At 46.5% G+C, this 142,806-nt stretch overlaps 3 protein-coding genes across 3 annotated transcripts; 2 read left to right on the forward strand and 1 right to left on the reverse strand.

Annotated features, from left to right (window-relative positions):
* Window positions 1-4,807: 4,807 nt before the first annotated feature.
* Wwp2 (WW domain containing E3 ubiquitin protein ligase 2) lies at window positions 4,808-110,440 on the forward strand. The gene is given in 24 exon segments (XM_032887400.1): window positions 4,808-4,877; window positions 8,779-8,926; window positions 9,219-9,340; window positions 37,971-38,108; window positions 40,214-40,310; window positions 60,128-60,255; window positions 70,350-70,560; window positions 84,776-84,865; window positions 92,875-93,049; window positions 97,618-97,672; window positions 100,629-100,710; window positions 101,225-101,353; window positions 101,679-101,754; window positions 102,010-102,081; window positions 102,274-102,362; window positions 104,542-104,548; window positions 104,550-104,702; window positions 105,950-106,083; window positions 106,389-106,529; window positions 106,995-107,115; window positions 107,396-107,500; window positions 108,282-108,378; window positions 108,536-108,608; window positions 108,714-110,440. Coding segments are annotated over 24 exon segments (2,613 nt in total). The 3' UTR covers window positions 108,814-110,440.
* A 3,678-nt stretch (window positions 110,441-114,118) lies between these two features.
* LOC116886693 (RNA-binding protein 8A-like) lies at window positions 114,119-114,454 on the forward strand. The gene has a single exon (XM_032888190.1). The coding sequence runs from the start codon at window positions 114,119-114,121 to the stop codon at window positions 114,452-114,454; it is 336 nt and encodes a 111-aa protein (XP_032744081.1).
* A 13,775-nt stretch (window positions 114,455-128,229) lies between these two features.
* Window positions 128,230-135,810, reverse strand: Psmd7 (proteasome 26S subunit, non-ATPase 7). Its single transcript, XM_032887851.1, has 7 exons — window positions 135,625-135,810; window positions 133,802-133,893; window positions 133,171-133,263; window positions 132,488-132,585; window positions 131,686-131,766; window positions 130,078-130,169; window positions 128,230-129,158 (listed from the first exon to the last, which is right to left on the reverse strand). The coding sequence occupies exons 1-7, from the start codon at window positions 135,696-135,698 to the stop codon at window positions 128,726-128,728; spliced, it is 963 nt and encodes a 320-aa protein (XP_032743742.1). The 5' UTR covers window positions 135,699-135,810; the 3' UTR covers window positions 128,230-128,725.
* Window positions 135,811-142,806: the final 6,996 nt, after the last annotated feature.

A 142,806-nucleotide genomic window follows, 5' to 3' on the forward strand; every position in this document is an offset into this window, starting at 1 on the left:
TTAAAAAACAAAACATGGGGCTGGAGAGGGAGCTCGGGAGTTAGGAACCCTAGCATGGAGTCAGGAGGACTGAACCGTGGACCCACACCTAGGTAACGAGCTGCTGTTCCTGGCATGCCTGAACCCCCGCCTGGGGCAGCACCGAGACAGGAGCATTACTGGGAGCTGCTACCTTCTAGTTTGGCCAATAAAACTTGAGCCCTAGCTTCAAGAAGAGACCTTGCCTCAAAGGAGGAAGGAGAGATAGAGGATGGCACAGTGTCCCTTTCTGGCCTCCGAGTGCACACAGTGCATTTGCTTACACACATGGGTTAAAAAAAACCTTAAAAATCTTGTCAAGCCTTACATGGACGGTAAGTTCAGTTAAAATGCATTTTATCCATCTAGACATTGTGTGAATCTGCTCAATTAGAAAAGGACAGGAGTTTTGGTTGGTGTCTTCCCCACCGTGCACTGGCCTGTTACTGTCTGCAGAGGTGAAGTCAATATCTAGCCCTTGGTCTCCCTCCTCCCCTGCCTGTCTTGGGCACATAAGCTAATCCCATTTTCCTGACTTTCTTCTCTTCTCTTCTCCCTCTTCCTGTGTCCTCCCTCCTACTCTGTCTGTCTTTCTTTGTTTTTTTGTTTTTTTGTTTTCCGGAGCTGGGGACCAAACCCAGGGCCTTGCGCTTGCTAGGCAAGCGCTCTACCACTGAGCTAAATCCCTAACCCCTTCTGTCTGTCTTTCTGATGTATATGTAAACATGTCCTCATAACTAGCTGGAAAGAGTTACTAGTCATCTGTTTGTGTTTCTGAATCAGAAGTGGAACACATTCTGTGTTCGGGTTTTACAAGCTTCCTTTAGTCTTGTGGTATAGCCCACTGCTAGCCCCAAACTCTGGCATCTAGCTAGACCGCCTGTGTGGTGTTTACTGATGTGAGTCGACACACCCAGCACACTGATGTCTGCCTTCACTTTATAGTTGTGGTTAGATTTTTTTACTGTGTGCATTGGAGGATTTTACAGTTCACATAGCTTACCGTGCAATGGTCAAGTGGCATCTGGCTAATTGGATCTGGAATGGCAGACAAAGCTGACATAATAACAGATCAATGTTCATAAATGGCAGGCTGTAATTATGAAGGACTGGAGAGAGATGGTGTTGGTGGTGTTTTGGAGACTATTTCTCCTATCTTCTCAGCTAGGTTTGTTCTTCCTGAACTTTCTTTAGCACTTTTCCATGTTTTTTTTTGGGGGGGGGAGACTATTAGTTTTAGATCAAGATACTTAGTTTTTCTCCTCCTTAACAAATCCATGAGAAGGCTCCAAGTTTCATTTGGACCAAAGGCCAAACAAAGGTCAGGTGAATAAGCTGCTTCAAAAACTACCCTTACTTCAGTTGCCTTAGGGAAGAGAGTGTCCAAATAGACATCACGATTTTAAAGTCTACGAATGGTGGGTTTGCATCTGTTAAAGCACTGACCCCAGGGTATTCATACACTGTCATTCCCCCTTAAAACTGTTGTTCACTTAGAAAAAATGCTCAGACCTACAAATGGCTCAGACATTGAGATAATTATCCTGAGAACTCTGGCTTGGGTCTGGAGGGATGGCTCAATGGTTAAGACCACTGCTAGTTGTTCCTCCGGATGACCCAGGTTCTGATTCCAACAGTCGCATGGTGATTCGTACCCATCCATAACTCCAGTTCTGGGGATTCGGAAGCCTTTTTCTGGCCTCCATGGGCACAAGACATGCACATGGTCCACATATGTACACATAGCAGAACACTCATATATAAAATAAAATCTAAAAATATCTAAAATATTAAAAGATAAATGTTGTATACACAGTTAAAGTTTCATTTCCTAACCCCCTGATCCGTGCCTCCTGCTTTGGCAGAGGAAACTTGGGGTTTAGTGTCAGTGACTCTGTCTTTTCCAGGCTGTCACGTTTCCTTGCCTGTATCCCCTGGCACACAGATGTTCTGTATATGTTCATGTGTTCACTGTGCCTAGGCTGCGCGTCCTTCTCTCTCTTCCTGCTCCTCTCCCTTTCCCCTTCCCTCTCCCCTTATCCAGATTAGGAACGGTGAATATGATTTGAATTCTTATCTTTCAAGGGTGGTGTAGTATCCCAATTTAGAAATACACCACAACTTGAAAAGGCAGAAAGCCCCAAATAGTTGTAGGTTCTAGAAGCTAGCTAGCACTTCAGGGATGAGAACTCTTGGTTGTGCCTAGTGTCTCTGCTCAGTCATGTGAGGTGGTAACAAGGTCTCGAGCTGTAGAATACTGTACTGTTTTTTGTTTTTTCCTCTAAGGAGCATTCTGGAGGTTTCCACTGGAGGCAGAGTATCTAGGGTCAGAGGTGTAGCTCTGACAGAGGACTTGCCTGTCATCAGTACAGCTCTGGATTGATGGTTTACTTTGGTTTATTTTCGTAACCTAGACTAGCCTCGAACATGTCACCTCTGGAGTGCTGCTGGAATTATAGGTGTTGCCACCACATGCAGCCCTTCCAATGTTTTTGAGGCTCTTACTATGTAGCCCAAACTGACCTTGATCCCAGTGATCCCCCTGTCTTTCAAGCTCTGGGATTATATATTTGTACCACAGCACTCAGCCGCATGCTGCTTTAATAGCAACACTTTCACAGATATCCAGACTCTGCGTCATTAAAACTTCATAACGACACTCACTTGTCACTCACGTCTTACTGTGGTTACGCTTGCATTGAAGGTGTAAAAGCAAAGACGCCATTGGTGCTGTAGCCACAAGTGCTGCTGTCTTCAAACTCTCCATCACCACAGTCTGGGGGAGAAAAGTCTGAAGTGCTAGCTAGCTTCTAGAACCCACAACTATTTGGGGCTTTCTGCCCTTTTAAGTTGTGGTCTATTTCTAAAATGGGACATTACACCACTCTTGAAAGCTGAGAATCCATATCACATTCACCATTCCTGCAGGAGCTGGCTATGGTGGTGCACAACTTTAATCCCACCACTTGGGAGGCCAAGGAAGGAGGACCTCTTTGAGTTAGAGGCCAGCCTCGTCTACAAGAGTGAGTTCCAGGACAGCCAGAGCTACATAGTGAGACTATATCTCAAAAAACAAACAACACAACCGAAAACTCACTGTATTTTTATATTTTAAAAGTTTCCATTTATTTGTATGTCTGTGCACAGGCCACCTGCGTGTTGGATCCCCTAGAGTTGGAGTTATAGGCAGTTGTGAACAGCTTGATGTGTGTATGGGCACTAAATTCAGGTCCTCTAAAGGAGTAGTATATGCTCTGAATAGCTTAGCTCCTATGTCCCTATGTACTTAGTGTGTGTGTGTGTGTGTGTGTGTGTGTGTGTGTGTAGTGTGTAGGGGTTAGGGCATCAGAGGTCAGAGGACATCTTTGTGGAGCCGGTTCTCTCCTTCCACTGTGTATGTTCAGGTCCATAGATTGAACTCAGGTCTCCATGTGTGACATGTGTCATACCTGCTGAGCCATCTTGCCAGCCCATCTGACTCTTGAGCGTTGTCTTTTTCTGTTCTCTCTGTTGAAGTGTGAGTATGTCGCATGCTCAAGATAAGTACTTGAGCAGGTCTTGAATGGTCTTGAATCTAGAACAGAATTATTGCTTTTTTTCTATGAAATATGATTTTTCCTTCAGAAAACAACTGAGAAACAAATTGAAGTTACTAGATTTGAGAAATTGGCAGACATTTTCTTCCAACTGAATGAAGCAAACCTGACATTCTAAGGAAAACAACTGACAGTATTTGTTGCCAGTAACAAAATCGTTCTTACAAGAAAATTAGGATTTTTGGGCCACTCTACCGAGACAGGCTTGACAGCTTCTGCTGTTTGGAGGCCTGTCTGGTGAGATCACCGATGACACTGACAACTGCGATTTTTTTTTTTTTCGGAGCTGGGGACTGAACCCAGGGCCTTGCGCTTCCTAGGCAAGTGCTCTACCGCTGAGCTAAATCCCCAACCCCGACAACTGTGATTTTTATGTTGTTTAATGAACTATGTAAGGTTTAAACTGTCCGCACAGCTCAAGGAAACCAGCATTTTCTAAATGAAACCTGATGATGTTCCAAGGATCACATTTGAGTATAAGAGTTCTGTTTCAGGTGAACTTCTACTTTTAGGCCCCATGAGTGACAGACGCCTGTTAGGTGGTATCAGATATCTTTGCATGGCTTTATTAGCAATTTGGGATCACTGGAGAAATGTTCAACCAGATCTTTAGGATCAATGGCCCATAAAAAAAGCTGGCTTAGCCGGTTTTTTATTTATTTACTTATTTATTTATATTTTTGGAGACAAGATGTCTATATGTAGGCCTGGCTGTCCTGGAACTTACTGTGTAGACTGTGTTGACCTTGAACTCACTGTACAGCTGAGAATGAACTTGCCGGTCTACTGCCTATACCTTGCAAGCACTGGGATTATAAATTTGTGTTGTCATACAGACTGCAGGCATCTATCATCATACCTGTCCTGGGACTGAGGTTTCCTTTTTAATCTTTAAGATTTATTTATTTAATCCTATGTGGATGAATATTTTGCCTGCATCTATGTCTGCATTCTACAGGCGTGCCTGATGCCCTTGGAGTTGAAAACAAGGCATCAGGCCTGAGAACTGGAGTTACAAATGGTTGTGAAGTACTGTGTGGGTGCTGGGAATTGAACCCAGGTATCTGCAAGGATCACAGTGGTCTTAAGCTCAGAGCCATTTCTCCAGCTTCTCTGGGTTGAATTCTTTCATGTCCTCCTCAGCCACTGTCTAACCCTGCACTCTGCTTCCTTTGCAGTTCCATTGTGATGATATGGCGTCTGCCAGCTCCAACCGGGCGGGGGTGGCCTTGCCTTTTGAGAAGTCTCAGCTTACTCTGAAAGGTGAGTGTCATTGCATGAAGTATTTGAGGCACATTTGTCTGGAGAGTCAGGTGTTTTGAAATGGTTTAGGAATGTAGCATTTGTCTCAGAAGATTATCACACAGATAGGCAGATAATGGGGATGTGGGAAATAGAACTTTTGGCTAAAGTGGTCTGAGAGGTTGATTCCTTTGTGTCCTGGGCTCCCCCTCTGTACATTAATGCTCTAGGCGGTCCCATCCAGCCTCATAGCTTTAAGTGGCGTCATTAAAAGGTCACTCTCAGATTGGTGTCTGTAGCCTAAACCTTCCCTGGAACTCCCAGTATTCAATAGCCTGACCGCCATTCCAAGAGTGGAACAGAGAGAGTGCCCATGTCTGGAACCGTGCTCTGACTGTTCCTGATCACTCATGTTGCCCAGCAGTGAAGCTGGCACCTAGTGTTCAGCACTCCTCCCCAGTCCTGTTGCCCACCCCTAGCCAACAGCACTCTGTTCTGGAGGGAGGTCTTCAGACCTGCCTTTCTGATTCTGCCCTTTGTCTTCCTTCCTTGACGCTTGCTTACATAGCAGCCAGTATCTTGTTAAAATGTAAGCCACGGCTCTACATTTCAGAGCAGAAGCTGATGCGCTCTGTCTTCTCCTGCGTGCCCTCTTACCCTGTGCATTCATTCTCCTGAGCCCTTCTGGCCACCTGGTGTATGCCAGACTCACCTGGCAGGCCTCTGCCTCTGCCTCTGGGCCTTTGCCCTTGCCGTCTCTGAGTGAACTGCTTTTAGCTTGCTTCGGTCTTGACACAGAAGTCACCCCTCAGTGAGGCCTTTCCCACTCCCTGCTAAGTTGCTCACATCTGCACACCCCCTTGCCCTTTATTATTTTCTTTTAGGCTAACACCTGCATACCTATATTAAAGGTACTTGGGGACTGAACCTAAGGCCTCAGACTTTTGCCAGTTTGACTTGGGGATGTAGCTTAGTTGTTGGAGTTTGCCCAGCATGCACAGCGCAGGACCGAGTTCAGTCCTACTGAATAAACTGGGTGTTGTGGGGTGTGCCCACAATCCCATAATCCAGAGATGTAAGTCATCCTTAGCTACACAGACAGTTGGAGGCCAGCTTGGGATACATGAGACACTGTCTCAAACCAAACCATACCAACCAACAAACCAACCAAACCAAACCAAACCAAACCAAACCAAACCAAACCAGGGAAAAAGCTAGAGTTCAGACACCCGAACTAAACCCAAATCAGAACAAAACAAAAGGCCTGTCCTGATAGCGCTGAGAGAATTGACTGGGGGGAGTGCTGGTTCCTGCCTCGGACCTGCCGTTTACTGACGCTGATTTCAGAGAAGCTAATTCAGCTCCCTGGAACTTAGATGGCTCAGCTGTGGAATACAGACTTGGAATTTCAATTTCTCCCCTAGGTTTTTTAGGTATGCGTGTGTTCCTGCATATGTGTATGCTTACTACACATATGTTTACTACATGCATGCATGGTACCTGTGGAGACCGGAAGAGCATCAGTCCCTGAAACTGGAACTCCAGATGCTTGTGAGCTGCTTTGTGGGTGCTGGATTCAGGTCCCCCACAAGAGCGATAAGTGCTCATAACCACTGAGCCATCTCTCCAGACCCCTTTTTTGAGACAGGGTCTCACTGTGTAGTTCTGGTGAGCTAGCCTGAAGCTCACTGTGTAGACCAGACTGACTTTGAACTCACAGAAATCCACAGTGCTCTGTCTCCTGCGTTCCAAAACTAAAGGTGTATGCCGCCAGGCCTGGCAGGGACTTGTTGATTTCTAAGGAAATTGTTTAGGGCAGATTAAAGCATGGTCCTGTATAAGGTAAGGTGTGCAGTGCTCCTATCTCATCACTAGATGGCGTCAGCTAGCCTTGCTGTACATGCAAAGCAGTACATTTTCCACTTAAGTCTAATGTCTGTGACAAACCTTTATTCTCAGCCCCATCCCTGTTGCTTGACTCTTAGCCCCCAAATTTTTTTGTTTTGTTTCTTGATTTCTTCCCTACTGTAGCATTTGGGTTTTGGAGTAACTACTGCTTTAAAGAACCCAGCGGGTGATGTCCTTTGTCAAGTTGTAGACCTTTGTAGGACTTGCCACTTCCCTAAAGGATCTGGGAAGGAGCCTAACTTCCCAGATGGGGAGGTTAGTCTTGTTATCGGGGTGGTGTATGAGAAACATCAGTTCTATCCTCTGATTTGGGCACAGGGTGGACAGTGTCTAGATGTGTTCCCTCTAATAGCCCTGGAAGTCCCACTGTTTGTCATGAATGCCATGGGATAGGTATCCCATGGAAGGTGATGTTTGTTGGCTTATGCTCCATGGGTTTTTACCAGTTAGTGATGCATGACTATGACAAGTGCTGCTGTGTGCTAGGAATGGTGCTATCTGCCTGTAATCTCAGTACCAGGGACACAGAAGCCGGTTTTGGCTGAGTAGTAGGTTCAAGTCAGCCTGTGCTGCACGGCAAGATGCTGCTGCTTAAAACCAGGAAAGAAACCAAACTAAACAAAAAGGAGAGCGAAAGGAGAGAGGGAGCGAGGGAGAGAGAGGAAGAGAGAGAGAGAGACAGAGAGACAGAGTCACATGAGGGCTGTAAACGGAACAAGTAGTACAGGTAGCTGACCACCGAGGAGTATGTTCAGCCTTACTGCTCCATGGAGAAAAGCAGCAGAGGGGATAAGCCGAGCCTGGGAATAGTATACAGCTGGGGTGGAGTCAGCCTGGGGGACACATGCTGGTTCACAGCTCCCTCTGTATATAACTGGAGAGGTGAACCTCACTCCTCCCCCCAACACCCCATACTCCTGTAGCCCAGGGTGGACTTTTGAATTTAAGATGAACCTCCTGTCTCGGCCTCTCGAGTCAGTGGGATTACCGGCATGAGTGACTTTGCCTGGCCTTTTTGTTTTGAGTTTTAAGAGTATCTCTGTCTGGCCTGGAACGCCTCATGTAGACCAGGCCATCTTTGAACTTGCAGCACTCGTGTTCTTCCTCAGCTGCTGGGATTGCAGGTATATGTCCCCATCCTAGCCTCAGTGACCTCCTGGGTACAGTCAGGGAGACAGTACATCCCCACTTCATGAGTTGTGGGGCTGCATATGGTGCATGCCTTGCAGTGTCTGTGATAACTGTTGGTTGAATCTTAGTGATTATCTTTAGGCTATTTTTTTTTTAGTGGCTTGCAAAAAGTGAGGAAACAGCACTCTACTTTGCAGTGTGGCCAAATGAAGATACTCAGAAGCAGTGCAGGAAGTCCCTGAGGGCTTCCAGGACCCTGGGGCTCTCAAACCTTAAAGGAGGCTCAGCTGCTCTTAGGAGCCATGTTTGTGCTAACTGTCCCAGAGCAAAGAACTGTAAGCAGTCGTCTCAACAATGTAAAAAGTTAACACAGCCATGCAGTGGACTTTGTGATAATCGTTTAAAAGTTGATTTGTGGAGACGGGTACAGGCCATTGGGCAAAGCACTTTTCTGTCTCATGTGCTTTTAGGGTGGGAGTGATCTTGCTTTATAGTTCAGGCTGTTTTGTACACTCATACTTTTTGTTTCTTGTTTGGTTTATACCCTTTCTTCTTGTTCTAAAAAATTGGTTTTGTGCATGTGTGTTTGTGTGCACATGATGCTTTGGTCAGTGGTCTATCTTGGGTGTTATTACTCAGGCACTGGCCTTTTATGTGGGCTCTGGGGATGAAAATGAGGTTGTCTAGCGTTCACAGCGAACATTGTTCTGACAGAGCTCTCACAATGTAATTTCTCAAAAGGTTTTTTTTTTAAAAGCGGACAAAGCAAAACAACAACAAAAAAGATCTTTTGAAAGGAAATAACCAAAAGGAGCCAGACTGTCTGCCCAAGCAGCATATGGGAGTCCTTTAAGTCATCTGCCCTTTCCTCTGTCTCATCCAGTGGTGTCAGCAAAGCCCAAGGTGCACAGCCGCCAGCCCAGAATCAACTCCTATGTGGAGGTGGCAGTGGATGGACTCCCCAGCGAGACCAAGAAGACTGGGAAGCGCATCGGGAGCTCTGAGCTTCTCTGGAATGAAGTCATCGTTCTGTAAGGGTGTCTGTCACTTTTCGAATGCAGGAGGCGGGGGGAGGAGGCTGGGGCAGTACCCTCCACTGCCCTTGGCCCCCATGGTGCTCCTCTTTAGGTGTGTGTGTGTCATCGAGCTCACAGAGCTCTCATTGTTAGCTAGGGTTACAGGTCAGCGTGTGAGGTGTGCGTGTGACTGTGTCCTGTTTTGTCCCTGTAAGATGTCAGCAGGGTAGCTTTTAGCATTCTGTTCATGTTAAAGGGTGCCTGGCTCATCTGCGGGGCTGTGATGAATCACTTATTTGTTTTCCAGGAATGTTACAGCCCAGAGTCATTTAGATTTGAAGGTCTGGAGCTGTCATACCTTGAGGAATGAACTACTGGGCACTGCTTCTGTCAACCTCTCCAATGTCCTGAAGAACAATGGCGGCAAAAGTATGTATGATTCATCTCTAGTCAGGGAAGATATGGCAACCAGACCAGAGGTTGAGTGTTGCTCTGCCCCTTAGAGACCATCTGTGGCACTTGAGGAAGGCAGAGTTCAGCATGCTTGGTCCAGGGCTGTAGGATGCAGGACTGTGTCCCCTAATTCTTCCTCAGGGAGGGAGGCTGTCCTATGCACTTTCTCACTCAGGAGACCTACTACATGTTGAGTGCCTCCAGCTGAAATCAGCACGTTTCTTGTCTGAGCCCTGGAAGAGAACAAAGGAGCCGTGTGCGTGTGTGAGTTCCAGGTTTGGGACAGGAATGCAGAAGATGCCCTGTGTCTGCTGGGGATGTGACGAAGCTCCATCTGAGTTACCTCGGGCACCTCTGCTGGCTGGACACATAAATCCTCAGCTCTGTTCCTCGCTGTTTGTGGCTTAACCCATGCCTGCGGGCTGGAGACCCTTCCTCATAGAGCCTCTATTCAGAGCAGTTCCATATGTGGCAGCCAACTGCTGTAGAAAGAAAGGCTCCTTTCTCTCCTACCGGGGTAAAAGTGAATTTAGTTTAAGTGAGACCAGGGGTAGGGGTGTTGAGGCTTAGGTACAGCTTGAGGCTTTTCCTTCAGAGCCCATGGTTCTCGCTGGGGTGCTTGGGAGGGGTTAGCGCCTCCTGTGCTCTGTTCCTTTCTGGAACACACAGCAACATACTCAAGGATTGTTTAGGACCAGGGACATGCCTCTGTTTTAGTTGTTTAGTTGTTTTGTCATTTGAGTTGGCCCTTTTTATGTGTGTGTATGTATGTGTGTGTATGTATGTGTGTAAATGTATGTGTATGCTCATGTGAATGCATACATGTGGTCACCAGAGGTCAATCACAAGTGTCCTTTCTCAGGTGCCATCAACTATGTTTTTGTTTTTTTGAGACCTTGAGCTTACCAAGTATGTTAGGCGTCTGGCTAGCAAGCCCCAGAGATCCTCCTGTTTCTACCTCCTCAGGGTGGGTATTGTAGGTCTGTGCACCAAGCCTGGCTTCTTATGTGGGTGCCAAGATTTAATCGGGTCTTCGTGACTATGTGGCAAGTACTTTGCCAGCTGAGATATCCCCCAGGCCTCTCCACCACTATTTTTTTAATAGGGACTTTCGTGTAGGCTAATCTGACAGGGAATGCACGCCTTTACTCTTGCACTTGAGAGGCGGAGGATCTGAGTTCAATTCCTAGCTTTTAAGTTGGACAGCTCTAGAGGATCCAATACCCTCCTCCGGGTTCTGTACCTGCAGTCACATGTACATACAAACACATACACATAATTAAAGCTTTTAAAAACCCACAAGTCTTTAAGAAATGTGCAGTGGCAATGCACCCTTCCCCTTCCTCTCGCATCTGTGCAGGCAGCAGCCTCTGACTTGATTCTAGTTTATTTTCTGTGGTGCTGACCTAGAACCAGGAACATGGGCGGGCTAGGTAGATGCTCTCCCATGGAGCTGCACTCACGGGGGCAATAGCATACTCCATTTTTTATACTTTAAAAGTATATTTTATTTATTTGTGTGTGTGTGGGTGGTGGTGGTGGTGGTGGTGTGTGTGTCTGTGTGTGTGTGTCTGTGTGTGTGTGTGTGTGTGTGTGTGTGTGTGTGTGTGTGTGTGCATGTGCCACAACTCATGTATAGAAGTTAGAAGACAGTTTTGTGGAGTCACTTTTCTCGTTCCAACTTTACATGGGATTGAACTTAGGTTTTCAGGCTTGTATAGCTAGAACTTTTACCCACAGAGCCATCTTGTGAGCCCTGGACTTCAGTTTGTGGTTATAAAAAGAATTAAGCTGGACAGTGGTGGATACTCTTTAATCCCAGCCCTCAGGAGGCAGAGCAGGTGAATCTCTGTAAGTTTGAGGCCAGACTGGTGTCTCAAAAACCAAAGAACAAAACAAAATAAAACAAAAAAAAATTATAGGGCTGGCGAAATGGCTTAATGCTTAAGAACATTTGTTGTTCTTGAAGAGGACCTGGTGTTTTACTTAGGGTTTCTACTGCTGTGCAGAGACACCATGACCACAGCTCTTAGAGAGGCAGACATTTACAGCTTCAGAGGTTTAGTCCATTATTGTCATGGCGGGAAACATGGTGATATGCAGGCAGACATGGTGCTGGAGAAGGGGCTTAGAGGTCTACATCTTGATCTTCAGGCAGCAGGAGGAGACTGAGACACTGGGCCTGGCTTGAGCATCTGAGACCTGTCCCCAGTTCCTCCAACATTGCCACACCTGCAACTTATTTTCTTTTCAAAGTTTGATTTTGTACATGTGTGTGCTTGAGTGTACATGTGTGTGCTTGAGTGTACATATGTGCACTGTGTGTGCCGGAGCTTTCAGAGGTCAGAAGGTGTCTGATAACTGAGACCTGGAGTTACAAGCGGCTATGAAATGCCCTGTGGGTGCTGGAACTTAACCTGAGTCCTCTGGACGAGCAATGAGTGTTCTTAACTGCTGAGCCATCTCTTCAGCCCCTTATTTCCTTCTAATTGTGGTAAAATGCATGTTTCCCATCTTAACCCTTAGTTATGGTTCAGGGCTGTCACGTACTTTCCCACTGTGCCATCCATCCCCAGAACCCTTTGCATCTTGTAAAACCCAGAGTTTATCCTTACTAAACAAGTCCACTGTCTCCCTAGCAACCGGGGTTCACTTTACTTTACACTGTAGGTACCATATGCAAGTGGAGACCTGGTGTTTATTCTCATTTATATTTATTCTCTTACTTTTTAATTACATGTGTGTCTGTGTGTGAGTATGTGTAGATGAGTGCAGGTGCCTGCAGAAACCAGAACTGGGTTTGAGTTACAAGCAGTTGTGAGTGGCTACTGGGAACTGAACTCAGGTTCTGCAAGAACACTGTGCACTGTACAGAGGACTCCAGCCCCCTGTATTTGTCCTCTTAATATTTTAGGGGCTGGAGAGATGACTCAGCAGTTAAGGACACTTGCTGTTCTTTCAGAGAACCTAGATTGGGTTCCCAGCATTCACACCGTGGCTCCCAGTTGTCACTACAGTTCTAGGGGATCCAATGTCCTCTTCTAGCATTGGCTTCTGGCCGGGTATGTATGAGGTGCAGCCAAAACACTAAAAAATAAATCTTTTGAAAGAGTGTTTTGGTTTTCATAAGACAGAAAACTGTCATTCTGTAGTCCAGGCTGGCTTTGAATTCATGAGTCTTCCAGCCCCAGTTCCTAAGTCCTCTGCAGCTGGCCTACCTAAAGTTCTTTTGGTTATATATGCAGCCATGCAGTTCCCTCTTGCTGGTGGGGTAATTCTATGTGGTTTATAACAATGCTAGGAGATGCTCTGTCTTGGGCCTTTGTCTTCAGTCTTGAAGGGCTTTTCTACTGTTTCCCATATCTTCTGGCCTCATGAAAGGTAGCACTCACTGTATCTGTAATTATTTTCCTAAAATCCAAATTTTGATAGCTCTGTCATGCAGCTGTGTGAATTAAGGTTAAGTGTTGGAATACTTTCCAGTGCTTGGCATGCAGAGCGCCATAGTAACTCGTTTATGCATCCCAGTGCTTGTTGCTTTAAGTTCACGTAGGATAATTTACTGAGCACCAGTTGGCTAAATTTAAACATTTTTCAAGATTCTGGACATATGTTGCCAAAAAGTTGTATCAATTTATCTTGGCATCAGCAAAGGCAGGATTGCTGATTTCTATCGTACTGTGGCATGGGGTAGATGTCTGTCTGTCTGCCTGCTTACCTGCCTGCCCGCCCTACCTACATATTAAGAGAAAGGGTTTCTGAGTAGCCCTGGCTGTCCGAAACTGCTATATTTTGTTGCTTGTTTCTTTTGTACGTTGACATGCAGCAGATTTTATTTACTTACTTTCTTACTTGCTTACTTGCTGCGTACTGAGAAAGAACCCCGGCTATCTGGGAACTGTCACATTTTGGTTGTTGTTGTTGTTGTTGTTTTTGTTTTGTTTGTTTGTTTTTTTACTGTTGCCTATTTTTTCTGAGTTCTATGTCAGAAAAGTGTAACTTTTTCATTTTTTTCAATTTTTTTGTTTTATTGCCTTTTCTTTTGGATATTCCCCAGAAGCCTAAGCATGCTTTCTCTATAACTGGACTTTTCCCCTTCCCTTCTGCCATATAGCTGTTTGACAACCTCCTTTTTTGAAAGTAACAGCTTTCTCAGACCCTGCACATACACAACAAAGACTCACAAGGCACCGGTCTTTTCTAGCTCTTCCCTTTAGCAGCTACCAAGATTTAAGCCTTGCTTGCCCTGAAGTTTTTCTCTTAAACTCTAACAAAAATGTCCTAGAGCAGCGACTCTCAACATTCCTAATGTGACCCTTTAATATAGTTCCCAACCATAAAATTATTTCATTGCTACTTTACAGCTGTCATTTTGCTACTGTTATGAATCATAACTTAAATATCTGATATGCAGGATATCTGATATGTAGCCCCTATGAAAGGATTGGTTGACCCCAAAAGGATTCATGACTCACAAGTTGAAAATCACTGTCCTAAGAGCTTCAAAAGAAATTTGGCTTTATTTAATAATTATTAGCACTTTTCGATAGCTGGATGTGGTGATACACACGTGTAATCCTAGCATTCAGGAGGTAGAAGCAGGAGGTTCAGGAGTTCAGGGACAGCCTAGGCTACAGGAAACCATATAAAACACAAAATAAAAAGGGAATAAATTATTTTTTATTTATGTGTCCGTGTGAATATGCCTTTGTGTGTGTATGTGCACATGGGTGTGGGTGCTCTCAGGTGCCAGAAGATGGCATTTGATCCCGGGAACTAGAGTTACAGAAAGGTGCGTGCTGCCCGACGGGAGTGCCGAGGACTAACTCTAGTCCTCTGCAAGAGCATTGAACTGTTTCTAACTGCTGAGCCATCTCAGGAGCCCCACGCTTCATTTAAATTGTGTGTGTGCACTGCCACACTGAGCTGTGATTTTCTTTATTAATTTAGTGTATTAACTTTCTAGACTATATTTAAGTGCTCAAGGTTATTCCTTGAGATTTTGGTTCAATTCCCTTATTAACATTCTGTTTAGGAATTTCCATTAATATTCTATGGTTCTATTCTTCTGGGGATTTTGTTGTTGTTGTTGTTTTTTGTTTGTTTGTTTTTTGTTTTAAAAGCTAAGCTATTTTTAAAATGATTTTTATTAATTGTTTTTAAAAACAGGGTCTCACCCACCTTATTCTGTAGCCCAGGCTGGTCTTAGAATTGCAGCCATCCCTTTGCCCCAGTCCCATGAGGCCTGGGATTATAGGCAAGAGCTCCGAGTGCCTGGCTTTAAGGCTAATTTTCTAAAGTGCATGAAGCAGTTTCCAACTTTGGGAACAGATGGCAACATGGGTGTTTTCTGTCCCAGGAGTGCAGGAAAGAGCCCACCCATATGACCAACGAGGCCTGGCATCTTCATTTGAGTAATTCTTTAGTCTGCCTGTGCCCCTGCAATTACTGCTTTATTCAGCTTTCCTGATTCATCTTGGGTCAGTTTTTCGGCAGTCTTATATTTTTCGAGTGTGTGTGTGTGTGTGTGTGTGTGTGTGTGTGTGTGTGTGTGTGTTTTTTTTTTTTTTTTTTTTTTTTTTTGTTCTTTTTTCGAGCTGGGATCGAACCCAGGGCCTTGCGCTTCCTAGGTAAGCGCTCTACCGCTGAGCTAAATCCCCAGCCCGTGTGTGTACTTTTTAATTTTTTTCTTTTACTTAAAAGTTTTTCCCAACTTTCCCTCTGTCTCTGACTTGTTTAAATTATTCTATATAACTTTTTCTCCTTGCCCCGTTCCTGGGGATTCACTCAGGGCTTCTTTTACAAGCTAGGTAAATATACGACCACTGAGTTTTTCTCTCCAGCCTCCCCTCCCCTCCCCTCATCTATTTCCTCAGCTCTTGCCACCATTGCTTGTTGTGGAGGAGCTGTAGCACATCGTGTATGTGTCTGGGTGGGCAGTGAGCCCATCGGGTGAGATTCAGGCAGGAAGTGTGCGTTATGACATGGCAGTGTCTGCCTCTTTGGAGGAACACAGCCTCTTGAATAACAGCAGCAGAGTATGTCTGTACGATATTGTGGCCATGTTTCATAAGACTTTCTATTTCAACAAGGGTCTTCTGGCATACCTTATATAGAGAAATGATTACTAGCATGTAGATCTTGAAGCCAAAGTAACAATTTGAATTCCACTTCCACCAGCTCTGTGGCGTTGGACATTAACCCCACATGCTTGTTCCTTACCTGGATTAAATGCTTGGTAGCAATGATGCCCCCCACACATCAGATCTCAGTAAGCACTGGTTTTAGTGGGTGTCTTCACTGAAACATTCTTCCCAGAGATGAGGGAGCTGATTTTTCATCTGGAGACTTCTTGCTTGAATGGGAGATATCCTTGAGGTTGTCTGAGAATAACTCTGCCAAAGCTTTGGAGAATGTGGCTTCTGAATGCTGTTCTTGCAATTGGCCATTTTGTCAGCAGCTCCCATGTTGGAGTTGTGGGTTAGAGGTGCTTGCAAAACAGTGTCTAAGTATGAATGCAGCTATGTAAGGTAAGTGGGTCACAGTACGGTAGGTCATTCCTCCTTGCCTGGTCTTTCTGTAATAGCTTTTCTCAGGAAAGGACCTGATGGACAGTGATTGCCCTACCTGGCGTTCCTTTGCTCCATAGGTGTAATTACTTCTTCCACTCACTCCGTTTTCCCTAGGTGAACTTGCAAGTTGCCCGGGGAAATTCAGCTGGCTGTTTATGCCTTCCCTTGGTAAGGGATGCTGTGATGGAGGGTTTTTTGTGTGGTCAGGCTTGCTGACTTTCCATAGGGACATTGAGCTGGCTGTAGCTGCAGAAAGGACCTGACCAAAAGTGCTTGTTTGACTCCTAAGCATATCTTTTTTTTTTGTTTGTTTGTTTTTTTTCCTTATCCATTTATTATACTCCATAGAACATAGCAACAAGGGCAGTGTGTAGTGGAATGCTGTATACTTGGGAGAGAAACAATGGAGGCAAGGACAGGTACAGGAAATATGATCTGCACATGGAACTTGATAAAGTGGAAGCGATTGTTTAAAATAGAGAGATACTCAATATTTAGTAGGCTCTGTCTGTGTCATGAAGGTGAGGTTACAAATTGCACAAGAGAATTGTGTCAGAGAGTTAAGGACTGATAACCAACATTCCAGAGAATAAACTCAGAGATGAGTATAAGAGAGGGTCTTGCCATTCCCTTGAGGAGGAACAGTCTCTCCTGCAGGAGTTCTGATGTCAGAGATTACATGAACATCACTTCTGTGGCCTCCCCATTATAGGTATTTGTTATGCAGTATCCTATAGAGTAAAAGAAGTGGCCATATATCCTGGAAACACAGGGAATTGACTTAACGAACCCTTACCTAATTTTTTTTTTTTTTTTATTAACTTGAGTATTTCTTATGTACATTTCGAGTGTTATTCCCTTTCCCGGTTTCCGGGCAAACATCCCCTTCCCTCCCCCCCTAAGGATATCTTTAATCTAGAAGCTCATTTCTGAGCTTACGTATTGATTCCCCCACCACTACCCTACCCCCAATGCTTGCTAAGTAAGCACTGAGCTAAATCCTCAACTCCTTGTTTTGTTTTTCTTGAGATAGGGTCTCACATAACCCAGACTGTCCTTAAACGTCTTACGTAGCTGACTTGAGCTGCTCCTTCTGCTTTAACCTGGGTTAAAGTGCTGGGGTTATTTCCTATATGATACATGATAATGATACTATAACCAGCTATTATAGGGATGGGGTTATACTTGGCTTCCATATTGGTTTCCTCCCTCCATCCTTTCTCTCTCTCTCTCTCTCTCTCACACACCCTCAACCCTCTCCTACCCCCTTCCCAGTACTGGAGCTAGAACTCTTGGCCTTATGCATGCTAAGTACGCTTCTAACGCTGACGGTAAACCTAGTGTGCATCTCTTTTATTGTGTGTAGTTTGTAAGTGTGTCTGTGTCGTCTGGTCACACAGAATGCATGCAGATCAGAAGACAACTAAGGGAGTTATTTCTCTTCTTACACCCTCTGGGTTTCAGGGATTGAACTCTAGTTTGTCAGGCTTGTGTTGCAAGTACCTTACCTGCTGAGCTGTTTTGATGGCCCCTTTAATGTACCTTTAACAGATCCCCATCCCATATTTTTGCTTATATATAACTGCGGGCCAGGCATGGTGGCACATGCCTGTAATTGCAGCACAATGGAGGCAGAGGCAGGAGGATCACTTCAAGTTTGATCTTGGTCTACAGAATACATTCTAGGCCAGCCAAGATTACACAATGAGAGCCTGAATCAAAAAGCCAAAACAAACAGAACAAAAAGACTCACATGCAAACCCGGAAACAGTAACATTCACTCTATGATGAAGCTGATTTCTTTAAATCAGAAAAGACAGAGCAGGAGAACTGGCTCAGTGGTTAAGAGCACTGGCTACTCTTCCAGAGGACCTGGGTTCAGTTCCCAGTACCAATACGGTAGCTCACTGCCTTCTGTAACTGCAATCCCAGGGTGTTGTCACACTTTTCTGGACTCCCTGGACATTTCATACATGTGGCACACAGGCATAATATACAGGCAAAACATATACATATAAAATAAAGTAAATTTTTTTTAAGTCAAAAATTTAAATCAGAATAGAGGCTAGGATGTAGCTTAGTTGGTAGTGTTTACCTAACAATGCGGGTTCAGTCCCTAGCACCTCATAAAGTGGCCTGCTGACACACCTTGGCCTCATAGCAAGTTCTCTGTCTCAATAAATGGGCAGATAAATAAATACTAGGAAAGAAATGGCATTGGATTAGTACCCCTGCTTCCTTCCTGGGATGAGGGTTGAATCCAGGACTTTGTACGCACTAAGCCAGTCAGCATTTTGGCCCTGAGCTCCACCCAGTCCTTGTTTGTTTCCTTTTGTTGTTGTTCTGACAAGAGTCTCATACAGCCGGTGCTGGCCTTAAACTTTTTTTTGTTCCTACTTATTAAAGGGGGAATTACAGGTATGCACTAGTAGGTCCAGGCCTGTTCTTGTTTGTCGGTTGGTTGATTTTTTTTCTTTAGTTTAGGCTGGCCGTGAACTCACTGTGTAACTTGGGTTGGTCTGGAATTTGTATGATCCTTTGACCTCATCTTTTCAAGTACTGGAATGACAGGTGTGTACCACCAGGCTCAATCCAAGGATTTTTAAAGCATGCTCCCAGGACCAGCACATCCTATAAAAAAGGGAATTCTCAGGTCAGGCAGACTGCAGAATCAGAACTGGGAGTGGTTTTAAGAAACCAGATTCGGCTCTGAGCTCCATTGAGAACTCTTAAAGCTAACTAGTTGTGAAAATAATGTCAGACACTGACCTTACAGCACCACTGCAGTGGGTTTGTTACTCAGTGGAGTTTGTTCTGGGGCAGCTCCAACTGTGTGGTCCTCTCTGGGTCCCCTGTGTCTCAGCGCTTTCATTAGACGGAGGATTGGGCTCAGACTGGACATGGCCTTCTCAGTTTCTCAAGAACTTCTCTGGTTCTTCGGTGGTTTTTGTTTTTTTTTTTGAGACAGGGTCTCACTATGTAGCCCTGGGTGTCCTGGAACTCATTATGTAGCTAGCTTCAAATTCACAGTGATCCTCCTACCTCTCCTTCCAGAGTGCTGGGATTAAAGGCATGTGCCACCATGTCCAGTTCAGCTTTATTTTTTTCTGAGATTATTTTTATTGTTTCACCTATGTGCATATGTGTATGCATCTGTGAAAGTGTATGCCACTTGTGTGAGCTCCCTCAGGTCAGAAGAGGACCTTGGATCCCTAGGAGCCAGAGTTAACAAACAGTTGTTGCCTGACCTAGGTTCTGGGAACTGAACTCTTGGGTTCTCTGGAAGGACCTTTTGTCGTTTTCTTCTTTAAAATTATCTATGTATTTTATGTGTATGAGTGTTCTGTTCACATGTATATCTGCATGAACATGACAGAAGAGGACATCAGATCCCATTACAGATGGTTGTGAGCCACCATGTGGTTGCTGGGAATTGAACTCAGGACCTCTGGAAGAGCAGGTGTATACTCTCAACCACTGAGCCATCTCCTGAGCCTGACCTTTTTTCTTTTTCTTTCTTTTAATAAAAAAAAAAAAGAACATTTATTTACTTCTCTGTTCATTCCTTCTGTGTGAATGTTTGTATGGACTTGTGTGGAAGTTAGAGGGCATCTTGCAGGATTCCGCTTTCTCCTCTCACCATGTGCGTTTGAGGGACTGAGGTCATTCACGTTTCCTCAGGCTTGGCAGTGTCTTTATCTGCTGAGCTGTCATCCTGCCAATGTTCTCTTCTCCCTTCTCCCCAGGAACAGGATTAGTTCTGAGGCCTCACATAGACTACGGTAGTATCTGAAGGATTTACCTCTGTACTACAGCCCAGCCCTTTTTATGTTTGTCATCTAGAAACAAGATCTTATTTAAGTTACCCAGGCTGACCTTGGCTTTACATTGTAACCCAGGCTGGCCTTGGCTTTAACATTGTAACCCAGGCTACATTTGAACTTTCTGACCTTCCTCAGTCTCCCTAGGAGCTAAGGTTAAGCCTTATTATACCTGGTTCTGACAGCTTCTTTAAAAAATAAGCTAGTGTGGTGGTACAAGCTTTTACTTCCAGAACCTGGGAAGCTGAGACTGTTGGATCTCTGTGAGTTTGAGGTCATCCTGGCCTACATAGTGAAACTCTGTCTCAAACAGAAACCAAAAAATCTCCCTTTGTGCATGCATAGAAGGCAAGAATGCAGGTGTGTACATGAGGTCAGATAGCAGCCTTAGGTGTCTGCTCTTCCTCCCACCTTGTTTGGAACAGGGGCTCTGTTATTTTGCTGCATAGACCAGGTTCGCAGGCCCATGAGTTTCTGGGGATCCTCCCATTTCTCCATAGGAATTCGGGGATTATAGATGCTTGTGTTACATGTCTGGCTTTTTTGTGGGTTCTGGGTATTTGAACTTAGGTATTTATTCCTTGATGATAAGCACTTTATCCAGTGAACTATCTCCCCAGCTCTCTGATAGGGTTTCTATCTGTGAAAATGTGCACACACACAGTTATGTGCACACATCATATGTGTATACAGATAAGCAACTATCTCTGTGCTTCTGTACTAAATACGGTGAATTCACACTGACTGGAACTGACAGGCTTCTTTGTAACATTCCTCCTCTCCATAGGAGAGGCCTGGCTCCCAGCATCATCTGTGAGGTTTATTCATCTCCTTGGATCTCTGATGTGACGAAGGCGGTTTGAGACTTGCCACTCGTCATGCAGTGAGTGCTGAAGTGAGCTTTGTAAAGCGTCTTGCTCTTGCCCACTTATGTGTAGCTCTTTTCTTTCCTTCATGTGTGTTTCTCAGATCAGAAAAAAAGAAAGCAAACAGCTCCTTGTTTATTTAAACATCGTATAAGCAGGTTTGTCACCAGGCTTTACCTCCAGAGAACAGACTAGCCAGTCAGAAGCTTAGCCTCCTCCCAGGCTTCCGAGCATGGAGGCTTCTGGTGGGTGGGCTGTGGTGCCTGGCAGACAGTGCATGCCTTTATTGTAAAGTAAACAGACTGCTCTTTCCCCCACTTCCAACTTAAAGGTAAATCAAACTCCTGAACCTTGAAGGCTGATTCAGATAGAAAAGAGGGAAAGATGTGAAAGGTTGCTGTTCAGTTATACACAGTTTTAAATTTAAATTTGTAAAACCGTTCAGTTCTTTTATCTGACAAGGAGTGGGTGAAACGAGTGTTGGGTGTGTTGAGCTGGGAGAGGCAGTACCCAGGACACTAAGAACTATGAGCTGCAGTGCCGTGAGCAGGCCTCATGGAAGGGACAGATAAACCAGTCCTGCACAGCCAGCTAGTTATGTTTGTAAACCTGATAAGCCACTGAGACCAAGTGTTTCAACTCAGGGAAGTTCATGGCAGTAATAGATCCAGAGGCTTTTCTCCTGCTCCTGGGATTAAGGGTCATGAATGGTCCTCAAAACAGTATAAAATGTATGTTGTATGTGGATATTTCTAAGATTATAAATTAAAAACAGGGCCTAGAGTGATGGGTCAGTAGTTAAAGTACTTTATTGCTCTGCCAAAGGACCCGAGTTTTGTTCTCAGCACCCACATATAACCATCTGTAACTCCAGTTGTAGGGATCTAACACCCTTTGTCTTCTCTGCAGACACCAGTAAGTGTGCAGTGCACACTTGGACATGGAAGCAGAACACTCAAGCACATAAAATGAAAAACGATAGCAAAAGGAGAAATTGAAATTAGAAGGCAGTATAGGCTTCAAACTTAAACATACTCATTTATCTTCTCATTATGTTATAATCATCAATGCTTAATTCAGTCTGTTAGATATTGTTTTGAATTGTTTATATTATTTAGAAATTGTAGCTATAAGTGGATCCATACATAGTTACTCTTCAGCTTAAGAGATAATGCTAGGGTAAACCTTTCTCAGACTAAGATTTTCTAAGCTGAACTTGAATTTAATACCACAACCCATTGAGCATCCTAGCACATAAGATAAGCACAGCCTATAGCCTGCTGCTCGGGGCTGAGGCTTACCTTCCCCACCCAACAACTGCAGAGAGGAGACTGTGCTCATTCACCAGCCAATCTGGAGTATGGCTTCATTATGTCTGTCTGTCTGTCTGTCTTTCTCTCTGTGTGTGTGTGTGTGTGTGTGTGTGTGTGTGTGTGTGTGTGATGGATGTGCTAGTAGTGCCATTGGAGGCCTGTGGAGGGCATTTTATCCCCTGGAGCTGGAGTTACAGGTGGGCGTGAGCTGCCTGACACTGACATAGATGCCGGGCATTGAATTCAGGTCTTCCTGTAGCAGAACAGGAAGTGCTTTTAACAGCTGAGCTGTCTTTCCGGCACACACACCCCAGCCATCCCTTTGACCATCAGTGGAACGAGATAAAGTTGAAATGCTTGTAACAGCATTTGTTTTTGTGTTTTCGAGGTAGGGTCTCACTGTGTAGCTGGGATTTGCTTTGTAGACCGGGTTGACTTCAAAGTTGCAGTGATTTTTGTGGCTCTGCCTCTTGAGTGACAGAGTCACGGGTGTGGGTCACCATACCTGGTTTAGGGCATTTAGTTTAGTTTAGTTTTGTGTGCAGGCCCCCATAGTTTAACCATGGCCTGTGTGGTAGTTGAATCTTCCAAAGGTATCTTTATACTCCTATCCCTTTTTGTTTGGGGAAAAACCCCTAGGTATGTGATTGCTGGATCAAGGGCAGGTGTGGGTCATGTCCTTTGGTGCCAGCTGCCAAGGTCTGCTGTCAAGTCTGGGCTCACTTGCGAGTGTGCACATTTGTCTGGTTTCCTCTGCCTTAAATGACTGGGTACTCTCAGTTGTTTAATCGTGGCTGGTCTGTTAGGCAGCAGTGACTTGGTTTGGTTTTGGTGCCTGTTAGGGCCTTATGTAGCTCATGGTGACTTAAAAGCTGCTGTATAGCATGCAGACCTTCAGTTCCTGATCCCTGGGATGAGTGGGGTATATGGCCATGACACCTCTTCTTTTCCTCCTTCTCTTGCATGCACTGTGCTGGGGAGGTCACCAGGCCTTGAGCTGCAGCCCCAGTTCTGCCTTTTCTTCTTAGGAGCCACCGGTTAGACTCCTGTCACTATCACTCTTCTGTAAGTGCTGAGCCATGGTTGCTAGGGCTTCCACACTCCACACCCAGAGGCTAGCTCTCCAGCTCGGTCACTTGTATCACAGATGCACACTCCCCGTTGATTCCTCTGTGGTCTTCTGTCTGAGTCACTCAGCTTGGTAGGTAGCACTCTTTGCCAGTCTGTCTCTCTGGTCACTCTGACTCATGGACCTTTGCTAGTTCTCCTTACCGGTCTTGAGACACTAAGATACTCTGAGTTCACTTAGTCCCATGTCCCTTGCTGTACCCTTCCTTTCGTGTGATCACATAGCCTTGTGGCTTTAAATTCCTCTGTGCATGTAAGATTTGTAGTCTGGGTCTCTCCTCATGACAGCACAAAAGTGTTTATTCCTAATTAGCCCCCTTCAGGGTACGTAAGCATGCAACTCTACTGGTGTATAACACCCCTGTTACCAGCACAGGAGGCACCACAGCTTCGAGATCAAACTGCTCTACACAGTGAGTTCCAGGCCAGCCACAGACTACCTTAGCTTAAAAGCCCTGAGGGACTGGTGGGATGGCTCAGTGGTTAAGAATACAGGCTGCTTTCTCAGAGATCCTGGGTTCCATCCCCAATACACAGATGCTGGCTAGCAACCATCTTAACTCTCATTCTAGGGCTTCTAACATCCTCCTCTGACCCACGCAGGCACCAGGCATGCATGTGGTGCTCTGACATGCACAAAGGAAAACACCCATATACCTAAAAAATAAAGAATTAAGGAAATAATTGATGAGAAAACAAAAATAAAACCAGAGTATACAAGTTGATGCTTTTATTAATTAATTAATTAATTTGAGACACAGTCTCACTATCCATCCCTTGGCTGGTATGGAACTCTCCACAGACAGGCAGGTTTTGAGCTATGGAGATTTCATGGGAAGTCTGCCTCTGCTTCCCCCAGTGTCAGATCCTTAGAGGATGCATTTTCTGTTTTGTTCACCTTGTTTGCTATGATTACCCTGTGCTACCACACACACACACACACACACACACACACACACACACACACACACACGCACACACACACACAGGCGCACACGCACGGAGGCTCACACAGAGGTGCACATACGTGCACACATATCCCTGAAGCATGGAGCAGAGAGGCAGGACAGTCAGTGCTCATGCCCACTTGGGACTATAGATGGATTGTACCCTCAACCCCAAATGGAAGCCTTTGTTTCATTTCTCTCCTATCCAGTTGCATTGACATCAGTGTCTCCTTTCTCTTGATTGGCACCAGATGCCAGGCTCTGGGGTCTAAACTGACTGTTAATGGTCTCTGAAAAGCTCCCTGTGTGTTGCCTTCCATCCTCCTGCACCTCAGGCAGATATGTCCAAGCCAGAACCTCAAGGAATTCCCAAAGAAGCCAAAAGCAGCTCCCTCCCTCTCCACCCCCCACCCCAATCCTCTCAAGTCCAGGCTGGGTCTGTTTCGTGGCTTTGGTGTCAACCACGAGCTGTTGGAAAGAAAAGTCCTTTTAACGAGAGTCTTAAAAGTAAACATGGGCCCTGCAAACGTTGTTCAAACAAACCTGCTTTCAGTGTCACTGGCTGAGAGGCTGCTTTGTGGAGCCTCAACTGAGGGAAGAAGAAAAAGCCTTCTGTTTGGCATCCTTGTGCTGGGTGGGGGCCTCAGTACTGCTGCTGGCTGCTGCTCAATGTTGTGTGAGGCAGTGGGCGCCGGGGTCTGTCAGCCCCAAGGGAACATGTATGTGGCAAAGGGCTTTTCCACCTCTGGAGTGGATGAACTGAATGCTAGTCAAAGTGGCTTCTCCTGTCCTCTTTTTTGCAGGAATAGGGTGGCTTTGGCATTAATGCCTGTCCTTAAGCTGTTTCTTCCAAGCTGAATGTGGGAGCCAGAGGAAGGAGGATAGATTTGAGGATAGCCTGGTCTCCTTGTCAAGTTCCTGGTCTTTAGGCCAATGGGAGCTATAGATTGAGATCCTGTCTCAAACAAAAGAAAACAAGATGTTTTCCTTCATTTCTTTCAAGCTCTCAGCGTTGGCCGGTGAGGAAGTTCACCTTTTCTTTCCAGGGTGTTTTCTCAGGCTCACGAGGCTCACCTGGAATGGACGGGTGGGGATTGTGTTCACTGCCATTCACACGACTCCTTCCTCTGAGTGCTCAGCTAGACTGTAGAGTTCAGATGAACGACAGAGACAGAATGCTCTGCACTGCTCCTGGACTTAGGGTCTGAAGAAGAAGCCAACGCCATGCCGGCTAATGCTGCAAGTCTTTCCATGTGGGAGAAAGCACCGGGTGTCCTGTGCTGAGTCACGCACACCTTAGCCTGGTGCCTACACCCCACACTGACAGGCTTCACAGCTCTTCAGATGGTGGCCCTGCATTGGTGACAGGGAGTAAGACCACCGTTGGAAGTGAGCTGTTCTCTTCCCTGATACACTAGCTTTTACATGGCGGGAATAATAGAGTCATTCTACACATTTCTTTCTTTAAATATTGATGGTTCAGTGTTGTGTCCATGTCATATACACCTTTACACTCATTAACCCAAAACCTAATTGGGGCACAATGGTTTATTCCTTTGAAATTGTAATTTTTAAAAACTCAGTTTTTAGGAAGGAAAATGTTTTAACAGCAGAATTTTATGTATATCTAGGAAGGATCCTGCTTTTGCTATGCTTTGAATCTTTATAAAGATCTTTGTTCAGTGCAAGCCTGTCTCAACCCCGGACTCAGTCCTGTGTGTGTAAACAAGACTTTGGTCCTGCCTTGGGAGCAGGGAGGGGGGGTGATGGCTGAGGTTCCCTGAGGGCACAGGGAATGGATGATCTGTGAAAACTGGCCCAGGCTGCATGGAGATTAATGGTGTGAGGAGGACTTTCCCTCCCTAGGGGCAGAGGAGCCTGTGAGGCAGCTGGAGTAACTGATGGAGCAGCTCATGCTAAATACCTGGCTTTCCTGCTTTCCCAGCCTGTTATTCATTCTCCTAAATCTCTACCAATATGTAAACTAGGCTGTGGCTTGACAGATTTGCCAGGACAGAAGAAGGCTGTGTTTTAAGGGAATCTTCTACTTCAGGAAACTGTGCCTTGTTAGATGGATGGCTGTGATGACCAAGTAGTTCTGGGAGGATAGGGACAGATGCAGGGGCAGGAGGCGTCTGCATGGATTTTAAGGATAGCCCCTCTTCCTTGCTTTGGAAGACTGTTGTTTCTGTCCTGCAGGACTCGTCTCTGATTGCTTCATCTGTCTTTGTGACAGCATTTGACTGTTATATGTGAAGGTTCATCACACTCAGTCATCTGCAGTGGTCACATGTCCATCTGGACCTCCTCTCCATGCCCACCATGTGCAGGTGACCCACAGATTTCAGTTTCCAGCCTCTGCCTCAGCCCTGAGCCCCACATCCTTATTTCTGAGGACTCAGTAGTTCTTGTGGATATGTCAGAACATCTTGACATGGTCACCATATGTCCGAATCTAACTTTACTGCCTCCTCCTGAGAAGTGGAACTCCCTCAGTGTTCCATGTTCCAAGGTCTAGACCCACTATTAGTGAGTGAGAGGCCCAGGTGTGGGCTTGGGGACCCTCCCCCCTCTTGCAAACCCCACTTTGTAATCTGTTTCACAGTTCTCTTGGTATTTACCTCGGCAGGCCTGACCACCTTTTAAAATTTCCTTTATTTTATTATCATTTTTTATAAATGATATATATATGTCTCTGTGGGTTCGTGCACTTGAAGGAGGCCAGAAGAGGGTGTTGGATCCCTTGGAGCCAGAGTCACAAGCTGTCGTGAGCTTCTTGATGAGATTGCCAAGAACTGAACTTGGGTCCTCGGGGAGAATAGTAAATGTTCTTAACTACTACTAAGCCATCTCTGTAGCTTAGACTTGGCCCAAACTTAGTAAGTAGCTGAGGATTACCTTGAACTCCCGATCTTTGTGTCTCTACCATGTGCTGGGATCATTTTTATCTGTGACCTTCTCTCTCCTCTGCCTTTACTAGCTTGTTTTCTGCACTCCAACAGAATGAGCTTTGAAAACACAAAATTGATTTTGTCATGTAAAAAATTAAAATTCCTATAGGTACCATTCTGTCATACTTATAAGATAGTGAAAGTCAAAACCCAAACCAAACCTATTAAAAGACTGGCCCACAGCACTGCAGTGCTCGGCTCTGACTGGTACTTTGCCTCATTTGGATCTCATACCAGCCCAGCCCCATTCACCTCTGCTAAGCTCCTTGAATGTGTCTGGCTCGTTGTGCCCCAGGGCCTTTGCACATCTTCCTCATACCCACTCCCACCCGACCTGCTGTCTCTCCATTGAATTGAACTGTTCTGTACTTTTCCTGATGCTTTCACCAGGCCGAGTAACATGCTGCTCCTGACGCTGTACACACCGTGCACGGAACCTTGTCACACAGCAGCCATTCTACATCTCTTTGTTGTTTGGTCACTGGTTTTTCTTCCAGGAGCTTGCAAAAGGGAGGTCCTAGAGGGAGGACCTGTGTCTGTTTTCTTTCTCCAGCATAAGCAAGCTCCTAGCTTCTAGCAGGATCGCACAAACACTGAGTACCCTGTAATTGTTTCTTGAATAAATGAGCAAGAAGGAGAGAAAGAACAAATTATGGGGCTGTGGTAGTGCTTGTTTGGCATGTGCAAAGCATGGGTTCTATCCTCAGGACTGCATGAAACTGAGCGTGTTAGAGGTCACATTAAAATTTCAAGGTCCTTCTTAGCTTAACACAGTGAGTCCTTGGCCAGCCTGTTCTACATGAAACCCTGTTGAAAAAAAAAAAGAAACATTTATAAGTTGGTTTTGTACAATGAGTCCCTTTTCTGTAAGAGTTCATGAAGCCCTCAGCAGACTCAGATTGTAGTTAGCTATGAGGAAGCTAGACTCCCTGCAGCAGCGCAAAGGAGGTGTCAAGGCCAAGCTGGAGCCTTTCTTACTCCCAGGAGGATACACTGAGGCTTGACTGCTGGGGGCCCAGGGAATAGGGGGTGAAGCAGAATCAACCTTGGTATTCTAAACAGGAATTCTGGTGTTTACAGCCTAATTCCAGTGAGGTAGGAAAAACTTCATTTGTTAGGTACCGTTACAGTTGGGAGCCAGAGAAACCTCATAACGGTTAAGCCAGGAAGCCTCTGGCTTCCTGTGCTGTGAAGGGGAATGTGAAAGAGTGCTCTCTTTCAGTCGGGAGCTGCTAGTCCATGTGTGTCTGAGTTATGAGGAGCTGGGAAAGACCATTGACTCTGCCCGTCTGGAATTTGCCCTGGTTCAGTTTCTCTGTACACAGCATCTCACAGTTACATGCAAAGCGAACACTAGCCTGCTAATGAATGATCTGCTTGTTTTCCCTTTCTCTGCTGGGCCTGTGGCATTGGGATTGAGGCAGGCAAGAAGGTGGCTGGCCCCACCCAGCAGCTCTGTTAAGGCCAAATCCAGCCCTTTTTCATTAGCGTTGAGACTCTCAGCCCTCAAACATTTTGTCTACCCTAGAACTATCCTACTTTGGTGTTCTCTTCCTGCCTCTCTCTCTTTTCAGATTTCCAAGTACATTCTTTTTTTTTTTTTTTTTTTTTTTCCTTTTTTTTTTTTTTCGAGCTGGGGACCCGAACCAGGGCCTTTTGCGCTTGCTAGGCAAGCGCTCTACCACTGAGCTAAATCCCAACCCTCCAGGTACATTCTTATATCTGCATTCCCCATTAGAATAAAAAAGAAACCTTTTTTTTTTTTATCTTGAAAGCTCTGTGTGTCCAGGGCTGGGGATATAGCTCATGTTAGTGTCCCCTTAGCATCTTAGGCAAGAGGTCCTGGCTTCTATCTCAGCACTGGGGTGACACCTTTATGTACATGTACATGTGTTGCTTGGTGTCTAAGAAGTCCAGAAGGGGGGATGCTATAAATGATTGTGAGCCACCATGTGGATGCTAGGAATGGAACCCGGGTCCTTTGCAAGAACAGCCAGTGCTCTAAACTGCTAAGTCATCTCTCCCTGGCCGTACACTTCGAATTGTCAGAGAGTGATGATAAGGGACTCTGTGCTAGTTACTGGGATTCACAGAAATATGTGTGATAGTGACAATGATAGTGACAGTACTGATTGGAAGGTGTCTGTGCCAGAGCTCTGGATTTGGTAATGGGATAACATGCTTATAGCTTGCCTTGACAGTTCCACTTTATATAGTTTCCCTCTGTTAGCACAAGGAAGGCAACTTCCACACCCTGTGTATCCCTCATACTTATTAATACCACATTCAAATAGCATGTGGGAGAATCCAAGTTAAGGAGGGGGAAAAGTAACTTAGCACCCGCTCTTTGCAATCGGGAATTGGTAGCTCACAGCCTCTAGCATGTCCTGATTTTGTAGTCAGGAGAAAGAAGAGTAAGAGTCCTCTTACAGCGTAATTGGTGTACTCTGGGCCTTTTAAAACTATATGTATGTACGGTTGTGGTTTGGTAACTTATAGATACCTTGTGTCTTAATATGCTGACATATGAGATTGAATGAGCAAAGTGAAACACAGTCAAAACCACAAAAGTACAAAGAATAGCCAAGGGCTGGTGGGATGGCTCAGTGAGTAAACAGGCTGTCTGCAAGCCTCATGCCCTGGGCTTGATCCCTGGAACCCATGTACAGGTAGAAGGAGAGAACTGACTCCCAAAGTTGTCCTCTGACTACATGCATGCCTCACTGGGCCTCTAAGTACATACATGAACACACACACACACACACACACACACACACACACACACACACACACACACACACACACACGAGGATGGGGAGAGCATCAAAGTTCCCTCAAAAATCAGTTGCTGTGGATCTCTTTCGTTTTGGGAAAGCGGTGCGGTCTGTTCAGAGTGCGACTAGAAGGCGCCTAGCTTTAGTGCTCTTCTGCTTTGGTCAATCCAAGCAAAGACTGACGAGCTCTTTCCTTTTTGGTGGCATAAACAAGGATTCTGAGATCAGCCAGCCTGTTTTCTGTGAATCTCAGTGACTATAACTGTTAACAAAAGTTATAGGTGTTTTCCCTTAAAAAAAAAAAAAAATGGGGTTGGGGATTTAGCTCAGCGGTAGAGCGCTTGCCTAGCAAGCACAAGGCCCTGGGTTCGGTCCCCAGCTCCAAAAAAAAAAAAAAATTGCAGGCTGGAGAGATGGCTCAGGGGTTAGGAGCTCTTACTGCTCTTCCAGAGGTCCTGAGTTCAATTCCCAGGAACCACATGGTGGCTCACAACCATCTGTAATGGGATCCGATGCCCTTTTCTTGTGTGTCTGAAGATAGCTACAGTGTACTCGCATATATTAAATAAATAAAATCTTTTAAAAAAATTACAGGGCTGAAGAGAGGATGGCTCAGTAGTTAAGAGCACTGGCTACTCTTACAGAGGATCCAGGTTCAATTCCCAGCACTTACATGGCAGCTCACAACCATCACTAGCTCCAGTGTCAGGGCATCTGATACTCTATTTTTAATTCTGTGGCATGCACATGGTGCACAGACATACATATAGACGCAATACTCATGCACATTAAAAAAAAAGAGGGGGGGTTGAAGAGATGGCTCAGGGCACTGACTGCTTTTTCAGAGGTCCTGAGTTCAAATCCCAGCAACCACATGGTGGCTCACAACCATCTGGAATGGGATCTGATGTCCTCTTCTGGTGTGTCTGAAGACAGCAACAGTGTACTCACATAAAATAACTAAATATTTCTTTAAAAAATTATATATATATATAAAGGAGTTAGACTATACGTGTGTGTGTGTGTGTGTGTGTGTGTGTGTGTGTGTGTGTGTGTGTGTGCATATATATATATAAAGTCCCCTAGGCTGTGTAGCCAAGGACAACATTGAACTTTTTATTCTCTTACCTCCACTTTCCATGCCTGATTTGAGGATAACGGCTCTTAACAGCAGTGATCTCAGGCTGTTGTATAGCTCAATGGGAGAGCACTTGTGTGGATGCACAGGCCTGCATCTGTTTTCTAGCACTGATAATACCATAGCTCTGGGTGTTATTTTTATACCTAAAAAATTCCCTTTATGGTAATCACTTAATTCCATCAACTACTCAGGCAGGTATTTTTGTTTGTTTGGGTTCCCCCCACCTCCAGTTGTCTTAGAAGAGTTTTATTTTTTTGAAACAGTCTAGCATGGCCCAATCTGACCCCAAACCTGTTGTGTACCCAAGGATGCACTTGATGCTTCTGCTAGCTCCTTAATGTGCTGCTACTCTTGACTGTGTTTTAAAGATAAGGTCTGGCTTTTAGCTCAGGTTAGCCTCAAGCTCAGCATCATCCTGCTGCGGCCTCCTAAGTGCTGGGATTACAGATGCTCACCACCACGCCTTGCTGGCTGGCAAGTGTGTCTTCTGCACTTGGCTTATTTGAATCAGAATGTGGACAAGATGCCATGTCTGCTAAACATCTTTATCCCCAGGCTCTCTCCTTTCACTCCTTTTAATTTGTTGAATTTGTTGCTGAATGCCTGAATGGTCAGGCAGTTTATCTGACCAGTTTCCCACATTCTGGATCTGGCTGCTGTATCCCTGAAGTAGCTCAGTGTGTCCATCTGTCCCTTGTTTCTGCAAGCTTATGAGTGTCCAGGCTGGTGTCTTTGTTTTCCGTGTGGCTGTTTGGTTGACGTCCCTGCTGGCTAGTGGAAGGCTCTCCTGCAATGTCCTTGCTTTCCCTCAGATCCTAGAGGCCACCCTATTTCTGTCTGTCCACTTCTATAAAGGAGTGTCACAAGATTTTTGTGACTGGTTGGGACTTCAAACAGTAGACCATGGTCATGTGTGACAAGTACATTTGCTGAAGCTGGCTTGAGCTCATGCCTTTGGCTTATTTAGTAGAACTGATGTCTCTTGCCAGGAAAGTATTTTTATTATTATATGTTCCATTTTGCCCTAATTGAATCTGACTTCTGCCAACCCATGTTCTCAATTAGCCCCTGATCGCAGTCCCTGCTTTTTCTCTAAAGCTTGGATTTCTGAAGACTGCAGCCTTGTGGATATGCTTTTAGGGGTCTTTCCCATCGAGTATCAGAGGGAGAGGGAGAGAGAGAGAGAATGTGTGTGTGAGAGAGATGTGTGTGTGTGTGTGTGTGTGTGTGTGAGAGAGAGAGAGAGAGAGAAAGAGAGAGAGAGAGAGAGAGAGCATTCTCAGGAAACAGTAATGGCAGAGCCTTTCTAGTGAGCTTTATCTTACTTCAGCCTCGTTTCCCTGCAGTGAGTCACTTCTTAGCACATAGCCATTCCCTGAGGCCCTGTCTTGTGCAAAGAAAATGCCCAGGGCTTTACAAGGTTCTAACACATTGCTCACAGTGGCCTCTTGCTCTGACCTGCTTCAACCACCCTAGCTTCCCTGCCCCTTCCCAGATAAGCCAGGTGACTTTAGACTTGTTTCTTCCTCTGCCCTGACAGGATTCCTACGTGCTCTCCCCAGCAGCCTCTCAATCTTTACTCACCTTAGTAATGAGGTTCTCCACCCACAGCCTTCCCCGCTTAGTTCCTTCCGTCCTCCTTTCTTGTTTGACTTTTTTCTCTTACTATATTTGCCGTGTCCTTTTTGTTGTTTTGTTTGTACGAGACAGGGTCTCACTTTGTAGCCCTTGCTAGCTTGGGATTTACTATGTAGACCAGGCTGGCCTTAAACTCACAGAGATCCTCTGCCTCCAGAGTGCTGAGATTAAAGGTGTGTGCTACCCTCTTCTTTTGTGTTTGTTTGAGATAGACTGCCAATGAACTAATGTAGCCAAGGCTGATCCTTTGAACTCCTGATCCTTTTTTCTTTAGCTCCCGAGTGCTGGGATTATGTGTATGTGCCACCAAGCTGTATGCTATTAGGTTTTTAAAAATCTTGCTTATCTGGCCTGGGGAGGTGACTTGGTTAAAGCACTTGCTTTGCAAGTGTGAATACTTAAGGGGCAGTGGTGACACATACCTTTAATCCTAGTACTTGAGAGGCAGAGGCAGGCAGATCTCTGAGTTCAAGGCCAGCCTGGTCTATAGAGTGAGTTCTAGGACAGCCAGGGCCCCACAGAGACCCCCCCCACCCCCCACCAAACCAAACCAAAACAAAAAAAGCAAGGTGGTCGTGGCGGCTCCTAGCTGCCAAAGGCAGAGAGAAGCAAAAGGGTTGATTCCTAGCGCAAATTGGTTAGTGGGTCTAGTGATTGGCAAACTCTGGGTTTGATTGAGAGATCCTGCCTCCATGAATGGTTAGAAGAGTACACATAGATGATTGCTATATCAATCTCAGGAGTCAGTACACATGATCATACATATGCAAAACATGCATACACGCATGTACACCAAGACTTCACACATGAAAGTGAAAAAAAGAACTTGCTTATTTTCTGCTTCTTCACAGAGCAAACCTTTTTCTTGTTCTCACAAGGCACAGTTAGTACAGGAGGTACCCATGTGAACTGTGGGACCCAGACAGAGCAGAACCTGTGAGGCCAAGGACAGTGTGCTTCTGCTAATCTCAGCCTGGTTACAGAAATTGCCCTGGACAGTGAGGGGCTTCTCTTTTCTGTTTCTTTTCCCCTTCCTTCCTTCCTTCCTTCCTTCCTTCCTTCCTTCCTTCCTTCCTTCCTTCCTTCCTTCCTTCTTCTTGCTCATTTCCTTCCTCTCTCTTTCCTGCTAGGGACTGAACCCAGTCCTTATGGGTGCTAAGGATGTGTTTTGCCACTAAGGGAGGGGTGTGTGTGTGTGTGTGTGTGTGTGTGTGTGTTGGGAGTGGGGGAACGGGATTGCCATGGGTCATGTGTAGGTCAAAGGACAACTTTTAGGAGTCAGTTCTTTTTTCCACCATGTGAGTCCTGGGGATTGAACTCAGTCATCAGGCTTGGTGACAAGTACCTTTTCCCACTGAGCCATCTTGCCAGCTCTTCATATGTTTCTTGATTTTTTTCTCCTTTTAAAAATGTTATTTTACATATAAGGATGTTTTGCCTGCATACGTGTTTGCACATGTGCATGCCTGGTGCCTAAGGAGCTAGAAGACAGCATTGCATCCCTCGGACCTGGAGTTCCAGACGATGTGAGCTGCCATCGGGGGCTGGGACTCAAATCCAGACCCTCTACAGGAGTAAAGAGTACTTCTGCCACAGAGCCATCGCTCCGGCTTCTTCTTTCCTACTGTAGTCCAGGTTGACCTGGAACTCACTGTGCCGACCCACCATGCAGCCTTGAACTCAAGTCAATCCTCCTGCCTTAACCTCCAGAGTGAACTAGTCCCAATTAGATTTTGATTATTAGGCACTGCCTCCCAAAGTAGAAGGACTGGCTGGAAGAAAGGGCCTTTGTAGAGTCATGAGTGTGGCTGTGAGGAAACCAGAGGGCCTAGAGGTGAGGAGCTGAGGCTGCTATTAATAATTCCAGTATATGCTTTTCAGCCACACTCGAGCCTTTCAGTCTGTGTATGCTCCAGTCTATCACTCAGTTAGCTAATGGTTTCTCTAGCCCCATTATACGTTGAAAGTCTCCCCGCTCATGGTTGGTTTTTTTTTTTTTTTTTTTTAGAAAATAATAGGGTGTTCTGTTCTTACCGCTTTAAGTTTTTAATAGCTTTGCCAATTAAAAAAACTTTTCCAACTGTTCATTATGAAATTCACAAATGCATGGACTCAGAAGGGGAAGGAGTCACCCAGCACCTTCCACCTGACACCACAGTGACATTTCACCACATGTGCTTCATCGTCTCCGTATGTGCACTGTGCATGCGTGTGGTGCATTTGTGTGCGATGTGCCTGTACAATGCTTATGTGGATGTGTGGGTGGAAGCCAGAGGAGGACATCAGTGTTCCATCAGTTCCTACCTTATTCCTCTGGGACAGAGGTCACTGATCTGGAGCTAGGCTGGTGGCCAGCAAACCCTAGTCATTCACTTGTATCCAGCCTTGGCAGTGCTGAGTTGACAGGCATGCAGCCATTTCAGGGTCTTGAAAGTTTTCTTCTTTTAATGTTATTATTGTTATTTCTGTTTATGTGTTTGGGTGTTTTGTGTGGATGTAAGTGCCTGATGCCCTTGGAGGCCAGAAGAAGGTGTTGAAACCACTGGAATTGGAGTTATAGACAGTAGTGAGCTGGCATGAAGGTGCTGAGAATTGAATTCAGGGCCTCTGTAAGAGCAGCCAGTGCTCCTAAACCACTAAGCCCATACATCTGTTGTTTTTGTGGGTGTGGGGAATCCTACTCAGGTCCTCATGCTTGTACAGAAGATGCTCTTACCTGCTCAGCTGTCTCCCAGCTTTTGTGTGCATTTCTTTGTCTGAATTATTTAAAGGAAATTTGAAGTTATTAGGACTTTTTTTTCTGGAAAATTACAGTGTATTCTCCTATAAAACCACTTCAGAATTCCTGCAGATATCTCCCAGTCTATCACACATCTTCCAATTGTGTTCTTATAGGAGCTGGCCATGAAGGCTCCCGCCTAGCCTTGGCTTGTCTGTATGTCCTTGGTTCCCTTGTAATTGCTGTATGGCTTGGAAGGTTTTGAGGAGTTTTCTGCTGTAGTCTATAGAATTCCTAGAAAATGCTCTAGTGGCTACAAGAAAGTTAATCATGGGCTAGGCTAGGGGAAAGCTGCCCATTTTAGCCTTTAGACTTGAAAGTTAAGGTGGGCAGTAAAAATGACAGCTTAGGAACTTCCTAGGTACCAACACCAGTCTTCACAAGTGTTCCCCACAGAATGTGTAATGACTCCTCTGTTTTGTCACAGAGGGAACCAGTGCTGAAGTTAAGTAACTTGTGACTTACAGAGTCAGTCCTTTGGCAGCAGCATTGAGATTGAGTCCAGAATGCATGACCACCCTGCCTGCCTAGCCCCTCTGCCGCCTGTTGGAGATACTTAAGACAACCACATAGAAAACAGCAACCCCCCCCAACAAACCAAAGCAAATCCATGTATCATTTCATGATTCCCTCCCCTCCCCTCCCCTCCCCTCCCCTTCCCTTCCCTTCCTTTTCCTTTTCTTTTTTTTTTTTTTAAAGACAGGGTTTCTTTGTGTAGCCCTGGCTGTTCTGGAACTTGTTCTTCAGGTGTTTCTTAAACTTGGAGATCTGCCTGCCTCTGCCTTCTCAATGCTGGGATTAATGTGTGTGCCATCATGCCTGGCTTACCTCACAGTTTGAGTGGGTCAGGATTTAGAAGTATCATGGTCAGGGATGTCTCCTACATCTTGGGCTGTTGTCACTGCAAGGTCTACACTGAGGCTGGGTGGGCTCCCAGGTGCTATACTCACGGTCCTGAAATAGTACTGGTCAGAGACTTTTACTCCCTCTACCCCTTGGCTCACAGAGTTTCTAAATTCCCACTGCTAGTTTATAGAAACTTTATTTTATAGAGAATGAGACTAACCAAAAATAGAAACCCAGTACAGGGCAAAGAGATTAAGGGGAGGGAGAGGTGCTTCTTGGGGGCCTGGAAGTCCAAAGGTCACTGTTCTGTCTTACTTCAGAGACCCTGGAATTGCTTGTGTTTTTGGTTAGGCTCTATGAGTATTTTCTTTGTATGTATTTTGGCACACAGAAGAGGTTATTGAATCCCATGGGACTGCAGTCATAGAAGATTGCAAGCTGCCATGTGGTTGCTGGGAATTGAACCCAGGGCCTGTGGAGATCAGCCAGGGCTCTGAACTACTGAGCCAGTCACATTCCCTGAAACTGGAGTTGGAGAAGGTTACGAGTTGTCGTGTAGGTGCTAGGAACTAAGCCCAGATCCTCTATATGGGCAGCCAGTGCTCTTAACCTATGAGCATCTCTCCAACCTCATGTTTGTTTTTCTTTTAACTATGTGCATGTGTTTATATCTGGTGTGGGTGTTGGTTGCCCTTGGAGACCAGGAGAGGGCATCAGATCCCCTAAAGCTAGAACTTATAGTGGTTTGAGTGGCCTGATGTGACTGGTAGGAGAACTCGGGTTCTGTGTACAAGCAGTACATCTCCCAACTGCTGAACTCTCTCCAGCCCTTCTGTTAGGTTAGTAAAAGCTGTCTGTCTTAGATTGGAAGCTGGCTTCTATTTTTCTCTTTACTGGGGAAGAGAAGGATCCCCAGAGAGTGTTCAAATTTACTTTAGTGTTTGTGGAAATTTTTTATCCATGGACTACCTTGATTGAGAGTGGTCATTCTCAACCTGTGGGTTGTGTCCTCTGGGGGAGGGTGGGGGAGAAGGGTTTGAATGACCCTTTCACAGGGGTCACCTAAGACAATCAGAAAACAGATATTTGTATCACAGTTCATAACTAGCAAAATTACAGTTATGAAGTAGTAATGAAAATAATTTTATGGTCAGGGTCACCACAAGAGGAACTGATTAAAGAACTGTATTAGGCAGGTTGAGAACCATTGAATGCTTATAATAATTAACTATCACTGACACATGAAGTGGAGTGCAGGGTTGGGTGCAGGGCAGATGAGGAAGGAGATTCTAGCATGAGACTAGATCCTTCCCAAACCTGTGTACGTCTGCTGCTGCTTCTTTCTTTGTAATTATTGGATGACCGACCTTATGGAGGTTCCAGAGAAGAGAACTAGTGTTCATTGTAGATAATTTCCTGATTGGAGGCTATGAGTGTACCCAGAGTCAGGGCAGCTAGGACTGGTGTGTGCAGGGTGTTTCTTGCTTTGTTCATCCTATGTGTAGCAGGGTATAGCTTGACCCCAGTTTTTTCTGTGCCCTATCAGTAGCCTTGTTACTTTGGAAGCACATAAATCAATAATGTAAAGATGTTGTAGCTAGTGTCTTGTGTAAAACATCTTGAGAAACTGGGTTTCCACCTGCACAACATGCAGATCCTTACAATGCAGCACATTCCACTCCACTCTGCTTTTTCTTTCACAGGACACATTGGAAAGGGCAGGGAAGCCCTGCCGGGGAAGCAGAGTGGGTGAAATAGAGGCCTCTAATTTAAAGAACCCTAGTTTGTGCATTGACTTAATCTGTCCGTGTTGCATTTTGTATCCAACAGTGGAGAACACCCAACTGACCCTGAACCTGCAGACGGAGAACAAAGGCAGTGTTGTCTCAGGAGGAGAGCTGACAATTTTCCTGGATGGGCCAACTGTTGATCTGGGCAGTGTGCCTAATGGCAGTGCAGTGACAGACGGTGAGTGCCGCCCTGCTCCCCAGGCTGTGCCAGGATAGAGTGGGTGGGAGCAATGCTAGGGGCTTGGTTCTCTGCTACGAGTGTGCGCGCGTCCAGGTTAGAGACTCTTTAGCAGCCCTGCTTTAGTGCCAGCCCTGCTTCCTCTTAGTCTCTAAGATCAAAACATGCCATGGTTCTCAAGGCCCAAGATAAATGTCAAAGTTCTGTGTGTGATTGCTTGGATTGAAGACAGAGAAAAGCTTCTTTTCACCCCCTATGGGCTTTGGAAATAAACCTTTAACAAGTGTGATTCTAGTTAAATCCTCTGGGGAGCTTGAGTGTGCTCTTAAGAGATAGAGTTGGCTGGGTAGGACCTGTGTATCTTTGTGGAGACATAAACTAGCAAAAAGGGACAAGCTGAAGCAGAGGATAGTGCCCCCTGCTCGGATCTGAGGGTTTGGAGTGTTGCGAGTTTGTTCCATTTGATCTAGTCTGAAATTAGTCACTTCTGGATCTAGCAGGAAATTATTTCATGGAGTCTGAGGTCTGAAATGGGTTGTTTCTCTCTCCTTTTTCTCATTAAATGTTTTGTTAGGTGTGACGTAAGGTGGAACTTCTTAGGCTAAACACACTTTCTGTAGCATTAGGGGTGATGCATGAGCTCTTAATTCAAAGGCAAGGTGCAGTTTCAGAGGTTGGAGAGAACTTAGCTGTTTAGAACCTTTCCGCTCTGATCTGGAGAGATGGCCCAGTAGTTAGAGAGAACCTGGGTTTGGTTCCCAGCATCCACATGGCACTCATAACCACCCACAACTCCAATTCCAGGAAATCCGACACCTTTTCCTTCCCCCCACCACATTAGGCACACACATGGTGCACAGGTATATGTGCAGGCAAGTAAATAAATAAGTCTCCCTCCCCCCACTCCCCCAAAAAAGCTCCTGTACTAGGCTTTGCTTCCATTAGAGTATTTTTGGTATGTCTTTTTTGTTTTAGGGTTTTCATTGTTGTTGTTTGTGTGTTTTTTTTTTTTTTTTAAAGATTTCTCAGTATAATAGCTTTGGCTGTCTTCTTTCTTCAAAACTTTTGTTATTTCATAAAAAAATTTGTGTGTGGCAAATGTGTGGAGGTCAGGTCAGAGGACCACTTGTGACAACTGACTCTCTCTGAGGGATCTGGGAATTGGATTCAGGTTGTCAGGGTTGGTGACGAGTGCTGTCACAGTGCAGCGCTATCTCTCTGGTGTGTGTGTGTGTGTGTGTGTGTGTGTGTGTGTGTGTTCACAGCACTGGTTACATAGGCTACCATATAAGCACGTCTGCTGTACCCAGGCTCCTCTGTCTTCTCCATATAATTTCTAGTTCGTTCTCTTGGTTTTCAGACTTTCACTTTTACCTTTATGCTATACATATATACATAATTTTTAAAGATTTATTTTCACTTTTTTGTGGTGTATAGGTGTGTATGCCACACATATGTGGGTGTTCCCTGAGTCCAGAAGGAAGGACTCTGGAGCTTGAATTACAGGTGGTTGTAAGCCACTTAATGTAGGTGCTGGGAATGGGACTCTTGTCCTTGTAAGCAGCAATTGCTTTTAACCACTGAACTGTCTTGCCAGTTCCATATATGCATAATTTTTTTCTGGAGATAAGATCCTATTGTATAACTCAGGCCAGCCTTGAACTCACTGTCACCCCAGCTGCCTTACTATGATATCTTGTCTAAGCCTCTCCTAGCTGTTTGGAGGGCCTTTAGGTAAAGAGTGACATGATCTTCTTTGGCTTTACAAATTCTGTTTGCATCGTGAAAAATGTCCTCATCCTCACTTGGCCACCATCTTTGAGAGTTCATCTGGTGGAAAAGGCAGGGCTGTGTATTAGCATCTGGGATGTTCTGGAATGTCTGGAGAAGAGACACTGTCTCCCAAGTTTGAGTTCCAACCATGTGATCTCAGATGATAATCTCTATCCTTTGTACCAGTGGCTACAGCTGCCAACGTGTCCTGTGCCATCACAGTGGGTAACTCCTAAGATACAGAGGGAATTCTCTGCCTGGTGGGTAGCTCTCAAACAAGGACTAAGTTTCTCAGCACTTCTATCCTTTCTTGTGATTGGTCCATTCTCCAGGATCACAACCACCTTCAAGAGAACCCAGTGGGACTGCTCTAGCTCCAGAGACCCGGCACCAGCCCCCCAGTACAAACTGCTTTGGTGGCAGATCCCGGTAAGTACTCCTTGTTGGTGAGACAAGGTCCTTGAAGTTAGGGAAAATACACTAGCTAGTGGCAAGGAACCATACGTTCAGAAACTTTGAAATTTCCCTTCACTGCTCCAGTCTGCTAAGGCGATCTGGAGGGAGCACAGCACTTGGATTCCTAGGGAGTCAGCTGTACCCTGACAGTGACTGGGGCTGGTGGTCGGCCGTGGGGTAAGAGAGACCTGTTGAACAGACGGTGACCTGCCCGACTGTGGCAGTCACGATGCCTGGAGCACAGGCTTCTTTGGATGGAGGATTTTCTGACTGCATTTCTTTTTTGGGGGTGGCTGATGGTTCCTCCTTTGACATGTTGGATAAAATTTTCTATGCTGAGGGTCTGAGCTCATTCAAGCTTGTTATGCCTATTGTGGATGATGTAATTCTGCTTTAGTGCTCTAAACTCATTTCCATGGCAACTGAATTCCTAGGCAAGAGAATAGTTTTAAATGTAATGGAGAGATTGTAGAGGAGAAGGAGGGGAGGAGGAAGAGGATGTGTTTAGTGTTTATTACAATGTACAAAATCCCCAGACATTTTCAGGAAGAAAATCATATGAATGTAGTTATAAATATTATCTTTTTATAGTGGGCAAATTGTTGTTAGAAATCTTCCCACGCAAGTCCCAGAGGGTACAGAATAATGCTTTGGGAATAGAGTTGTGTTCTAGCTAGTATCCACAGCACCTGACAGATGCCCTCGAGAGCAGAAGGCAGCTTCTGAATTGGTTTGTTTATGGCTTTAAGGCGGCCAGAACTTACTGACTGCAAGAGCAAGTGGACATTTGCCCTTTGGGATCCCGGTTTGGCTAGAAGCTGAGATCTGTTTCCCCGTTCTCATTTCTCTTGAGCGTGTACAAAAGGCTTGCCTCACACTGAATACCTATCACGTTTTCTGTGACTTGCTATATGAGGTGACTTGTGGGAGGTAATCATACTTAGGTCCTGCAGGACTAGGACCTGTGATGTGCTTGGCAAATATCGCATCAACCAAAGACTAGTCCAGAGTTGTAGGGAACAGAATCTCTTCCATGGTGACTGCTCAAGCAGGGACACCTCAGCATCTTTCCCTTATAAAAAACCCTTTCTCTGCTTTAGTGCTTCCTAACTACTTTCTTGGTTTTCTTAGCTGGACTTGAAAACTTTGGGTCAAACATACTGACTCCACTTAATCTGAGGCTCAAAGAATGACTCAATTAAGCATGAGCCTTGCAAACAAGAGGACTTGAGTTCAAACTCAGCACCTTCATAAAAATCCTGGGCGTGGTGTCACTTGTAGTCTCAGTGACGGTGGTGGTGGAGGGCGAGCTGCAGCAGGAGGTCTGAGCGTGCTGACCAGCCAGCCCCGCCCACTGCACACATGAACATATCTACATCTTAAAAGAGAAGAGGTGTTTTATTAGATGCTGTGGTCTCCTTTTTCTTTCTTTTGGGAACTCATATCATAGACTGGCCTTGAACTCCTGATTCTTTTACCACCCAATTGTTGAAACTGTACACATGTGTTCACCACATCTGGATTAACATCTTTTAAATAAAAAATACATATTTATTTGCTTATCTATATGTTTTGTGTGTGTTGTATGAGTGCCCGGTTCTCATTTGGAGGTCAGAGGATAATTTGCTGGAGTCCCAATGTATTAGTTCCGGGGTCCGACCCAGGTTACCAGGCTTGGTAACAAGGGCCTTATTTGCTGAGCCATCTCACCAAACCCGACAAGTACCTTTTTAATTGATACCTTTATAGATAAAAGTATAAAAATTGGTTGAGAAAAGTGGGATTCTATGACATGTACTTATAGTCCCTGCTACTTTAGAAGGCTGAGGCAGGAGGATTACTAGAACCATAAGTTTGAGGCCAGCCTGAGAAATATAGGGAGACTATGTTCCAATAAAAACAAAACAAAACAAAATGGATGGGAACAAATAATCTTGAAATTAAGAGAATTGTTGATTTTGGACAGAGGAGACAGGAATAATAATGAAAGGCTACAAAAGAAGGGTGTCTAAGGCCATGCTCATGGTTTGTTAGCCTGTGTGGTAATTCCTGATGTTCCTCTTTTTTCTGTAAATATGTTTAACATTTTCTATGCTTAGGGGTATATTTCACAGTGTAATAACTAAATAAAAAGTGTCATCTGCCACCGTAAGGAGCCTGGACAGCAGGGAACCAGATTCTTGAGGACAGACTCCAGATTCTCAAAGGTTGTGTGATAGCTCCTTATGTCTATTCTGCCTGGTTTGCATGTGTAATCAGGTAAGGTGGTTCTAGGGGATGCTCCTTGCTGGTCTCTTAGGACACCTGCTGTCTTACAACCTGAGAGTTCAGTGTGGGATTTAGGGTTCAGGTGAAAGCCTACCCCCTCCAGGTAGTATCCTTAATCTTGGTGGCTTGAGAGGGCTGGTCACCAGCCATTCCATGTTTGATTAGGGAAGAAACAAGTATGAATTGACCCTAGGCTTGTGCCTGTTGGCATGCATTGTATATATATGCCGCCTTCCATGCCCTTGGAGGAGCTGGTATATGGTGTAGGCCTGAGGAGAGCATGTAAGGGCACTTCATGTATTGTTTCTGTTGCTGGAACGAGGCTGGTTTTGGACACTTGTCAGCTCCCATGTCCTTGGTACTGTGCACCATCTTGGAGGGTCCCCTCCCTTTATAGTGAGTTCAGTCTTAGTGACGTGAGAGAGCTTCATGGAGCAGGCAGATATGTGCAAGAAAGGAAACTAGCATGGCAGGGGCAGTCTGAGCAGTGTGGACTAGGACCTTTTCCTTTGTCCACTGATCCTAGGAGCTAAGTAGAATGTGTGCAGAGGGAAGAGGAGCCGGTAGAAGGGGTGACACCAGTGCTGGCAGTCTTTCTTAGGGTCTCCTAGAGATTAGACATGGTCATGAATCTCCAGGCTGGAAGAGGAAAGCCAAGGGTGTTTGGGCTCCTTTGCGGTGTGCTGTTTCTGGATCACCTGTGATCCTCTTTTCTTTCTTCCCCTCTGTTGTGTGAGGTGAGTGGTGGGAGGGAACCCAGCCAGTTAACTGTCTATGTAGGGCCCTTTTCCCTTCCTAGCCCAACCTTATGGCCTCTGATGTGAACCTGGCTCCAGCCGGAACCTCTGGGAAAGTTCTATAGATAAGGAGATGAATCAGCAAAAAGGAAGTATATCCTTATTTACTTTTAGTTTCATAAAGTTGTTGGTTCTTTCCCCACAGTGTTAGGGATGGAATTAAGTGTTTTGCTCTAGGCAGGTGCTGTGCTATTGGTCTATATGAACCCCAGACACTTTTTTTTTTTTTTTGATAGAGTCTTACTAAGTTGTCTAGATTGACCTTCAGTTTACTCTTTTAGTCTGGGCTGACCTTGAACTTGTGATCCTCCTGCCTCAGCCTCCTGAATAGTTGGATTTACAGGCCTGTGTCACCAGGCCTGGTAGATAGAGCTTTACATTAGAAGGTCTCTACAAGGGACCTTGGTTAAGAAGCTGGATCTGTGGGCGCGGTTTATTTTCCTTGTCTATATCAGTTTATTTTGAATATAGCAGATGTGAATGTTTTCAGATGCTGGGAGCTGAACCTAGAGCCTTGACCATGTCAGGCAGGCACTCTAGCAGTAAGCTATACTCTCCGCACTTCAGATGTGTTGTGCATGTGTGAGAGATGAAAATCCTAAGGCCCAGCTAACGTTAGTTTAAATCTGCATTTGAACATATTCTTCCCAGTGACATTCTTATTATGACCATTTTAGGACATCCTTGTAATGGTTTTCTGTTTCCCTCTGTGACCTTTCTTTTTTGTCCTGCTATGACGAAAACCTCTTAGATTTATTAGCTCCCTTGACTTGGCATTAGGAGCCCCCCCTCCCCCAAGACTGGAAAGAGCTGTATTCTGGGAAGCCTGTATAGCCCAGAGTCTCTGGTGAGCTCTGAATAGCTCATGGGCTGTGTCTGCAGACAGCAGATCCCAGAAAGGAAAGACAAATAAACTCAGCCGGGTGTGAGTCTGCTGGGAAGCCTTGGGAGGGACAAGGGAGAATGGGGGAGCAAGGCCGACAGGGAGAGAGGGACTCTGGGACCAGAGCCATTCTTTCAGTCATTGCTGGCTACTGCCACTCATTCTTCCATGGAGCTGACCAAAGCTGATTTGGAGATGTTACTCTGTCAGCCTGAATGAAATAGAGTTTAGCGACTTTATGCTTCCCTTAAAATCTGGCTACAGCCTCATGCTCGTTAGTGATGCTGTAAAGAGGAAAGGAATATGTGTAAATGCATTTCATCATTCGTGGTGACAGACATAGTCCCTGCTCCCAGGGAGCCTTTAGGCTGTCTTCTGAACTGTCGAGATCAAGGACAAGCATTCAGGGCATTTTCAGAAGTAATTATGGAAATCAGTACTTTCTAAATATGCCATTGATGCACTGATTATCTCTTAATAAAAGTGACATTGTACATTTACTTATTTCCTATCTGTTTATTTTATAGCTAGGTATTTGGCATTTCCTCTGTGGGATAGGAGGTGGTGTGGCCCAGAAAACTGAGTAGAACTAAGAGTAAGGAAAGCCAGGCTCACAGTAGTCATGGCAACAAAAAAGATGGAAAGGCACAATACTTGATATCAAGGACTGTGTAGCAAGACACTGGGCAACAACCACAAGTGCTGGTGTGTACACACTAAAGTGTTTATACACCAGCATACCCATAGTGTGCACACACCCAAGTGCTAGTGTATACACACCAGCACATAGACAAGAGTGGAGCATTTAAAGATACATTGAAGGATTTTGCTGATCTAGTGAAATGGGGGTCAGGGGTGTCCCTATAAGCAGAGTGTTCTGCATGGGCAAAGGTAGGAAAATAAGAGAGCTTGGCTTACTCAGGGACAGGAGTCCTTTGGTCATACTGCGTGGGGGATGATTGCTGCAGCAGCCCTGATCCAAAGCCCTGATCCAGAGCCCTAATCCAAAACCCTAATCCAGAGCCCTAATCCAAAACCCTAATCCAGAGCCCTTATCCAAAACCCTGATCCAGAGCCCTAATCCAAAGCCCTGATCCAGAGCCCTAATCCAAAACCCTGATCCAGAGCCCTTATCCAAAGCCCTGATCCAGAGCCCTAATCCAAAGCCCTGATCCAAAGCCCTGATCTAAAGCCCTGATCGAGAGCCCTAATCCAGAGCCCTAATCCAAAGCCCTGATCCAAAGCCCTGATCCAGAGCCCTGATCCAAAGCCCTGATCCAGAGCCCTAATCCAAAGCCCTAATCCAGAGCCCTAATCCAAAGCCCTGATCTAAAGCCCTGATCCAGAGCCCTAATCCAAAGCCCTGATTCAAAGCCCTGATCCAGAGCCCTGATCCAAAACCCTGATCCAGAGCCCTAATCCAAAGCCCTAATCCAGAGCCCTAATCCAAAGCCCTGATCTAAAGCCCTGATCCAGAGCCCTAATCCAAAGCCCTGATTCAAAGCCCTGATCCAGAGCCCTGATCCAAAGCCCTGATCCAGAGCCCTAATCCAAAGCCCTGATTCAAAGCCCTGATCCAGAGCCCTGATTCAAAACCCTGATCCAGAGCCCTAATCCAAAGCCCTAATCCAGAGCCCTAATCCAGAGCCCTAATCCAAAACCCTAATCCAGAGCTCTAATCCAAAGGCCCTGCTTTTGTCTGTTTCGTTTTTGTAAGAGTCATTTTAGGTTCACAGGGAAACAGAACAGGAGCATAGAGTCCTTATGCCCCTCTGCAGCCCAGGATCAGCCTTTGTTTGAGGGGAGGCTGGCGGCACATTGATCTCCACTCAGAGGCCAGTGTTTGTGCTCTGGCTTGGTGGTGTTCATTCTGTGAGTTTGACAAATTCCTGGTGTGCGTCCACTGTTGCAGCCTCATGCAGGGTAGCCTCTGCCCTGTGCTCATTTAGTCAGCCCTCACTCTCCCTGACTCTGGCACTGGTCTTTTAGCTTCTTTATATCGTTCCTTTCCTGGAATTTTATGCACTGTGGAGACGTTTTCACACTAGTTTCATTGACTCGGAGTACAGTTGATTTCTATTGAATACTGAATAGTATTCTAGTGTTCGCATCCAGCATGTTTTATTTTCTGTTCACTTACTGAAGTATACTTTAGTTGATCCTAAGTTTTGCTAACTATGAACAAAGCTGCGGTTAGCATTGACTTCTCAGCAGTGCAGCCTATATTACACAGAACTTTCCTGAAAGGGAAACTGGGAGTCTTTCAGTCCCTGGGGGGGGGGGGGGGGCTACATGAGAATGTCTGGTATAGAACATTTAACACTAAAATCAGAAACCAACTGATAGGAGTTCTGTTCCTCAAAGAAATTTACACTTTCTTCCCTTAAGGCAGGGTCTCACTGTGTAGCTCTGGCTGTCCTGAAATTCACTATGTAGATCAGGCTGGCTCAAAGCTCTGCTTGCCTGCTCTCTGCCTCACAAGTGCTGGAATTAAAGGCATGTGCCACCACTTAGCTGACTCTTAATTCAGTCAGACTCTTAATTAGCCAAAATTAACCAAAACAAGCCTCCATGTGAAAACAGGCCACCCTGACTAAACAATAAACCTGGTTCAGACCATCTGGACAGCATTGTTTCGACTGCTGGCTTCCTGTTCTAGAATCCATATGGGCTTCGTTTGTTTGTTTGTTTACATAAACAATGAGGATACCCGGTAGTTGTGGTACATGCCTTTATTCCCAGCACCTGGGAGGCAGAGGCATGCAGATCTCTGAGTTCCAGGTCAACCTGGTCTACACAGAGAAACCTTTCTTAAAAAAATCATCAACAACTAGACTTGAGCAATGGTAAAATAGAGACAAGACAAAACAAACAAACAAACAAAAAACTTCAGACCGCCCAGATGTAGTCATGGGGGAAACGGAGGATGAGGAATAGAGGGGCTCTCAGACTCACAGACTGTGGTGTTGTCTACAGAGAAAGGAACCTCAGAGAAAGGGTGTGTGTGCCACATCCCCGGCAGTGTTGGCTTTGGTGCTGGGCGGGCTTGACTGAAGGAAAGTCGTCATCCTCACTGCAGAGACACGGGCACTGTATTCTTGGCATGCAGCAAGGCCAAGATAAATTTGGCCACAGTTTAGAGTGCAGGACTGATAGTCCAGGACTCCTCGGCTCTAGGAATTTGTGGCTAAAGGGGAAAGATCTAGAGAGAGTCCGTGAGAAGAACGTGGGTCTCGGAGGAATGGCTCCTTAGTCAAACGTGGGCAGCTTGGTGTGTTGGGAGGATGAGAGCAGAGCTGACTGCTAATGCTCTGAGCAGACATGGATGGGAAGACAAGCAGGCTGGAGTGCTTGTTCATGGCTGTGGCTTGGGATGATGAGGTCATACTGTTCCTTAAAAGTTCTGTTGGAGCTGCACAGCTCCCCGTAAAGTACCAGTTAACGGAGGTGGTAATTTGGGGTTTGCCTTAGTGACTGTCTTTGTGATAGCCAACTTAATAGCATAAAAGGAGTGACTCCTTTCAAATGCTAAAACAGTTCTGTATTTGAGGCCCTTTTCTCTCATTGTAATAGATAAAGATAGCCACGGAACTAAACCTAAATTTTATATTGTTTTATGGTTTCATGAGGTTATATACCTTATTAGAAATTTAATGAAGATACTGGTGTCAGCATTCTTTGTGCTTCTCATCTTTCTGTTTCCTTGTTATTCCCTCTGGACTCTGCCTCTGGCATTCTGCATCATTACAGCTGCCCAAACCCTCCTTTGCCCCTGCAGGCTTAGTACGATCTATGCCTTGTCCTTTTCAGAGTCACTCTGCACCCCACATTCTATGGGCGTCTCAGAGTCTTCCTTTTTATCCTTCTAATTTCATTCAACTTTATTATTTTAAATAACTGGTGGCATCTGCCTGTGTATATCCAGTGCTTGGGAGGGTAAGACCAGCTTGAGTATCTAGCAAGACCTTGTCTTATTGCCTCACCTCAATAGTTTGTTTATGCAAAGAATTACAAATGTATTCCATAAAAGTGGAGCAAAATATTGAAATAAGCCATTCAAGAGCAAAATAGGGCATCTTTGAACAAAAATTTTAGGAGACTTAGGGCTAGGGATTGAACATTGAAGGAATGGGTTGGGGAGAGTAATCAAGAGCGTGTGTGTGTGTGTGTGTGTGTGTGTGTGTGTGTGTGTGTGTGTGGTGGGGGTGTGGTTGCTGGGGATGGAGCCCAGACCCTCAAGCTGTCTACCACTGAGCTACATCCCCAGCCACTTCTTTCTCTTTAATGTTATCTAACCTGAGCAGCACTCACGACTCTGCAACTCCACTTCCAAGAGACGTGATTCCACTTGCATCACACTTGAGAAAGGCCACGTGGCAGAGAGGGGGGCAGTGGCAGTCACAGTAGTTACAACCCATCTGACGGACGACGCCTGTAAAACAGACACATTGGCTTGTGATTAAACTATAAACACATCTTCTAAAATTAGTTCTTTGTTTACAGTATATGATGTATACCTGCGTAAGTTTATGTGCACCACAAGTGTGCAAATGGCTTGGATTTCCTGATACTGGGTTTGTAGGTAGTGTGCGTGCGATACTTGATGTGGGTGCTGGAAGCGGAACTAAGATCGCCAATGCTCTTAACTGCTGAGCTCTTTCTTCTGCTCCTAATTTTAAAAATTGTATAAGAAATCCTTCAGTTTAACGTTAGTGAAGCTGTCTGCCGCCAGCTGCTCATTGATCTGCTTGGCATTGTTTTTTTTGTTTGTTTGTTTGTTTGGTTTGTTTTGTTTTTTTACATTTATTTGTGTGTGTGCGTGTGTGCTTAGTTTACATTGATTTGTGTGTGCGCATGTGTGCTTAGTTTTTTACATTTATGTGTGTGTGTGCATGTGTGCTTAGTTTCTTGTTCTACCATGTAGGCTCCAGGGATCAAACTGAGGTCCTCAGGCAAGGCAGCAGGCACCTTCACCTCCAGAGCTGTCTCACCAACCCTGCATGGCATTTATGCCCCATCCAGTTAAGGTCGACCTTTTCAAAGGCTCTCTTTATGCTCTAGGTGCTATTTCTTATTAAAGCATTTACCTGATTTTAAAGCAAAAGAAACCTATCCATGACCATTTGTAGATTTGTACAGTCCATTGGCCTGTTTATGTTTCATGGGATTCTTGGTTTGTTTGGACTCATTTCCATCGCTATGCTTCATACAGTCTGTCTGTCTGTCCTGCCTGTTTGATTTTCTTGAACGTTTAGTGTAAGGTAGATGCAGGAGTGTGAGGGAGTGCCGCTGTAATCCTAACTTTTAGGGGGCCAAACAGGAGGATAGTGAACCTGAAGACACTCCAGTCTCTCGTTCATAGCGAGAACCCATTTCAAATAAAAAAGAGGACTTTCTCAAAAGAAGCCCCCAAAACACACAGGAGCAACAGAGACTCTTAGTGAGTTGAAGGTGTTTCTGACTCACTTGATAACCAGATGTCACATTCTGAGTCTGGCTGTGTGGAAAGGCGTGAACTGCAAGCGCTGATGCACTCCCTGTGAGCACATTTTGTTTGAATTTTTGATGATTGTCAGCATTTCTGTGCATTGGATCTACTTGGTGTCATTACAAGTGGCCTTTGAAGGTGAAATGTTTTTGTAACAGAGAGGAAAAAAGAAGTTAGTAAAGACCCAAAGTAGGGTATGGCACAAATATTTATTTTCGTTTCTCCTTTAAAATGAGAATGACTTGTGTGTGTGTGTGTGTGTGTGTGTGTGTGTGTGTGTGTGTGTGTGTGTGTGTATGTATGTATGTATGTATGTGTGTATGTATGTGGAGGTCAGACAATTTGCAGAAGTCAGTTTTCTCCTTTCACCAATATGGGGTCCAGGGATTGAGCTGAAGCCATTGGGCTTTCAATTAAATCATAATCCTTTTCTTTACACTTAGAGATTGATGGACTAGAGAATCAGAAGGAATCTTTTCTTCTTCCTTAGTTTGTTGGTTTTCCTGCAGGAGGAGGTATGCAGGGAGAGCGGACTGAGCCTCTAGGCTGAGTGCCGTGGGCAGCGAGCGCCTCATTCGTCTTTGTGTCCCAGGTGGAGCTCGGGATGGTGCCCTGCTGCACGTAGCCGCGGCTCCCTCAGTGTTTGCTGAGCTGAAAGAGCCTTGTGTTTCTGTGCTTCGTTTGCCAGGACTTGAGGGTGGGTCTTGCCTACTGGTTTACATTCCTTTGCACCCTCACTCTGAGGTGTGAGAACACAGTACAGGAGCATGGGTGGAGGGGACTTTTTGTTTTTTAAGCTCCTTGGTCTTTTCCCAGACTTGAGTCCCTTTCACAAGTGTGGGGATCTTACAGCTTACTCCATTTCTCTTGTTTCATCTGGTGCCTTTCTCTCCATGCTTGATATTTTCCATATTAGACATTTTTCATAGACTCCTCTTTTCAGATCCTTGCAGCTTTTATGAGGCTGATCCTAGACTCAGAGATGAGTTGCCAGGTAACCAAGTCTTGTTTCAGGGAAGAATGTGTAAAGGCAGCACTCTGAATCTACCAGAAAAGACTATTTCTAACCTTTGAAGAACAGTCAGGTCTCATATGTAGCTGTCCAAATTCTCGAGTGCTTATTGGACCTTGAAAGCATGCACTTCACAAAGGACCCGGTTGCTGCACTGCTGTCCCTTGGTGGTGGGCAGGGCATTCCAGAGAGATACCTACTACAGTAGACGAGGTCCCTGGGAACTCGGGGGCGACGGGTGGGGCACTGTGCGGGAACTGTACTAACGTTACTACACAGCTCCGTGTTGGAGACTTGGTACCTTAGCATCTTCCCCTTGGCTCTTTCTGTCCTTAGACCAGGAATGACGTATCCATGGGGCACTGAGTCTCTAATTTTTCTCTCTGTCACAGGCTGGAGAAAGCACTTTGCTTAGAGCTGGGGCATTGTGTTGCTTCATTTTATAAAAAACAGTTTGCTCCTTTTTGAGTCAAAAAAACTAAGGTGGAATGGCTCTACATAGTGTCGTATAAGAAACAACTAGTATCTGTGAGGAGAAGACTGATAATTTACACAAAGTATTAGCACTGAATATCAAAGTTAGCCAGAGAGCTGGGTAGAACACTATATCCTTAAATCTATCCCGGCTAGTTTTCTATCAACTTGACATAAGCTAGAGTCGTCAGAGAGGATGGAACTGCCTCCAAAAGATTCAGCTGTAGGGCATTTTCTTAGGTAGTGATGAAGGGGGAGGGCCCAGCCCATTGTGGGTGGTGCAGTCCGTGGACTGGTGGTCCTAGGTTCTATAAGAGAGCAAACTTTGCAAGCTGTGGGTAGTAAGGCAGTAATAGCACTTCTCCATGGCCTCGGCATCAGCTCCTGCCTCCAGGTTCCTGCCTCCAGGTTCCTGCCTCCAGGTTCCTGCCCTGCTTGAGTTCCTGTCCTGACTTCCTTTGATGATGAACAGCAATATGGAAGTGTAAGCCAAATAAACCCTTTCTTCCCAACTTGTGTTTTGGTTCTGTGTTTTATCATAAGAATAGTAACCCTAGCCAACTCATAATCCTAACGCTTGGGAGGTTCTTAGTTCAAGGCCAGTCTTAGCTACATAGGGAGTGAGAGGCAAACCTGGGCTACTCGATAGTGTCTCAGAACAAAACAAAACAAAATTATGTTGGACAAATGAGGTTTGTGAACCTAACAAGCACACTAGACCAGTGTAGAATGCAGCTTCCTCGCCTGAACCATTTACAGGAGCACTCTAAGCCTGACAGGTTGTAGGCATCCTGATCTGTCACCTAAGCACCTGCTATGAGCCTCCTCAGGAAATGACCGGGTCTCTGCTCCTATCCCCACCTCAGTTGCTCTGCTTTCTGCCTCTGCTAACCCATTTCAGACCAACCCTCAGAATGCCTGCCACTCAACTTATGTGTAGGTCCTCTAAGACTTGAACTGGGGCTCACGAAACTTATCTAGCCCTACAGACTTTCCAAAGTACAGCTGGCAGAACCGACAAGCTGACATTGTGGAAGGATGTAAACGTGTCTACGTTTCTGCCGTAGTTTGCTCACGATGGGTAATGCCACCTCACAGGTTTTAGGCATCAGGGCAAGGTATATTGGAGGAGAGAGGAGAGGAGGAGAGGAAAGGAGGAAGAAAAGGGAGGGGCAGAGGGAAGGAGGGAAGGGGAGGGGAGGAGAAGAAGAGAGATCATTTTAGAAATTGTGCCCACCATAGTAAGTCTCTTAGTTCTTGCCTTTGATCATGTGCTAGAAATTTACTTTGCTTGAAAATTACTGTTAGAGGGGGCTGGAGAGATGGCTCAGTGGTTAAGAGCACTGGCTGCTCTTCCAGAGGTCCTGAGTTCACCACCCGTAATGTAATCTGATTCCTTCTTCTGGGGTGCATGAAAACAGCACTCACATATATGCAAAAAGTAAGCAAACAAATCTTTATAAAAGAAAATTACAGTTAGAGAAAAACCTGCAAAAATCAAACCAGGGCTGGGAGCTGATGTGGACACAGTATGAGTCTAATGAAGTAAGTTGTGATACTTGATTGTTTTATATGCTGTTCAGGGTTGGCCTTTGTGGAGAATAATACCTAGAACTAGCAGTGGGGAATTCTAACCTTTGGCAGAGAGGCTATCCTGTCTTTGTCTGTCTGTCTGTCTGTCTCTCATTAGAATTTTACTAGTCTCTGACCGCTAGGCACAATGATCTTCCTAGTAGCGATATGTGCCTTGTGGGACCTGCTTTTCTCATTCACCAGACCACTGTGTCTTAACTGCTGGGTACGGAGAGTCACAAACCAGGCATGTTCCTCTTTCATAGACCTTAGTGAAGACAGATGTTAAACTAACAGAAACAAAACCAAGTACAAACTTGAAATCAAAGCAGCATAGTGGGAGTGGCGAGGACTTAGGACGCAGCAGTGTGCTGCTGAAGGCGGTCTGCACTGGGTGTTCACACCCAGGCTTTGGCTTTGGGTCCAGGTGGGTTGAGAGTCCAAGGAGAGGTGTGCAGGTGAGCAGGTGAGCAGAGGCCTGTATTTATTGGGTAGGAGGGCACAGCAGCAGTTAGGGGAATGTTCATTTCTTTCTTCCCTTCCTCCCGCTGCATGTCTGGCTTGTGACTTGTCATGTCAGAACAGTTAGAAATAACTCACTGTGTCCCCAGTACAGTTGCCTCTCACTAGCCCTGGGGACTGATTCTTAATCCTCCTTAGACTAAGTCCATGAACACTCAAGACCCACAGGTAAAGTGGTATAACCATGTGACTTACCTAAATCTTCCCATATACATTAAGTCCTCTACATAAACCCTTCAAAGGCCATGCAAATAGTTTAAGGAATAATATCAGAAAATAAAGTTTGTCTGCATTCAATACATACCACCCCCCCCCCATTCTTTTTGATTCCCAGTTGATCGAATCCGTGGAGGTAGAACCCCTTGGATACAAAGGACCCCCTGATAAACTAGGGGGTATACTAGGGCCAGATACTAGGGCCTGGTCAGTAGTCAGTTCTTTCAGGATTAGAACTGTCTTCCAGGGAGGCAGTGAAAGGCTAGGTTAAGATACAGCCACTTCCAGTAGGAAGAAGAGAGGTTGGACAGACACCTTGGTGTTCCAGCTCTCTGCAGACCAGTCCTCTGCAGATTCTTCTTGTGTGTTAGTGGAGGTTGATGGCCCACAGGACAGATTCCTGTGTGAGTGCTCCATGTCCTTTACCGCTGGTTCTGACAGTCTCACATGCTACTGCCTCTGTCTGAGGACTTTCTTACGTCTTCCAATGCTGTGCTGACTCATTTCCTCGCCTCTGAGCTTCTGAACTTGAGCTGTCTTGTGAGTTTGGCAGAGTGGGGTTTTCTGATCACTGAAGCTCAACGTGCGACCTGAAATTAGAGTAGATGAGGGACAATTAATTCTCTCTTAGGAGTCCAGAACAGTAGCAAGCACAGAAAGCATTGCTGTCTCCCCAGGCTGAGCAGAGGTTAGTTGTCTGTCTTACTGTAGACTTGACAGCAGTGCTCTGTCTTCCTTTCCTGTCCTTCCTGAGCCTGGCAGCTTCGAGGTGGGGTGTAGAGCTGGCCCCATTACTCTGGGGATGACTCAGATGGTCTTGTTTTCAGCTCTAATTGTGCCTTCCTTGGTTCACCTATCCATCCTATCCATCCACCTCCATTTCTCTCTTAATTTTGAGTTGATGTTTGAGTGAGGTGTCTGAGAAGGAGACGGGTAGAGGAGGCTTGCCTATAGATACCTCTCGGAATGGTAGAGGCGCTTCTTTTTCTGTCACCAACCCCCACCCCTTTTGTCTTTTTTTTACTTCTATTTTAAATGCCCATTTCTTGCTGATTCTCTTACTGGAAACTGGCCCAGCTCCATTTAACTTTTTTCCCATGCCGCTATTAATAGACAATGGCCAGCTAAGAGTCTGAGGAGAGGACAGTGTGATGGGCAGGTGCCCTCTTGCTTCACGTGCCCAAGCAAGTGTGATTGATTCTGATCAGACAGATTGATACATCTATTAGGCTGTATAATGTCTGCCTGTTTTGTTCAATTGAAGGAAAGCCATCAGTTGTGAGGTCCTCAAACTTCTCTTTCCTGCACCAATGGGCAGGTCTGAAGGTCAAAGAACTCCATGTTCCAGGTCTGCTACTGAGATAGAGCAGTATGCGTGGCATCTGGAAGTCAAGTGCTCAGCCTTAAGGAATCTCCACGTTTACCAACAGAGATGTTTGTAGGGCCTTAGGCTTGTCTTAAGTCACAATCACATCAATGCTCCTTCTGTATACATGTGCTATTCTCCCTCTGCAAGTTACCTGCCCTTTAAACCTTTTATTTTTTTTCTCAGCTAGTGAGACAGTTCTTTTGTGACTGAAATATACAAACTGTTATTACTATTATTTTTAAGTTATGAAGTAAGATGGGCATATCTTTAATCCCAGTACTTGGGAGGCAGAGGCGGCTAGATCTTTGTGTGTGAGGCCAGCCTGGTGTACAAGATGAGACTCTGTTTCAAAATAAAAACATAAACCACAACAAGGAAACAAGATACCTTATTGTCTTTTTCATTTGCATTTCCCTAAGAGCTCGGGGTGCTGGTGATGTTTTTGCGTTTCTTTACTATCTGCAGGCCTTTAATAAGAAGAATCTGTTCACACCTTTTACTTTTAAAATACTCAGCTAACTTAAGACATTATGTGTTCTAGAGAAAAATTCTTTTGTAGTTCTATATTTGCAGTCCATGGACTGTCTTTTTGTTGTTTTTTAATTAAATGTTTTAAGACTCATTTTAAATTATGTGTAGGTATATTTGCACGTGAGTGTGTGCACAGCGAGTACAGATGCTGATGGGGGACAGAAGCCTCAGGGCTCCTCAGAGCTGGAGTTAGATACGTCAGTGAGCAGACTGAATCAGGTGTTGGGAACTGAACCTGGGTCTCTGGAAAAGCAGCTGGTGCTCTTAGTCACTGAACTACTGCTCAGGGCCCCTGTCAGGGCAGTGTCTTTGAAAGAACAGTTTGTCACAGCAGCATTATGGACACATAAGCATATAAAAGTATCTTGATTACTTGATGTAATTGTCTCCAAGCTCACTGCCTCCGTCTGCTAGCCTAGGCCTAGTCCTGGAAGCGTCTAGGCTCTGTACAATCTTATTAGGCTTAGATTGGTTTCAGTCTCTGAGACTTACTGTTGAATAACTCAACCTTTCCAGCTCCTGCTGAAATCAAACTCCTCTCCACACTGATTCAGTCTGGCTTCTCACGCTTCTGACTGAGTTGCTGCTTGGCCTCACACTAACTTGGGCAGTCTATTCTAGTCTTCTGGCTCCTAGTTCTCTGGCTAGTTCTGTCTTCACCTGCATCTAGCTTGCTCTCTTTATCTACAACCTGTCTCTATACCGCTGTCCTGGTAAAGCTGCCCTCTCCCTCTGCACTGCTCTCTCCTTGGGCATATCCTATTCTGTTAAGTTTTTCTCTGATTTGTCCCTTTCTCTGCCACTCAATTAGACATCACTTTCAAACATAGGGGATTCCTTCTACAAACTAACTTTACCTTCATTGTTTTGGGTTTAAAGATGTGTACTAAGGGTGTGTCTGTATTCCAACCAGAGGGATTAAAGGTGCTAAGGGTTGAGCCACACCACAACTAGAAACAGGTTTTTTCAGTAAATAACACAATTTCGGGGTACACAGTGTGATCAGATATCCTGCAACACAGGTGTGTTGGAGCAAGACTGCAGGTTACTGTATTTCTCTGTGGTGTCAGCTTCTTGGGGTCAGGACCTGTTTTGTTCCAGTCCTAGACAGGGACTGGCAGTCAGAAGTAACAGTTGAATAACAGTTCAGTGATTCACAAAAAGGATGAGACAAGATGTCTCAAGAATCTAAGACTGTGGTCATCAGGATACAGACAAAGTTTCAGGACCAAGATGAAAGCCAAGAGCAGTTGCCTAGACCTCCTCTGCTTCAGAGAGGAGTGTGGAGAGAATCCCAGGCTCTGGCCTTGATTGGAATTGCTCGGTGGCTTCAGTTCCTGAGGGAGGAACTGAGGTAAGGATATTACCAACATTCGAAGGAGGATTTGACAGAAACAGAGCTAAGTTTCTATAACTGAGCAACTTGACACCATCGTGGAGTTTGGCCTGACTGGCATGGTGGTTAAGTTGTCTCCTCATTGCCTAGTGTGTAGATGTGGAGGGGAGGGGGGCTTCATAGAAACTTCTTGCCCCTACAGTGTGGAGGGGGATGAAGCCAAAGTTGGAGTCATTGGTAGAGCTGAAGCCAGGCTGCCTGTGGCAGAGGCCAGCTCATCTCCTCCCCGTTGCCTGAGTTTGTCCTAGTGCTATTTTGGCCTGTGGTGTGTGGTTTCAGTGAGTGAGCCAGTTGGTAATCACGACACAATCGCATCTTTTAAGGGTTGAGTGAGCAACCCAGGAGAGGAAACTGCTGAAGAGATTTTTCCTCAATTGGTAAGGCTTTGTCTTCCCTGTGAGGGGTAAGGGGTAAGGGGTTTTGAAGGTAATACAAGGGCAAGAGGAGGGAGGGGGATGGAGAGAGAAAAGAGATGGGAGAGAGGGAGGGGGACAGATAGATAGATAGATAGATAGATAGATAGATAGATAGATAGATAGTTAATTTGGGGTGTGTGTGTGTGTGTGTATGTAGAGAGAGAGAAAGAATGTGTGTATGCATATGTGTGTGTGTGTGTGTGTGTGTGTGTGTGTGTGTGTGTGAGAGAGAGAGAGAGAGAGAGAGAGAGAGAGAGAGAGAGAGAGAGAGAGAGAGAGAGAGAGGTGGGCAGTTGGCCCAGCTGTGAGGCAGCCATTTGCACAGAGTGGTCCCAGCTGCCCCTGACTTATGGGCTAATCCCGGCCCTGCTCCAGCCTGTCATTCAGGGTAAGCTGCTGTCATTAGTGGTTAAACATTTCTGAAAGCATTCTCTGTCAACTCTGACCACATGCCCTTTCAGGGAAGAGAGGGAGGAGAGGGAGGAGGAGCCAGGAGAGCCATGAGCCCCACCCTGTTATCCATATCCAGCTGCTTGACAGAAATGACAAGCAAGGAACCTTGGCTCCGGAAGTTACCCGGGTTGGTTAACGCCTGTGTGTCTGACAGTGTCCTTGCTGCTTCAACTCCATGAGGAACTGTAGTTACAAACCAGGAAGGTCTTTTGTTGTCTATGGAAGAAGACTCTTGGCGGGAATACACCTTCATTAACTAATTTCATCTCTCTCAAGCTCTCTGCCCTCAACACATGCGTACACTGAGCCACACTGGACAGCTGCTGCAGCAGACACCTTTCCCTCCAGAACTGGTGTGTGTTCTTTCTGTTTCTGTGGTGAAGCACTTAATACTATTATTTCTTCCCACCAGTGGGGGCTTTGAAATTCTTGGAGGTATGGTTGACAGTTTTTGAGTTTTGAAATTAGTTCGAGGAAAAATAAGATGAACAGAGAAGTCTGCACTGAGCCCTTACCTCTGTGGCTGAGTCGTGTCCTCTTTCAGCTTACAAGGACCACACTGGCTTTCTGTAGTGTGGACTCCAGAGTTTGCTGGGTCCTGAAGTCTGGCTCTGTTTCTGCCTCTCTGTTCTCACTCACTTCGTAGCCGCTGGGCTTAAAGGTGTGTGACACCATTATCAGCTTTTTGGGTTTTTTTGTTTTGTTTTTGTTTTTGTTTTTTAATTTATTTAAAGATAAAATCTCATTTTGTAGCTCTTAGTCTGGTACTTGCAGTGTAACCCTGGCTGTTCTCAAACCCTCAGCAGTCCTCCCGCCTCAGCGTCCTGAGTGCTAGCATTTCAGATGTGTGCCACCACATCTGCATTCCCTCTCTCCCTGTCCCCCCTAAGCACAACTGTTCTTTCTCTCTTAAAAAAACTTTTATGGGTTTTTTTCCTTATCAGAAGTATACAAGCTCTGAGAAAGCAACTAGAAAAAAATCTAAGAACACAAACACCAAAACCAAAGAATCCCTTTTCAGAGCTCCTTAAGGTCATCACCATTAGTGTTTGGTTTATGTCCATCTTGTCACAAGAGTCTGTTACTGAAAGCCAGGGCTGGTGCTGAATGCCTTTAACCCCAGCACTCAGGAGGCAGAGGCAGGTATGCGGTGGGATGGTTCCGAACCCCTACCAAGCCGGCTGTTCTTTATGCTGCAGGGTTTAGTCCCAGCCTGCTGAGAGATATTCTCAGCAGCAGGCTCTCTGGTGGGTACTCCTCCCAGCAGGGAGCTGTGTGAGGTCAAGTCTTGCCAACTGACTAGGGGAAAGTAGCCCCAGAGAAAGTCAACAAAAGCCCCCCCCCCAAGTCCACTGTCCATCTCCAGCCAAGAAAATGGGTGGGACTGTGTTCCAAGCTTCTGCTCTGTAGAACTTCCTGTTGTTTGTTTACCTGTGAATGAGGCAGTAGAGGCCCTGTCAGTCAGAGTGGCTGTGCTGAGTGAACTGGTACCTTAAAGTGCAGGGCCCAGGTCATGGGGTGTAGCTTAGTGTGTAAGGTTTTCCTCTGGGGTCACTGTGATCCGTTCTGTTGTCTATGGTCCTTCAGCCCTGCGCCCTGTGGTGGTGTAAGTTGTTTTCTCAACCTTTGATTCCTTTCCTGGAAAGAAACAGACTTGTCTTCATTCAGAAGATGGCCTTTAAACCATCTGGTCATTGCAAATGAAATTACTATGAGCATACTGAGAATGTCTGTTAATGAAAGAGCCAAGCCAAAGAGCAGAGAAACTTAGAAGTCAGAAGTTTTCACAGAGTAGAATGAAGGCAGGCTATAAAACAAGCCCAAGGATACATTTTCCTCCTTGCTTTGTGCTCTGAGAAAATGTCAGATAGGTTTCTGCTAGATCCTTCCATCCCTGTAGGTGAGGCCACTTCTGTATTGTCTCACTCACCAGGAGCTCTTGAGTTATCTTCTCGAGGTATGATGTGCCGCCATATGCATTGCCCCACACTGCCTAATTATCTCTCCAGCGATAGAGAAAGTTGATTTGCATACATTTTTGGACCCTTTTTACCTAATGGGAGACTATTTCATCAACCCTCTATCCAGATTTTTTTTTATTTCTAATACTTAGGCCCAATAAAAATAATGCGATGGTCACAGGGTATTTGCCAGTTATTTCAGATGTGGGGTGATTTGCTCTAGATTTGTTTACTTCAAGTGGAAAAGTTTGCACAAAGCTGCCTTTTGGGCTTTTACCAAGAAGGAGGCTTCCATGGGTCTCTGCTCGGAGCCAGCTCCTGTTAAATGAAAAGCTGGAGTGGCTACAGGGCCTGTCTAATAAATAGCAAGAGAGGGAAAACGTCTTTCGCACAGTGACTTATGTCGGTTTGCTTTACACTCTGAACCCCCAGGACGCACAGACATTCAGGTGGCTCAGCCAGGACAGCCACAGCAACTGGCGAACAAAGTCCTGGTGCTAGGAACCGCCACCGCCAACCTGTGAAGAACCCCAGCAGCAGTGGCTTAGCCAATGGCACAGGTGAGTGACGACACAGCGGCCGCCGCACCAGAGCAGGATGCCCTTGCCTGTCCTGTGTACTTGGGACACTGCCTTCTGTGCCACAGTATAGTGGAGTGCGAAGCTGCCAGCATTGTGTGAATTTGAGTCCACTACTTATCCCGTCGACCCATCTTCTCTGACCTCTTTGGCTTATTTCTGAACACCTAAGGTTATTCTCCATGTTCCTGTGCATGCCTAAAATAGTCCTTCGGGTCTGGAGTTTAGCTCAATTGGTAGCCTGAGATAGACCTTGGCTTCAGTCTTTAGCACCTCATATATGCGCGCTTATAATCCCAGCACTTGAGAGGTAGAGGAGGCAGGAGGAGTAGAAGTCAAAAGTCATCTTGGCCATATGACAAGTTCAAGGTCAGCCTGGGGTACATGAGATTCTGTCTCAAAATAAAAGTGAAAAAGAAAATATTCCTTTGTATAGAAAAAATTTTAAAGTATGTTTTTCTCATTAATTACTTACCAATATTGGATTTCATTTGGATTAAATAAAGATTTATTTAGTTGGTTTTTATGTGTATGTGTGTGCCTGAGGGCATTTATGTTCACTATACACATACAGGTGTTCTTGGAGACCAGAGGAGGGTGTTATGGCCCCTCAAACTAGAGTTACAGCACTTAGGAACCACCCAGTATGGCTGCTGAGAACTGAAACAGATCCTCTGTGAGAACACTTAACCACTCACTGAGCCCTGTCCCCAGTCCCACTGTGCTGTTTTTTTTTTTTTTTTTTTGAGCCAGGGTCTCATTGCAGGCCTGGAACTCACTATGTAGACAAATGAGTCTCAAATGCATAGGGATATACCTACCACTCACCCAAGGCCACTACACTCAGCCTTAGATGTCTTATTTACACGTGAGCTTTTTGAGAAAAAAAATCCCAGTTTAGGGAGTTTGTCAAAGTTTGAAAAAGAAAAGACTGAGTTTGCCCTAAGAGCTGAGTGGGAAAGGCCACAGCATTCTAGGGGTGGAGATACTGAAAAGTGTGAAGTCCGTACTAGATACTGCTGTCACCATTCCAGCGTGGACACTGTGAGAGAGGAGACACTTGGTGCTAGCCACACCTAGGAATTTATCTGCACTTGGCTCTGTCTCCCTATCCTCAGGAAGGGAAGGCCTGTTACAACGTCAATCATTTTCATCCTGTTTCTGTCTCACTGGACAGTGTCAGGCAAACATTCATTTTCTAAAGTTTTTGAGGACTGTTTAGTCTTTAGTGACAGCAGGTCATTTGGTCATTTGTGTCTTTACTTTGGGTCCAGTGAGAGGAGACGCGGACATTTGGTTCCACAGCCTGTAGACAGAGGAGTGTAATTCCAGCTGAGTGTCACGGGGGTGATTCGTAGATGCCTGTTTGTGGTCACACAAGTGACATGAAGATGCAGCACTTGGCCTGTCGTTGTGGCTGTTGTTCGCCCGTGATAGGCTGACTGAGTAGCACTCTACTTGGTTGGCTGTGACATGGATTTCAGGTCTCAGGAAACAGTGTGTGGGGCTCGAGAGCCATCTGTAGCTTCTGTTGCCTAGTTATCGAACTGTGTGTAAGGAATGGTGGGGTGAAATGCAAGTCTGGGGTGTCCCTTGACTTCCTTCCTGGAGTTGCGGACCTGCCTGAAGGAAATGAACCAGCTCCCATGAACCTCTTGGATGAAAGTAACTGCAGATGTGGAGTCCCAGAAGCCACTTTCTCAGCCTGCCTAGTGCTCAGGGGACAACCACCATATCCCTGTGCTAGACCCTTCCCATCTGCATTAAGGAGTGGCAAGCAAGCGCCTGTGGACTGTTGCACAGAAGCATATATAGCATTCTGAGTAGCAGCAAACGTGTGTTTCTTAGAAAGCAAGGCCACATCACCCCGATCCCTTGTACACTAGCCAGGTTAACCTCCACCCTCTCTGCTTTTATAAAAAGAGCTCAAAGGCACTGGATCCTCCCAGACGGTAGAGTTACAGGTGATTGTAAGTCTCTTTGTGTGCGAGAATTGAACCCAGGTCCTCTGCAAGAACAATATGAGTTTTTAACCACGGAGCCATCTCTCTAGCTGTCTGGGATAGCAGCAAACCTTTACTTTCTTTATGTTCAGTTTTAGGTACCTTTGTTTCTTGTCTTTGTCTCCAGAACATTGTGTTCTGGCTTATGAAATAGGGGCCAGCCATGTTTTTATAGAGCCACACATGTCTAATTCCAGACTGCTTTGGACATGTTTTGTTAGTGTGTCTGAATGCCCAAACCATTCCTAAAATCCAGCTTCAAGGCAGCTCCTGCCTGCTAACACACAAAGGCCCATGCCTCTCCTGTCCTCTGCCTCCCCTCAGCTGCCGCCTCCCCTCTGCCTTTCTTCTGACTCTCCTCGGCTGGGAGATTGTGACTGTGAATGCTGGGAACTGGACTCAAGTCCTCTGAAAGACTCTCCAGATGTGCCTCCTGGTAGAGTTTTCACAGGCATGCAAGATTCATTTAATAGTTTCCTGTTGGCTGTGTATTATTCTCACACACATAACAGACTTTAGGGAGAAAACAACTCTTTTAACTGCTCAACCATTCTCTCTTCTCCAGCCCCTGTTTACTTTTAAAAGCGGTCTCCATGATTGGAGTAGAGCTTATCGACAGTTGGTAGAGCACTTGCCTAGCTTGCGTGAGCCACCTCATAAACTGAGTTCAAGGGAAGCCAGGGCTATGAGATCCCAACTCAGATTAAAATAATGAACTGTAGTGCGGTTCACAGCCACGCATCATTGAACTCTTCTCCCTCAGCTCTTACCTGGTTCCTCAGTTTTTGTTTGGTTTTGTTTTGTTTGAGATAGGAGTGGCGTTGTGCAGCCTTAGCTAGCTTGGAAAACTGTGCACTCCAGGCTGGCCTTGAACATAGAGCACTTCCCCTGCCTGTGTCCTAAAGTGTTGTAATTACAGTTATGCCCCTCCACTGGCATGCTTTCCTCTTTGCAAACAGGTTTGCTCTGGGGAAAAATAGAAATATAGTTTTGAAGGAACAGTTCTAGCTGTGTTGTCCTGCCTGGCCTTGAATGCCTAGGCTCTAGCTGTCCCCTGGACCCTTCTCCTGAGTAGCTGACTCTGTATGCAGAGGCTTCTGAACATAGACAGCTTTGTAGTGCAATTCTTTTTTTTTTTTTTTTGGCCCAATTGATAAGATATAATTGCCCACCTAAACATATAAAGCCCAGTACCATCCATCCCTTAAGAACATTAATAACAACCTGTAAATAACGTTACCTGCCATATTGTCCTGCCACGGCTTCTCTGTAGTGCAATTCTTGAATCAATAAAAATGAAGTAAATTTCTTTTTTTTTTTTTTTTTTTTTCTTTTTTTTTTTTTGATCTGGGGACCAAACCCAGGGCCTTGCGCTTGCTAGGCAAGTGCTCTACCACTGAGCTAAATCCCCAACCCCGTAAATTTCTTTTAAAAAAGATTGCTTATGTGGCCAAGGCTGCATAAAAACTTCACAAAGTAGCATATGAAATTTTTTCTCTAACCTTGTAAAAACTGTTTTGTTCTCAATGTTAATGAGTTCTACCTCGTGGCCTTTTTTTTTTTTTTTTTTTCTTCTTTCAGAGCTGGGGACCGAACCCAGGGCCTTGCGCTTGCTAGGCAAGTGCTCTACCACTGAGCTAAATCCCCAACCCCCTCATGGCCTATTCTTACTATCTCTGTTTTTATTTTATTTTGTTTGGGTGTTGGAGATTGAACTCCTGTACGCACACATTTCCTACTGAGCCACACACCAGCCCTAAGTTAACCTTCCCGGTATTGAGTGTTAATTACGCAGTTTTTCATGTGACTTTCACTTAGTTTAGCACTTACTGCTTTCTTCTATACCGTGAGGATTTATTTCTTGTTTTGAGTGAGTTCCACATATTTTGATTATTGGGATAGTGTCTTTAAAAGTTTTATCTTATGCATATAGATGCTTTGCCTGCATGTGCCTATCACCATGTGACTGCCTGATGCTCTCCTTACAGGGCATCAGATTGCTGTGAGCTGCTATGTGTGTGCTGACAATTGTCCTCTGGAAGAGCAGTCAGTGCTCTTAACTGCTGAGCGTCTCTCCAGCCCTGGCATAGTGTGTCTTCTGATGTCTACAAGGGCTAGCTCTGTCTTCTGATGTCTACAAGGGCTAGCTCTGTCTTCTGATGTCTATAAGGGCTAGCTCTGTCTTCTGATGTCTATAAGGGCTAGCTCTGTCTTCTGATGTCTACAAGGGCTAGCTCTGTCTTCTGATGTCTACAAGGGCTAGCTCTGTCTTCTGATGTCTACAAGGGCTAGCTCTGTCTTCTGATGTCTATAAGGGCTAGCTCTGCCTTGTTACCTTTTCTCTTTGAAAATTCATAGATTTTTCTCTCTCTTTTTTTTTTTTCTTTTTTCATAGATTTTTCAAAACAAATTCTGGACTTTAAGTTTTAAAGGCATGCTACAAGTGGGAGTTACACTAATCTACCTAGTCTAATTAAGATCTAATCTTACCATCAGGCAGACACTGAGGGATGCTTTACCACCCTTAACCCTTTATTCTCATATAACTTTACCGTTTTTCTTTTTGCTTAAAGATTCATGGTTGTTGTTTTTGAGAGAGAGTGTCACTGTGATAGCCTCTGGCTAGCCTGGAACTCAATACGTAGACCAAGCTGGCCTCAAACCCTCTGCCTCCCAAGTGATGCAATTACAGGCCTGTACCACCACCCCATCTATTTTTGTCATTTTTAATCATGTGTCTATGTGTGGGTATGGGCATCTAATGTAGGTGCTGGGAACAAAACTCAGGTCTTCTCTAGCCCCTATTAAAAAATATTCTTTGTATATGTATGTATGTATGTATGAATGATTTCATGTATGTGTTCAAGGTGTGTACAAGTAAATGCATGTGTGTATGTGCATGCGCCTTTGTGTATAGGCCAGAGGTCGATGTTGAGTATCTTCTTCAGTGCCCTTCACCTTATTTCGAAACAAATCTCCTCTCTCTTTCTCTTTGAAGTTGTAGCTCATCAACTGGTAGACTGGCTTGCCTGGAATTAAGAAAAAATGTCCAATTCCTGATCTTTTTCTTGGCCAAAGGGTTTCCTATCCTTGAATGAATGTGATTCATAAAGTTGAAGTGTTTAACCAACATCACAGGGGAGCCTTGTGAAACACTCACGATTATAGCAACCATGGCTGTCCTGTTGCCATGGCACCTACCCACCTCCCTGCCCTGGCTCCTGCACTCCTCTTCCATCCAGGAGCGCACTCAAGCTCTCTTCATTTTTTTCTCCCTTCTTTCCTCCCTACAGTCCTCTGGGTTTGCGCAGCGATTCTGCTGCTCGCTGTTTGCACGCACCTGTCTGAATAGTCCTGGCTGCAGCCTGCGTGCCTTCGGTGAAGTGGCAGTGACATTTTCCTCATGGGCTATTGGAGTGACAAATGAGCTAATAAAAGTGTGCTTGCTAAAGGCAGTGGGGATCCTGGGTTGGATCCTAGAACAGAAAAAGCGACTTAGTGGAAAAGTTAGTGAGATTCAAATAAAATCTGGAGTTTAGTTAATAGTATTGTACACGTTTTTCCTTTTTTAAAAGAATTTGTCAAATGTGCCATGGTTCTATAAAATAGTAACACTAGGGGACATCAGGTAAAGGATCCACCATCTTGTCATCTTTTTTAAATTTTAAGTTTAGTGAATGCATATTTATTGAATAAGTATTTATCAAACAGTGTTTGACTGGACAGAGTAAAGTATAAGCCAAGACAAGGCTCTGCCTTCTGGTCTCTTTCAGTAAAAGTTGGAAACACGAGTGGTGGCTCACGCCTTTAATCCCAGCACTCTGGAGGCAGATGCAAGTGGATCTCTGTGAGTTAGAGGCCAGCCTGGTCTACAGAGAGAGCTCCAGGACAGCCAGGGCTACACAGAGAAACCCTGTTTCAAAAACCAAAAACCAAACCAAACAAAATAAAAAGTTGAAAACACACCTCTGCCAAGTCCCAAGTGCTGTTCCAGCACGAGCTCTGGGTAGCACAGCTGAGGCCACAAGGCTGTGGAATCTGTATAAGCAATGACCAGCTATCTGTTTTGTGGATAGAATATAAATATAAAATTTTGCATTTATGTTGGAGAAACACTTATTACAGACATTTAGTTACTAAGCGGCCGGCCTAGCCTCTGCCAGGTAGTGCGAACACCGTCAGGAAGGCAGGCCGACCTGAGGCAGAGACTCCAGCTCAGCGCAGTGGCAGTGCACTTGCTCAACCCATGCAAGGCTCCGGGTTTGATCCTCAGCACTGCAAAATAAGTAAATAAATAAAACCCAAGTCTCAACCATTGGCAACCCACACCTCAGAAGTCTGGCTTGGTGACATCCTGGGAAGACGTGTTGGTTTTAGCTGACAACTAGCATTAGCCAGTTGACTTTGGCAATTATTCAGTTACATATAGTCTTGATGCACACTGAACGATGTGCAAATAAGTGGAGTGGGCGGCCTAAGCCCTGGACAGACAGCAAGGTATGAACTAGATGTCCTATGAGCATGCCCGTTACTTGCCCTCCTGGGGAAATGCTTCACAGTGTAAGTGGGGATAGCTGAGGAGCCTGCTGTCAGGTTGTGTGAGGCTTAAAGGACGTAAGCCAAAGGAAGAGCCCCACCCCACCCCACCCCACCCCACCCCACCCCACAGTCAGAAATGCCCATTGTTTAATTTAAGTTTGTCATCTGCGACTAGAGACTGCTCAGCAGTTAGAGTGCTTTCTGCTCCTTCAGAAAACCCTGACTTAATTCCTAGCACCCACATGGTAGTTGACAGCCATCCCTAACTCCAGGGGGTCTGTCGCCCTCTTGTGAACTCCTCGGACACCAGGCACAGAATAAGTAATGCACAGACATTCTGTGTAGCAAAGCACATAAAATACATCTTCAGAAAATGTCATCTGACTCTCTTGGTCAGATCCCAATACTATTTAGGAGAAATAGTTCACAGTTAGAAAGGGACAGCCTAGAAACAGTGAGGAAATAGCATTTGTATAGGAGTCAAGGAGGAGACTAATGAGAAAAGGTATCTATGTATGTATTTAATTTTTTCTGTCTGTCTTTCTCTTTGTCTATTTTTTTTTTTTTGAGACAGGGTCTCTCTGTGTAGCCCTGGGTGTCCTAGAATTTAGAGATTCACTGGCCTCTGCCTTTCAGAGTCAGAGGATTAAAACTGTGCACCACCACTGCCCAGCCAGATACTGATTTTGAGTTGCTTTGGGGATGGAGAACTGAGGCCAGCTGCTAGAGTTGAACTACTCTTCCTTCAAGTCTGTCTGCTCACCAGCAACCTGTAGCTGTGTTGAACTCCCCAGAGGAAATCAAGAAGGAAGCATGCCTGATTCTTTAGGGGAGTTACAAAGCAAGTGTCTGAGTTAGGAAGAGAAGAATGAATTAAGAGTTTTACATATGGGGCTGGAGAGATGGCTCAGTGGTTAAGAGCACTGGCTGCTCTTCCAGAGGCCCTGAGTTCAATTCCCAACAACCACATGGTGGCTCACAACCATCTGTAATGGGATCTGATGCCCTCTTCTGGTGTGTCTGAAGACAGATACAGTGTACTTATATACATAAAATAAATAAATCTTTAAAAAAATAAAAAGTTTTGCATTGATATAAATGTATGGCTCTGACATTTTCAAAGATTACAGTTCTCTTGTTTGATCTGTCTTCAGGTTAGAGGATATGGGAGTTTCTTGGGGTCCGTGTAGACATAGTGACCTTGAAAGCGTGAAGGAAAGTGAGCTAGGATGGGTGGGGAGCTTGTTCCCTTGTTGCTTGTCTCCTCACCAGACACAAGTTCCTAGCTCTCAGCCCCTTTCTGCAGCTCTTAGTCCCTTCCTCTGTCTGGAACATTATGGAGAACTCGAGGGATGATCCATTGCTTAAGAGCACTGGCAGCTCTTACAAAGGGCCTGGGTTCAATTCCCAGCACCCAAATGGTGTCTCACAACTGTCTATAACTCCAGTTCCAAGGGATTCAACGTTCTCTTCTTGTCTCAATTTTACCATGTAGTTCAGATATACATGGAAGCAAAATACTAACAAACATAAAATTAAAATAATAGAAAAATTATGGAAGTTTTTTTTACCTCTTTGCAGAGGTGTTTGAAGAAAAGTACTGTCTGTGTCTAGCAGACAGCTGGCAACTTTAAAGAAAAGGGCGTCCTCCTATAGACTTGGGCTTGGCTGTGCTGCACTTAACGCCAGTGTACTTCTCTGATACCCTCCTCCTTGCAGCTACTCTTGTATTGGTGTCAGAGTAACCATAGCATATAGAAAGCCCTAAAAAGTTATATTTAATTAATTTACTTTAGATCCATTTTCCAGGGCTGTGGAGGTGGCTTAGTAGGTAAGAGTGTTTGCTTTTCCATCTCATGATTCTCACCTCACATAAAAATTTAGGCACAGCTACATGTGCCCACAAGCCTTGAGGGCAGAGACAGGTGACCCTGAGAGCCTGCTAGTTAGACAGCCTCGCCAAAACAGAAGGCTTCTGGTTCAGAGACACAACCATGCTCAAAGCAATGAGGGAGAGCGACAGATAGAAGAAGACACATGATATTCTGCTGTGGTCTCTGCATGCAAGTGCACGTGGGTGTCCATCCCATGCACACAACACACAATTTATTCTCTCACGTCCTTTAGGAAGGCATGGTTAACTTAGTTTAATGGTTTTTCTTTCACTTTTAATTTGGTTTTTTGAGACAAGGTTAGCCTTGGCTGTCCTGAAACTCACTTTGTAGACCAGAGTGGCCTTGAGTTTACAGAGGTCCTCCTGCTTCTGCTTCCCAAGTGCTGGGATTAAAGGCATGCACCACCCCTGCCGGCATAATGTTTGTAGTAATGCTTTTGTTGTTTGTTTCTTGGAACTAAGTTCTCATTATGTAGCCCTGGCTATCTGGCCTAGACCTTACTATGTAGCCCTATAGCGAGAATACCAGAGTTTATGTCACTTGTCACCAAAACACTGATGAGCAGAGACAGGAATTGAATCTTTTTAAAAATTTTGTTATTTTTAGTTATGTGTAGTTATATGCATCTGAGGCCAGAGGTGACTGATGTCCTGGAGCCACTTGACGTGAGTGCTGGGAACCTGCTGCCGGTCACCTGGAAGAAGAGCAAGCACTTTTAACCACTGAGCTATCTTTCTAGCCCCAAGAATTGAATCTTATATATTTGGTTGTGAGCCTAGCCTTTAACGGCTGAGCCATCTCTCCAGCCCCCAAGAATTGAATCTTTAAACTATACTTTACTTAGAGATCTGGAAACCCATGAAAACAGGCTTAATATTCCAGAAAACCTGCCTTCCCTTCAAGTTCTTGCCAGCACACCTATAGGGAGAGGGAGCAAAGGTAGCCAGTCATTCTGGAGCCTTGGTTGGGTGAAACGCCTTGTCTGTGAGATTCATGGTACAGCTCTCCTTACTGTCTCTTATACTTTTATTATCAGCTATCTCCTGGGCCTTCATGGGGGTGCATGCCTTTAATCCCAGCACTCGGGAAACAGAGGCAGGCAGGACTTTGTGAGTTCAAGGCCAGGCTGGTCTACAAAGTGAGTTCCAGGACATCTAAGGCTACATAGAAAAAGCCCTGTCTCAAAAAACAAAACAAAAAAATAAAATAAAATCTTTCCTTTAGTCAGCTCTCCTGAGTCACACTAGGGTAGATTACTTAGAACAAACTCTCATGAGTGTGTCTGTGCTGATTGTGATTATGATATTATATAGTGTGTGTGCGCAAAGGTCTTCCCACGGTATAAAGAACAAATGTACCCTTAGAAATAGAATTGAGAGTCCTGTTTTGGCTGCTCTCAGACCTGATTGGCATGAAATTCACTGTGTAGTCTGGGCTGGCTTCAAACTTAAGGCCATTCTCCTGCTTCTACCTTCTGGGTGCCAGAACTAGCTCGCATTAGGCCTGGTTTTATAAAACTCAGAGTTGTCTAATCTGAGTAGGCTGGTCTCACAGATACATGCTTTGTATGGCATGTGAAATCTAGTAAAAGAAAAATTCTTCTTCCTGTTATCTTTAAGTATGGTTTCTGCATTTACAGTGAGTGAGGAACCTACGACAGCCAGCGATCCTGAAGAACTGTCGGTTGTTGGTGTGACATCGCCGCCTGCTGCAGCCTCGAGTGTATCCCCAAATCCCAACACGACATCTCTCCCTGCACCGTCCACACCAGCTGAGGGAGAAGAGCCCAGCACTTCCGGGACACAGCAGCTCCCTGCTGCTGCCCAGGCCCCTGATGCTCTTCCTGCTGGGTGAGTAGTCCTGTGTCCCAGGATGGCATTCTCCTCACCAGGCTAGAAACGATGTGGTTGTTTCTGGCCCACATGTCTTCTTTGCACAGGCGTCTCTGGCAAAGCTGGAGTGGTGTAAAAGTGCTTGCTCTGTGTACCTCTGGAAGAGCCCTGGAGCCATCTGCGTGGTCAGTGTTGCCTTATGCTGGGACTTAAGTGGACAGCTTCTGTCGAACAAGGAGCTCGTTGCCTTCCTGGGTTGGGGCGGGGAATGTCTGACTAGTGACTAGCTTTTCCCTCCTGAACTTGACCTTGGCAGTCCACAAAGGACTCAGGCTTTAGGTGCTAAGTTACTGTGACTTTGTTATTCCCACAGCTGTGGCCAGCGTTAAGTTGGGTACTTGTTTTCTTGCTTTCTTTGTATAGCAAAGATCTCGACCCAGATGGCAACTCCAGCAAGACAAAGGAAAGCTCATTTGGACTACGTCGTGAGTGGAGTGAATAGGGATTAGGAGCGTGGATTCTGGGAACTGACCAGATGGTTCAGTGGATGAAGGCACTTGCTACTGAGCCAGGCACCCTGAGTTTAGTCCCCATGTCTGCATGGTAAAAGGAGAGAACCAGCTCCTGCAAGTTGTTCTTTGAGCCCCCTCACCCCCACACCATATAAACAAATGTAGAAAAAAATTAAAAGGACATGGGTATTTTTCCCAGGGTACAGAATAAATTACTTCAGCCGTTGAATCCATCCGTCCATCTTACCCATGAGGCCTGGCTATGTGAGTTAGTTGTGGGTTATATGGTGATAACAAGCATCCTCCTGTAGGGGATTCCATAAATGGTGTGTGTGAAATATGCTGAGAGACAGGCCAGGATTGCTTTGAAGTGGTTTTGAAGGAACCACAAGGGCAGAGCCTTTCTCTTTCTTACCTGGGAAACGATCTTATTTTAGTTAAGACTGGCTGTGGCCAGGGCTAGTCCCACTGTCCACCCTCGTCATCAGTATGTACAAGATAAACCAATGTGCCATGCTGGCGAGATGGCTTAGCATCAGGTGCTTGCGAGCCTGACCCTCCCAAGTGGAGGGAGAGAACTGACTCTTGCCGGTTGCCCTCCAGCTCTCACACTTGCCCGGTGGTACACCCCTACCCCAGGTAATGCTTGTTGGAAGATAAATTGCCTTAGGGCTGGAGAGATGGCTCAGCAGGTGAAGTATTTACTGCCTAGCCTGACAGCCAGAGCTCAGTTCTTAGGCCCTGCATGGTAGGAGAGAGAGCTGAACCATTCCTGTGGTCTGTAAATACAGAAAGAGTTTAAAAGGAGCCCATTTCTGTCCTACTCAGCACTAGTGACCTGCTGAGGTAGGGTTGAGGATGATGTGTATTCCTTCAGTGTATAATTCATGCAGACACTGGAAAGGTGTCTCCTGCCTCATGGGGGAATATGATGCCTTGTTCATAAAGCCATTTCTGAACTCTCAGCTGTTAAAAAGCCTCTATCAGAAAGTGTGTATGATTTTTGCTGCTTGTATTTAGCATTCATGAAAACTCCTTTCTCCTAATAGTGTGCTGATCAAATGGAAACCATTGCAGATAATTATTATTCTCTCAAACCTGAAGAAAACTGGAGTGGCGAGAGGGAGTTCTGAAAAGGCTATTTATTTTCATTATTTTGGGGTGTGTGTGTTTGATTTTTAAAGAAGATTATTAGCCAATTGCTTGTGTATCCCTGTAGAAATTCTATTTTCTATTTCCTAAGTGGGAGACTTTATTGTTCTTACTTTCAAATTCTGTGTGCTATAATTTGAGAGGAACAGAGCAGAATCATTTTGGCAAGAAGGAGAGAAAATGGCTGCCTGCATCCCCAGTGAGCTGTTTGTTTTCTTTCCCCTGAGCAAATGCCTGGAAGGCCGGCCTCGCTCTGTGTCAGTCACAGGCAATTAGGGCTAATGGCTCAACATGTCTTTATGTAGGGTGTGTGTGAGGGTTACTGTTCTCTGGGATTGGGCACTTCCTGTTTCCAAGCTGTTGGAAAACTCCAGGCTCTGAAACGTTCTCTATTCAGCAGCCCAGGGAAGCCTGTCCCCCACCCCTTTCCTCTCTTGGCCAGAGGCTAAAACACTTTCTGAGGTAGGGTTTGAACAGTGTCTTTTTCTTAGAGCATTTAGAATGTGACAAGGCCCATGTGTGTGTGGGGTAGGTGGGGTAAGGAGGTGCCTCGACTCACTTTTATGTGTAGGGTATTCAGAGAAGAGTATGGGAGCCCCAGGTTTCCAGGGGTGCTTAGTACCTCACTCAGTGTCTGGAGGACCATGTCGGGGCTCAGAGATTGTCATTTTTTACTGGAACCAGCCACTAGCACTGCTGAGCTCACGGTAGTGGGGAGAGCAGCTTTTTGGTTGGCTCTTTGGTATTGGAACCCAGAAAGGACATAGTTTCTATATTGACCCTCCCAATTCAGGAGGGCACTGGGAGAAATCACAGAATACCTTTATCTTTTATGAAAATTTACAAACAAAGCATGTAAACTGAGCTTCTGCCAGTGTCCAAGTGAGAGACCACTGCCTTTACATGATGCATATTTCTTTATTTAGAAGTTTTTAGTTCTGTGGCTTTTTAGAAAGTTTGTATAGGTGTGTGTACACAAAGACACAGAAACCAGAGGATAACTTTTAGAGACTTTGTCCTCTTCTTCTTCTTCTTCTTTTTGTTTTAAAAGATTTATTTTATTTATATGAGTACACTGTCGCTGTCTTTTAGACACATCAGAAGAGGGCATCAGATCCCATTACAGATGGTTGTGAGCCACTATGTGGTTGCTGGGAATTGAACTCAGGACCTCTGGAAGAGCAGTCAGTGCTTTTAACCGCTGAGCCATCTCTCCAGCCCAACTTTGTCCTCTTCTTTCATCATGTGGGTTCTGAGAATCAAACTCAGGTTGCCAAGTGTCTTTACCTACTGAGCCATCTCACCGGCCTGCGTTTTCCCGTCAGACAAATTAGTCATTACTGTTAAGAGATGGCAGGTCCAGGGCTGGGCTTGGCAAATGTGGAGCTAAGTGAGAAATGCTGTGTGTTATGACGTCTGTTCTGGTCCCACTAAGCTCTTCCTCTGGATGCCTGATCCAATCCCTTGGCTTCCTCAAGAACTGATGCCAGTGTTCATTTCTCTGTCTTGAGCCCACTGCATTAGCTGTTTATCTTAACTCAACCTGAAACTCAACCGTCCTCTGATATGTCTGACCCTGTCCTGAAAATGGCCTACCATTGGCCTAGGCGACCACCAGACCATCATCTTTACACTAATCTTTTAAAGTAAAACTCTTAAGCATGAACTTTCCTACTTAAAATGCTACATTTCTTCCTATGGTCTTTAGGGATACATTTTTCAATTCTTAAGTAAGCTGAAAATCTCTGACAAATGGGGCTCCATCCACCCCTCAGCCTTTTGTGCAAGCCACTCTACCATCCCATACTCTTAAGCTCTAGTTGTAATAAATTAGTTTGGGCCACAAACTACCCTCTCTCCAAACTGAGGGTCCTCCTCCATGATGGCTCTCTCAAAACTTCCTCAACATCTTGATTTTTTTTTTTTCTTTCTTTTTTTTGGAGCTGGGGACCAAACCCAGGGCCTTGCGCTTGCTAGGCAAGCGCTCTACCACTGAGCTAAATCCCCAACCCCAACATCTTGATTTTTAAATCCTTAAGTTTCAGGTTAATGACATTTCTCAGGAAGGAATCAGCCCTCTGTGATCCCTGGTAGACATGTATGTATGTATGTATGTATGTATAGCCATATGTAGGACATGTATGCATGTCTTTTCTCATACCTGTAATTGCTTGACCAAGTCACTCTGTCACTGTGGCCTGGAGGTGACCCGAGATCCACTTGTAATGTAGACATCTAAATGTTATCCTTTCTCTCCCCATTTTCTCTCTTCCTTTTCACCTGGATGAATTTCTGTTTCTGAGGCTTTAAAGAGAGAACATCTATGACAGAATATAACATTTTCCTTCATTCTCTGGGTCAAGTGGCTTTGGGTTTTCTGTGTCTGTCTGTCTGTCTGTCACAGAAAGGAACGCTCCTCTTCGTTTACAAAGCTCCTGCTTGCTGGATGCTCTTAGAAGTATCTCTGAACAAGCGACCTTGCCTGCTTGGGCCTTGGGTGGCTGTCATCAACGTTGTCTCCTCAGATCTTCCATCTCCTTTGCTGAGGGGTGGGAAATGTTCACTGGGGATTCCAAGAATTGCCACATTGGTCTTCTGAAATTTATAGCAGGAAAGAATGGTTGCACACATCTGTGTGCTTCCAGGCTGAGGGCTTCTGAAACCTAAGCTGCCTAAGGCCAAATGCAACATTCCTTGGTCCATTTCTCTCCGCCTGTCTGGAAGTCCTCCTTTTTACTCCCTAAAGCTTTTAACTTAATTAGCCCCAAAGAAGCTACTGGAAGGGTGTAGAATGTCCAGGTTGTAAGTGTGTATTGAAAGGAGGGGCGTTGGGCACATGTGAGGTAGCGGTCCATGCAAGGGCTAGAAAGTGTGGCCACTTTGGTCAGTTGGCCCTGTGTCTGGTTTTTCTCACTGTCAGAGCCCACTGTGAAGACAGAATACCCATGAACAGCCCATGTGTACATGGCTTTGACAAACCCCCATTCTGGCCTAGTTTCTCAGCTCCAAGTCGCTCACACAGAGGCACATTATTTTACCCTGGCAGCTAGCACACGGCTGTGGTTTCTTACATAAGAGAGGACGTTGTGTTTGGACTGCCGGCTTACCTCAGTTCCATTTCACACCATCCCTGTTCCTCCCAAGTCATTGGCTGCTCTGTTTCCTGCCTCAGAGTAGGATTAATGGAATAGCGTTTTTTGGCCCTTCCATATTTGCTGTCTGCCCTGTCCCCATTCCCTACGCTGGAGACCCTGAGCTTCTTGGGGTGGACTTTGAGGTCCTTGAGACAGCTTTGGAGAGTTTTCTGGTGCTTTGTAGAAACACTCAAAAAGACGGGGGACTTTGGAGCATCTGCTAAGTTACAAGCGAGCCTGTTCCACTGAATCTCACTTCAAACTTGATTTTGGCTTTAACCAAAGTACTCACTCAGAGCATTTTATAGTGCTCTACAAACTATAAATGAAGATCATGCCATTCAGGAGGGCTGCTACTCATTTACTTCCAAATTTTCAACTATAATGAATGTTCACTTTTGTTTTATCTTCTGTTCAAGGGATCACTTACATACCTAGATGCTGAGGCAATGTTAAAGACACAGAAGTTTCTAAAAGCTAAGGAACCTGCTTTTGGGCTCAGGACTGCTAACAGTTTGGTTCATGGTCCACATTTTTAGTAACTTGGGATTAAAGGGTTATATTGGAGACTGTGCCCTTTCCACACCTTGTGTTATTGTGGAATATGGACTTGTTCTTCACGCCCCAAAAGATTATTCCATGCTTCAATAACTCAAATAGTATATGTTCTATCTTCCTTCCAAAAGACTCTGCTGCCCAGTGGACTACTGAGTCATGAGGTGCTCTTCCTATATCTAAAGTATGCAGTCACATACAACCATTAGTCCATCTTTACTGTGCTTTCTTGAGAGCTCCTCAAGAATACGGAATCTCATAGCCATCTCGGCATCATCAGCATCCTTCGTGCTTTAAAGAGATAAGTTTGAAACCAGCCTGGGCCACAGAGTAAAAGACCCTGTTTCAAAAATCTAAAAAGCAAAACCCACAAAAGAACAAAGCAAAATCAAACAAGATCCTTGATTGGCAGGGGAGGGAGGAGGGGTGTTGGGGGTACAGACACAGCATAGCAACCGCAGGGTCAAAGACCTTTCTAGACTTAAGCATCAATGCTTTTATGTACCTTGTGTCATTTTCCTGACCATCAACAGAAGCTACCAGATGGCATGAACTCTGCGCTGAGTTGGGGATTGCTGAGTTCAGCCCAGAGACTGTTTTATTACTAATGCAATGCGAGTTAGCTATTTTTTGTCTTTATGCCGCAAGTGAGGACACCCTGAACAATTCACCTGGGGTGACAGATACTGACACCAAGGTGACATATCTACAGCCTTTGGTAGTGTGATAGTATGTGCTTGTACTTTTGTAAGCTATTAGTCGCATGCAGATAAAATGATGGATGGGGGCAGGCGGGATGCCTTAGTTGGTAAAGGACAACAGCAAGCCTGATGTCCTGGAACCTGAAAGATGGAAGGAAAGCCAACTCCCACAAGTTGTCCCCTGACTTTCCCGAGTGCCCGACCCCTAAATAAATAGACAGACAAACAAACAAATAAATGTAGCCCCCATCTCCTCCAAAGAACCTTGAGTTCTTAAATACATCTGAAAGTCTTGTATGCCCTTCTCTGATACAGTTGATGTGTATAGGAATGCCTAAAATGTGGTCACATCCACGTAATGGGTCATGTGGTTTTCTGTGTATGAACAGTAGAAGTTTGTGCAACCTCTCTTTTCTCTACAATTGCAGCCTGAGCAAGTGCTCATGAGCCTCTACAAGTGCTGCATGAGGCCTTCCCCTGTGCATGCCTTTTGAATGCTTGCTTGTTTCTGTAGGAACTGTCCTGGCACTGGCTGGGCCTGCAGCACAGGGGTAAAGTGCTTGTCTAACACACATAATGCTCTGGGCTTGATCCCCAGCATGGCTTAAGAAAAGGGGTCGGGGGCAGGGAAGTAATACCCAATTAATAGTTCTGCCAGGCACCGTATAGTAAAAACGGACTAATGATTCCATGTGATTGCATACTTTAGATGGAGAACTAGCGCTCAGGAAGCAGATCCAAGAGGATCTTAAGTATGGTGTATACAACAAGGTTGGGGACAGCTTGGAGTGAGATTCTTTCTCATCCGTAAAAACAAAAAGCATAACAGCAAGGAAAGCAAACTGTTCTTCTGGAAGTGGGACTCCTGCACCACAGACTGTCAGTGTCAGTGGGAAACCCCCCTCAAACTGCTTCCTCAGGTCTGCTGGTAGAGTCACTTTTCTTTGGGCGGCCGTGTACGGTCTTGCTAAAGTTCATTGTCAGCTCTTTCCATTGGGCCAATCTAAGGCATTTGATTGGCATCTTTTGTGGTTTGAATTGTAATTTCTTTGTGTATTATTGAAACTCTTTAATATTTTGCTTCTTTATTGGTGTAATTTTGTTCCACTTTCTATTTGGCTATTTGTGTTTCTCTCTTTTAAAAAAGATTTATTTATTTTAATGTTGTATGTATGATTCTTTTGTCTGTCTGTCTCTATGCCACATATGTGCCCTGGTGTGCTGGAGGTCAGAAGAACTTGAATTGGAGTTATGGACAGTTGTGAGCCACCATGTAGATACAGGGGAACTGAACCCAGGGCTTCTGTAAGAACAGCAAATCCTCTCAACTGCTAAGCAATTGCTCCATCCCTGTGGGTTTTTTTCTTTAATCTGTTGGATTTGTTTACTTATGATAGGATCTCATGTAGCTTAGGATGGCCTTGAACTTGTTCTGTAGCCTAGGAGTCTGACTGGAACTCGTTATCCTCCTGCCTCTGTCTCTTGAGTACTGAGGTGGTACATGTAGCTTCATGGCTGTTTTATTGTTTGTTTGTTTGTTTGTTTGTGTGTGTGGAACTTACTCTGTAGACCAGGCTGGCATGAAACTCAGAGATCCACCTGCCTCTGCCTCCCGAGGGCTGGGATTAAAGGCGGGCACTACCACCATCTGGCTTTTTGTCCTTAGTGATCCTTGTATGTGCTAGAGAGTGCAATCATATGTATTGCAGGTACCTTTCTCCCTTACCGATTTTTACTTTGTACAGTGCCTTAAAGGAAATGGAGCTGCAGAGGTGGCTCAGGAGTTTAGGACACCGCTGTTCTTCAGAGGACCCAGGTTCAATTCCCAGCACCCACCCCCATGAGGCCCACACCATCCTAACTCCAGTTCTAGGAGATGAGTTGCCCTCTTCTGACTTCCTGGCACCAGTCATACATGTGATGCACAAACAGACATGCAGGCAAAACATTTATACACATAAAATTAAGCAACTTTTTAAAAGTTAAAAATGGGATTGTTGTATGCATGTAGTACACACATGTTTTCAGCATGTGTATGCTTATCCAGTGTGCCTCCTTGTTCTGAGTTATAACATTCTTACACACATACAGAATCTCATTTTATTGATTTTTTTTTTAAAAAAAAATTTAATTTTTATTTCGAACTATGTTTGTATGCGTGGATAAATGCTCCTGAGTGAGGTGCCTGAAGGAGCCAGAGACTTTGGATTTCCTGGAACTGGAGTGGCAGTGAGCACCTGACAGGGATGCTGGGAACCAAGTGTCTTCAGGAAGAGCAAGGAATGTCCTCTGCCTCCTAGCCATCTCTTCAGCGCCCATTGTTGACACATGTTCTCTTTGATATCTGACCTTCCTTAAAATCAGCAAGCAACTTATAAATGTCGGAATGCCATTTTTATCTGGCAGTGTCTTTTTCTCAGTATGTTAATCATACAGTGTCAATTTAGATTTAACTAAAACTAGAATGTTTATATGATTAAATTCTCATGACATTTGTTTTGTGAGCATGTGGAGGTGGGAGACTACTTCCAAGAGTTGGTTCTCTCCTGCTGCGTGGGTCTGAGGGTCAGATTCAAGCCCAGTGGCAAAAGTCCATACTAATCTTCCCAGCCTCTACTATTGAAACTCAGTTTTGACTTTCTCAAGCATGTTGTTTATTAACTTGCTTTACTATCCAATATGTTGCAAACATCTGAATAACTTTGTTTCCAGTTTATTTTGAGAGTGGAATCCCCTAGTATAGAAATAGCATTTCTCACACTGCACCATCTGGGGCCACTGCTGTGGCGGGCCATAAAAGATGCTCTGACAGCTACGTCCCTGATGCGTGATTGCTTCCTTCACTCTGTTCTAGAGGAACAATTGCTAACTTTCAGGTGATTCATATAGAAAGTGCTATTGAGCAAGTTGTCAAGTTGCCTTAGAAAGAAAATACTCATTTTTGCTCTCATCCATTGTTTTCAGATTATCTAGCTTTGTTGCCAGCTTTCCATTTGAAAAGTGTGTGTGTGTGTGTGTGTGTGTGTGTGTGTGTGTGTGTGTGTCTTGACGCGCATATATGTATGCATTACAAAGACCATTTCTGAGACTTGTCTTGATTTTCTGTAAAAGCTGATATTTGGATGTTGCCAGACTCCATTTCCCTAAGGCAAAGAAAACAGGATGGTTGAAGAGGAAAAGAAAACAGACTTAATTCAGGAAACTCAGTAGCTGCTACTCTGACAGCCTGGGCTTAGGGGACATAAAATGCTGTTGGTAGTTATTAAAAGGAAATTAGTGTGCTTAGATTGAAGTTCTAGTTCAGAATTCAGGAAAGGCCCCAGGAGAAGGATAGAGCTAAACACAGTCCCTTCTCTGTTGAGGAAAAAACCCCACTGAAGCCAGGCACCAGCATGAATGTGCAAGGTTGCCTAGGAACCTGATTGAAGGCGTGAGGCCGCAGTGTGTTCAGATTTCTGACTCAGAAACTGACCGGGAACATCCCTGTGGAGGAAGGAAATCTTCTGGTTCATCCTGGAAGTGGCCACAGCTTCCAGAAGGAGTGGGTGCAGAGGCATCTCTTATGAGAGCATGCGTACAAAGCATGAGTCAGACTGGGTCTCTTCTCCCTCCCTCTCCTCACTCTTCCCTTCTCTGGTTTTGAGACTGGGTCTTGCTATTCAAGGTTGGCCTTGAATTTTTGATCCCCTGCCTCAGCCTCCTCATTCAGCTGTGCCCTACCAGGCCCAGGAAAGACATGATTTTCACATATTTTTTGTTGTTGTTGTTTCTTTTTGTGTTTAACCAGTAGAGAGTTGAACTTCTACATCAACAGCTTTGGAAAAACACAAATAATTCTATTATAGTCTTCCAAAGATTTGTTTCTTTACTTTGTTTCTTGTTACTTTAAGTAGTAACAAGAAATCCTTTGTGTAGGATACCCAGTGTTCTATGTGCCATGGCTTTGTTTGTTTGTTTGGTTTTAAGACAAGATTTCCTGGGCTGGAGAGATGGCTCAGTGGTTAAGAGAACTGACTGTTCTTCCAGAGGTCCTGAGTTCAAATCCCAGCAACCACATGGTGGCTCACAACCATCTGTAACAGAATCTGATGCCCTCTTCTGGTGTGTCTGAAGACAGCTACAGTGTACTTATATATAATAAATAAATAAATCTTAAAAAAAAAAAAAGACAAGGTTTCCTGTGTCTCAGACTGGCTTTGAACTCAGTCTGTAGGTGACTGGTCCCTACATTACTTTTACATTACGATTCATAACAGTAGCAAAATTACAGTTACCAAGTAACCACGAAAATAATTTTATGGTTAGGGGTCATGAGGAACCGTATTAAAGGGTTGCAGCATTAAGAAGGTTGAAAACCACTGTAGTAGGTAATTGGGTTGGTTTTGAACTCAGGGTCTCCCTGCTTTAGCCTCTGGAGTGTGACATTATAAATATGTACACACCACCATGTCAGTCTTATGATTTTGTCTATTTTTTGTTAATTTTAAGTTATTCTTTGAAAATTTCATATAATTTATGCAATCTGATCATATCCATCTAGTGTTAACTCTTTCCACTCTGCCTAGCGCTCCCACCCCAGCACCTTGACAGTCTAGTGGCTTCGTTTTCTAATGGGAAAAGCAGGTTTTCTTTGACTGAGAGGGCGATTAACCCCCAGTGCCTGGGCTGATAAAAACAAGCACATCAGTGAGTACAAATCATCACTGCTTTTCTCAGACAGCAGTTTGAGCTTTTAATCTGTAATTTATAAAGGTTATTTACGAAGACCCCTGACACTAACCCGAGCTCTCTGCCATTATCAACATTCTCAGCTTTATCCCATTTTTGGTGAAACTGAGATTCTGTCCAAACCCAGGACTAAGGTCAGGATGGTTGAACACACCCTGTCGTTGCAGGTAGTGGATCACTCAAGTCCTGGTGGTTTTTCAGTGGGGACTTACTCTGGGGGAAATTTTCTGCATGCTAACTAAGTGGACTACTAACTGGGAGTTTTGATACAAAGTTTGTCTAGCTCAGGCTGTCTGGATGTCCTGATCCTTCTGTCTTTACCTCCCAAGTGCTGAGACTGGCGTGCACCACACCAAGCTGCCAGTGGCCCTTTGGGGCCGGGAGAGATTGGCATCATCCTGATAATGGCATCGAGTGTTTGTTTCATATGGTGATTGTGGAGAGACTAGGGATGCAGGGTGAAAGACATACATCAGAGTACAGGGATGAAAGGAGTTTAGGTAAAAGAAAAATTACCTTGAGACTGAGTGAAATTGGAGATTACTTCTTAAATCTGTTCAAAAACGAGACTCGTTGTTGCCCATGTTGGTCCAGGTGTCGTTCACTGGGGGCCAAGGAGCAATGTGTTGGGTAGGGACCTGAACAGACGCGCCGCTTTGAACACCGTGTCTGAGAGCATCAAAGACAGCTATTCAGTGGGGTAGACAGAACCTACTCGGCCCGGATGCAGCACCAAGCGAGACCCATGGCAGTGGATTGAAAAGGCTTTTCATCTCAGTGTGAGGAAGATGCTTAGAAGGGACAGAAACTTAACCCCTGGCAGGGAGATGCAGACAAAAAGTCAAAGCCAGTATCATTTCTTGGCATGAGGAGACCAAGCCAAGATAGTCAGGAGGCTTAATCTATGTGGGTCAGCAGAAGCAGGAGGCTCGTGTGGCTGCTGACAGAAGTGACCCACTGTGCTGAATGAATGAGGGACGGGATCTGTGTGACTTGTGAATAGCTGTGCAGGCAAGGGAAGAGTGAGAGTTTTCAAAGACAGGGAGGCAAGCCAGGTCAGGGGTCAGGGAAGACCCACACAGTCATTTAGTCTGAGCAGGAGTCCAATTTGAAAAGGAAAATGTAGACAGAACAGGGCGGTGGAAGGAAGGCCTTGCTCCTCCACTGTTCTGCTAGCGGAGTCAGGTGAGAGGGTTCACAAGGATATGGAGCGGGGCTGGACAATAGCAGTCCCTGAAAGAGAGACTTTCATTCCTAGGATCGGCGGTGATCAAAGACGGAGGGTAGAGCTCTCCTAGGCCTGTGTGCTGAAAGAGCTGCTCGGACTGGGGCAAGCTGCAGGGAAGGGGGTTAACACAGTTTTTTGTCTTGACAGTTCAATACCACTGTGTGGGTTAAAGGCATTCATTGCTTGGATTTACCTATCTTCAAATTAAAATATTAGCAGAGTATAATAAAACTGTTTTCCTTGTTCCAAATGAAACTGGGATGAAAGGTGAAATGGGAACTGCATGTAAGATGAGTTATATACCGAAAGGGTTTTAGAGATAAAAGAAAAACATGTCAGGGCTTTTGTTCGTTTGTTTTTTAAGTCTCCAGTTTCTACAGCAGATATTTTTACCTTTTAAAGAAGGGTAGTCCAGGCTGGGTTTGGTAATACATGACTATAAATCCCAGCATACAAGAGGCAGAGGAGAGGATGTGAGTTTGAGCCAGTATGATCTGCATAAAAAGACCCCATGTTCAAAAAGATGGGGTGGGGACACTTTATCAAATAATTGTGGACAGTTTTAACAACTGAACAGAGCAGTGTTACTAGGCCTGGGCCTGTTTTTATGTATTCTATAATGCTAGGAATAGTTCTCAGGGCCTTCTGCATACTAGGTATGTGTTCTATAAAGTTTAAAGACAATGTTTGATGTAGCCCGGGCTATCCTTAAATTTACTGTGTAGCTGAGGATGACCTGGAGTTCCTGCACCACCCCGTCTCTATGGTGGATTCCTGTGGGGTTTGAATGTTTCCATGTGATTAAGTCTGAATGGGCAGTTTTTATTCCCTGCTTCTTACAGGGAAAGTTCTGAAGCACAGATTAGACATCGTGTTCACTTCCTTCTCTCAAGTACTAGTTACATGGAAATAGATTTGCATCTTCCGGCAAGCACTGTGGAGCCAGTGAGATGGCTCAGCATTGAAGCTCTCACCTCACGAGCATGAGTTCAACCCAGATCCATGGGAAGGTGGAAGCAGAGAAACAGCTTGGTAAAGTTGACCTCATGTGCGTGCTGTGACAGACATGCGTCGGCACACATGCATCATACACACAGGCACACAGCCATTGCAGCACTTTAAAAACAAGCTTTTGTCAGCATAGACTAAAGCACCCTCCTAAAGACTAGGCAGCACCCCACAGTAGGAGTAAATGAAATCAGGGTAACTCGGAGGACTGTTTACATCCTTCATGAGACAGCATTGTGTCAGCCTTGTGTGTCCTCTGCGTAGGTGACTATATTCTGGACATTATTTATACTCTGGATATTATTTTTGTCTTTGAGCATTTTTTTTTGCCGGAGTGTAAGTCTGTGCGCAGTGCAGCATACTCAGAGGCTAGAAGACGGTGTCGGATGCCCTGGCGCTGAGTTACAGACAGTTACAAGTCATGTGGTGGGTGCTGGGAATCAAACCTAGGTCCTCCAGAAGAGCAGCCAGTGCTTTTAACTACGGAGCCCTCCCTCCAGCCCCATGAAACTTGTTCTTTTTTTTTTTTTTTTTTTTTTTTTTAAAGCAGATTGTAGTAGCTTAAAAGGCAGAAGGGAGGCCATTGGTAAACTTCTAGAAAAGTATATGAAATTCAGAAATTGCATGCAAATTTTCATTAGAAGTTTATTTTAGAAGGAAAACAGCCTCAAATTTCATCATATTCTTGAGAGATCTTTAATTGTATACCACTCAAGAAGTATTGATTTGAAAAATCCACAGAGCAGTTGGAGAGATGGCCTGTCAGTGGTGAAGAACACACAGTGCTCTTCCAGAGGACCACAGTGCCATTCCCAGGTTTGGTGGATCACCTCTGCCTGCAGCCTTAGCACCAGGGGATCCAGTCTGGCTTTCTCAGACACTTGCATTCACGTGCACACATACACCCTCACACAGGCACACATGCACACATACATAATTAAAGATAACTCTTTAAGAAAAGAAAGAAAAACTCATGCAATGCAGGCTTATGGTGCTTCGGGAGAACTTATAGTAATATCTGCTGTACAGGGACCTACTGTGGTTTGTCAAAAGGGTTCTAGCAGTAGCACAGAGCTGGTATGACACTGGACTGACCTTGAATGTCATCTTTGGCTTTTTTTCTTTTGAGCTCAACCACGTTGAAGGACTTCCTTCCTAACTGGACTGTACCTTTCATCTGAAGTGTCACGCCTCCCCTTGGTTTTTATTTTCCAGATGGGAACAGAGACAGCTGCCCAATGGGCGTGTCTATTATGTTGATCACAATACCAAGACCACCACCTGGGAGCGGCCTCTTCCTCCAGGGTAAGACTTGAGACTCTCAAATGGGTACCAGGACTCTCCCCTGGGCATCTTACCACTCCAGCATGCTGTCTTGATCTTACCCTGGTTGCTTTTTGCTGGCTTTTCCTTGTTTCCAGTCTCCCCTGACTCCAGCCTGTCCTTTTTCCTCCACATGCTCTGCATTGGCCCTACCTCATGGGCAGGGACTTGCTTACTGTGTGGTATTCAGTGCCGACAGAACATTGGAGACCTGGAGACTGATGGGCTGAAGAAGCCTCCTGGGCCTTGAGGTTCTAGTGGCCTTAGTTAGCTCTCTAACTCCTGTGTGGATTTCAGTTTCTTCCTTCGGAGGCAGCAGACAGTTACCCTGGGTCTCTCGATCACTTTCCCTCTCCAGCCATCTTACTTCAGCCCTCCTTCGTGGAATGTACTGTAATGTGTTGCAGGTCTTTGGGGTTAAATAGGTACAGGGTGATTAAGAAAACGGGCTGGGGGCTGGGGAGATGGCTCAGAGGTTAAGAGCACTGACTGCTCTTCCAGAGACCTGGCTTTGGTTTCTAGCACCCATGTCAGGTGGCCCATAACTATCTGTGACTCCAGCTCTGGAGGGTCTGCTTTCCTCTTCTAGATTCTGGGGGCAGCCACACATTTGCACATATCCACACACATACATATAAACATAAGTAAAACTCTTAAAAAAGACAGGAACAGGAGCAATAGCTGGGGAGATGGACCAGTTGGAAAAGCTCTTGCTGTGTAAGCATTATAGAGCTGAGTTGAGATTCCAACACACATCTAAAAAGCCAGGTGCAGTAGTGTGCGTCTGTGATCCCAACACCAGAGAGACAGAGACAGGAAGATCCCTGGGCTCACTGGCCAGCTGTTCTAGCTCAGTCTAGGTCCAGGTTCAGTAAAGACCCTGCTTCTAAAAATAACATGGTAAACAATAGAGAGACACCAAAGCTAACCCTTCATACATGTACATATGTACATATATATGTGCACATACACATGAACATGTACACAAATAGAGAAAGACACCAGTGTCAACCTCTGCCCTTCATACATGTGTACATATGCATATATATGTACACATACACACATGTGAACATGTACACAAATGCAGCATGTATATGCATGTACAAAGGTAAAGAGATTTGCTGCATTTCCCTGTACAGCCTCCCCCCACAACTGGGATGCTCCTAACTCGTCTGTGCTTGATGAGAACACAGTAGAGTTTTCCAAAACCAAAGGCCGACAGAGACTTCCAAGTGGGGGAAGACTGTCCAAGTTCAAGAAAAAAGGGGATTGATTTCCTATATGCCAGGGACAGAAAGTTCTTTCCACATGCGTCTCCTGGTCTTGAGAGCGTACAGAAGGGAAGGCATTCTGCTCGAAAGAATGCCCTTAACCCCCAGTATAGCCATGAACGCTTCTGTATGAATATGAACATTGTCCTCCCAGTTTGCCCAGAGAAGGCATGGTGGTTTGTGGGGACTCTGCGAAGAGCCTCTGTATTTGTTAAGTTCAGCTGTCAGGTGTGGGCCACACACACCTCCCACCTCCCTGTCTGGCCCCGCAGATTTGCACACATGTGCCGCTGTTGCTCCAGTCTCAGTAGAGTGCTGGCTTTTCCTTTCCCTTCCCTGCTCGCCTGGGAGTGGTGCTCCCCACTTGTCATCTGCAGTGCTCACTGTCTCTACTGTTTGACTTGAAGTCAGATGAAGGATACCAAAGTTAAATATTAGCTTGTCAAAGTTTTTCTTCAGTTTCCACATCTTATTGTGGAAATGATGGACATTTTTATACTATCATAGAAGACTTAAGGTATACGTAGAGAGATAGCATAATGAGCCCCTCGTACTTATGGCCTGTTTTGTTTAATCTGTGCCAGGGATTGGCGCCTTGTCACAGCCAAGTGGATAAATCCAGCCCTCCGCCCATTTTTGTAAATAAAATTTTCTCAGAACATGACCACATTCATTTGCTAACTTCCTTTCCTTTCCTTTCCTTTCCTTTCCTTTCCTTTCCTTTCCTTTCCTTTCCTTTCCTTTCCTTCCTTCCTTTCCTTCCTTTCCTTTGCTAGGGCAGTCCCACCCAGCACCTTGGGTGTGGTTAGCATGATAGGCATGTCTGTACCTCTGAGCCACACTGAGGTTGTGGTGAGGTTTATTGTTGGGGTTGCTTGGTGTTTTGTTTAGTTTTGTTTTTGAGACAGGTTCTTTCTGTATCCCTGGCTGGCCTACAGCTTGATGTGTAACAGGCTGGCATCCACTTCAGCATAGCTCCTCCTGTCTCTGCCTCATGAGTGCTGTAATTAAAGGCATCTGGTCCAGTTGGGGTTTTTTGTGTGTTGTTTTTTGTTTGTTTTTTGAGACAGACTGCTTACCCCGAAGCCCTTGCTGTTCTGAAACTAACTTTGTCTCACTAAGTAGCCCAGGTGGTCCTTGAACCCATGGTGTTCAGTCTCCTGGGGGCTGAGTTTATGCTTTTAATAACTGCTTTCATTCTTCAGTGGCACAATCAAATGATTGCACCGCAGAAAGTTTTAAACATTTACTTTATAGAAAACATTTCCAGTTTGTGGTCTGTGACCTTTATCCATCATCTTTGCTTGTCTTGGTTTGGGTTATTTTGAAGCAGACCCTATACGTTATCATTTACTCATATTTCAGCACACACTTCTAAAATATATCATTAATCGGGCATAGTAGCACATGCCTTTATTCCCCACACTGGGGAGGCAGGGGAAGGTGGATCTCTGTGAGGCCAGCCTGGTCTACATAGTGAGTTTCAGGACAGTCAGGCTACATAGTGAGATCTAATCTTGAAAACACAAAAAGTTGCTACAGTAAAACTACTATGTTGTTAGTGTAAGTGACGGTATATCAAACTTCAGAATAGAGCACTTTAAGAGCAGAAAGAAAGATGTATTGGGGATCAAACTGCCAAGGCCTTCTAGAGGTGGGAGGGAGGCCGAGAGAAGAGCACGATGGTAGACAGCACGCCAGCTTTACATGGCAGTCACAGGGTGAGCTCCGAGGTGACAGACTGTCCACATTGATCCAGAGAACCAGGCGTGCTTGTAGCTGACTTTGGGAGAAGCATGCGGAGTTCTTCAGAGGATTAAGGGGGGGGGGGGTTCTTGGTAAGTGGGAAGTCCATAAAGGATGTGCTTTGGTAGTAAATGGAAGCCTTCTGTTTAGGACAGTGTCCCCAGCACTGACACTTGGGGGGCGGGGGAAGGGCTTTGGACTGGACAGTTGGCAGTATTGTCCCATGTCATCCTTGACACAGTCAGTGTTTGAATATCTCTGATTCTGTCACAGGGTAAGCATTGTTAACAAACAGTATGACTCGCACATTTGAACTTGAGAACAGGAATGTTCTAAGTGTACTGTCGCTGCCTCTGAACCCTCTCGTCTATAGGATGTAGAGATGTTGTTTGGATTTTCTTTCTTTATCTTACGTATTTTTGAGACAGTTTCTCTGTGTAGAAACTGCCCTGGCTGTCCTGAAACTCGCTCTGTAGACCAGACTGGATTCTGACTCAAGAGACTCTCCTGCCTCTGCCTCTCAAATGCTGGGACTAAAGGCTTGTGTCATCACTCCTAGTGGATGAGTGGAGCTGAAGTAAAGTTGGGGCTCCAAGGATGGCTGGGGGCTGACAGTTCATTAGGTATTAAGGTGGTACACCAATCAACATTTCTTCCTTCTAGGATGGGGTCACTGTTACTGGAATTTTTTTTTTTTTTTTTAGACAGACTCTACAAGCCCAGAGTGAGACTGACCTCAGACTTCTGATCTTAGTTCTAATTTTCAAGTGCTGGGATCACTTGTTTTATGCAGTATTAGGAATAGGACTATGGGCCTCATGCACAATAGGCAAACCCTCTGCCAACCTAGCTGCATCCTAGTTCCTCAAGATAGTTTTAATGTGCTCCTGGGAGATGCCCATCAAGTTCTCGTAGAATTTTAAGTGAAGGGCTCTTGCTTCCTTGTATAGTAAGAAACACAGAAAAAACATAGACATTGAACACACTTAATGAGTGAAGTCTCTGCCCAGGGCAGTGTGAGATATGGCCACAACCATATTGGCCTTAGAACATCAAATAAAACCATTATCTCATCAGATCTACTGGTTAAGAAACAAGATTGGGTCACAGGACTCACTTTATGAGTCCTTTGCTATAACAGTCATGTTGTTATAGCAAATCCATGGCAACATACATGCAGCCCAGGCCTTTCTTCAGGAGCATGAATATTGGACCTGGTAGCCAAGGTTGCATTGTGTACTCTTTGGTCGGCCTTGAGCAGTGCTCAGAGCAGAGCTAGGCAGAGGGGGGAGAGGTGTGTGGGGTGGGATGGGAGGATTGCTTTAGAACGTCAGTGTCAGACGAGCCTTAGAGCCTCACAGACGGCGTAGGAGGTTTAAAGTCATAAGAGCAGGCGGATGGTATCAGTGGCATCCTGTGTGCACGTGGCATATGAATCGTGGTAGGGAATGGTACAAGGAGAGGGAGGCTTCAATAAAACCGTATGTTCCGGGCGTGCCCAGCAGAGCCGAGTGAACAGGCGGGCTGAGCCCTCAGACATGGCTTTGTTCTTAAGTGATCATGACTTCGTACAAGGTCTTAATGGGGAGTAAATTGTGGAGTCAGCCAGCTTAGAAGTCTGACATTTGGAACTAGAGATGGCGCAGCTGAGAGCATTCTTCAGAAGAGCAGAATGCAGGTCCAAGCACCATGTCAGGTGGCTCACTGTAACTACAGCTCCAGGGCTCCAGGACCCTCTTCTGTCTCCAAGCGCACTCATATGTACACACACGTCTTAAAAAGGAAGTTTGAAATTCACAGTAGTGGAGGACTTCCAGGGAAGCATGTAGACTGGGCATGTATTTATCCCATTCTTCCTGAGAAGCTGCTAAGTGGTAAGACATTTATTTTAGGAAAAGCACAAATGGTCAAAAATAGGAGATAGCCCGGCATGGTGGCACATGTTTGTGGGGCTAGCATAAGAGGTGGATGCCAAGAGATCAGAGAGTTCACAGAAGAATGAAGGGAATAGAGGAAGAGGGAGACAGACAGACAGCACACAGGAGATGTTGACCAAAGTGTCTTTGCTGACAGGCAGTGCTAGAGCTGAGAGAGCCTGCAGCACTAATAATCTATTTGTTTTACAGCACAGATCTCTAAAGACCTGAGTATGGGATGAGATGAAAACCTGGAGATCCCCTCTTGGCTTTTTGTTGTTGTTTTTGCAAGAGCCATGCAAGTCTCCAGTTGTCAGTCATCACTCCCATTCTGCTGCCTCACATGCATGTCTGAGCACATACTTCCTGCCACATGTACATACACACAAACATACATACACTGCTGTGGCTGTTATTAGCCTTGAAAAGCTTCTCAGAGAACTGGATCAGTCTTGAGGTACAGCCATAACTGTAGGAGTAAACTGAAGAAGCCATGCCTTAGGATAAAGACTAGAGGGTATTTTTGGTGGAGAAACTGGCCAGCCTGCAGGAAGAGGACTGCAGACTGACATTCAAGGGCCTGTGCACGGCCTAGCCAAACCTGTGCCTCAGTGAAGACAAGCCTGCCTGCAGCTCCCACACAGCACTCAGCCTGCTCCTGGTTCCAGATGCGCTGCACAACACAGAAGCAGCAGACGGGCGTGGAGGGACTGAGTATTAACACACAGGGAGCACCCCACACCCCAGAGAAGAAAAAGAAAAACTAAATTGTTGTTGTTTATGATGATCAATATTGGCTTTGGGTTCACAGTGATTCTCCTGTCTCAGCTTCCTGAATCCTGGGATTATAGGCATGATCCATAAGCCTAGCTTCTGAGTTTTAATTAATATCCTCAACGGTTTGGAAGAAAATTAAAATACAGTCTGGGCATAAGAACAGAGGATCATGAAACAGACCATGCACTGAGCAGGAGCCTGTAAAAGAAACCTGCAGAGAGGAAAACCGAAGCCTGCTTCAGTGGGTCACTTGTAATCTCAGCTCCTGTTTGCATGTTCTTACTTTCTGTGTATGAGTGTTTGCCTGGGAAGGTGTCAGATCCCCAGGACTGGAGATACAGACAATGATGAGTTGCCGTGTGGGTGCTGGATTTGAATCTGAGTCTTCTGTGAGAACAAGTGGTCTTTTTTTTTTTTTTTTTTTTTTTTTTTTCGGAGCTGGGGACCTAACCCAGGGCCTTGCCTTCCCAGGCAAGCGCTCTACCACTGAGCTAAATCCCCAACGAGAACAAGTGGTCTTAACCACTCATGAATCAACAGTCCAGCCCCATGATCTCAGTTCATAAGAAGCAGAGGCAGGAGGATCAGCATTCAACCCATGATGGGTTGGAAGCCTGGACTGCATGAGACTATGTCAAAAACAAAACAAAACAAAAAACCCAAAAAGAAAACCCAAATGCATTAGAATGTTTGGAGACATGCAAATTAAATTAGAAGATGAGTTTAGGGAACCTGGTCCCCAAGTATGAGTCCTAGCAAGAGAGAACAGAAAACAGAGAATAGGAAGTGATTGTTACAACAAAAATAAAAAAAAAACAACCCATCAGAACTGGAGGTGGCAAAATGGGTCAAAGTGCTGGCCACTAGACTTGGCAACCTTAGTTCAATCCTTGGAACCCACTGACTCCTGAAGCTTAACCCCCCAACTACCATACATGCACATGTACACTCTGGTATGCACACACACATGCACAAATTTGTGTGCATGACACACACACACACTTTAAACAAAATGTAATATAAAAAATGTTTAAAGAAGAAAAAGAACTAGACATGATGGCACACCCCTTTGATCCCAGCACTCGAGAGGCAGATCTTGGTCTACATACTGAGTTTCGAGACAGCCACAGCTACATAGTGAGACTCTCTCTCAAAAAAAATAAAGGATTACCAAAGCGGACGTGTGGTATGCAGATTAACGGGGCTCAGCCTGGAGAATAAAGAATGACCCACCCAGGCCACATCTGACGGAATTTCAGGGGGCCAAGAAAAGATGTTGGAAGCTTCCAGAGGGAGAAAGCGGGGTACACAGAAAGGATTGGAAGTCAGTAATGCCACGGCAGCTGTAGAGTGGGTTGTCCCACTCTACAGGATGGAAAATGGCTTCCTGTCACTTTAACATTCGCTGTGGAGGACAGAATAAAGGCCTCCTCAGATATGCTGGGTTTCAGCAATTTGACTTTGGAGCCTTTACTCAGAAAGTAGTGTGATTTACCTCACCATGTGAGAGCTAGCCAACCCAGGAGAAAGGGTGGGTGCAGCTCACAGCATACGCTGGACCCAACCCAGAGTCCATTGGAAGTCCTCTGGGGAAGAAAGGGTAAGATGACTTGGGACACCAATGCAGAGCAGAGTGTTGTAAACATACAACTGTCTGCTTTAGAGGGAGGGTGTGGGAGAGGGATGCCCAAGACATTAATGACACCGAGAAGTCACCTATCCTGTTAGAGAAATAAAGCACAAAAATTGCTACCCAAAGTTAGGCATGGTAGCGTGCACCTTTAATCCCAGCACTCAGGAGCCAGAAGCAGGAAGATGTCTGAGGTCAAGGCCAGCATGAATCTAGAGTGAGTTACAAACCAGACAACACAGTGAGACCCTTTCTGGGAAACCCACAAACCAATCCCCAGACTGACTGTCAGGGAGTTTTCGGCTCACGTGATGGAAGACCTTAGATGCTGACTTCGAGTGAGCCCGGGTCTTGTGGCTGAAGACCATCTTTTCTCCTGTTTTTTCTGTCCTGCTCTCTACTGGGCCATCGGCTGTTGGATATGTGCTTTCTCACACATTCAGAAGAGGCAGAAGACTGTTAATCTCCCCCCTCCCCAAATTTTAAGCAAATATCCTGAGATTCACTTTGACTGTCCCAGCATAGGCCATATATCCTCATGGCCCAAGCAATTCAACTCCTTGCAAGACATTCCGAACAGTTTCAGAATTGGGGGGAGGGGGCAGCAAGGGTGGTGAGGTCACCCACTCAGTATGAGCTCCTTGTTTCCAGATGGGAAAAGCGCACAGACCCCCGAGGGAGGTTTTACTATGTGGATCACAACACCCGGACAACCACCTGGCAGCGCCCGACTGCTGAGTACGTGCGGAACTACGAGCAGTGGCAGTCACAGCGGAATCAGCTGCAGGGGGCCATGCAGCACTTCAGCCAAAGATTCCTCTACCAGGTGAGAGGGCAGGAGCCTGCCAAGAGTGGGGTGACTCCTGCAGTGTTTGCAGCCACACACGGTGTAGACCCTTGCTGAGCAGAGATGTCCGTGCTGCCGAGACAGACTTCACTCATCACAGCAAGATTTCTCAAGTTTGTAACTTAGCAACTCCATGTCCTGCCTCTGCTCAGTGTGCCAGTGTGCAGTGTGCTGGGTTCGATGTCTCTGTTGCCATGAGTGGTCTTGGCTCCCAAACTGGGAAGGCCTGTGGCAGCACCACCACCACCTCCCCTTGGTCTTTTTCTGAAAGTGATCTCTGCCCAGACTTGGGGTTCTTTCACAGGTTGTCTAGAGGACCGGAAGAGTTCTGGCTTCACTTCTGCTTGGTCTTTTTGCAGGCTTTCTTTTTGCCCACCTCTCTCATTTTAGCAAGACCTCAGGGTAGATGTCCGATTTGGGAGGGGGAGCATCTTGAGAGGTGCAACTTAAATGCAAAAGCATTGTTCTTTTAGAGTATCATGGGATGGTTCTCGTGGCTTAGCTGCAGATGTGGAGGCTCTCCATGTACTGGGAGAGTCATCTTGTTTCTGTGAAATGGAAGATGTCTTGTACTGAAAAAAGACATGATGGAACCTCCCCACCCCCCTTTGGTCTTCTCTAAATGTCCTGTTGGGTTTCTCCTGCCTTTGGTTTTCCCTCTTGTTTGCTATGGTGCCATGTCCTGGTTACAAGTAAGAAGGCTTATATTCATACAGTTATTTTGGGGTTTGGCCTTGGCCCAGGATTTGACTAGGAAGAGTAAGAACTGATACTGTGCTAGCAGCACCCCCATCACCTCCCGCTCCTCCTCTTGCTGGGCTTAAACTGAGATCTTGTTCTTTGCTGCACTTTAAAGAACATGAAATACAGTTTAAAACGGGAGTCAAGGCCATCCAGACTGCGGGCTCCTGCCTTCCCTTCCTGGGCCTGCCTCCATGTACCTGTTCCTTCTCCACGTTCCCTGATTCCTGTTCTCTATATTTCTAGTGGTTGTTTTTTAACTGCCTCAGGTGCCTTTGCTGCTCTGACTTAGCGTGCCTATGTTTTGGCTCGCTTTGCCCTGGCCAGCCCCTTTTGCCCTGTGTTGTGTTCCTGTTGTGGTCCACTGAGGACACCAGCAGTGTCACACATACGTCACTGCACCAGCACCCAGCTTGTCCCACAGGCACTGTCTGTGTGACACCTCGGTCTTCATTCCACCATGTCCTCCTCTGGTGACGTGGAGGGAGCTGGGGTCTACAGTGCAACCCAGGTTGTTCTGTGCTTCCTGCTGTGGACCGCGTCACAGGCACCTGGAGTTTGCTCTGGTCCATTGGGTCCATCCTGCAGACATGAGGCCCACCTTCTCTGCACTCTCTGGCCTTCCTCAAGGCTTCCCTGCCCTCGGCTGTGCTTGCTAGACATTCTTTATTTCTGAGTTTGTATCTCAAAATATTCCTGGGACTTTGTACTTAGTCCCAGAGGGAGCTGACCTCACATGAGCTTTCTGCTCAGGGCTCGTCCTGGACCTCCAGCCCTGGATGTTCCCTGGGATGGGTTCACAGTCACATCTGTTTCTGACTATGGAGGACACTACCTTGTCTCTCCAAGGTACCTGCACTTCCAGGGACTCTCCTCTGGCATCCGTCCCCTTGCCCTGTCTATGTGCCTTTCCAGCTCTTCTCTGTGGAACACACTTGCACCCTCAGGGCTGATGAGGAGAAGGAGCATTTGGTTACCCACTGAAGGTGTGGGGATTTGCTTGGAGTTTTCTGGTCATGATGAAAAGCTTTATTTATTGTTTTCCCTTCACTTTTTTTTTTTTCCTTCTTTTTTTTTTTGGAGCTGGGGACCAAACCCAGGGCCTTGCGCCTGCTAGGCAAGCGCTCTACCACTGAGCTAAATCCACAACCCCTTCCCTTCACTTCTGTACCCTTCCTTTTCTTATGATTTGAGTTGTAAAATGTACCTGATAAAAAAACTACTCAAAAAGTCCTGTGATCCACTTTAGCTGTAACAGTAAAGTCACCATTGTATTCATTGCTTTTGTCGGGTTCTCCGGTCTCATCCTTCCTCCTTCCTCTCTGTCTCTTCTCTTTTTTTTTTTTTTTTTTTTAGGTTTATTTATTTATTATATATAAGTACACTGTAGCTGTCTTCAGATACACCAGAAGAGGGCATCAGATCCCATTACAGATGGTTGTGAGCCACCATGTGGTTGCTGGGAATTGAACTCAGGACCTCTGGAAGAGCAGTCTGTGTTCTTAACCACTGAGCCATCTCTCCAGCCCCCCTCTCTGTCTTTTCTTCTCTGTCCTTCCTACAGACTGAGGGTGTGATGAGTGGAGCTGATATGGAGGTTACCAGGAAATTCAGTAAGGACCCACTGCAGTGAAGGAGACCCAGCATCATATAATGTTTGGGATAGAAACAACAAAAGTAAACCAAAAATAGCAAGGATAAGCTAAGGGTCTTAGCTAGGTACAGCATCCACAGCTGTAGTCCCATGTTTAGGAAGCTGAGTTAAGGAGGTCATTTGAGCCCAAGTTTGAACCCAGCCTGAACTATACAGAGAGACTTCATTTCAAGGCAAAAGAGGCTGATGAATATTTTGGTTCCAAGTTCTGTGCCATTGGTAAAGGCCTTTTAACCTGGTCGTAAAGTTAAGTAGAGGGTGAGTAGAAGCTGGCCAAATCTGTTACTACCAGCTGGTATCCTGCTAAACCCTGGGCTACGTTATACATTATCTACACATTCCAAAGAGCCTGAAGCCAACTGCCTCTTCTTTCTCTTCCTCTCTGGTTTTCTTTTGTTGTTGTTTTGAGGCAGGGTTTCTCTACATAGCCTGGATGGTCTGGACCTTGCTATGTAGACCAGGCTAGCATTGAACTCACAGAGACCCATTTACCTCTGGGCTCAAAGGTGTGCCCCACCACACCTGGCTTGTTTTAGTTGCAGGCTGGGCCCGTGCTCAGGGACGAGTGTATTCCCCTAGCACGGGTGAACCCTGGGGTAGCCCTGAAAGCTGCACTCATCCTGTTGCTCAGCACTGACCCTGGTTTGGTTGGTATCTGATGGATTCTTGTGTTTCCTCTTCGTTCTTCAGCTTCTGCTGCTGCTAAGCGCTTCCATGAAGACACTTGCATCCTAACTAGCAAGAGGTGTTCTGAGGTGCTAAGTCTCCCCGCACCCACCCTTCCAGTACCTAGGCACACCCAGAAGCCCAATGTGAACTGGGCTTCAGTATTGAGGCAGATCGGAGTTGGGATGGAGTTGGCAATGGGCATCAAGCCGAGGCCGGCTCCCTGACTTTGCAGGGCTTCCTTTGTGCCGTTTGGCAGGAAGCCCTCTACTGAAAGGGGCCCTATCCCGTAAAGGAACCTATGGTTTCAGGACTTACTGTTGGAATTCACTTGGAAGAGGAGTCTGTGCTGCCACCTTGGGAAGAAAGTTTCTCTGTCCCTTCAGCTGGGGGTAGAGGGAGGCTGCAGTGGGGCTGGCTGGCAGTGGAGCACCACGGCCAGACTGAGCCTCATTCATCCTGCTGCTGGTGTGTGTGGCTCTGTCATCCCAGACGGAGCCAGCCAGGTCTGCAGCCTGAAGTCTGCACTTAGAACTTGATCCCCTAATATGACGATTAAATTCTAGTAAGTGAAATAAAAATGCTTGAGTGGGGGAGAGGACGGAGTAAAACAATCGTTGTTTTATTTAACTATGAAGGTTTTGACAGTGTACTGCCTGCTTCTCGAAGCCTGCGAGGACTCTCCATCTATTGCAGCCCTTCCCCTGGGACCTTGAAGCAGTAACAGGCTGAAGGGCGCTAGTGTAAATAGTGACCCTGAAGTCCTGGAGCCCCTTCCCCCTTCTCTTTCATCAGCTCCAGCCCCACCTCCCAGACAGGCAAACACAGAACACTGAGCAACTTCAGGTTCAGGCAGGGGAAGAATAAAGGTGCTTTGTGAAGGGGAAGGAAAACACTTCTGGGGGAGGTGAGGGGCTTGGGCATGAAAGTGCCCTCAGTCTGGGTGGATGCTGCACACCCAGGAGGGAGGTGGTGGGAGGAGGGCCCGGCCCCAGCCAGGAAGCCCTGGGCGTGGGCAGGGCTTGTGGGAATGATTTCATTGGAAAGGCCTGCGGTATTTTTTCCCCTCCTGTGTGTGGTTCTTGGAGAAAGTTGGAGGTGGTGAGGATTTCAGTTGCCTTGGCCGCCGAGCTGAGCAGAGGTCGGCAGTGAGCTGGCGGGGAGCTTGCTCTGAGCCTTCCTGCCATGCTCAGACCTGGCTTCTGCCTAGAGCTCTTGCCCACCATCCTAGGGGCACCTCTAACCCCACTTGCTCTCCCTGTTTGTTCCTAGTCCTCTTGGGGTGCATAGAATTCTTTTTCTGGTTTTTCTTAAACAAAGACTTTAAAGGAGCAGATGCTGTCTGAGGTCCCGCTACATTCTTTGCTAAGGGCTAAAATGTGGAAGTAAGTCTTTGGCTTTTTACTTCTATTGATCCGTTTATTTTTAACCTGAGTCGTCCTTTTTTTTTTTTTAACTTCTGTGTTCTACTATTTCTTATGTTTAGTCTTCGAGTGCTTCGACTGACCATGATCCCTTGGGCCCCCTCCCGCCTGGCTGGGGTAAGTATTGCGTTGTTGGCCTTCTGTTTGCAGCCATACCATTATGTCCCCATCTCCTGCATGTGCTGTCTATCCCTCAGGCTTTCCTAGCACTTAAACCTGTGCACTTAAACACCCACTTGGAAGGATGGCAGTGGTAAAGCCAGCAGGGTTCGCCTGTGCCACAGTCACCTGCCACAGCTAATGGAGGGAACTGTGTAACCCCAAAAAAGAGTTCTCCAAGCAGCTGGGGGACCGTTGTGTCTGAGTCCTGAGTCTCAGGGTGGTGACTCAGGAATCTACCAAATCCCAGATATTTTGGCGTGTCTCATGTCCATGCAGACTTCTTTCTGTCTGACATTGATTGAGGTCGCTGTCTTAACAGGTCTTCTTCTTTGCAGTTGAGCCACCGGAGGATGGACACCAGCCTAATTTTGAGTAGTGTCAACTACTTTGCTCATGGTCCCGTTGTGAATGAGACCACAGGGGTGCAGAGTTGCCCACTGGTTGACAGTCCTGAGAGTGTAGCACTGCTGCTCAGTGGCTGGACATCCCTTGTCATCAGCAGCCACTCCTCACCCATCCCAGGTCCTGACTTGCCAAGAGTTAAGGCATGGGTGTCCATTAAGGTCCAGACATCCATGACTTGGGAGAGACTATAAGCTTCATGGCTATTTTAGGAAGCAGTATTGTACAAAAAAGAAAGAAAAGAAAAAAAAACAGTGTCCTTAGAAATAGCAAAACTCAGGGAATTCTGCAGCTTTCTGAGCTGGGCAGGATTTGGTCCCTGATGCCAAAGAGAGCAGCTTTGACAGGAGCAAGCAAGTTGTTGGGTTTAAGGTCTTGGTCGGGCATCAGGAGACATAAGTGCTGGTTTGGTGGTGCTCACAGATGCTATTGCGTGAGTAGGGAGTGCCACTGGGACGCCGACAGTGATATCAAGGGCATCTCCAGGATGTGCTACTTTGGGGCTAGATCTCGATGCAGACAGCTGTTCCCTGGCAGTAACTTAAGAGGTTCTGCAGCTCCCCTAGAGTATCAGTGAGTTCTTTGTACATTCCAGAGTACCAAGAGGCTCCCCTGTCCTAGCAGGAAATATTGGTTAGTAAAAGCCTGTGGGTTCTTGATTTTAACTAGGCAATCCCCATGCACATAGATGGATGGCCCTGGTCCCCAGTGTAAGGTTACTGGCATGTCAAAGATTAGCAGGTCAAACATGAGAGCAGAACTTGGGGATCCTGACATGAGTGGCGAGAGTGCATTTGTGACTGAAGTCCAGACTGGAGTGTGTTTTTAGTGGTACACAGGCAGTCAGTGCCTCTCCATCAGCTGCACTTCCTCTGTAGCGGTCTTGTTAAATGACAGTCACCATGGAGGGAGCTGTGGAAACTTGAAGAGAGTTCACAGGGGTGAAGTGTGTGAGCATGTGAGGTAGGAAAAGAGGAGTCAGTCCTGCTGGGGTCAGTGCTGTTTCTGTGTCGTCAGAAAAGCAGACATGCTCCACAAGTGAGAAAAGAACGTTTTAGGCTGGGCATGGCGGCACTTGCCTGTACTCATAGCACTGTGAGGCTGAGGTAGAAGAGCGAATGCAAGAGTTGGAAGAAAACCCTGTGACAAGAGCACAGTGTCTGGGGTTCTGGGTTGGGGTCCCAGGCCTATAGCAGGGTCCGCTTCCTCCAAAACAGTTAGAAGAGTGGAAACCAAGGCCAAGAGAGAGTTCTTACAATGCTGAGCCTGCTGGTCTTCCATTTGGCTTGAGGTCTCAAGGGTCCCCTATGAGGTCCAAGGAGCCCCTATTGCTCTCCCTAACTACAGTCTCGGGGAGGGTTGGGACACATCCACTTTAGAGCTCTATCTGCTCCTGAACAGTCTTAACATGTGACAAATGTTTCCAAGTCCCTTTGCCTGTAAAACTTGGTGCTGCTATGTTCACAGACAACTCTCCCCATCCCTGTGCTACCAACTATGAAGGCTGCTGGTGGCTACGTGGGCCTCCATGCTGTAGCAACTTGAAGCAAAGTGGCCAATGGCTCAGACCTACTGCTCTGATCACCCTGCTTTGTCACTGGTCTTGGCTTTGGCCCCTGGCTCAGCCGCATGCATGGAGGATGTAGTTTACAGCAGTGGCTCCTGAGCTGGGGCAGCCAGTCCTCAAAAACCTCAGGGTGGGAGCTGAGCTGGGACTGCTCTCCAAGGCCAGACATACTCACTAGCTGGGGACTGACCGTCTGTAAAGGCTCTAGCCACCTCCTGATCTTTCTTCCTTTTGTTTTCTTGGCTTTGTGAGGGTTGGGTTGACAAAAGTCTATTGATAAAGTCTCACTGTGAGACAGCAGGTCAGGCAGAGCCGAAGAGCAGACCTCAGATAACTGTCCCGAGTGGTTCTGGGAGCAGCAGGGGCTGCTAGTGGGCTCCCCATTCCTTTCCCTTTTCAGTTTTTAGGTTCTTCTAGCTCCTGAAACTAATTCTCATTGTTCTTTCATTTCCCTGTGTCAGGGTGGGAGAGTGGGAGTTGTTAGTACTGCTTACTGCCAGGGCAGAAACAGCTTTGAGGCCCAGGAACTTCCTGGGAAGGCGGTCACCTCTGGCCTTTTCTGCCCACCTAGAGCTGGTGGGCCACCCTCCCTCCTACTCTCTGAGGCTGAGAGGAAGCTGTCAGGGTAGCCATGCTGCACACAGATGGATGCAGCCACGTCCCTGGCTCTGCAGGGACTATAGACCTCAATGCCACCCTCCTCCTACCAGGCCAAGCAACCAGAGTTGGGAATGGATGGCTCCTTCCCCTGTCCTGCAACAGGGAAAGGCTCTTTGGTTTTTTTTTCCCCAGTGGCAAGTGTGAGTGGGCCAAGTTCTCTCCTCTTAACCTTCTGTAGCAGGCTGGTGATGGGGACAGAAATGCTAGCCCATCCCACAGGCAGCAGAGCAAGGGAGAAGCTGTTTGAATCTGACTGCACTCTCTCTTCTTCTCCTGTGGCAGAGAAGAGGCAGGACAATGGCCGGGTGTATTACGTGAACCACAACACACGCACTACCCAATGGGAGGACCCGCGGACGCAGGGGTGAGGACTCAGGCAGAGGGGCCATGAGGGATGGACTGAGGGCTCTGTGCAATTACGGCTGTGGCCAAATGGCTTTTACATTTGCCTCATGGTGCACATTGGGCAACCCTTAGGCCTTATACCCAAGAGCTTCAGGACCCAAGAGCATGCCATACCTTCCTAGTGGGTGAAGGGGCCTGGGACGATGGCATAGGTAGGTGCTGAGAACTCGATTGTCAAAATACCCAGGGTACTCTTGTCCCTTAGAAGCAGGACAGGGACATGCGGAGTCTCAGAATTTGCTAGTGAACACTGATGCTTATGCTGAGAACTGGCATTTTAGCCCCATAGTAAATGGGCCCTTTTGTACATGACCCATTTTCTCACAACTTGGTTCTCACCGGGCGTATAGCCTTAGGGTGTCCCTTCCCCCATGGAAGGCTCTGCAGAGCCTAGAAAAAGCAAAGACAAAGTAGAACTTTGGAGAACACAGCCTCCACTCACAGGGCAGCCAATACCCCCCTTCTGTTTTCAGAATGATACAGGAGCCAGCCCTGCCCCCAGGGTGGGAGATGAAGTACACCAGCGAGGGCGTGCGGTACTTTGTGGATCACAACACCCGCACTACCACCTTTAAGGATCCTCGCCCAGGGTTCGAGTCAGGGTAAGGACCTTTATACCCAGCCTGTCCCCTAGCAGGCCCCAGTCTGTCCTGAAGCTACCCAGGGAAGAGGGGTCTGTACATGTGTGTATGTGTATGTGCTGTGCTAACCACTGCCCTCTAGAACTGATGTGGATGTCACCACTAAGGGATGGGCCCAGGGCATTGTCTCCACATCTTTGAGTCAGTGGTGGTCCCTTCCTGTGTCTTGCTTTACTCCTCTTTAAATTCTTGGAGCAGAGCATCCACTTTCCCTAGGGCTCTCAGAAGTGGACTGTTGAATTTTCTAAGAAATCAAATAGTTCTGCGTATCCTTTACCCTCTCCAGGACAAAGCAGGGCTCGCCTGGTGCCTATGACCGAAGTTTCCGGTGGAAGTATCACCAGTTCCGTTTCCTCTGCCACGTGAGTTCTGCTTGGGGGCTCGTGTGGGATGGGACTGGAGATTGCTGTTGGATTGGTCACCCAGCTCCACATAGGCACTGGTGGGGGTGGGGGTGCCTTACATAGGAGCAAGATGCTTGCCCCACTCTGAGCTGTTTGTCTTGAAGGAGCAGGCTTCTAATCCTGGGGGATGGGGCTGTGTCATCATGGGTGGAAGAGCCCTTTGAGTGGGCACCCATGAGAAGCCCTGGTTAAGACTTTCCCTTTCCTTTTCAGTCAAATGCCCTACCCAGCCATGTGAAGATCAGCGTTTCCAGGCAGACTCTCTTTGAGGATTCTTTCCAACAGGTTAGAGAATATTCCTGATGCCAGGATCCTGGGCAAGCAGGCTTCCTTCTATTACCCAGCCCTGTCTCATGGCATAAATGTCGGTGACCATACCTGTTAGACAGTAAGCCTTAGATAGCGTCCCCTGCCCCCACATCCCCGCCTTCTGTGCTGGGGTCAGGGGCAGGATGGCCGGATGCCCTGTCTCCCCAGATTATGAACATGAAACCTTACGACCTGCGCCGCCGGCTCTACATCATCATGCGTGGTGAGGAGGGCCTGGACTACGGCGGCATTGCCAGGTGAGCCAGGGTGCCCAAAGGGCTATCCTCTAACCCATGTCCCTGGCTTCAGGGCCCGTGTGGAGAAAGCTACCTCCTTGATGCTGTTCTTTCCTTGAGTTCTCCTGCATCAACTGGAAGGGCACTGGCATGACGCTCACAGTAATCTCTTGGGTTGCAGGTATAGCTCAGCTAAGATAGGATGCTTATCTACCCTACCGGCCCTGGGTTTGTTCCCCAGCACCCCGTAATCAGGCATAGTAGCTCATGCCTGTAATTGTAGCATTCGAGAGATAGAAGCAGAAGGATCAGAGCTCGGGGTTGTCCTTGGCTGCACAGTGAGTCTGATGCCATCATGTTCCAAAAGAAGAAGAAAATCCCTTGATAAATTTCTCTGGTAATACCAGTAAGCCGTGAGTCAGGGTCAGGCCTCAGCCCTTTGGTTATTAGATTATGGGGATGCTAGAGGCTTCTTGGGGAGGGCCATGGTGTGTGGTTCTTTGCTAGCCTACATGCCATTTTTCTATAGTTAAAACAACCTGGCATTGTATCAGTGGACAGTGCTAGCTTTTAGGGTCTGTGAGTGTCCCTTAAAATCAACTCCTGGCCTTCCTCCTATTTGATGCAGCCAGAGCAGGTTAAGTCAGATTTCTCAGAGCACATCTGGAGTGTTTAAGCATTGCCACCCATGCTGCATGCCATGTGTACCAGTCAACAGGATTAAAGCAGTTGGTACAAACCCTGAAAGAACCCAGAGCAATGTGCTGCCCTCACCCTATACAAGTTAACAGCTCTGTGGAAAAGCATCACCTCGGACAACAGTCAGAGGGTTCTAGCAGTGGGAAGGAGCTTGTTGGCTGTGATAACCTCTCATCCTGCTGACCTTGTGGTGCGGGGATATCTTCTGGCTTGGTGTTGGGCTCCCCCGCCTCTGATCCTATTTGTGGTGGTGTAGTCTTCTGTGTTGATCCCATCCTGCAGATGAATTGTTCTTTTTTCCGTGGTGACCTCTCCAGGCTGTGCTTGGTGGGCATCTGGTGTGGCTCCCGCCCTGTGTGTCTCTCTCTGTGTCCTGCCAGTGGTTTTACCCTATGGTAGGTTACATCATGCTGTTCTACCACAGGGTAGAACCACGGACAGGATACTGGAGCACCCTCTGCATCGAAGGACTCCATCTACACAGCCACACACAGCCCAGCAGCCAGGGGCTGGCCTCCTTGACCTCTGTTCCCTGACTGTTTAGCTCAAACTCTGAAGGACTCTGGATTCTGGCTTGAGGCTTCTATGTAGGGTGCAGATAGATGCTAAGGCGTCTGTTGGGTGGGTGACAGTTGAGATGAATGGATCCAAGTTTGGGTTAGGGTACGCTAATAGGGTCTAAGGTGAAGGGAGGGCAGCGTGCAAGTGAGGGACCTGTGGGGTAGCGTGAAGGAATGAGGTTTCTAGAGTCCAAATGAATCACAAAACGTTCCAGGTTCAGCTTTTGGTAACGTGCTACTGTATTCTTCACATTGCACTGCATGCCAAATGGGTGGGGCAGGAGCAGGGCACTAACTGTTACAGAGCAGAAATGTCATTGTCATAAATAAATAGATGTATATATTTATTTGTTTATTTATTTATTTGGGGCATAGGTGTATAGAGGCTCTTATGGGCCATCTACCATGTGTGGAGGTCAGAAAGACAACTGATGGGATTCGGTTCTCATCATATGCCAAGGGGGTTCTAGGGATTGAACACGGGCCGTCAGCTTTGGAGGCAAGAGCCTTTACCTGCCGAGCCTCCTTGCCAGCCCAGCCTATAGCCCAGCCTATGGTGCTAAAACACTACCTTACATATGGTACACAGCCCCACAGTGATGCATGGTGGCCCTGGCTGTGAGGAGCCCCTCTACCATGGAAGCTCTAGATACCATAACTGTCCCCAGGGAGCTGACAGGCAAACACAGGTTTTCCTGAGCACCAACGTTAGGTGCTGTCCTCTGCACCTGAGACTTGGGATGGCCTGGCTCCCTGAGACAGACAGACAGACACACACACACACACACACACACACACACACACACACACACACACACACACACACACACACACACACACACACACACACACCGGGGCACATGCATTCAGATGGTCTTACCCAGCAGAACCCCAGCTGCTATGCAGAGGGTCCCATTGTTCTGTCCTCTCTTCCCTCACAGAGAGTGGCTTTTTCCTCCTGTCCCATGAGGTGCTCAACCCTATGTACTGTTTGTTTGAATATGCTGGGAAGAACAATTACTGCCTGCAGATCAACCCGGCCTCTTCCATCAACCCTGACCACCTCACCTACTTCCGCTTTATCGGCAGATTCATCGCCATGGTAACCCCCAGGGATTCCTCCCTTCTTCTCTTCCTCTTTTGAGACCTCTGGGAAGGGCAGAACAGCAGCCTTGTGGACCAGGGTCCTGCCCCCGACCAGGACTCACTGTGATTCTTCTCTGCCTCACATAATTTCTAACCTGGAAATTTAAGAAGAAGAAAAAACAAGCTAGATTGGCTGTGGGGGAGAGAGAGATTTCACATTGGCTGCCTGGGGCTATCACAGGGTCTCTTGTGTAGTGTAGAACTCACTACGCAGAAGCTCGGGGACTTCACCTGCATCTATAGGGACTTAGAGGATGGGACGGGGCCAGGCAAAGCCCTCACTGCCTGGCTGCTGCCTTTTTCTTGAAGGCACTGCATCTTTCATGAGCTGCAGTAGGGAGGAAACCTCTGGGGATGTCTGACTGAGACATTGGGCCTTCTCAAAGGGGGTGAGGAATCAGCATGGGCCGAGATCAGAGCCACGGTGAACTGGCTGGTGCCAGGCCAGGGGAGTTCCCAGCAACTGAGGTCATCTAGAAATATAGGCTCAGCCTATTGGTTGAGGGGGTGGGGGTCATGCCATGTCCTTTATGATCCATGTGAGTAGGGAGCCTGTGAAGCTGTGGTCCTACTGTGCTCCAGTGCCAGCTTTTTCATGTCAAGGCCCCAAGTCTTCTCACACTTCCTTCTCTGGACTACCAAGGGACCTATAGCTATGTTGCTAAACATGGCCATTGCTATCATCTGGAAGTTCCTGGCTAAGCATTGGCAATGGCTCCAGAAATGGGCACATCCCTCCCGGGTCTGAGACCTACCTGGCCTAGCAGCCAACAGGGACAGAGCAGTGAAACTTCTAGACTTACCACCGCAGCAGCCAGTTCTCACTGGCCTCTCTGTGTCTGCGTTACTTTTGGCCTCTAGTGCCACCCGCTCAGAGTGCCAGTGAGCCAGAGCTGCCACCTGGAGCTGCTATGAGCAAATTTTTCTGGAGAGAGGGATAAGCCTTTGCTCGAAGCAGGAGTGGCCTGGCTAGTGTGCTGGGCAGACAGTGGGTCGACTTTGCCCGTCCCTGTGGTTAACTGTGTCCAAGTTAAAACAAGAAGAAAAGAAGAGTGTTTGTTTCCCAGGTCTCCCTTTAGCTAAGGCAGCTAGCCCTCAGGGGAGGAAGGCAGGGGTCAGCCAAAGCATATCTGAGTCCTCCTTAGCTGTTGTACGTCCCAGGAAAGTCAAGTAAGCCCTTTGCTCTGCCTCTTCTTTCTCCAGGCTCTGTACCATGGAAAGTTCATCGACACAGGCTTCACCCTCCCTTTCTACAAGCGGATGCTCAACAAGAGACCAACTCTCAGGGACCTGGAGTCTATTGACCCTGAGTTTTACAACTCTATTATCTGGATCAAGTGAGTCCTGGTTTGCCCTGTGCTGATGGAGCAGGGTTCTGATTGGCCGATTGGCACCCCTGGCCTTGGTTTCCTAGGTGCCTACAAAGTCTCTCTAAGGCCTACAGAGATAAAAGTTTCTAGGTCCTCTGTAGGACAGTTTTAGAATTCTCTCCCTGCAGCAGAAAATGTGCCAAGGCACTGGCTCAGGGTTCCTGATCACCTGCGAGTTCCTAGTGCCTCTTGGGGGCCCCAGTGAGAAGTCAGGCTGGTCAGAACAGACCTTGGTAAGATGGACATTTTCCCCTTGGCCTCCTGTGTCCCAGAGAGAACAACCTGGATGAGTGTGGCCTGGAGCTGTTCTTCATCCAGGACATGGAGATCCTGGGCAAGGTGACAACCCATGAGCTGAAGGAAGGTGGAGAGAACATCCGAGTTACTGAAGAGAACAAGGAGGAGTATATCATGTGAGCCTCAGCCTGGTGGGGGGAGCATGTTACAGGGGGGGGAGTCTACTCTACTCTTGGGTTTACAGTGTTTGATCAAGTTCCCACCCCCATGAGGTCCACAGTCCCACAGACTGCAGGAATATCCTAGGTCTGCCTGCCTTGGTTGGTCACGTAATGACTTGAGCTGTGGGGTGTGGAGCCTCTGGCCTCAGGTACCAGCTCTGGGTTGGTCTCTTTTGATTCAAGAGGCTTCCCAGCTGCAGGGAACTTTTTAAAGAAATACAAAGCTTAGATGCCGCCCTCTCTCCTGACCCCATCACCTTCCTTGTCCAGTGTGTTTTGGTCTTCAGGCTGTCTAATGCTTGTGTACAAACCTCCCACTCAGGTTCTTTAGGTGTCTTGGTCTCGTCCATTAGACCTTACCTGGGTGTGTCTGAGGCCCAGCAGTTAGAGGCATGTCCTGGGCCCCGTCTTTGGTTTTAGGCTGCTGACTGACTGGCGATTCACCCGAGGTGTGGAAGAGCAGACCAAAGCCTTCCTGGATGGCTTCAATGAGGTGGCCCCTCTGGAGTGGTTGAGATATTTTGATGAAAAAGAGCTGGAGGTGGGTATCAAAGATTGTGGGCCCTTGACCTCACTGCTTCTAGGGTGCCCCAGCTCCATGACACATACCTACAGAAAGTCACCCACCAGGTCCCACATTTTAGCAAGCTAGATGAAGCAGGATGGGTAGTGTCACCTGGATTCTCAGCCTAATTTCCCTATGCTTAAAGAGCGGGGCCTTTACAGTTTCTGGCCCAATGGCAGGGTGAGAAAGTTTGGGAGTCTGATGGTGAGAGGAGGAGGTGCGGTGGGAGGTCTTGCTGACAAGTCCCCCCCTGCAGCTCATGCTGTGCGGCATGCAGGAGATTGACATGAGCGACTGGCAGAAGAACGCCATCTATCGGCACTACACCAAGAGTAGCAAGCAGATCCAGTGGTTCTGGCAGGTGCGTCTGGGGCCCTGTTTCCCCTGCTGGACTTGGGGCAAGAGTCTTCCAGGTATGGGCATTCTACCTCCCTAGACACCAAACTCAAGGCCCTTCATCTTGGACACATTTCTCTCCTCTCCCCAACTTGGAGAAGTCTAGGATAAATGTATCTCTGGTCAGAATAGAGGTTGCTGTGACTATATTTTCACCAGCTTGTGTGACAGAGGTTGTCAGCAGTTGGTCTGGGTCTGGTTGCTGGGAGCCAAGGGGGTCCATGGCCAGGAAGTTCAGCTGCAGTTGGCTGTGTGGTTTCCTCCAGTCAGCTGGGGTAAGAAAGAAAGCACACATCTAGAAGAATGCGCTAAGCTCACCATCCTTTTAAATGACTTGGTTCCTTCTTATATGTGGATCTTACAGCTGTTAACAAGGAAAGAATACATGGAAAACAGATTCAGATATCCTGTAGGGTGTGTGTGTGTGTGTGTGTGTGTGTGTGTGTGTGTGTGTGTGTGTGTGTGCGTGCGTGCGTGTGTAGGCAGTCTATTACCTCAGATATTTAACATGTTCAGCATTGGCCCCTCCACTATAGTCTATCTCCCCAAGAAGAAACCCTGTGTCCACCAAACCTGTGTCCACCAGATAGCCACTCCTAGCCTTAGTGTCTTCAAAAGCAGAAGTAGGGACGGATGACAGTCTCAGATGTCCCTGAGACCATGGACCCTGGTTAGTGTCTGTGTGTTGGGTTGGTCTGGAAAGGTCATCTTTCCAGAGGACATCTGACCGTCTTGTGGACCTGCAGGTTGTGAAGGAGATGGACAATGAGAAGAGGATCCGGCTACTGCAGTTTGTCACGGGAACCTGCCGCCTGCCTGTTGGGGGCTTTGCTGAGCTCATTGGTGCGTTTTCCTCTGCTCTACTAGGGCCTTGCCTGGGGGTGAGGACAGCGTGGGGCATGCCTAGCTGGAAGCTGGGGAGGGGAAGAGCTGTGGTGCTTGGTTGCTTTGGAAAAGGCCATCTGTGTTGACACAAAGAATACCTTGCCTTGGATGACAGGGAGCAATGGACCCCAGAAGTTCTGCATTGACAGAGTTGGCAAGGAAACCTGGCTGCCTAGGAGCCATACATGGTGAGTTTGTCGGGAGCTGGCAGCCCAGAGGCTGCAGGCTGGTGGGGGCAGGACATTGGAGTCCTGGCTGCCTGGGCTACTCTTCTCTCTTTGTCTCTCTCGCAGCTTCAACCGCCTGGATCTGCCTCCCTACAAGAGCTATGAGCAGCTGAAAGAGAAGCTGCTGTATGCCATTGAGGAGACTGAGGGTTTTGGACAGGAGTAGCTGAGGCTGCCCCTCTCACACCCTCCAGCACATGTAGTCCTGAGTCCTGCCTGCCTGAGAGGCCACCGGCTGCACAGCCCTCGAGAGGCCCCTTTGGATAGTGGCCCTGCACGAGACTGTGCTTTGATCATGTCGGTGACTGAAGAGGCCTTGGGGACCCTTTCTTCTCTCTGATGATGGCAGTCTGGAATAAAGCCCTGTCACCTTTGACTCCATTACCTGTTGCAAAGTCAGAGGGCTGCCCTTCTCTGCAAAATTGCCCCCTCCACTAGGACTGAGTCTGGGTGTGTGTGAGTGTGAGGGAACATGCATTGCCTTAGAGGGCCCCATAGAAGCTGGGCCTCACGTGTTCCATGAGGAGATCAGCCTCATGGGATGGCTGACTAAACCCAGAATGCCAAGGGTCTTTGCCAGCAGAAGAGGCTTCACTTTTGTAGATCTTTCCTGGCGTCTGTGTAACCGATCAGAGGGAACAACTCTACATCAAAACCGTCTTTGCTTTACTTCCTGGCAGGCCGCAGCCAAGGGGACTGAGCAGCAGACACCCAGTGCCACCAGCTCGTCTCTTTCTAGCAAGCAAAGGGTTGAAGAAGCCACCATCTGTGTGTCAGTGGGAAGGAAACAGCAGAACCAGGCTTTGTCCTTTGACATTAACTTCAAAGTATATCAGTGTTTAGGTTCTTTCCTATTCTGTTGTAGGTATGCTGTTCTCACCCTCTGTCAAGGAGCTGGTGCCCCTGGTATTTGAGGGGCTCAACCCTCTTAATCCAGTAGCTTCCCAAACAGCTGTCCCTCTCAGGAACCTGCTTAACAGTTGCACCAGCTCGGAGGCCTGGCTCTGTGGTCCAGTGCATCCCTGCCCTGCTCAAACGCTTCACTGACAAGTTCCCAGTTAGGACCAGGTGACACTGCTCCCTCAGTGGCCTCTGGAGCTCACAGTGGCTTAAAATGGAGATCTTGCCTGGCTGAGCATGTGTGCTATGGAAGTGTGAGGCTTTATCTGACTGTGGGAAAAGACACTACTGAAAACCAGCAGAAGGGCCTAAGCTGCCTCAGTAGCTTGGCTTCCTTCATGGAGCTCCTGACAGCATCCTGTGTAGGTACCCTGGCTCCTCTAGGTGTCAGAGTGGTTAGAGTGGCACACTCCTTCCTCCAGCCCCCGTGACATACTAGCTCGGGGGCACCCCAGGCATGCTCTCAGACTACTCCTGGGGCCTCTGAGGGTGGACCCATCCTACCTTTGACCTTTCCTGGTACAGCCTGTGACCCTAGCACATCGCACATGCTGATCTGAGTGGCTCAGCTCACTGCTGCACACCCTTCCTCTCCCATGCAGTCACCTCAGGACTCCTCACATCATCAAAAAGCTGCTCCTTGACTGGGTGGGGACCAGATGCCAGCCAGGTATGGAAGCATCAGGCTCGTGTGTGTGTGTGTGTGTGTGTGTGTGTGTGTGTGTGTGTGTGAGAGAGAGAGAGAGAGAGAGAGAGAGAGAGAGAGAGAGAGAGAGAAAGTGTGTACAGAAAGGCCTGTGCTAGCTAGCACCAAGTTGGTCGACAGATTGTTTTGTAATGCTTGCCCTGCCTCGGTATTGCCAGTTTCTTGTGCAATAAACAATCAGCAGCCATGGTTGGTGTCAGTGTGGCTGTTTACACACATTCTGTTCCAGAAAGGAGGAGACTTCCACTCCCACAGGTCTCCCAGAATCTCCAGACCAAGGGAATCTCCACAACAATAATGCTCCAGCCTGGCTGCCTTTGAGGAGTTTGGGTACCAGTAACCAAGGTAGCCTGTAGCCAAGGTAACCTGGAAACAAGGTAGCCTGTAGCCTATAGCCAAGGTAGCCTGGAACCAAGGTAGCCTAGCTTCTGGAATGGATGACAGTCCTTCTCCAGGGGTTACTTGCCTCAGCTCTGGTCACTGTGTCATACCCTCTCTAGAGAGTCATTCGTTTTGGAGCAGGAGAGCTGAGATTTGGGTAGGACTGTCATTCATTCAGCAAATGGCTCCCGTTACATGAGCCCATGACAAGGGGCTCCCTAATGTTGAATTTAGGGTCACACCTTGGCTTACCGTTCAGTTATTTTGACAGGTAAGGCTTCAGAGATGGAGGCTAGATATAGTAGTGCATGCTTACGGTCCTAGCCTGTAGAAGGCTGAGGGGGGAGGACTGCTTCAAGTTTGAGGCTAGGCCACATAAAATGGCCCTGCCTCAATATAAATGCAAAGGACAAAAGGAGTAGAGAGATGGCTCAGTAGTTAAGAGTGTTTATGTCTTGCAGAGGACCCTGGCTTAGTTCACAGCGTCTACATGACAACTCACCATCTATTACTGAAGTTCCAGGGCATCTGTCACCCTCTTTTGTCTAATACAGGCACCAGACCACACACACACACATGGTGCACAAACCTACATGTAGACAAAACATACTCGTATCAAAAAAAAAATTTTTTTTTTTGGTTCTTTTTTTTTTTTTTTCGGAGTTGGGGACCGAACCCAGGGCCTTGCGCTTCCTAGGCAAGCGCTCTACCACTGAGCTAAATCCCCAACCCCTCAAAAAAAAATTTTAAGCCGAACAAGCCTGGGCTAGACCACCATCTGATGCCTTGATGCAGTCGACATCAAAATGACTCGCATTGTAACCACACTGACTCCAGGAGCAGAGGCTGACTGGCTTCCTTGCAGTTTATTGACCAGTTTACCTCTGTTAGTACCAAAGTCTTCTCCCTTTCGCACTCCCCATTTTTATTTTGGGGAGTGAGGACTTGAAAACAGATCTGTGTGCTTGCTAAGCACACCAAACCTAGCTCTTTACCCTTCCAAAGGTCCTTTCCCACTTGATGAGGAAATATTATATTTTAATAAAATTATGAGGAACTTTCACATGATAGACAAAAGTTTCATAGTAAAGTTTTGTTTTGTTTTCTTGAGATATAGGGTCTCATTATATAGCCCTGGCTGGTTGGGAACTCACTATGTAGACCAGGCTAGTCCCAAACTCAACAGCACTCTGCCTGCTTCTGCCTCTGGGCTGCCAGGATTAAAGGCACGCACGATTAGCCAAGCCGTAGTAAGTTTTAGTAAGACCTGCTGCAGCCGGGACTTACCTGACTGTCTCCAGGCACGGCTGCTGCTCAGTGGGCTGTGGTCCTTCCCAACAGGTTTGTCTCCGTGTACGATTTGTAGATATGTGTGATTTTTAAAATCTAAATACGGGGTTGCATAGCTGTCGAGTGACTTCTCTCACCAGTGGTGGCACTTCTGTTGGCGGCCGAGGATTTCTTCCCCTCACTGTCATGTGTCATTCATACCATGGATGCTGTGTAGCAGGCCCACTGCCTTCCTGAGGTGAGCTGTGGGTGTGCCTAGCAGCAGCGTGCCGGTGTCTATACAGCTTTGTCAAATGACCTCAGGCTGGCCCTGTAGGAGACACTCCTGAGGCTAGACTGCTCTGCACAGTGGGTTAATTATGTTTTGAGGTAGTTCTTGCCATGAAGCACAGGTGGGGCTCAGACTAGCGATCCTCTTGCCTCGTCCCCACTGCTGGGACAGCAGACACTCGCCACCATTCCCAAGCACACTTTTATTTTCAAAGTGTAAAATGTTCACATTCAAAGTCACAAATGGTCTGTGTCCATCACTCTTTGGTTCCTCAGCCACTTTGATCCCAGTCAGTTGCTTTCTGTTACTGGAGCTACTCAGACTGTCACCACACCAGCAACTCCCTATTGTTAGGTCTCAGGCCTTTCATATCTCTAGAAATGTACAGGACTGTAGAAGGACACCCTCAAAGGTGGTCCCTCCTCACAGCTGCTCAAGCTACTTAGAACCCCCCGATGTGTGTTCTCAGTATCTATCTCCGCTCTCTGGGGCACCATGGATATCCAGTCTCTCTCTCCCCCTCCTCCCCTCTCCCCTCTCCCTCTTCCCCTCCCCTTCTCCCCTCTCCCCCTCTTCCCTCCCCTTCTCTCCCCTCTCTCCCTCTCTTCCCCTTCCCCCCCTCTCCCCCCCCTCTCCCCCTCCCTCCCCCTCTTCCCCCCCCCTTCTCTCCCCTCTCTCCCTCTTCCCTTCCCTTCCCCTCTCCCTCCCCCTCCCCTCTCTTCTCCTTTATTTATCTCCCTCCCTCCCCCTCATTCTCTCCTGCTTCCTGCTTCCCTAGCCCATGACCACATTCAATCTGCTTTCATTTCTCTCCACTCTAGACTCTTCCAAATGCTTTTGGATAGCCTTTAATGGAGGGGTCACGTCAGCAGTCTCGTGCCCCACATATACTCATGACCATGTCAGGCCTGGGCTACAGTGTCTGGTTTCCCTTTCCCATCTTCCAGTTACCCTTATTTATAGCACGTAGCAGCTCAGACCTACAATGCTCCCGTTCCCCCAGTCTCAGCCTTGCTTCGTGCTTTGCACGGGCAGCATCTGACTGAGGGAATCCGTGACCTAGCCTCTAAACTGGGTTTTTTCCCTCTTCAGTTTTGTGTGGCTTTATTGTTATTTACATCAGAGAAGTGAGATGTGAATCCGCAGTGGCATTTTGGAAATCTCAGGTTGATTTCTTTTGGCTTTGTTTTAATTTTTCTGGGCATGAGGGTGGGGGTTGCACGTGAGGAGTGGGGTGCACATGCCGAGGCCAGAGCAAGTGTCTTCCTCTGCAGCTCCCCACAGTTACTGGTTTGACAGAGTGTCATAAAGCCAGAAGCAGTTTTAGCTGAGCAGACTGGCCAGCAAGCCCCCAGGATCTGCCTATGTCTATGTCTCAGTGCTGGGGTCACAGTTATGGACGGCCTTCTTGCTTTTTGCATGGGTGCTGGACATTCATGCACAGGCGTGGAGGTCAGAGGACGACTTGCAGGAATCAATTTTCTCTTTCCACTAGGTGGGTTCTGGGGAATCAAATCAAATCAAAATCAGTCTTGGTGGCAAGTGCCTTTACCTCCTGCTGCACTTTTGCTCTTCCATAGAGAGTCTCAGGTGTCCCAGGCTGGCCTTGAACTTGCTGTAGTGCTGAGAACGACCTTGATCTTGGTAGGTTTCCCTCTCTCCACTTCCAAGTGCTGGGATTGCACAGGCACACAACCAGGTCTGGTTTATGGAGGCTGGGGGCTCAACTCTGGGCTTTGTGAATAACACAGTATCAATTGAGCTACGTCCCCGGCTCCCATTTGAATACCTTCTTTGTAGCAATAAGGACATTATGTCAAATGACACAAGCAAACCACAGAAAGAAAAACACGAAGGTGTCATTTATATGAAGTGGTCAGAACAGCAGATAAATAGTGGACAGAGAGTGCCGAGAGAAGCAAGATGGCAGACATGCTGGATCTTTACAAGGCAGGGGGCGAGGATTTCACCACCAACAAGGATGGGGAGAAAAACATCCACAAACTAAAAGAAAAAGCAAAGAAAAGGAAGGGCCGAGGTTTTGGCTCTGAGGAGTCCCAAGCACGGATGCAGGGGGATTATGACAGTGTGGAGCAGGATGGCGATGAACCTGGACCACAGCGCTCTGCTGAAGGTTGGATTCTCTTTGTCACTGGAGTCCACGAAGAAACCACTGAAGAAGATTTTCATGGCAAATTCGCTGAATATGGGGAAATAAAATATATCCACCTTAATTTGGACAGGCGCACGGGACACTAGTTTGAGTAGGAAACAAAGAGGCTCAGGTTGCCATGGACTAAATGGTCAAGATTTGATGAGACAGCCAATCAGTGTCAACTGATGTTTTGTTCATGTCCACCAAAAGGCAAGAGGGGAGATGGCCGAAGATGACGGACCGGAAACGCCATTGATAAATCCTCTGTTGACCAGGTGTTCTCTAGGAGTCCGTGCTGCCTTGGATAAACGGGCTAGGGTGGACCTTGTGTTTACATTTAATTTCTTACTCTATCTACTTGGTATTGCTTTTGAGTTTCAGAAAAAAAAATAAATGTTCCATTTTGTTTTCTACATTTAAAACTTTAAGAAAGAAATGTTTGCCAGGAGTGGAGGAGGGGGGATTGCTGTCTACTGGATATAAATTTCAGGGTTTTTTTTTCTTTCATATTTGTTTAGTTTTGGGGTTTTTTTTTTCTTTTCTCTTCTTGATCTTGGGTTTTTATTTTGAGACTTCAAACATGAGAACATAGTCTCATTACTTTCCCTCCCACTCCCCCAGTGATCCCACCTCACATCCATTCTTCATTGTCACATACACATACACTGAGGGTGCACGCAGGGGACTACTGGGGCTTACGGTTAGTCTAGACTATAGTCCAATGCTGCATGGGGCCGCATAGCAGGCGTCTGTCTCAAAATGTCAACAATAAAAAGAGCAGGTGTGCCTGGATGAACCTGTAATTCCGTCAGAAGTTAAGATCATCTTCAGCTAGACTTGAAGGCTAGCCTGTGCTACATGAGACCTGCCTCAACAAACAGCAAAAACCAGGGAATCTTTCATTTCGGTTTCCCAATAACATCATTCTCATTGTCAGACATTAGGAACCCCTACTGCCTGCGGCTGCTTACCCAGGGGTGTCTTTTAAACACCTCTCTTTACATTTGTGATACGCTGATTGATTGGGGAGGGGTGCGTGCCATAGCACACATGTGGAGATCAGAGGGCAGCTTGTAGGAGCCAGTTCAGTTCTCCTACTTATGGGTACTTAGGGGTAGAGCTCAGCTCAATAGGCTTGGTAGATAATGGTAGATAACCATAATAGATAATGGTTTTGTTTTTTTTTTTTTTATCAACTTGGCATGAACTTGGACACACCTGGGAAAAGAGTAAGGCTTGAGAAAATGCCTCCACAGGTAAGATTGGGCAAGTCTGTGGGGCATTTTCTGTGGGGCTAATTGATGTGGGCCTAGCTCACGTCATGAGCAGTGTGACCCTTGGGCAGGTGGCCCTGGACAATATAAGAAAACAGACTGAGCAAGCCTGTGTGTTCCTTCAGGACCTCTAGTCTTGATTTCAGGTTCCTGCCTTGAGTTCCTGTCGAGTTCCTGCCCTGACTTCCCTCAGTGATGGAATGCAGCTTGAGAGTTGTAAGCTGAAATAAACTTCCTTCAAGTTGCTTTCAGCCATTGCATTTTATTATGATAGAGACCCTAACTAAGGTGGTGCCTTTACCCCCTAAGCCATATCCCTGGACTTCTGCCGATGTACCCCTGGGATAGGCAGACTTGTTAGTGGCCCTCAATGTTCCCTTCCAGCTTTGTGAAATGACTTTTTCCTTGGGTGTGGACTCATTTAGCAACGAGCATGGTTAGTTTCCAGCCCACACACCATGGTAACAGTAATGGGATGTCCTGACTGTGATTAAACTGCAGACACCTGCGGCCTACTTTCCAGCCGATCCTCATTGCCTTCCCAGCACGTGCACTCTGAGAATGAGGCTGGTGCAGTGGAGTACCCTCGTGGAGGACAGATTCCTGTCAACTAGCTAGCAAACGAGGATGTCCAGGAGCCCCTGAGGCCTTGGATCCCGCTAATGTCACATGAATGTGTAACGGGTTCCTTTGCCCCTTGATCCTTCCGATGCAAACAGCTGGATTGCAGCCTGTGTCAACCCCGAGCAGAGGCTCCGGGTAAGCTGTGGCTGGAGCTGCCGACCCACAACAGCTGGGAGATGGGAAGGACGTGCTGTTTTGAGCAGCTGTAATCATAGGGTAACTTGTCGTTCCGCTTCTATACTCAGTCGGACCAAGCGGGTTTCTATCACCTTCGCTCGCTTCTGTTGCCTGGTACCTGAACGTGGCCAGGGTTCTTTGTAAGTTTAAGACTCACGGTGTGCAGAAAACATGTTGGGCATAGTAGGGCACACTTTTAATCCTAGCACTTGGGTGACAGGATCTCTGTGAGTTTGACATCAGCCAGGGCTACATAGTGAGACCCTGTCTCAATAAGAGGCCAAATAAGAAAGCAAGCCAGCCAACATCTTGTTAACCTGTTCTCCACGCAGAAAGGGAAGAGAAGGGTGCCGGAACTCAGTGTCAACCTCAGTCCCTGCAGCCAGTCCTCACTAGCACCCTTGGCCTGGAGCTCTGCCTAGCCTGGGACTGCAGGTGGCCTCAAATGCCATTAGTACTTACCTGGGCCTCCAGCCAAACCCAGTTGGCATGGTCAACCCAGTCTCTCAAGAACAATTTTGGGTCCACTTCCTGTGTAATTACGGGGTGTGCAACCGAGAAAACACTATTACTGCAGCAGAGTTAACCCAGAGTCGCCTTTGCAGCCCTGGACTCCCTCTGAGGGTGACTCGGGGGCACAGTTTCTGCTCCAGGGGTTGCCTATGAACATCTACACCCTGGTAGGTGGTGGGTTAAAAGCGTTGCCTTTTTCTGGAGAGAGTTCATTTCACCTCTGAAATTTCAGGTCTTACAATGGAAGTTATTTTCCAACTGCCTGTAATGGCTTCGTGCTGACTAAAGTGTGGAGTGGGTGGTGAGTGTCCTGTGCACAAAGTGGTGCAAATTGTCCCTGCAGCCTGCTCTGAAAGTGACATTGTCTAGGACATAGGGACAGGTTCATGTTCGCTGCTGATTAAAGAACCAAAAGGGGGAAAAAGTGTTACTTCTTTGGGGGGAGGGGCAGCAAAGCCATCATATAATAACTGGGAGATCAGTGTCCTCTCTTGGGGTTCTTGGTTTCATTAACCAAAGATTTTTTTACTGAAGCTGGGGATCCCTATGGAAGAGTTGGGGAAAGGACGGAAGGAACTGAATCCCATAGGAAGACTACACTGTCAACTAACCCAGACCTCTGGGAGCTCCCAGAGACTAAGCCACCAACCGAAGAGCGTACACAGGCTGGTCCGTGGCTCCTGGGCATATGTGTAGCAGAGGGCTGGCTGCCTGGTCTGGTCTCAGTAGGAGAGGATGCACCTAATCCTAAAAGACTTGATGCCCCAGGGAAAGGGGCTGGGGGGGAGGGCAGGGGCAGTACCCTCTCAGAGACAAAGGGGAGGAGGGAGGGAGCGAAGAATTCTGGGAGGGGGAGTGGGAGGGGGACTGGGGGCCGATAACATTTGGAATGTAAATAAATAAAATTTAAATAATGGAAAAAAGAATGGACACAAACAGACGCTTGAGTTTAAAGGAAAGCCCTCAACCATGCAAGCTGTATGTTTTGAAGCTGCCCAAAAGGGAATGGAGAAGAGAGGGGCTTTAGAAAAGCAAGGAGAATTGGGGAGAAAATCGAGAAGGCGATGCCAAGGGGTGGTTGTTGGTCTGCCATAGACGGAGACTTTAGGAGAGTGTCCCTTTGGAAACGAGAGTTTCAGAATGACAAGATGGCACGTTGGGGTGCAGCTCACATAGGCTCTGTGTTAGTGAGGGTTCTCTAGAGTAACAGAACTTATAGAATGAATCTCTATAGAGAGAAAAATGTATTACCATGACTTAAAGGTTGCGGTCCAGCTAATCCAACAATGGCTGGCTATGAACAGAGAGTCCAAGAATCTGGTATTGCTCAGTCCACAAGGCTGAATGTCTCAGCGGGTCTTCAGTAGACTCTTGTCTCCTGAAGAAGTTGGCGGTAATGTCGGTGAAGGAATGGATGTGCTAGCAAGGCGAGGGCAAGCAGGCAGAGATCGAAAGCTTCCTTCTTCTATGTCCTTAGATAGGCTGTCAGAGAGATTGTGACCCCAGAACGTGGAATCTGGACTGTTAATAACTGAAGGGATACAGGAAAGCTGCCCAGGGGCCGTGTGGCTGCCAGGGACAGGTCATGGATCTTGGCCAGGCTCTGGCTTTTGACATACAACATAAAATGGGCAGACATGAGCTACCTTGTGGATGTGAAATTGACACACTGTTGTTTGTTTGTTTGTTTGTTTGTTTGTTTGTTTGTTTTGCCAGCAGGCTGGACATGGTGTGTGAGGGAAAGAGAAAAATCAAGGGTGATTTCTAGATTCAGGGCTTGAGAAACTCAAGATGGCGGCCCCCTGTACATTGATGTGAAAGGGTGTGGGAGAAATCAAAGCTGAATTCTTCTTCCTGGAAACTGTTGGGGTTCAGGAATCTCCACTCAAACCATACAAACACTGATCTCAGTGGAGCAAGCATCGTCTATTGAATGCACACCATAATACTGGACGTCCAAGACCACAAAAAGGACTGTGGGAGTCTAATTGTAATACTAGTCTGCTCTCGGGGTATAGGAAAAACCAGGTTTAAAAGTTTAAAGGGCAAGGAGGGGGGCAGTTGGCTTCCTAGGCAAAGTATTATCAGTATTAACCTTTAAGCTGATTGGTCCTGAGTAAGGTAAAGGGTGGGGTGGGGGTGGTGAACAGGGGAATTTCAGAACATTGAGATAACAAAGCTTGAGTATATAATCATAACTTTTTGGCTTATTAGTAGAATTCTCCAGTGTCAGCCACAAAAACCACAGAGCTCATAAGTAGGTGCAGGAAGGGCTGCCCAGTGGTCAGCTCTGACTCAAGCCATTTCAGACATAACAGCTCATGTTGACTTTTGATTTGATGGGTCCTACGTAAAGCTTTGTGGAATTTCTTAAGATTAGCAAACCTCACACAGAACATTCAGAACATATCAGAGCAAATCAGAGTGTGTGGTCAGCATGTCCTTGAGCCAAGTCCCTTCTCTGTGTCAACGACTGGCAAGTGTGTCACAGCAACAGTGTGAAACAGCTGGCAGGCACGCAACAAAATGGCTACAGTTATCTTGGGGTGACGGGGGGGGGCGTCTTAAACCATAACGTAAACAAGGGGTAGAAAATATTCCAGTCTTAACCACTGAGGGCAAAGAGAACCCAGGAGGATTCAAGGTAGCATGTGGCCACCCTGGTCCTGTAAGTAGAGGGTTGGGATTGGCCAATGGGAGGTTACACTGCACAGGGAATGCTGGTGAGGAATGGGCCACTTCCTGTAGCAGGACTTTGAGTGGAGGGGCAGGAGGGAGCCCGGTGAAGATGGGGGCTAAAGTTAGAGAGGATAGTTTAAAAGTCTGCCTATCGGGCCGGAGAGATGGCTCAGCGGTTAAGAGCACTGACTGTTCTTCCAGAGGTCCTGAATTCAATTCCCAGCAACCACATGGTAGCTCACAACCATCTGTAATGGGATCCGATGCCCTCTTCTTGTGTGTCTGAAGAGAGTGACAGTGTACTCACATACAATTAATTAATTAATTAATTAATCTAAAAAGAAAAAAGTCCCTCTCTAGGGGTGGGAGATGTTTGCACTGTGAAGACCTGAGTTGTATTTCCATGTACAAGAGCCAGGTGTTTATAGTCCCAGAGCTGGAGAGACCACGGCAGGCAGATCCCTCACTGCAGGCAGATCCCTCCCGGTAGGCAGATCGCTGGGGCTTGCTGGGCTCTCTGCCTCGTCTAGTTGCTGCTGCTTCCTCACAGGACACAGGAGTGGCCTAAACTCCTAAAATGGCCTAAAACTCCAGCTAAGGTGACCCAACGCCTCTGGCCTCAGCTCAGGAGTATACACACACACACACACACACACACACACACACACACACGCACACAAACACACCTATATCGAGAGGAGAGGTCATCTGCGTACTTCTCCCAGACCTCACAGAGCTTGGCTAGTCTCAAATGCAGTGAAGAAACTGAGTCACTCAAGGCTTAGAGACCTGAAGGGAAGCAGCAGGTAGGGGAGATTCAGGACTTTAATCAGGATTAAAGTCTTCAAGCTTGAAATGAATAAAAAGTTCTACTATGGAACAACAATGCCAACCAACCAGAGCTTCCAGGACTAAGCCACTACCCAAAGACTATACATGGACTGACCCTGGGCTCCAACCTCATAGGTAGCATTGAATATCCTAGTAAGGGCACCAGTGGAAGGGGAAGCCCTTGGTCCTGCCAAGACTGGACCCCCAGTGAACGTGATTGTTGGGGGGAGGGCGGTAATGGGGGGGGGATGGGAAGGGGAACACCCATAAAGAAGGGGAGGGGGAGGGGTTAGGGGGATGTTGGCCTGGAAACCGGGAAGGGGAATAACAATCGAAATATAAATAAGAAATACTCAAGTTAATAAAGATAAAAAAAAAAGTTCTACTATGGAGATGGAGCAGCAGTTAGGAGCCCTAGCTACTCTTATACTCTTACACACACACACACACACACACACACACACACACCCCCACCACCACCACCACCACCACCACCACCACCACGGTGGCTCACAACCTCCTTTATTGTAGTCCCAGGGGATCTGACGCCCTCTTCTATCTTTCAAGGGCACAGGCGTACATGCAGGCAAAATACTCACACACATAAAATGATAATAAAAATCTATAAATAAAATGCAAGTTCAGTCTTGTGGCTGTAACGCTGACCAGCTCTGTCTGCATGGTAGCTCCGTGAGGCAGCAGCCCTGCAGAGAGTGGTGACACTCGTGGATTGTGATGGATGCGAATGTATGAGCAGAGTGGGCTTTTGTTTTGTTTTGTCTCTGTGTAGCCCTGGCTGTCCTGGAACTCCCCTGTAGACCAGGCTGGCCTTGAACTCAGAGATCTGCCTGCCTCTGCCTCCTGAGGTGTGAGGCCGGCCTTGTGTACTTAGTGTAACTTATTGAATTACACCAATCCTTGTCTACCTTCTGAATGAAGGAGACTTGGACTATGATTTATTTATTTAACTTTTGCACCATTATTGGGGCATTTCCCCTAATCTATATTTCTATATACTTGCTGTTTGTGTCTTCCTGGGTTGTTTCTGCTCCACCAACCTGTCCTCAGGGTCCATCTCACTCAGACATGTGTTCCTGGTCCACCATGACTAATGGTGACTCCTGTTCTGTCTTCCACCTTCTTCTCCTCCTCCTTTCTCAGGGTCTGACCTTCGAAGCCCTGCCTAGTAACTGAAGCCCCGCCTCCTCTGCTCTTCCTAATAATTGACTGTAGCCATCTGGATTTAACCAATAGTTTCAAATTGGGGAGCAGAGTTTACATAGCATCATTTGGTGTACATGAGGATCTGTTCGTTGGGGGCAACCAGATCTTGGGGGCCAATATTTAGCATTAGAATACATAGCAGCACCAGACCAGCCCCCAACAACACAGAGAGTTTAAAAAGTAACCAGGGATACAAAGTGAGACCCTGTCTCACATTAAAGGGGTGGGTGGGGGAGGGGCAGGCTGCAGCTTGGTTGGTAAAGCAGCTGCTAGCATATTGCAAAAAAATGTTTTTCTTTTGATTTTCTATCTCAGTCTCTAAGTTGAATGCCTGTAAGAAACACAGAAATCATCTTAAAACCAGAACCTCGGGGGTTGTAATACAGAGATAATTTACAGCCCAGAACCTGAAGTGGCAATAAACACCACAGCTATTTGTGGGCCGGTAAGACGGCCCAGACTATAAAGGTGCTTGCCGCCTCAGTTCACTGCCTGAGTTCATCCTCAGGACCCAGAGGCTCCAAGAAGAGGACCGACTCCCACAAGTTGTCCCCTGATCTCTGCAAATGTACAGCGAGTGGGTGTGCATGTGTGAACACACGTTACGTTAATGTGAAGGGGGAAAAAGTTAAGGAGCTGAGAGCGATGGCTCAGTGGCTTAGAGTGCATACCGCTCTTCCAGAGGACCCAAGTGCAGTTCCTCCAAGTAGCACCCACCTCAAACTGCTCGCAACCGCCTGCTCACAGCTCCAGCTCCAGAGGAACCGCGGGCACTGAATTCCTGTGTACACGCCCACAGACTCACGTAACTAAAAATCTCAAAAAGAAGTTTTAAAAAAGGTGCCACAGCTAATTGTGATGTCTGTGCCTTCACTGAGCGATGGATCTAGCACATAACGGAGCAGGGAACCGAGTGAGCTGGGGGTGGGGCTCAGTGAGTGGAGCAAGACCGTGGGTTTGACCATCAGCGCCACAGAAACGGGGCACAGCAGCTGCCTTTGGGTTACTACTGCTGTGAGGAGACATCACGACTAAAACTTCTTGGGGAGGAAAGGGTTTACTTCAGCGTATACCTCCACAGCCTGGTCCGCACTGAAGGATGTCAGGACAGGAACTCACACAGGGCAGGGACCTGGAGGCAGGAGCTGATGCAGAAGCCATGGAAGGGTGCTGCTTACTGCCTCATGGGCTTGCTCAGCCTGCTTTCTTATAGAGCCCAGGACGAGCAGCCTGGGGATGCCACCACCCACAATTGTTGTAGGATATTTGATCACACAGTAAACCCCAAGATTGCGTTATTTACTGAAAATACCTGTTTCTAGCTGTCGCGTGGCTCAGCCCTTAGCACATACCTTTAATTCCTTTAGTTGGAAATCAGACACACTCTTAGCATACACTTTTTTTTTTTTTTTTCGGAGCTGGGGACCGAACCCAGGGCCTTGCGCTTGCTAGGCAAGCGCTCTACCACTGAACTAAATCCCCAACCCCTAGCATACACTTTTAATCCCCAACAATGAAGGTAAAGTTAGTTAGTAGAAGGAAGCACTCTTTTGAAAGCGATGTCTAATTGAGTGGCAGACACAGAGACGAATCAGAGAAAGCTTTGACAGAATAGGATATGCCCAACTCTCAGGAGGAGAGAGAGGAAAGGGAAGCTAAGAGGGAGAGGAAGAGGGAAACGGAGGAGGCAGTTTTACCAGGACAGTTATAGAGAGACAGGTTGCAGAGGGAAAAAAAAACACAAAGCTACCCACAGAAGAGGACAGAAGGAGCCCAGAGAATGAGAAGCAACCAGAAGATTAGAACATGTTACCAAGGTTAATATGAGGCCAAGCAGAGCAAAAAAGTCAGGGACAGAGAAAGGAGCCGGTTGGAATCAGTCAGCTTGGAGAGGGGTTTGATCCAGAGCAGCTGAGCTGAACCAGCCGGCCAGAGTTCAGAAAGGACTCAAAAGGGTGAGGTATTCAGTGGTAAGCCCCAGAGGCTGAAAACACTCTAGGCCTAGATAAGATTGTATGGAGGGTAGAGGCTTCCAGGACTAGGCCTGGGCAGGTAAGCAGTAAGCCTCTGAGACCACAATTAATCAGGTGGATAAAAGTTACTTTTACACCATGGGTTCAGACCTCCCACACCAATCACTAATTAAGAGAACAGCCTACAGCCTACAGCCTACAGCCGGATCTTATGAAGACATTTCATTAGAGGTTCTCTCCTCTCAGGTGACTCTAGCCTGTTGATATAAAACTATCCAGCACAGTAGTCATACCTGTGACTTCAGCATTTGGTGATGGAGTCAAGGGAAACAACAGGTCCAAGGGCATCATTGGATACACAGTGATTTTAAGGCCAGCATAAATGCTTGACACTTTTTTTTCAAAAAGATTTATTTATTATATACGAGTACACTGTCACTCTCTTCAGACACACCAAAAGAGGGCATCGGATCCCATTACAGATGGTTGTGAGCCCCCATGTGGTTGCTGGGAATTGAACTCAGGACCACTGGAAGAACAGTCAGTGCTCTTAACCACTGAGCCATCTCCCCAGCCCTATAGGCAGACTTTTAAACTATCCTCTCTAACTTTAGCCCCCAGCCTCACTGGGTTCCCTCCTGTCTCTCCACTCAAAGTCCTGCTACAGGAAGTGGCCCATTCCTCACCAGCATTCCCTGTGCAGTGTAACCTCCCACTGGCCAATCCCAACCCTCTACTTACAGGACCAGGGTGGCCACATGCTACCTTGAATCCTCCTGGGTTCTCTTTGCCCTCAGTGGTTAAGACTGGAATATTTTCTACTCCTTGTTTATGTTATGGTTTGAGACTCCCCCACCCCATGACACACTTTTTTTTTTTTTTTAAAATCAGTCTTTTTAAAGATTTATTTATTTTATGTATATGTGAGTACACTGTTGCTGTCTTCAGACACACCAGAAGAGGGCATCGGATCCCATTACAGATGGTTGTGAGCCACCATGTGGTTGCTGGGAATTGAACTCAGGATCTTGGGAAGAGCAGCATGACACACTTTCAAAAAAAAAAATTGTCAAGTCTCCAGCACTGAATAAAGATTTGTCACCTACCACCTGAGGTGGAATTGAGGGAGTTTGATGAGCCTTACTAAGATTTTTAGAAGATGATAGAAAAAAAAATATAGGTTAAGTAAACAAAAAAAGCACAAAACAAAACAAGAAACAACAAAAAAACCCCCCACAAAATCTTGGGTAGGAAGATGGTGGAATGTTTGTTGTCAATCCTGATGCCTGGAGTTTGCTCTTTGGGACCCACACTGTGGAAGGTGAGAGCTGACCCCTGCAAACTGTCCTCTGAACTCTGCTTGTGTGCCATGGTGGGCTCCACACACACACACACACACACACACACACACACACACACACACACACACACACACACACACACACACTCCTGCGCACACACACTCATACACACACACTCACACACACACTCACACACACACACACACACACACACACACACTGACACATACACACACTCTCACACACACACACACACTCAACAAGATGTAAGGATAATACCTCATGAGCAGTGCTTCAGGCTTTTCTTAACAAGGTCACAGAGGTCATAGGACCTTGGAAGGTGGGGCAAAGGGGGACTCTTGCTGTGATCTTTCAAGTTTTTGGGTTTTTTTGTAAGAGTTCTCAAAAGTCAGTGGTTAAACTTTGAGGTTTTTTTTCTTCTATTGGGTAGATATAACTATCATTAAAAATAACCTTGAAAATGGGGGATGCGATCCAGTGGTGTAGGGCTTGTCTGGCAGGCACCTGGTTGAAAACCAGAAAACAACAAAAAATTTTTTACAACGAAATAGAGTATGATTTTAAAAAACCATGACTCACGCATTTGAATCATCTTGCTCTATTGTCTGCCCATCTGTCGTCTCTGTCTGTCTGTCTTTCTGGTTGGTTGAGGCAGAATCTCATGTAGCCTTGTATTTACTATTGGTGACCTTTGAGTTCCCGATCCTCCTGCCTCTGCCTCTCAAGTGCCAGCTCCATTCACGGTACACTTTACGTCATTTCATTGTGTCTTTGTGGAAATACTCTACAGTACCCTGGGAACCAGTATAAGTGACAAGAAATTAATACTTCTCACCCAGTTTGGGGAAGGGCCCTCTGGGCTCTGATGGGCAGGTTTCCGTGCACGCAGTGAGAAGTGTAAGTGTGGGCAGAGCTATCAAGGCCGGGTTCACCGTGGTGGCATCCAGCCCCTCTCTGCATTGTTTTCAAAATCTTTCTTGAAGAGTCGCAGCTCTAAAAAGCAGTGACTAGGAAAGGCTTTAAGGGGCGGTTCGCAAGTCAAGAGCTGGGAATCAAAGGGGCGATCAGTCAATGGCGCCACCTAGTGTTCAAGAACAGATTGCCACCAAAGAGGACTAAAGGATCCCCCTTCATCTGGGCTCTAGAGACACCCTGATCTCCACAGCGGCTGCTTCCCTACTTTTTCCTTTTCTTCCCACACTTTCATTTCTCTACTTCCAGAGTGAGTTCTTATCTAGTCCTTCGAAGACGATAGCAATTAAGTGTTGGAAAGGCATCAAGTCGATGCTGTTGTCTGTTTCGTAGAACAAACTTGCAAGGGGTCACATACTTTTTTTTTTTTTTTTGGTTCTTTTTTTTTCCGGAGCTGGGGACGGAGCTGGGGACCGAACCCAGGGCCTTGCGCTTCCTAGGCAAGCGCTCTACCACTGAGCTAAATCCCCAACCCCACATAAATACTTTTATATCTCCCAAACCTGCCCCACATTCTTCCTGGAAAAGTCAGACTAAGTATCTTTTTTTTTATGTTGAAGTTTAGCAAACAGAGTTTGATTCATCTTTGTATTTTACAGGTAGATGGGTGGGAGAACTGCCCTAACTCGCTAGATTTTATTTTCATCAGGGCTGGTGCCATTTATTTGAAGAGATAGAATTGTGTATAGTTGAACTCTCAGTTGAAGAGGCTTGGCCTGACCTCACTTCTTCAAGGATCCCTCTTTTCAAAGTTCCTGAAGAACAACTGATGCAGAAGCCTTGAGACTGTCAGGTTATATAAGCACAGAGCTTTGCTATGCCTGGCCCATGGGTTGGCAGTCACTTGTCATGGTCACTTGTATAGGCAACTTTATCAAAACCTTCTAGGCTCACCCTCTCCCCCAGGGCAGCAGCAGTTTGGCCTGGGAAAATGGATTCAAGTGTTTCTTCCTCTTTTGGCCTTCTCAAAGCCCTGGCTGTTGTGGAACTGGCTGTGCAGACCAGGCTGGCCTTGAACTCACAGGATCTGTCTGTCCTGGCTGTACGCACTTTATTTTCTTTAGGCTGTGCTGGAGATGAATGCAGGGTTTCACACATGCTAGGCAAGCAAATTACTGCTGGGATCCACCACTACTCTTTCCTTGGGAGCTGAAAACCCCAGGGAACAGTCCCTGGTGCCCACATGTGGGTCAAACTATTAAACAATAAATCGAGACCGCTCTCCCCTTTATCAATAATTTATATTTATCCAGTTCATCCGAATGGGACGAGCTTAATGGTTTCAGTCTCACCAGACACCAGGAGAGCCTTCTAAGTCTGCTTTGCAAGGGCTCAGCCCAGATGACACAGCCTGTCACTTCTACATGGAGGATCCACCCTTTGGATGACTCTCCACCTTCCTGCCCCAAGTTTCATCTTCCCTGTAACTGTCTATTTTTGTTCATTCCCTGGAGAAAAATCTAACTGTCCAGTTTCTTCCCTATCTGCACGTTCCAAACATGGCAAGCCCACGTCACATATCCACTATTACTCTCCTATTTTCACGACTCGTGGGTGTTGTTAGGGTGACTTACAGCCGTGTTCCAGCAGCTGCCCCACTGAAGCCCACCCAGCAGCCACAGCCTGCTGGGCCTCAGGCAGGGGTGGGCTCACATGGGCCTCGTGTGAATTATGCATTACACAGTTCTTTTCTCCATCTGGACTCTAGACTAGATAAAACCGTCATTTGTTCTTTTTATCTCCGTCTCAGTGAACTTCAGTGACCCAAACACAGGCTTTACCCACAGCCCTTCCCATTCTACTGTGGACACCCATGTGTGCACTGACTGCCCTTTGGCAGCTCTATGGGTAATTTCTCCTGATCGCTTTGAGGCTTGATCCTGTTCGTCTGATAGAGCGTTAGTTGACTTACTTTTTGTTGTAGCATTTTAAAATTTGTGAACATTTTAACCCAAGGGGTACACTTGAGAATTCTCAAAGACATCCCAGGTGTTTAAGGAAGGACCTGACAGGCTGAGTTATGGTACCTGGGAGGGTAGCCAGGGCTACAGTGAAACTTTGTCTCAAAAAAGCAAAGCAAAAGGGAATTGACAGCTGGGCGACACTTGTTGGCATTAACTTCCTTAATACGTACACTCACTGGGGCACTGCTGCACGTCTCTCAGCATCCCGTCCTTAGATAACTCTGTTAACCTGTTGCCCCGTGTGCTTAGGACCCCCTGCGGCAGCAACTGAAGATCATTTATTCCCCTTGCTTTTGAAAATAACACAAACCACTAGAACGCAGACATAAAAACCAAGCCATTTAATTGTATCTTTGAAGGTAAACAATACATGGCCTTGGACCCCAAGCCCTAAGAATGCGAGTTACAGGTCCAAAATGTGCTGTGGTCTGGTGTTCAGGGGGGTCGGAGCTCAAGTGTTGGGTGGCAGAGTGTGGGATCCATGAATTCCATTTAGCAATTATGAAAATTCCCACCAACAGACCCCTGAATCTTATAAGACAGGAAAAAATTCCTCTTAAGGATAAAAGGAGAATGCCAAAGATTACGTTGTTCTCACAATGGGACACCTGAGCCACCGTACCCCCAACTCATGCAACGGACGCTGTAGCATAGGGCTGAGCTCGGTCCTTCTGTCCATTCATCTCCACAAAATGCCACAGCAAGGGTGACCAGGGCAGAGAGCGCTTGTCAACAAGCACTGAATGTGACAAAGGACCCTCTAGTGGCACACGGAGTTAAGTTTATAAGATTTTAATTTACAAATTAAAAAAGCTACACGATTTACTTTTTCTCCTTTTTCTCCTCTTTCTTCGCATCGCTCTTCTCCTTCTCCTTGTCGTCTTTTCTCTCCTTCTTGCTCTCCTCCTTCTCCTGTCCCTCCTTCTTCTCCGCATCGCGGTTGGCAATCTTGTTGTTGATGAGGTTATGCAAGGCGACCACAGAGCGGATCAGCGAGGCCAGGTACACCACAACCATCTGGTCATTGGTCTTCAGGTAGAAGGCCTTGACGAACTCCTGCAGGCTGGCGTCCGGCAGCAGGTTGAAGACGTCCTGCAGCTGGTATATGATGTGGTGGTTGATGGGTAGCTTGCCGCTGGCTACCTTCTCCAGGTAGGTCCTGATATCCAGGAGCTTGGAGTTCAGTCCCTTCAAACCATGGACCTGGTTAGTGATCCTCTGAGACAGAGTCCCCACTGTAGTGTCCTTGATGTCCCTGCAACAACCCATAAGAAAGGCAGAAAGAGCATCAGGCTACATGCCCACAAATGGAGGACTGTCTGGGACAACAGCTCAGATCTACAACAACTTCCTGGTAACCTAGGTCGTTGGCAACTTTTATTTTTAATTTTGCACATGTATGTGAGTGTAATACTCTCAGAGGCTGGAAAACAACATTGCACGGAGCCATATTGGATTTGGGCCTAGCCGCTTTTTGACTGCATGGTTCAAAGTGACTCTGGGCTGTTTGGCCACAGAGACTCACCCCTAAGATGACTGCCATAGTCTTAAGATTGTTGGACAAAGCCTCTCCCATGAATTTACGGCACAGGAAGATAACATTCAAGGGATGCCTCAGCTCCCTTAGCAGATACCAGTTATCTCCTCAGTCAACACCCAGTGTCTCCACCACCTGACCTCATCGCTTGACCTCTTTGCCTCCAGCTATCACTGCCTATACCCTCATCTCCCCCTCCTTCATATTTCACAAAGGTCACTCCCCCTACCTGAAAGCCTTAAAAGCTGTAACGTTCATCCCAATAAAGGAGACCTTGACAACAGAATCTTGCTTGGTCTCCTTCTTCTCTTCACCCCCATTTTGGCCCACAGGTAGAAAGCCTCTTCGGGACCCTGGCCTCAAATTCAGAGACCCGCCGGCCTCTGCCTCCCAAGTATTAGGATTCTAAGTGTGCACCCCCACCCCCACCCTGATTTACTTCTTTGTCCCTGTGTGTGCGCATGTCTGCTTTCCCACATGTGTGCCACATATGTCCCTAGCCCACGGAGGTTAGAAGAGGGCATGAGATCCCTTGGAACTAGAGTCACAGGTGGCTGGGAGCTGCCACATGGGCGCTGCAAACGCAACCTGGGCCTCTGCAGGAGCAGCCAATGCTCTTAATCCCCACCAGACTCACCGTAACAAGTGCTCCACTCCAACTTCCTCAGCTTCCTCTGCTCCAATCTCACTAGTTACGTGCTCAAAAGTTTTTGATGTTGGTGTTCCATCCTGCGAGAAGAGGCTTAACTATTGTTACTTATTTTCAACAAGCCGACTGGCACGTTTCTCTTCTCATACCCGAGTCTTTTGCAGCCAGTCGGCCCGTGTCATGGCTATGAGACGAAGACTTCCACAGCAATGGTGGGGTCAGGTTCACTTTGAAAAATAAGCCCTCAAGGCTAAGACAGACCCTGCTGCTAGCCTGTTTGCATGGTGCTGCCACTACATTGTTCTCTGAAGAAAGCTTTCTTGTCAAGGAAAATTGGGGCATTCCCTCAAGCCCACACTGGTGGGGTGGGGCGATGCTCGGAAGACTCAGGTTAAGAATTTGGTTATTTCTAGAATGGAAAATACAGAATACCCGCACTTGAGGCACATTCATGCCAACACATTTAAATTAACCACGTACTGTCCCCTGGATCACATGACCTAGTAGTCCCAGTGTGACAGAGAGAGTAACTAGAGGTTAGAATAAAAGCATCCACTGAGGGGCTGGTCACTCCACCATCTGGTGACTCAATGGTGGAGCATTCAGCCCTGTTGCCAACAGAGGCCAGGTCCTTTTATGAGGGCTCCACTAGTTTGGCTAAGTGAGGCCCAGGGCCTTGGGCAAGTCTCTCAAGTCAGGTTACACACTGGATCTGCTGGAGTGTGGCTGGTTCTCATATTATTCAGGGCAGCATGGGGACTCCCTAAAGGTCACTCTAGTCTTTGGACACTAGGATGGCCTGAGAACTTCAGGACAACTGGGTAAGGAACCAGGGGTAAAAGCTTTACTGCCACCAAACAACATCTGGACCTAGCTCCTTAGGGCTGCAAAAGAACAGGACAAGGCTTAGTGCAAGGCTGGGAGGGCACCACCCTAGAACACCCTTTTCAAATCCTAAAGCCATATAGAAAGAGGTATGACACTCTTAATCCCTCCTGACTCTGAAGACCAGGCTCCTTGGACACCCTGATAAATACTCTGTGCCCATCCCCCAACCCTGCTACATCAGGCTTTACCAAAGAGCTCCAAACCAGCTTTCCTGAGGATAGAGAAAGATTGGCTACTGCTCAGTGCTCTATTCAATGCAATCCCAGCCACAAAGATCACAGGTCTCACCATGGCGCTGTCTTGCTACGTTTGAGAACCCAGGGCCTGTCTGAAGGACTCAGTCTCACGAGTGCACTGCCCACTGTACTAGAGCAGAAGCCTCCCAGACCTCCCTTCCCCTCGCTGTGAAGGTCTCTGAGGTGTAAGCACTGAACTGCTTGGTCTCAATGACAACTCTGGGCTTCACCTCACTCACTCACCAAGGCTTCAGTTTCTTTACTGAAAAAGGATGGCAGGTTCCTCAATCCTTTTCTAAAATTTGATGATTAAAAGACTCAAGGCTGGTTTGCTAGCCAGACTCAACCTTCTCTTTGTTACAGAGAAAGAGTTGTTGAGTTGAACATGGAAAGGAAAACCAAACCAAACCAAAAAGCCCCAAAGTCCCCCGAGAACCTGCTAAGCCGTTCTGCAGCCCGAAGCAGGACTTACGTCATGAACTTCCTCCACTGAGATGTAGGCTTCGGTCGGAAGCCCCAAGTCTTTGGGCTTCACGTCGATAATGACCAGTACCTGGCAGAGAACACAGCTTAGCAAGAGCCTTCCTTTTTGACACAGGTACAGCTTCAGGCCTTCTTCTGACTACTCACACCACTTCCCTCATTCAATCAGAAACAAGCCGGATGTTCAGCGAAAGTAAGCTGACATTTCATGTGACCCAGTCATCTCACCTGCCCAAATTCCAACCTGCACCCACTCCCCCAGATCTTTTTTTAATTTACACTTTTAACCTTTAAAAAAATTTACACTTAAACACTGCATTTTTTCTAGAGACGGGGGGGAGGAAGAGGGAGGGGAGAGAGGGAGAGGGAGGGGAGAGGGGAGAGAGGAGGGAGAGAGGGAGGAGAGAGAGGGAGAGAGGGAGAGAGAGAGACAGAATATACAGAATTGTGGGAGTCTCTCTTCCTAGTGTGGGTCCAGGCGGAGACCTTGTACGTTTGGTGACAGGGTCTTTCCTCACTGACACAGCCACCTTGCTGGCCCTCTAGGCATTCTTCACTTCGGTTTCCTCATTTATAAAGACAACATCCAGTTTCTGAGAGGATTAAGTCAGATATACATGGCACCAGCAGGTGCCATTAAATATACTAAGTCACACCAACTTAACACAGCTCCACATTACTGCTAAAGGCTTTGGAGACACAAAAGCAGGCCTGGCTACCCAGGCCTTCTGAGGAGGCTCTTACTTGAGTAGGGGCAGAGAGCATCAGTGTTCTGACGACAGTGTACTTACCGAGTTGGGGCAGTATCTCTTCATGAGTTCATTGATGGCGATATCGTTCTTGTGCAGTTTGGGGCCTGTGTGGTACCACCCAACTATTCTTTCTCTGGCTGGGAAGCAAAACCTTAGTAAGTTTTAATTATTTCATCAAGATCTGTGCCACCGACTCAGAAACAGTAAGAACACCAGCACTTACTTAGGCTTTCTACCTTTTTGAGAATTCCAGACAAAAATAAATCTTGACATATCTGTGAAATCTAAAACTACAAAACAGAATTCTAAGAGAGTGAAGCCTGGAGACATCTGTCTCCCAGACTTGCTTAGGGTCCAGTCACACGTGAGGTAACAGCCATGGGTGTGGGGTGGGTAGGTGGGCCCAGAGCCGCGTGTGCAGCACTCAGTGGCGTCAATGCACCTGGCTAGCACTGAAGCTCCAGGGCAGGCAGCCTCCAGGGCTAGCACAGCCTCCAGGGCTAGCCCAGCCTCCAGGGCTAGCACAGCCTCCAGCCTGGGTGGTCTACACAGCCTCAGACTATGACTGTGGTTTATTTATTCTACCTCATTTCTCTATCACTACCAGTCTATTTTCACTTGGTCCAGCTAAGTGAATCAATCCTTGACAATATACAGAGACCAGATTTAAACACACACACACACACACACACACACACACACACACACACACTCAGACTTACCATTGACCTTCTTAAACATCCCATACATGTTTTCCAAATAATCATGGTCTAAAAACCAGACAGAATCATCTTTGTCATCTTCATCAAAAGGTACTAAAGAGAGAGAGGAAAAAAAGAGAAAATAGAAAGACTTTACCTAGGAGCTAGAAATTCAGTCACAGAGGAACCTCAGTGGTGTCTGCCTCACTATGTAAACTGTCAGTACTGCCTTCATTCAAAACCTCCACATTTCCAGCTTCTCTTAAAACGCTAAAGACTTAGGTACTCCAAAGAAAAGGCTTAAAAAGGACACACACTCTCTGACTTGCTCAAGGCCCCATCCCTGCACAGTCTTTTTACAGATCACAGACCCTCCAGCAACAATACACTGAGCATAAATGTCCTGGTAAGCCAGGGTTCAGGGTACAGTCTGTAGCAGCCCTTGCACTCCGACAGCTGAGCTGAGGAGCTACAACAGAGACCGCGACTTAAAAACAGCCACTCTCTGGACTAGTGCAGAGCCACTGGTCTCCCTTTCCTACATATCAGCAATTCTGAAATAGGGTCTTCAGGCTGGAGTGAAACATGTTCACTGTTTTGTAAGTAGAGACATTCTAACCATGCTCAGAACAATCAAGAGCTTGTTCTTTACCTGCAAAGCTGTTGGATACATCAAGGACTTTCTTTTGCCATGATCCCAAAAGCACACCAACAACCCGCTTCTGGTTTCCAACCTTGCCGATTCTGAATGAGAAAAGCAGTGGGTCAGTCTCCCACACTAGTCAAAAGCGGATACTCGCTACTCAGTGGCAAGTATCAACAACAAAGTTACAATTTAGTTTATGTGGGAACTAAGGTCCACAAACAAATGTAACAGGTTAGTTCCCAGACTAAAGATAAGGAAACATATCCCAACACACACTGAAGCGATACTTTCTAAAGATTTCAGATACTTGCTTGGAGAAAAAGTCACGCCTATTTTTCTGTCTCTCAGTTTTCCTTTAAACTCTCTCCCTCTTCTCTACACTGAAATCTCTCCAGGGATGAAGACCTAGAGAAGCACCAGTTTTCTGGTACAGCCAATTAGCCCTATAACATCTGCACCATGCCAACCAGCTCCAGATGTACTGTATCTTCTGGATAACCTAGGGGCTCAGGGAAAGTCAGGCCACACTGGGAGAAAGGCTGGACTGGTGAGAAGGTTTTTGCTTTAGAACTCCCATCTCAAACATCCTGGATGATTCTTCTGCTAAGCAAAGCATATTACTCTGCAAAGAATTATTTTCTTTAGCTACTAGCAAATTATGTATTTGGAATAACTTAGTTTTCTGCTAAGGAAATGTACAAGTCGCGGTAAAACAAACAGTACACCGCTTTACAGCCCCAAGTTTCATGCTAGTTTAACTGTAGTGTTTTGCTTAACATGGAGCCTGTACCTTAAACTTACAGCACAGGCAGAATGAAATAAGGGGTTCTGTATTACTGGTGGCTATGTATTTCCCCCCTTTCTTTAATCCACTGAAAATACTTCAAACAATGAGTTTCCACACGGCAATGGACACTTCATCTATGGGTCTTAAAGCCCATCTGTTCTTTGATAGGATACCAGCAGTGTTTGTTCCGACTTGATTCTTACCAAGTGTTAAAATAAAACTGAAACAGTGCTCACCCCATTAGGGCCACTAGTATCCCAGGGGAGTAAAACTGTATCTATTAGGCCCACCGAGCCTGTTAAGACCCAGGCATCCCTAGCAATACAACTGAACCCAGAATCAAAAGCCTCTATCTTGAGATTGTTTTTGGCTCTGGTTGAGTTAGCTGCACAAAGCCTGGTTCGGACCAGGCACTAGCTCGACTTTACAGCAAGCACAGACTCCCTACTGGGTCTTCATATTTGTTAACTCAACTAATTATCTTGTAAAACTTCCGAACACGTGCAACAGGTCTGGCAGGATGAACCGCTGGAGAAGATAAGGGTGGCAGTGAGCTAACCAAGTGTACTGGAGGCTGGCCTCAATCTGCACCTGCCTCACTTTTAGAGGAAAGAGCTGGCACCTTATCCACATTTTAAAGGTACCATCCAACCAGAATCACGATTAGAAACTTGATGGTTTACGATCACTGCCTCATCCAAAAAATCGTCCATCGGGGTCTCCGAGACCAGAATTTCGGTGACAGCTTTTACAGGCACGGACACACTGAAACACTGTCCTAAACGGCGCCCAGCCGTTCTGGTAAAAGGCGCGGCCAAGGCGGGTAGAATCGTCCCGATTCCGGGCACTCAACAGGCGGGCCAGGCTCAGGAGTGGCGGCCTCGGCGGGGCTGCGAGGCTGTCAATGGGTTCGGAGCAGCGCGGCGTGGAGCCGCTGGGGTCGCTTACCCCCCACCCGTGTCCCGGGCCGCTGAGTTTATGCCCGGCGCGCCCGTGACTCAGCAGACCTGCGCCGTGTGGCCGCCACGCGCCACCCGCTCACCGGTTGAAATGATCCACCACACTGAGCAGCACCAGGGGGTGGACCACCACTTTCTGCACCGCCAGCTCCGGCATCGCGACACAGCCCGACCGCCGGCCCGGCTCCCTGCAACCCGCAAACACCGGCAACCGCAGCGTTACAGGCCGCTCCTCCAGGCCCCAGCACCTCCCCTTCCGGTTTGACCGCCACCGCACAGTCGACTTCCGCTCCCAGAGCGCTTCGCGCGCGTGCCCACACTGTCGCCAGGAACGCCATCTTGAGAAAGGGAAAGGGCTGCCTTGCTTTCTGTGGGATTTAGGCTAGTGATGAAGCTTGACTTGTCATTGGGCCTTGCCCTAGTTTTCTGCCTCAGTTGTTTTCCAGCTCACTATTTCTCCTTCTTGGAAAATTGTAGAAAAAGGTAGATAAACATACATAGTAACAGTTTATACTTCTACCAATCAAATAGTTAACAACTATTTAACTTTATTTATTTATTATAATTTATTTAACTTTCACTTCAAATCAGCATTGATTCAAAATTTCGCAGATGAGCTTCATTTATTTGTTTGTTTGTTTATTTTTCAGACAGTGTTTCTCAATGTAACAGCTCTGACTGTCCTAGAACTCACTTTGTAGACCAAGCTGGCCTCCACCTGCCTCTCCCTCCCCACCCCGCCCCTCCCCCCAGTGCTGGAATTAAAAGCATGTGCCACAAGGCCCAGTTTTTATTTATCTCTTAATGTTTTGTTTCATTACTTTTGAACTCAAGCCTTATAGAACACTGACTATGATTCCCTGATTTCAGCCTCCCAAGTACAAGGGAGGGAGCAAATGAGATCACACCTGGTTGAGAGGAGCTCTCAGTATTTAACACCAAGAACACACTTTGGGTGTAGGATTGGATACTTTGATCTACAATTTTTATAATTATCTATAATTTTTATAATTATGCTGGGAATTTTCCTTAATGTTCACTGTTAATCTAATGAATGCAATGACATTCAGGTTTTATTAATCCCAAAAGATTTGGGGAGAAAGACCACCAACCCAAATCACCATGGCTAAATTAATTAAAGCAAGCATTTTTTATTTATTTATTTTATTTTATTTTTATAGGTTCCCTGACTTCAATCCAATGGTTGGGTGTAAGTATCTGCGTCTGTCTTGGTCAGCTGCTGGTAGGGCCTCTCAGAGGACAGCCATGCCAGCCTCTGTCTGTAAGCACAGCATAGCATTAAGGCGAGCATTTTTATTTGTGTACATTGGCTGTCTCTTCCTAAAAGGGGGATGATTCAAGAAATCAGCAGTGGACATGAGAAAGACAAGGTTTTTATAGCTCAGGGGTAGGGGATTTCCAAATAGGGGATTTGGTGCTCAAAATAGGCAGGGTTCCAGGAGCAGAAAGAACGTAAGCATAAGTTTAGACATTAGTCTAAAGACATGATTCCAAGGTGGCCTTAACAACAACTTAAGGTAGTGAGAGCCAAGGTAGTCATGAAACCTTTTGAAACAAAGCTAGAGTTGCAAGAGGGTTGGAAATAAAAGGATGTTTTTCTGGAATAGGCAGTACAGAGCCATTTGTAGTTAAGGTAACAAGTCAGGCATAGCCCAGTGGTAAACAGGGATGAGCCTAGTTTGCCTTTATTATAAGATAAGCCTAGTTTGCCTCCTAAGAAGGAGGCAGGCCAGTTGATGAGTTTCTCTGTCTTTATGTGACTAATTACATAACCAGAGCTAGAAGAAAGTCATCCGTACCAGTTTTACACATTTAAGCTTAAGGTTTAAAGAGAAGAAGTATATTTCGGTATCAACTAGGAAGGAGAAAATGGAAGGCTACAGAAGAAAATAATGGGAGACAGACCTCAGCATGGTTATAGGCGGCAAAGTACGTTCAAATTCACTTAGGTATACACTTTGTCTCATTTTTAAAGATTTTGTTTACCTGGGTTGTGTTGGGACACACCTTTATTCCTAGCACTTGGGGGGGCAGAGGCAGGCAGGTCTCTGAGTTGACTCTAGCCTGGTCTAGAGAGGGAGGACAGCCCAGGCTACACGGAGAAACCCTGCCTGAAAACCTCCCACCCTTCCCCCAAAAGAACAAGGATGCTGTTTTTTATCATCCGTATTGCGTGAGTGTGATGTGTGTGTGTGGACGTGCAGATGGAGATCAGGAGACAGCTCTGTGGTGTCAGCTCTTTGCTTCCTTCAACACAGCCTCTAAAATAGTCTTCAGTTCTAAAGGTTAAGGGACACGGGCAAGCTGTTTTCATGATTACGTGTGTGTGTGTGTGTGTGTGTGTGTGTGTGTGTGTGTGTGTGTGTGTGTGTGTGTGCCCACAGAAGCCAGAAGAGCGTGTTGGATCCTTTGGTTCTGGAGTTAGACGTGGCTATTCGTCATCATGTAGGTTTGAAGAACCAAACTCAGGTTCTTTGGAAGAGCAGTGAGAGCCTTAACCTCTGAGCCGTCTCTTCAGCAGTGTTAAAGATGCCCCTGGCCTCATTGCTTCCCTTGGATTCTCCTTTTTATTATGTTTATTATTTGAGGTGTCATCATCTCCGTTAAAATACACAAAACTAGCCATGTGTGGTGGCGCCTTTAGCCCTAGTACTCAGGGGCAGGGGCAGGGGCAGGGGCAGGGGGCAGAGACAGAGGAGCAGAGGGGCAGAGAGGGGCAGAGAGGGGCAGAGGGACAGAGGGGGAGAGGGGGAGAGGCAGAGGCAGAGGCAGTGGATTTCTAAAATCCTACTTACTCTAGGCTACAGAGTGAGGTCCAGGACAGCCAGAGCTACAGAGAAACTCTATCTTGAAAAACCAAAACCAAACCAAACTAAAACTCACCAAAGTTTTAATGGAAGTAGACAGGGGTGTGACTTTCTTTAATGCCATGACTGCAGGTGGTTATTGTATAAGGTCCCTTATTAATGAGGGAGATGTAAAGAAAAGTGTGTGGGGGGTGGGCTGGGAGGTGGCTGACTTTTTCAGAGCTATTCTGGGAAACCTTATCAGACATTTTGGATTAAAGCTTTTCTAGTTCATAGGTATTATTTAATTTTTGTCTTGAAAATGTTAATGTAGCCAGGCGTGATGGCACGTACCTTTAATACCAGTGGAGATGGGTGGAGCTCTGTGAGTTCCAGGCCAGCCTGGTCTGCACAGCAAGTTTCAGACCAGCCTGTGCTAGTGAGACACTGTCTGGAAACTGTCAACGTAGAGCTGGAGATGAAGCTCAGTAGTGAGGGCTTGCCCAGGACACACGGATACCTGGGCTTAAATCCCAGCATGCCGGGCGGGTTTAACCTCCAAACAGAACAATTAACACATTTATTAAAGCTATATTTAATTTCTGCTTTCCCCCTTTGTTTGGAGAGAGGGTCATATTGTGTAGTCCTGGCTAGCCTGAAACTTACCGAGTAGACAAGACCTGCTTCTTCTGGGATTGTAGGTGTGAGCACCTCATACCCTCAAAATAAGGCTGAAGCCTACACTCTCTTTCTAGTCACACACACACGTTTAACAATGTCTATTCTAGGGAGCAGCAAGCGGGGTAGAGCGATAAAGCAGAGTAGAGATTGCCCACGGTGTCACCTCTGGATGTGACCAATGCTCTGGAGGAAATATTTAAAAGTTCTGAAGGATTCCGATACCAGAGTCTGCCAGTGTCCACTATGTCTCTGTTTTAGGGCTGGTGGACCTGACAGCACCCCTCACTTTAGCTTTTCATTCCTGCCTCAGGGATGCTAGGAAGCAGAGTTTATAATGTATGCGTTTTGTGGTGGAGTCCCTTGGTTGTGAGGAAGCCTGATCCTTGTACCTCTGAAGAATTGGGGTACTTGTACTCCGAACCTTATTTTAATGTGTTTTTTGATATCCTTCCTGGGTCCCTCGAACCCTTTCGCTAGTTTTCTACTTTGGGGAACTTTGCTTTGGGTTTTTTTCACTCCTTTACATTTTTTTAACATTTAATAATATAGCTTTGTGTGTCTGTGTGTGGGCATTCATGCAACAGTGTGTGTCTGTGTGTGTATATGGTGTGTGTGTGTGCATGGTGTGTGGTTGTGTGTACTGTGTGTGTGTCTGTGTTTGGTATGTGTGTGTGCATCTGTGTGTATGTATGTGTGTGTGGTGTGTTTATGTGTGTGGTGTGTGTATGTGTGTGGTGTGTGTATGTGTGTGAGGTGTGTGTGGGGTGTGTGTAGTGTGTTTATGTGTATGGTGTGTGGTGTGTGTATGTGGGGTGTGTGTGTGTGTGTATAGTGTGTGTATGTGTGTGGTGTGTTTATGTCTTTGTGTGTATATGTGTGTACTGTGTGTGTGTGCATGGTGTGTTTATGTGTGTGGTGTGTGTGTATGTGTGTATGGTGTATGTGTGTGGTGTGTGGGGTGTGTGTAGTGTGTTTATGTGTATGGTGTGTGGTGTGTGTATGTGGGGTGTGTGTCTATGTGTATAGTGTGTGTATGTGTGTATGTGTGTGGTGTGTTTGTGTCTTTGTGTGTATGTGTGTGTGGTTTGTGTGTCTGTGTGTGTCTGTGTGTGTATGTGTATGTGTGTGTCTGTGTGTGTATGTACATGTGTGGTGTGTTTGTGTCTTTGTGTGTGTGTCTGTGTGGTATGTGTAGTGTGTTTATGTGTGTGGTGTGTGTATGTGTGTGTGTGTGTTTGTGTCTTTGTGTGTGTGTGTTTGTGTGTGTGTTTGTGGTGTGTGTATGTGAGGTGTTTGTCTGTGTGTGTGTGTGTGTGTGTATGTGTGTGGTGTGTTTGTGTGTGTGTGTGTGTGTGTGTGTGGTTGTGCGTGTGTGTGGTGTATGTGTGTGTGTGTGTGGTGTGTGTGTTTGTGTGTGTGTATGTGTGGTGTGTGTGTGTAGTGTGATGTGTGTGTATGTGTGTGGTATGTGTGTGTGTGTGGTGTGTGTGTGTATGTGTGGTGTGTGTGTGTGTGTGTGTGTGCAGGTAAATCTCAAACCTCCTGTTTCAGGAGTTGGTTCTCTCCTTCCACCCTGTGGTTCCTGGGTACCAGAACCAGGTCATCTACTTGGTGGCAGGCACCTTTACCCACTGACCCATCCCCCCCTTTTAATATTTGTATTTGACACAAATCAGATGACTTCTACTCCTTCTTAAGATAACAGAACTTTTAGATTAAGAAAATGTGGGGTTGGGAAGTTGGCTCAGTCAGGAAACTTCCTGCCGGGTAAACACAAGGACCCGAGACTGGGTTTCCAACACACCTGTGAAAAGCCAGCACACACGCAAACATGTGCTTACACGTACACTACACACACAGTCACACAGACAGTTTTTTTTTTTGCAAAGAAAAAACCCAGCAACCCTTAAGCTAATGTTTCACTGTGGAATCCTGGTTGTTCTAGAACTCGCTGTGTGAACCGGGATGACCTCAAACCCCACAGGGGTCCACTTGTGTCTGCCTTCTGAGCGCTGGGATTAAAGATGTGGACCACCAAGCTCGGCATGGAAAGCTATTGTCGGCCTTCGTGGTGCAGTGTCAAAGCTTGCTGGTGTGCAGTGACTGCTTTGGGACAGACTTCTTCATTTCATGTCTCACATGGCGCTATTCAGCACAGGAGAGACGTCTTTAGTAGAGAAAGAGTTTGGGCAGATTCCCCCTCTAATTTTGTCCCGAGAGATTTGGTGACTATCAAGTGATCAAAGGTTGGTTTAATTTTCCTTATGTGTCAGATAAAGCTTACGATGGGAGTCCAAAGGAAACATCTCTTTGAGGACTATAAAGAAGACCACTTGAAATAATAAGGAAGGCCTGTTTTTCATGCTGCCCCCTGATTTTTAAAATATGGAAATGACTTTTGTGATAATTCCAGGCATCGCCGCCATCCCAGCGGCCGACTTCCCTCTCAGTAATGCAGAAGAGGCGGTGGGGGCGGCTGTAGGAAGCTCACTGGCTTTTGTTCAGCAGATTCTGGACTTAACTTTCGGGGCACCTGATGAGATTTTTAAGGATTTTGAGGTTTTCCCTCCTTTGATCATTTCTGTCTTTAGCTTAGGGAGTTAGTCTCCTGGACCCAGGATCTTGAAAGAGTTCTCAAAGGAACAGTGGTCTTATAAATATTCTAGCAAGACCTTGAGTTTTGGGGCCTCGAGTTTTCAACTTATTGAATTTAGAAGGAAGAAGGAGGAGGAGGAGAGGGAGGACAAGTAGGGGGAGGAGGAAGAGGAGGAAAAGGAAAAGGAAGAGGAGGATGATGAGGAGGGAGAAGAGGAGGAGGCACAGGAGGAGGAGGAGGGGGAGGAGGAAGAGGAGGAGGAAAAGAAGGCAACAGCAGTAACCATAAGAGATTTACCTCTAGCCCAAGTCTGTGTCTATTGCCCGGTTTCAGAGATGCCCATCTTTGGGAACACCTGGTAATTTAGGTTCTTCAGAACTACATTTGCACAAGACCCAGGATGAACCTACCCTAGAGATAGATTGGTTTGACCCAGTTATACAGTCTCAGATTTTGGGGGAGAAAATGGCAGTTGTTGAGACAGTGGGAATTTGCACCCAGACGTGGCTCCTTAGCTTAGCCCCTCATGAACCTTAGATCTGAATCCAGATCGCCAGGTTGCTAAGCGGTGTGAGGAAACGGGAACTCTTTCAGGAACACACTGAGAGATAACCAGACACAGGCATGAGTACTGCTGGAAATGTTTCTCTAACTCAACATAGCACAGAAATGAAAACAAACATCTTCCCCACTCAAGGAGTTTGACTACTTGAGGCACCAGCTCTGTAGCCTTGGTTGCAGCAGGAGACTGAGGGATGGCTGGTGCCTGGCAATGCCAGCAGGTCTGCAGGATGTGGACACATGCAATGGTCGGGGGCCCGAGGTGAAGCTTCCCTAACCGAGATAACCTCTCACAGACATGCCCAGAGATTTGTCTCCTAGTTGACTCAGCTAGATCTTGTCACATTGACAATAATAACTATGACCCAGGAAGAAGGCACTGTCCAGTGAAGTACCAGTTACATGTATGTACAAAAACAGTGCCTCAAAGTATCGGTTAGCTGTTTAAAAAGATGCACATTTTTCTTAGCACTAATCCTTTAGATTTTCTATTACCTTATAATCGAAGTAAGAGCAATTTAAACATTCTTATCTCTTAGCAATCAAACCTATTGGTATACAAGAAAATACCAAGGAATGAAAAGTAACACCTTAGTAGTATAAGGCAGTACAAAGCACTT

This window comes from Rattus rattus, chromosome 17 (genome assembly GCF_011064425.1).
Source record: "Rattus rattus isolate New Zealand chromosome 17, Rrattus_CSIRO_v1, whole genome shotgun sequence".
NCBI lineage: Eukaryota > Metazoa > Chordata > Mammalia > Rodentia > Muridae > Rattus > Rattus rattus.

Bases quoted from the DNA above. Each gene is read 5' to 3' on its own strand.
- LOC116886693 (XM_032888190.1), top strand. From the start codon at position 114,119: ATGGCAGACATGCTGGATCTTTACAAGGCAGGGGGCGAGGATTTCACC.
- Psmd7 (XM_032887851.1), bottom strand. From the start codon at position 135,698: ATGCCGGAGCTGGCGGTGCAGAAAGTGGTGGTCCACCCCCTGGTGCTG. The intron at 133,894-135,624 runs GTGAGCGGGTGG...TTTCTCATTCAG, and splicing joins GTGGTGGATCATTTCAACCG to AATCGGCAAGGTTGGAAACC. The intron at 131,767-132,487 runs GTAAGTACACTG...GTTCTCTGCCAG, and splicing joins AGAGATACTGCCCCAACTCG to GTACTGGTCATTATCGACGT.